The following is a 127656-nucleotide window of genomic DNA, read 5'->3' on the forward strand; positions in this document are numbered from 1 at the left end:
GAGAGGGGGGGTGTCGCGCTTGTGTAACCGCGTCGGGTTTGGCCTCGGTGATTATGTCATTATACCCACAGCAAACATTTTTAATAAATATTAAACAATCCTACAAAGTCAGACCTTGTTAGCACTGGCAGCAGAAGCTGCGCGGCTCCGACACCGTGAATCGAGAGCGCGGGAGGGGGAGGTTTGTGCCATTCAGCCCTTCTAAGGAGCGATTCACGATGTGCGAGCCGAGGGAGATGCCTCCTGCATAACTAAACGGGGTCGCTGTGCCGTTAGGATTCACGAGGCTGCGGGGAGTCGCTGGGAGCCCGCAGCGGGGACACCCCATCGATCTCCCCTCTGACTTGCAGCAGCAGCAGCAGTGGGGTGGGACGGGCTGAGAACCTTGCTCCGTTTGCCAGAGCCCCTGCCTTGCCTTCTCTTTGCATTTACCAGCCCTTGGGACCCCCAAAGACCCTCCTTTTCAAAACAGACAAATAAAGAAAAACTGCAAGGATAATAATAATTAGAATATTATTATTATTATCAAGGATAATGATAATTAGAAAAAAATGGGGTCTTGTTCATTTACCTCCCTTTTCTTTTGAGTTTGTATTAAATCCCCAGAGGCCAGCTCAGCAAAGCACCGCGGTGCCTGTTTCAGTGCATCCCTAAGGGCACGTGCCTGCAGTGAGCTTCGAGGTACGATCGCAGGTAGTGAGAAGGGGGTAAGAAACATCCGCTGGTAGATCGGGATAGAAGAAAACCCCATGAGATAAGGGAATTGCTTCCAAGAAGATGGTTTTGTGGTGGTGGCACGGCCACGCAGGTGCTGGTGACCAGTGCAATATGATGGTCTTGCCAGGGGACCGAGGTTGCAGGGGCTGTGAGCTACCGAATGTTTCATCTGGGGTTTTATAAAGCACGACGGATTCAGGCTGGACAGTAGGCAGCTTCCCCAAATCCAGCATAATTGGGTCTTTAATCTGCTCAAGAGATTCCTGAGCTGGATACCGACGCTATCTCCTCCTTTTGATGAGGGTGGTACAAAAAGAAAAAGGAGGAAAAAAAAGGCACATGATGTGAATTTATTTGCATCTTCCAACAATAATCCAGTCATTCTGGCCGGGAAATGCGTGGCCTGCTTAATGCCCCTTTATGCAGTTTTTTAATGATGCCCAAGAGTTTGTTTATTTATCTACAGATTTATTTCGCAGAGGTGGAAAACGAGAGGCAGAAAATGCCTTTCCAATTTTTTATTTTATTTTATTTTATTATGTTTTATTTTGCAAGCAGTGGATCGGGTGGGGGTTGGCTGAGCCCCTGGCAGGTGGGAAAACGCCAGCTCCCCGAGCCCCAGCCGTGCCGCTGCCGAGAGCCATCGGAGCAAGTCCCGAGGCCTGCAAAGCAATCGCATTTCCTACGGCAATAAATGGCAGTTGTCGGAGCTGAGCACTTCTATCCCACCTTTATCGCCCGGTTTTGCCCGTTCCAGCTCAGAACGGCACATGGAACGGTCCCCGATGCTGGTCCTGGTCGGGGTCTGAGCCCCGGCTCTTCGATGCCCAAAATTTGGGTATTTACTAAACATAACTAAAGCCAGGTAACAGTCAAGACTCCAGCTCCATGCCCAAATGTCTCAGAATCCCAGGCAGAAAACTGCACCGGAATGTTTTTCCCCTTTTATATAAATTACATCTGGAAAACACCGAATTGTTAGGATTTTGAAATAGGTGCCTTATTTCAGCTTCGCTTGCTAGAAACGATGCTGTTGCACAGAGTAATTACATAATAAATTTGTTAGAGGAATATAAAGCCATAAAAGCAGTGGTAATGGTTTGCAATTTAATAGCTGAATTGTAAATGAATTTTCCTATAGCAGCTTTAATGTAGCAGGCTGCTACAATTAAGAGAACATTCTTTGGGGTGCCTTTAATTTTTTGTTGTTGTTGTGAAGTTCAGTGTCATTAATTCTCTCATTTAAAGAAGCCGTATAGTTAACCACTTCGAGTCGTAAAAGACAACTTTGACTTCCTTTGCAACCAACAGAATATTGTCCCAGAGAAGGTGGTTTTAGCCCATTTGGCACTTATATTTTCTTATAGTAGCTACCACGGAGTTGCACCACGTACTGAGCTTATGACCTTCACCTCCTTTCCCTGATGTCATCCATCTCGCTCCTGTGACGTGGGGCATCTTCTGCCACGGCAGTGGAAAGCAAAGAGGACTGAGCCACGCTGTCTGGCTCAGGCGGCAGAGACACCCTGCTGTTAGCATTCAGCTTATCTTTTTTATTTAAATTTCTCTGCTAAAAGAAGATATAAATGGAGGTATGTGGGTATTGCAGTGCTGCGTGTGCTCCCCCAGCCTCGGAGCTCTCTGGGCAGAGGGGGTCCCCATTTTTCCTCCCGCTGCAAGGATGCTCCATCCAGCGATGGAGCCCCGTTATCCCCCTTTGCACGAGATCATCCCCCTCCGCAGTCCCGATTTCTTGCTCTTCCCCTTTCCGGATCTCGAATGTCATTCAAAAGCAGCTTGAGCTTAGGCAGAAACAATTTCTTTTGAGCGGGTGCCCCCAGCGCCGGGCCACTGACCCTTCACGCGGTGGTTTCAGCGACAGGGTCCCCAGTGCCGGTTTCTCTTGGTTTGCCTCATCAGGTTCCTCTTCTGCTTCTCACGTTCGCCTAATTACAGCTTTCCACTTCGATCCCAGCGTCACCTCGGCAGCCTGCGTTTGAAGGAAACACCGCGAAATACCGTATCCGATTTGCTTGCAAGCAACATTGTGGCAATTTAAATTTTTGATAATTATCGATGGCATGTAATTACGTTGCCAATAACACCTGCTATTTCTATAGAGGAGCAGGGAACGGGTGCACCGTGGAGTGTTGCAAATGCAAACTGACACAGGCAACTCTAATCTGGCTACGGTGGGCGATAATTAAAAGACACAGTCGTACGTAAGGGCCAGGGAAGCTGATGGAGACCTGACACTGCTCCGAGGGGCGGCTCTGAATCCCCTCCTCCCGGTGGCAAATCCAGTTTTAGGGGAACGTGTAAGATCAGTGCACGTCCTAACGCAATTTTCTCTCTCGTGCACCCTTATTACTGTAACATGACCTTCAATTTCAGGGGTTTTTTTGTTCATCAGCCCTTAATAGTTGGTAATTTGCTAGTGCTCCAGTCGGCGGGTGCAATGTGTAGAGCCCTGCCCCACTTCCAGCAGGGATTTGACCTCGCAGTTATTCCTCCACAATCATAAAAAATTTGCTCCCTCGTTGCATTCTAGACCGAGGCAGGCAATAGAGAAAATAATTTAGCGAAGCCCGGTCTAAAAGCGTGCTCTCGATGTGCCCCCTCCCCTTCCTCCAACGACTGGGAGTGCAGCAGTGCTGCTTGCAGGCTTTCGCAGGGAGCAGCTCCTGGATGCCGGACACAGCCGGAGCTCCGGGACGTGGCAGTTGTCAGCGTACCCCCTTGGTCTGTTCCCAGCGCATCCGAGGGACCCGAGCAGCCGATTCCTGCGTCACCGGGCTCGCTCGCTCGGGTGGAAGGTAGCGGGAGATGATTGCAGCCCTGCTGCGTCCGAGGGTTGGGAGAACAGGCTGGAAACCATCCTCTGCTTCCTTCCACCCCGCCGGAAAATACAGTTTATCTGGCATTTTGCAGCAAAATCCTCTCCAAAGTCCAGTGCGCAGTCAGTGCTAGCTCAAGCAGGGGCAGCCTGCGCCTTGCTATGAGGTCTGTGGGGCACAGATGATTTGTAGGGTGCTGCGTGACCGAGCAAAACTGGGGTCCCCTGTTGCAGAAAGTGCCACCCATCTCCCCCCCCCCCAAAAAAAAACCCCAGAGGTATCTTTGGAGCACAGAGCAACGCGGCCCTGCACAGCGAGCTCCTGCTGCTGCCTTTGAGGGATGGGAAGATATTAACTGGTCTGGTGACCAGGGATGTGATTCCTGCTCCGGAGCTGCCGCTGATCTCCCGGGAATCTGCTGGGAGAGGCAGCACCATTGTGTGCAGCAGTGGGTGCCGCTTTCCGGAGCATTTATAGATGCAAATGGGGAGCAGGGGAGGGGAATGGAAAATGTAAGAATCCATTGTAAACCCTAAAGGCACTGCGAGCGCTGAAATCTGAGCTCCCGAGTGAAAGCTGGAGTCCATGCCATAGGACTTCAGGCAGTACAAAAAGCTTCGACAAGGATGTTTCTGATGAACTTTAAATCCCCGACTCCATTTCAAATATCCCGTACGAACACACCCCGTGCGAGGTCGTGCCGGTCGGTGGATACGCTGCAACTTTCTCAATTGTTTCCTGGAAAATTGCAGAAACCTTTTGTTCTTTCACCCCTCCACCCCAATGCTTGTTCTTGACCTTGGACGTTGCCCCCTGCCATCTCACCTCTTACGCGACCGAGCCCGCTCGAACTTGTCACGCGTCACCATTTGTGTTTGCTGGGAGGTAATTTCTGTAAGCCTGGGACAGTGTTTGTACAGCACCCAGCACAGGAGCATCTCGGCCTTTTTACCTAACAAGTGCTTCCACAATATAAATATTTAAGTATAATAAACAATTATGATCAAGTTTCTTGGGTGACTGCACACAGCTAGTGAATTTAAAGTTCATTTCCCATGGGTATTCAGGCTTCAAATTCACTTTCTGTGAATGTTCTTGCTAATAAAACTCCATTGCACAGAAAGAGAACACAAGAGAGATGCAAATATGACAAGGGCGAATTTGCTTAGGAGTTCAAATGAATATTCACCAACTTTTTATTAAAGCATTCATCCCTATTTCCTATAAAAAGATAAAATAATCTTTACTCTCCAAGCTCAGTGAAGCGTGTATTTCTGAGGTATAATATATATTTCCTTGTACTAATGGAAAGTTTGTTACTAGCAAGTAAGGAGTACATTTAAAATGTACTTTATCTTCATGAAAAGTCTCTACTAAACCCACGTGAGTTATCGTCATCCTGATTAACATCTGTGTTTCAACACATCTTGCAGTTTAAGGCTGGGATTTTTCCAATAAGCCTAAGGGACGTAAGGGCCTCCGCTCCTGCTGAGATGCAGGGGGGGTCAGAAGCAAATCCCCTTACTCTCCTTTATAACCCCCCCTTTATAACCTGGCCTGGCTCAGTGTCCTCACAAAACTAAACCCATCCGGGCAGGCTTTCCGTGCTATTTCTGCGGCTTGCTGCCGAGCTCCCTGGTTTTTCCCCTCTTCAAAGCTGCAGATTTCAGATCCAGAGTCTTACACCGTTATTTTCCTCTGATATTTCTTTGCTCATCTTTCATCTGGCGCTGCCCTCAATTACGGGGATGCCGGAGATGCTTTCTCTTCACACAAGCTAAGCTCACGTTTGGCGGGACTTGGGGGTCACCGTGTCTCCTTTTTGCCTGAGGCAGAGGTAGCACTGGTTTGACATCTTCATTCAATTTCTGTCCTACAATTGCAAGAGATGCAAATCAGCAATAATGCATATTTTCATTAAAAGTGTCTAGACATCATATCTGAGAACAGGATAATGATGCTGCTGCTTTCTATAAAATAGTCTGAAGTAGACCCAGGCCGCTTTATTTTTTTCGTCAGAAAAGATAACGTTCATTTAAAAAAAGTGTAATTTAATGTACGTGAAATTAGGGTAATTGCTAATTATGTAACTGCAAATGAGGCAGATATTTATCTTGAGGCAAGCTGGTCCAGTGCAGATTACGAACCGTTAGTTTCAATGGGATGTCATCAGAAGGCAAGAAAATCAGCCAAGCAGTCCGAAGTCATTTCTCATGCTTGCGCAGACCTTTTGGCTAGCGAGGGGCGTGAGGGATGGAGCATCACCCCCTCTCACTGCAGGCCTGGCCTAATATTTAGCCTAGGAACACAAATGTGGATGTTACAAAAGGTATCAGGTTTGTTTTTTCTCCCTTGTCCCTTTGTCTTGTGCCGTGACAGAGCGAGCTCCCCACCTACCAGCCCTCTCTTTCCCACGCCTCAGCTCACATCTTCTCCATCAGGTTTGAGGTCCCAGATATTTTCAAGCTTAGTGTCCATCCTTCGGCCTCTGGCAGTATGACAAACTGCACTCAATGCCGCCAAAAAATTTTGAGAGTTTTTATCTTTCTATATGCACTGGAAGGAAGTTAATAATACAAAACCTGCCCTCGAGCCAAGTGCTGCGTTATGAAGTCACTACCTTTATAGGATAAACATATTACCCTCATGCAAGCTACAGTACGTGGGTATTGGAAAAATTAACTGCACTTGAATAGCTTTGTAGATATATATCTCTGTATCCATAAAACCTGCTGACAGTGAGCAAACACAAGAGCTTGGCAGTTGCCCTGCTCTGTTTAATTGCCATCGATAGGTTTGATATGTATCACCTTCTTAAAATCCCTCTGCCAACAGTCCTGCCGGCTTAGTGATTTGAGTCTTGTCCTGAAGACCTTTGGGGTGATGAACGTGCTGGTACCCACAGAACCTCCTGCATCCACTGGAGCTTAACAACATGTTTAGATTTTTCTAAGGAATCCATCCAGCTGTGCTTTTTAAAAATTATTATTTATTTAGCATTTTGCATCCTTATTTTTTTCAGACAGTCCTACTATCTGCCCCGGCTTTCTCTGAGACCACCCGTAGCGTTCCCTCTCTGATGAGAACGTGAGCTTTCCCTTGGATCCCTCTTGCTCCACCAAGCCTTCATTTGAAGGCATCTCCCTCTTCTCTGGTGCACCAGGCTTGGGGAAAACTTCCCCGCTTTCATGAAAAGCTATTAATATCAATAACATTAATATTAATAAGTCTCAGCCGAGTTAGCTGAAGGGCTAGATAATGCTTCAGTCCTTCTCTCTAAGAGAGGACTGAGCTCCTCTTGGCGTGCCGGCTGATGACCGGTGCTATCCATCCGGGACCGCAGATTGCTCCCAGCGGCAGCCGGGAATCAGAGGGAGGGACGTGGGTCCGGCTGTGGCAGCTCACGGCTGGGCGGCCTTATCTCCAGTTTTCCCCCAAAGCGTAGGAAGCTGTAAGAAAACCTTGACGGCCTGAGGACTCCCCCCGGACACGGGCCGTCCTGCGGACGGGGAGGGCTGGGCGGGAGGTGATGCTGCAGACTGGGAGGTGGGTGGGATGGGTGCCTGGCTGCGTGGTGCTCCCCCAGGGAAAACAGGAGAAAATGCAGGAATAATGGGAATCATTTTAGATGATTTTAACTGTCGTATATCAGAAGCAAAGTAAGAGTTGACGGCACCTCCATTGGATCTCTGCCATGAACTGACTTAGAGCCAGAATTTTTCAAAGGCTGCTAATCGCCTCGGTATTGATTTTATACTGAGATACTTTATCACGCTTGTGTGTTTGGTGTGGAGGTTTTGGGGGGAGGGGATTGGGTTTTTATTTTTTTTTTTAAGTAATCTATGTCAGAAACTAAATGGACTTTATTAGAAGCAGCATACCCCCTGCCCTTCCACGCCTGGCTGTTACATGAGGGTAAATCAACCTCCAGCACATTTCATTAAAAACTCCTGTTTAGACAAAACGCGTGTGCTAGTGCAATACCTAAGAAGTGGGGGGGGGGTTGTTACCACTTTTTGGGTTTGTACACTGCACTGAAGTAGAAAATACGCTGAGCCATTTTGAGCCAAGATAGCACAAGCAGCCATGCCCCAATGCTTACAGCTTTGCGTTCCCTGGTTTTTAACCCTAATCTCTCCGCCTCTGCCTCGTTACTGCCGGAGCACTACAAAAATTGCCCCTCGCGTGAGGACTGGCACTCCTCCCAAGTGTGGCACGGTATGAGAGTACCAACAACACTACACTTCTTCAGGCAAGAGGTGAAGGAATTGTTCCTTATTTAACTGGAAAGGCTTGCTGTGTTTTATGGGTTGCAGTAGGTGCCCTTTTCTACTGGGTCACAGCACCCCTTCACACCCAGTTTCAGCCCATCTGTGCCTCAGTTTCCCCATCCTGTGAAATGAGGTCTGCAGTATTTTCCTACCTAGCCAAAGAAAGTACGTACTTGTGAATTATCTGATGTAAACGGCTTTCTCTCAATCCTGACAAAGTGTTATTTTTTCACAGAGTAGGTGACTCCAGCCAATCTGCGTTACGAACAGTTAAGGAGATGGACACCAATACGCTCCAAGCCCCAAATGCATAGAATCAATGAATACATACTGAAGCCCTAAAACATGACTATAACTCACGTAATGTGTATATCTATGAATATTGCTCCAGTTTTTCAGCTGCCTTCTCAATGCTGAAACTTTATGTATATTTTTAGAGCTTTCATAGTTTAGTGGGGAATGTAATTGTACGTTTGTAACCTTAGGCAATGCAGGATTAGTCCACCCTGCTGGTAGCATCTTGAAAAAAAAGAAAAAAAGGAAAAAAAAAGCTAGTTTTATTGTTCCACGCTCCCCAGCCACACTCTTTTGTTGCAAAAGCGGCTGGTTTGCCAGCGGGGCGATCCCCAAACCAGGCGTGCCCCCGGCGTCGGTGCCGCCGACAAAACAAGGGAGGACGACGACACTTACACCGGAGCATGCTTTCTCTGACTGGAAATGAAAAGGAAGGATGCTTTGCCTTGGGTAGTCTTTTAAGAACAAATTAAGTTTCACTCTTGTCTAGATTGTGCTGTACAGTCCCCGAAACACCCGCGGGAATTTTGTGGATGCCGATGTGCGCCCTGGGTGGCAGATGGCAATGGGAAGGTGCGCTGCGCATGCTAAATCCCCTCTCCTTTACTCTACGAGGCTCTCCATTTCTGCATTAATCTTAGGATTATTTTAGAGGCCTGAACCACACTCGAGATCTTATCTTCTACTTACTTCACAAATACTACAGTGAAAAATTACATTTCTGTCTAGCATCTTCCTTTTCCAGGACGCTCTAGCTGACTCTTCCCATGTGCTCTGCCCTGCAGACCCTGTTTCTAGTTTTGTTTGCTGGGGAGGGAGGAAAGGGCTGTTCTTCCACTGGTTTTGCCGATGGTATTTATTGCTACAGTTGAAACGGATGGGTACAAATGTTTATTCCTGCCTCCTGCCCAGTTTAGGACAGTGGTCTTGCCTGTAATCTGCCAGGCTAAAGCATCTAGAGGGTCATGAAAATTCAAAGGCGTCTGAATTTCACCGTGCCTCTTGCTAATGCCAAATCTTCATAGGAATTGACTTCACAGGACAAAGAAACTGTCAGATGAATGCTGCTGCTGCATTAATGATAGGGTACATTGACCCACCCCGGTGTGTCATCATTGCTGCCGAAGGAAACACGGAGGCAACCCATAATCACCTTTCTTGCATCTGTCCCACTAACACCTAATTTAAGTATATATTTGTCTGCTGATTGATCACAGGATTTTTTTCATGGCACCTATTATCCTGCTATCTAAGTGCTTCAGAATCTTCCTATTCATTTAAGTTTTCATATGATCCTTATAATAGTGTCTGAACAGCTGGTAAATCGGGTCTGCAAAGCAAGTGTCTCTGCGGACTTCCCATTCTTCCCTCCCCAAGAGGACGGATGATTTCTTGTAGTAAGTCAGTGGGACCTGATCTCCCAAATCACCCCTGCAGTTTTGCAAAACCTAACCGCATTTTTCCCCTCTAATTTGTGACAGGGAAGGGATGGGGAAAATGGCATTTCATACAGACTTTCCCTGAAGTTCTTTCTCTTTGCTCCCTATTTCTCTCTTCCTTTATGGAAAGCTATTTGTGAAACCCAAGCAGTTTTACAGAACTGGCACGCAGACTTCACCACTGCTGCCAAGCACGTAGGTACCGTGCGTGCACGTTTGGGTCCGCGCTCGCTCTCCTTGCTCCTGTGAGTGCGTTCCCACTGGGTGCTGCTGAGCTATTTTGTAATCCCCAGCTGCACTGGTGGGTCTCCATGACTTGCCGGCGTTCCACCCACTCACCCACCCACCGCTGCCAGAGGTCCCGTGCTTTGCTGAGCCACTGCCAAGCACCCATGCAGCGAGTGCAGCCCCTGCCAGGCAGCTCAGCTCTGAAACCGCCCGGAGGGGCCAGCGCCGGAGCTCAGAGCATCCTTCGGCATCCTTCGGCATCCTTCTGCTGGGGAGCGGCTGGCCGAGGGCAATGGCTGTGGACTGGTTCAGATCAAGTGGGACCTTGCACTTGGTTGATGCTGAAAACAGCTCCTTAGGGATATTTCAGCCCAAACTACACTGAAAACAGTTTTTGCAGCGAAGTATAACCAGACAGCTCTGCTCACATGGATGCACCTTTGGGGCTCACCCCTTCTCTTAGCAAGACCTACAGCACCTACGTCGTTACAACCCAGCAAACCTGCTCCCGGGTGGGGAGAGCTGGGCTGGAGACCACCACAAATCAGAGGTATCCGTGCACGAAAGCGAAGTTACCGCAGCACCATCATCCCTCTTGTTTCTACATGCCACGAAAGGGAGCACTTCACGCATAGTTTGCAGCGGAGGATACGTTAAAACAGGAGGGTGGACCAGAGTTAGATTTTTGTCAAAGTTTAGATATTGACCCGTGAGATGAAGATGAGGTCATCTTGGAAATAGCTGCAGCATGTCAGCCGTGTTTGACTGCGTGAGTTTTAGTGGCTTCGTCCGCCTTTCAGTTGCATGGACTAAGCCCAGCCAGGCGGGAGATGGGCGACAGTTTCTGCCTCTCAGATGACAGACGTGGTTCAGCAATGGGCAGAAACCCTCCCAAATTTGCACTGAATCCAAACGGTTTTATGTTAAGCAGAGACCCTGAAACTCCTGGGTAACTCCACTTACAGTTTTATAAAACTAAACAGCAATCGACTGCCCTCAGTAGTCAAGAAAGCAGAAACCAAAAAATGTTAGAAGTTTTGGGTACTTTGCAGCGGGAGCTCATCACTGACACCGATACCTGCTTGTGAAAAGCTGGCTGCTGACGTCGTCCCCATAAACATTTATATATAGGCTGAATGTACACAGATTCATTGGATTGCTGTAATTCATTAAACAAATGTTGGGTTTAATAGAGCCGTGTATAAAGACTGGTGCCATAGATGCGCTCAGCTGTGAAATATGCTGTGGAAGTCATTTGTTTGCAAGGGGTCTAGAAATCTGCTTCCTATTAACGTAAAACGGGTTTACTGGAGAAAAATCTCTGGGATCACATTTTTCTGTCAATTATCCCTTCTCAGTGGGATTCCTCGAGGTTTGCGCCGGGTAACTGAGATGTGTCTAAGCTGGGGGGTTTCGATCTGGGGTTTGTTTTGATCCATTAAGCTTGTATCTCGCCGCAGTGATGTAATTCCCCCGGTCCGAGACACTTTATAAACATTAATGGGTTTGTTTCCGCGGTCCCGAGGGATGCACGGCACAGGAAGGTCACCGGGACCCTTTCACCCGCACAGAAACGGAGATGGGGAAATGTGTCACTGCAGCATCGCGGGGAAAAACAGAATATTCACCCAATTTTTAACCTGTCCATCCTTAGCTCTGTTTAATCTCGTTTTAATAACTTATGAACTACAGCACTAGCATTTCAGCTACAGCGCAGCAATAACACATCAGCAAGGTTTGCGTTAAGATGCTGCTATATACTCCAACTGAGGAAGAAAAGAGTTGGCACCCAGTATTTTAAGAGCGAGAAGGGGGGTCAAATGCAGTTATAAATACACAAACAAAAATGTGACCTTTGTAGAGGAAAAAAAAAATTGTAGACATTAGCAGCTATTGTAACTTGGATGGAAATTACTTAGCGGAGATGTGCTACAAGAGACTATTGAACTCGGGGCACGCTGTGCTTTTTCTGGGGATTGCTGCTGAAGTTTGCTGGTCTCTTGGACCGCGTTTTCTTGGTGAGCTTTTCTTTGCTGATGAATGGCCATGCAGATGCCTCCGGTGACATTTGGGAAGGGCCAAATTGCCGCCGCTTGCACTGCAGCGTGCCAGGGCGTAGCGAAACAGAGGCGCAGATCAAAAATCCCGTCTTTGGCAATCTTTTTTCCAATCACAGAAGGTCAGATTTAGAGGATGTACTCAAAGAAGCTGGTGATACTCGCAGTCTTTTCAGCTGGGAAGTGTTACTGTAAGCAGAGATACATGGAGCAGATGAGAAAATAATGTAAATATACCGACAGAAGGCAATTTTTTTTGGTGGAAGTGAGACACAAGCAGATAAAAAGCGATCAGCAGAATTTACATAAGCCTTCACCATCTCAGAGGTCATCATTCTGCAGGATGACACATTGAAATTCATTTTTATTAAATTCTGGCTGATTATTTAATTGGAAAAGAAAGGATTTAATTGAATCAAGTCAAAGGGCCATATTAGATTACGTTCAACCTTAACCCAAAAGGCTTTTCCCATTTTGTTAAACCGGTTCCTTTGCATATTGTACATATTAAACTATAAAAAGTGGTAATCTGAATAGCAAATTAAAGTGTTTGGAAGGCCTGAACAGTACTTGTGTGCTACTCAGCCCTTTTTCATCTCCTAAACATTCTCATATTCCCTTTACTGCACTCCTTAGGTTGAAACAAGAGCAAAGACGATGGGTAGTATTCTCAAATCTTCCTCCATCCGTGTTTATGCCACCTATGTATTCTTGAGAAACAGCCTGCCCGGATGGGATGCTGCTACTAGAACATGTTGCCCAAAATTGAGGAGTTTTTTCAGGTTTTCAAGGCTACCCTTGCACCGCCTGAAAAGGTGCTGAGCGTAGGTAAGGCTGAACGGAGACTTGGGACTTGTTGGCATTGACTCAGGTTTCCCGCGTGTCCTTAGGAGATATTCCCGACCTCTCTGTGCCTCATCTGCGTGGCCAGGGACTCCCATCCCTTAGGGACAGGGACTTGCTGCATAGCTGTCAAACTCCCAGTAAAAGCTGGAATTAAAAAAAAAAAAAAGCAGCAAAGCAATTTTGGGAAATAATATGTTTCTAATTTTGGCTATTTAATTAGCTTCTAATTTAATTTTTTGCTAATTCAAAACTAACATGAGAAAGGGAACGAGGCCCAGTGCGTTTCCTAACGCTTCATTTCATCCCAATTTTGAGGATTTCAGCAAAGGCTTGGCCTTCCGAATGGGAATCCGCCCAATCCCAAACAATCCTCAGGTATCGCTCTTGGAACGCGCGCCCTGGCGATGTTTTTAGTCCTTCCTTCCTTCCTGAAGGCAGTTTTGCTGCCGGAGCAATGATCAGGACCTTTCTGCGGCTTTGTGGGTTACCCTTATCTCAGAAGCAGGGTGACAGCGCAGGCAGATTTGGGGTTGGGAACGCGTAGGGGCGCGCACACGCGACAGGGTGCAGGATGGAGAGTCGGCATCGCTGCCAACCCGGGTACATCACGCCGCTTTAACGGCACACGGCCAGCAAACCCCAGCCACCCTCACGCTGGAAATCCCTTCGCTGCCCCGTGCTCGTGCCTGCACCGCTTGTTTTCTGCCGGGCTCGAGCTCTGCCGGCTGATATCTCAGGATCGCTGCGGCATCACGCACTCTTTCCAGGCGGAAGCTCGGAGAAATCAAATCCTGCTTCGAGAGATCGAAATCAATTTTAAACGGACGCAGTTGTTTCCTAGCAAGGACGGGAGGAGGTATGGGGAAGGGGAGAAAATCTTTCAAGATATCTTCAGGGAATCTCAAAAGGACTTAAAGTAATAAGGAAGATTTTTTTAAAGTCAGGTTATTAATTTACAGATGAGTCCACAGCCAACTTTAAGAAACATATTTCTTAAATAGCACACACGCTAATGTAGAAATTCTTTTGCATTGGTAAATTAAAAAGATTCCAGCGCTGCCAGTATAGCAACTCAACTACTCTATTATTAAGGTTAGATTGAGTAAGAAGCATAATTTGGACTTTGCTTCAGCAGCTGAATGTGTTCTTGGAAGGCTCAAATCAGTTTTAACCTGATTTTTTTTTGATAAAAATAATGTGCCACTACTTTAAAGCTGAATTCCTTTTTGCTGAAGCTGACATTTTATTCAAGTGCAATGACTAAGTTTTGCATATATGGTACTGCGATTGCACATTCAGGTTATCTGGTTACATACATAATTCTCTCATTTGCAAGCACAGTTTGCAGCAAATACTCATGCAAATTAGGCATGAAACTGGGCATTTATCTTAATTAGAATTCAGTTTCTATATATATACTTAAAGAACTTTATCTCATTCAGAGATGGCTGTATAGATGATGAAGAAAGAATTTCAAGAATTGCATTTATTCTCCTTGTGGGTTGTTTGTCCGCCGTTTGGGAATTCACTAAGGAAAAGAGACCTTTCTGCCGATATTCCAAGTGCCCTGGCCCAGCGTTGGTGGCTGGGTTGCAGACACTGCTGAAACTCTCAGTCAAAAATGACTTTCCCTTGAAAAAGCCACTGTACCATTTATCTGAATACTAGATTTTCTTTGTTTTCCAAAGTCCTTTTACAGATTACAAGGTCTAGATGTCACTTAAGGACTCGGTCCTTTTCACTCTTGGAGAGCTGGCTGTACACACAACCCAGATCAGGTCTGAGGTTTTGGAGGACCCAGGCTGATCTTGGCGTTGTTTTTCAGCGGACTGACATGACAGATTTACCCGATTTCTGTTCCTAAATGCTGCCTGCGAACACTGCGTGCCAAACCCCTCTGCTTCTGCAGAGCCACATCCCAGCGCTCCCTGGGGACCGTCACTGCGCGGGACAATGACGTGCTTCTGCTTTATCCCATGTCAGCCTCTCCCAGAGTCATCTTTGCAGCCCTCCGAGAAGGGAAGCCCTTTTCTATCGTTTTTGTTGCATTTTGGCTAAGGTCTCTGCAGTGCCAGCGGTGATGCAGAAGGAGCATCCTGAAGTTGAAGGAAATGCCCCAAATTCTCAGGTTGTTCAGCCAAAAGCCTGAGTTTAGGCAAATATCAGAGAGTTTAGCAAATTGTACAGACACGGGCAGGACTGTTTCCCCCTTTCCTTAGGGATTATGATTTTCTCTGGCTTTTCCCTTGGCGAAAGCCCTTCCTCACCAGCCCTGGCTCCCCGCTGCGCTTCCCACACCCACTCACGTTTCCGCAGGGCCCCTCAGGCTCCCACCCCGCTGCCGCGGGGGCTCCTGCCCAGTTCCTAAACCCATTTGTGAACTTTTCAAGGTGCACGTGGCTCAGGTGAAAACAGGCAGCGCTGCTGCCCGCAGCTTTCAGAAGCAGGGATGGTTCGGGGCGGTGCGGCCGTGCAGGCCACGGTTTCTAGAGCGGCACCGTTTCATTTCGGTGGGGATGAAGCCTGCCTGCACGGCTGCCTTGGTGAGGATCGCAGCTCTGCAGGCTTGCTGCAGCCCAGGCCCTGGCAAGCATGCAAGTGGATCCCTCCGAGGCATTGATAAGGCACAGGGAAACATCAGCGCTCCCTCTAGCAGTCGCCAGCGATGATACCAAATAATTCTCGATTTTTCACCCTGGGTTCGTGCCACATGAACCGCCGGCGTAAGGACTCTCGCATTAACCGCTGCTACAGCGGCGACAGCATACGGGTGCTCTTTCCCCGCTCAAAATCCTTCCAGGGGGAATTTTTGGAGCCGATTTTACCTCCACCTGCTGCATGCACCTTTTGGGTATGGGCAAGCACCGGGGTGAACCTGAGCCCAATTAGCAGAAAGGCACTTAATTAGTGGTATTTGCAGCACAGCGCGGCCACTGCGGCACGGCAGCACTCACCGCACCCGCGCAGCAGCACCAAACTTCCCGGGGGGTGGGGGGTTGGGGGGGTGTCTCGCTATAAATGCAGCGCTGCCGCGGCCGCCGCAGGGCTACCAGCCCCCCCCCCCCCCCCCCGCTTTGCTTGCCCGCCCCGCGCAGGAGGGACCCGCCTCCGCAGCAGACGCTGAGCGCCGCGTAACGCCGCGCAGCGCCGCGGATGCCCTCGGCCGAGCCGCGTTCGCCTCCGTCGCGGCCCTGCCCGGGCTGCCGGGGGGGGCAACAGGTAGGGGGCAACCCCCCCCCCCAACCCCCCCGCACAACCTGTTCCCCCTTACACAGCCCCCCTCCCCTTTGCTGCCCACTTGCATAGCCCCCTTTGCACAGCCCCCTCCCCGTTGCACTACCCTTGCACGGCCCCCCCCACTTTCCTTTGCACGCCGCTTGCAGAGCCCCCCTCGCACAGCCCCCCCTTTGCACCCCTCCTTGCACAGCCCCCCCTCCCTTTGCACCTCTCTTGCACAGCCCCCCCTTTGCATCCCTCCTTGCACAGCCCCCCCTTGCACAGCCCCCCCCCCTTTACACCCCCCCTTGCACAGCCCCCCCTCCCCTTTACACCCCTCCTTGCACAGCCCCCCTCCCCTTTGCACCCCCCTCGCACAGCCCCCCCTCCCCTTTGCACCCCTCCTTGCATAGCCCCCTCCTTGCACAGCCCCCCTCCCCTTTACACCCCTCCTTGCACAGCCCCCCCTTGCACAGCCCCCCCTCCCCTTTGCACCTCTCTTGTACAGCACCCCTCCTTGCATAGCCCCCTCCTTGCACAGCCCCCCTCCCCTTTGCACCCCTCCTTGCACAGCCCCCCCCTTGCACAGCCCTCCCTCCCCTTTGCACCTCTCTTGCACAGCCCCCCTCCCCTTTGCACCCCCCTTTACAGAACCCCCCCTCTCTCAGCCCCACTCCCCTTCGCCCCCCCCCCCCCCAGCCCACTCCCACTCGCGCCGCCCCTTCGCACAGCCCACTCCCACGGCTCCCCCTCAGGCAGCCCCTTCGCCCGGCCCCCCCCCCCCCCGCCCGGCACAGCCCCCTGCCCGCCCCCCCCCCGCGGCGGCGCACGCCGCTCCCGCTCTCTCACCTCTCTCCTCCTCTTCCTCCCTCCCCCAGGCCAAAATCCTGCACATGATGGACGACAACAAGCAGCTGGCGCTGCGCATCGACGGGGCGCTGCAGGCGGCGGGCCAGGAGGTGACGGCGCTGCGCGCCGAGCTGGCCGCCACCGGCCGCCGCCTGGCCGAGCTGGGCAGCGACCCGGCCATGGAGCACGGCCCGCACAGCGCGCAAGGTGGGTGCCGCCGCCCGCGACCCCCGCCGCCCCGGGGGGGGGGGGGGGGGGGAGGTGAAGGAGGGGGGGGTGGGGATCGTGGTAGGGGGTGGTGGGGGGTGGGTGTCCTTCCGCGGGCGCCGCCTGGAAACCGCCTCCATTCATTATTATTTGCCATGGTTTATTTAGTTGCGTTCTCCGGGGTGCTGCGGAGGGGGCGGGGGGGGGGGTGCCCGGAGCGAAGCCGCCGAGGGGCCGGTGCGTCCCGTCGGGACCCGGCTCCACCCGCCGCTTGCGGATTCCCCCTTTGATTTTTTTCAGCTGCCTCCTCATTCCCTGCTACTTCTTCGGCCTCTTTCGGCTCCACCACCCCCAGCCCAAGGAGGGGTCGTCGCCCCCCCCCCCCCACCCCGCTTCCCATCCCCCTCCCCATCCCCAGCACGTTGCTTAACTCGCCTCTTCCCTGCCCCCGTTGCCCTGCACGCCGGCTCTCCCCGGTACCCCGGCTCCCATAACCGGTTTCGTAATTCGGTAGGAAAGCAGCCATGTTACAGCCGCGATCCGGGCGCTCCGGCCCCGCCGCTCCCCCGCTGCCGGCGGGCCCGGGGCCGGGCTCGGTCCGTCCCGTCCCGTCCCGTCCCGTCCCGGGGCGCGTCGCCGGGCGGGGGTGGAGGGCAGACCCCGGGAGAGCTGGGTGCCGTGCATGGCTGCGGGGAGCCGACCCTCAAACGGCCAATACCCAAGGCATGCGTTTTATTAAGTCTGGGGCGAAAGGCTTGCGCAGACCCTGCGCCATGCATCCACCCTCCTCCCTCTGCCCTTACACCCCTAAAAAGTTGTCAGCAGGCCTGGGAGCGGGAGCAGCGGAGGCCGAGCGTGGAAAACGGGGTGCAGGGGGAGTGGGAAGTGGTTTATGCTCTTGGCTTTGTGTGAAGGTTAACAAACGGGGTCCGAATTGTTTCTGCAGCGCTCTTGACGGGGTCCGGCTCTCGCCTGGCTGAAATTCACTGCTTCCTGCTGATCACAGTAGTGCTGCCATCACTGTTACTTTAGAAACATTTAAATACAAATATTTATATATTTATTTACCAAATAATTGCAGGCTTGCATGACAATATAACCTGGAGCAGCCTTGGTGTCAGAGCAAAAATAGTGCAAGCCTTTCCCGATAACCGAACTGAATTTATACCGGCATGACAAAAACATCAGTAGCTGTTATTTACTTGTTACTTATTTACTGTGAGTATCTCCTGGTATGGTGGTTAGGTGTTGTTTAATAGTTGTGTTTGGTTAAGCTGTAGCTTTCTAAAGGTAGTGTTGCTCTTGGTGGGCATCGCTGCTCCCGGCAGGCTGCTGTTGCACCGCCGGTGTTTTGCTGTTCGTGGCATTAATGCAAATCGATTTAGAGGATTAATTTGTGGATTTGTTCCATCCAGCTTGTCGTATTTTGCTCTTTCGGTAGCGGGGGTGCGGTGTGTGAATTCTACCTGTTAAACAAACTTAATCCATCGTCAGGTGGGTTTGCTGGGCGGCCGGAGCTGGACCCAGCAGAGCTTCCCCGTAGCTGCGGGTACGCGGGGAGTAAAGTTATGTGTGCGGTCAGGTATTTCCAGAACTGATATGCATAGGTGCCCGTCGGTATAATCTGAACCGGACCCTGCCATATACTGCATCCAGGCTGCCGAGGCGCTTTCTTTTCTAAAAATCTGCTGAAAGGGCAGAAGGAGGAGGATGCCTTCATCCTCCCCCGCCGGAGTGTGGGCGGGTCAGGAATGCAGCTGGTGACGTGCTGTAGAGGGCATCAGCGGGAGTGTTGGAAATGCAGCCTTCCAGCTAGAAAAGCAGGCAGCAGGTAAAATCCTTCGGCTGCTCATGCCCACACCTATTGCGGTGGGTGTGCTCTGTGTTTTGATGAGTTTCCTCTCCAGGAAACTTTTGGAGAGAGGTGTGTGTTTTTGCAGAGGGGCAGTGCCTTTGTTCCCACAGCGTGCCCTGGCAAGGGAGGGATGTGTGTGTGGTTCTCCAAGGGCCAGGGCTTCTTTTTTGTTTTCCTCAGAGGTTTTCTAATCTGTTGAGTGAGGGGAAAAAACTCTTCTTTGGGTTCCTTTACTGTCAGCATGCTGGAAAACAGTCGGTACGCTGTAATGGTGCCGAAGAAATGCACTCTGTTCCCCAAAGTGTGCGTGTTTCTCCTTAATAACTGTGATTACATGTGCTTTGGAGTTGCAGGGTCCCAGTGGCGAAGAGCAGTCCCATCTTTGGCTGGATGCGAGAGCGGTACCTTTGGCGGCTGCTGAAGTTGCTGGAGGGTTCACTCCATCTTCCCACTCTTTAAGCTGGCAAATTTGGCTCAGCGTGCCAATGTCTAGGAGCTAGGAGAGAGGGAGCTTCCCTGACGAAGTGTGACTCCATGGCCTTGTAGCCGTAGATGTGTTTTTTTTCCTTCCCCACGAGTTTAAGAGGCTGTTATTTAAAACGTGATACAACCACGTACCACTGGCGTTGTAACAGAAGCCAATCAGTTAAGTGTTAAAATTGCATCTGAAGTGCATTGCATTTTTGTGCTTATTGAGGAGAAGGGGGAGAGTATTTGGTCTCCGCAGAAAACCCACTGATTAGATTCACTCTCTGTTTTGGGTTTCCTCCCTAAGTTTGGTACTATTGTTTATATACTGCCATAAATGCTCTCCTACATCACTCTGTGTTTGTACAGGCAGGCCCAAGATATCTGTAGTGAGCCTTATGCTTTTCCTCAAGGATTTTGAGACGGCGTTCAGAAGGATGGGGTGAAAACAAGCATCTCTGAAGAGCTCTGCTGTCGTGCGTCTTATAAGTAGGAGGGTTGCCAAGCTGTTTGATTTGCGCAGATACGTTGCAGGCAGGCAGGCAGAAGGCTGGTGAATTGGGTGGGCAGCCACTTACCTGCAAGCGCAAACGTGGGGTGTGCTGGTGGCACTCGGGTGGCTGATGGCTGTGCGGTGGGGTCTGCTTTGGTCCTGGCCGAGAAGCACGTGGCAGAATCGTCAGGTCCCTTTGCTTGTCGTGGGAAGGAGCTCGATGATCTCATCGCTGCAGGCAGGTGCTCCAGGTCAGTCCCAAGTCACGTGAAAGGAGGTAAATGTGTGCCTCCGTGCTATGCTCAGTCAATAATTAATACTGAGTTTGTGAAATGTGTTATTTGTATAATTATGGTGCAGCTTGAGACAGCTTGAGGTAATAACTCTGCCCCTTTTGTGCACACCGAGACCTTTCTCTGCTATAACGCGCTATTTTTGCAGCGGCGACGTACGCTTCAAGGGCCTGTTTTACGTAATTCGAAACAAAACTGGAAGAATTCAGCAAAGAGGGAGAGCAGGAGCGTGGATGGTGGGTGTGCGTAGGTAGGAATGAAGCTTGTATATTGTTACAGTTCTTAGCGTGAGTGTTAATCATTCGAACCTCTCAGTCCTGACAGTCTTTTTTAAACGGTGAGTTTGCTGGAAGGAGTACTTTGCCTGCAGCCTCTGTGCAAACCTGGATGCAGATCAGGGTGGAAGTCAATACTGCATGTCCCCGGCGCATAGCACAGCAATTACAGGCAGCTCTCGGTAACACCACGGGAGCCGTGTGTCAGCACCCTCGTGTTTGAATTCTGGTTTGAATTAATATTGGTTGAATTAATTGCAAGCAAAAGGCGTGCCTGTGCCCTGCGGTCCGGGTCAGGCTGCAGCGGCGGGGCGGGATGCTGGTGACGATGGAGGGGGATGCAGGTAGGCAGGCAGAGCATCGCGGCAAGCGCTGTTGCAGCTTCGTGGTCAGCTGTGGCCCCCGTTCACGCTGGGTGCACCTCTGGGCTCTTGGCTTAGGGTCTTTGCTGAATCTACGTCTGTATTTTCAGTAATTTGAGTAAAAGCAGTATCTGTGGGGAAATCCAAAGTTTGAGTGCAAGGGCTTGCCGTTGGTCCGTTTAGCCTCGTGTTTTTGCTTTAGTCTCCTTCCAGCATTAAATGGAAAACACCTTGATTAACGTTGGTAAAGTGCTTGAAGATTTAAAGCGCGATCAATAGCTAAGTGTTATTAATAACACCTTGCTCAGCATTTGGCTTATCTCGCTTCCTATTTCAGAGCGTCGGTGGCATGGGGTGGTCACTGTGTCCCAGCTCGCGTTGTGTGGAGCTGGAGTGCGATGGTGGGGATGGTGGTGTTTGCATGGACGCTGCCAAAATTCAGCTGGGAAGGGAGCAGGAGCTGCAGTCTGCTCCCGGAATAAAGGATTTCTCCTCCTGGCTTGCGCAGTGATCTCGGGCATCAGCAGCATAAGAAAGATTTCAGTCGTGTCTTGGCAGTTGGTGATGCCAAAGGGCCAGGAGGACCTTTATGCTCATGACAGCCTAAAATAGAGTTTTCTCTTTTTCTCTTTGATCTCTGTACACTTTCATAGCTACAATGCAAAGACTTTGACTTTTGGCCAGGAGGCAATCAGTTACCTCTGTGCTGTTGCTATTTTGCAAGTAATCATCTCGAGCTGTTGAAAATGTACCATTTTCATCTTTTCAGAAATCTTCTCTGCTATTTGTTCTTCCAGAGCATGAGAGCTGATATGGTAAAGGAACCTGAGGAATTTGGATACCTCAGTCCAGTTGCGTATCGGGAGCATTTCTGCACCACGCTTATCGCAAGATCGAGGTCTTGCTGTACTATTTCTCTTTGTAATAATTTCCTACTCTATTTACCTCTGTCCTGCATAGTTCATGGGGTGAGAGAGCAATTAGTTTCATGCTCTGAAACAGTTGCATGCACTGGGAAATAAGTTTGTGCGTAGCAGTATTCGCGTGGTTGTTTTAGACACAAGGAACTGGTTGCAGATAGCACTTCAGGTCCCCATTACATCTTGGTCTTTGAAGATGTTAATTTACAATATCCTTTCTGGAGTTTTCCTATTCAAAAGACCCATCTGGCATGGTTAGCATAATATTTAGATTATCTTTCCTTTAGGGCCTGTCCAGGGGGGGTTTGGTGAAGCTCCTGAGGATGAGTAAGCTCAAGTAAACTCTGAAGTTGAAGGAGGACTTAATCCAGGGTTTCTGACTCCCTGGTTTGTAGCATAACCATGAAGACATTTGGTGTTAGACTTGCAGATGGGGAGAGGGAGGTATAAACAAGTCCCGGTCTTAAACTCCGGGAAGATTAAGGGTGATTTTTGTCTGTTGGATTCAGGCACTCTCAGACAGTCCCTGGTGGGGCTGGACATCCTCCAAAAGGGCAGCCTTTCCTCCCATCGCTTATTCTTTGTTACTCCAGATACATTAGTAAACTCAGTGTTCTCTGGCACTGGGGCCAGGTGATGCAGAAAAATGTGCATCCTTAGTATGAAACTCTCTGAGCTGCCAGAAGAGGCTTTGCAGCTGGGGAGGTTCATTGCCCAGCCTTCGAGGGCAAGTGTCTTTCCTCGAGTGGTCCCTACTCCTCTCCTTGCACTAAACAGGGCCGAAGCCCATGGCTATAAATTAGGCACTAAACTTCAGCGCTAGCACGATATATAGCGAAGCTTCAGTCTCCAGCTTATTAAAATTCAATTCTCATAATTTCTTGTTGACAGCGAAGCGTGAGATAAGAACTCTTGGTAGTGACGCAGCAGCTTGCAGAACCGGTGTGCTCGTGGTGTGGCGCGCGGAGCCAGGCTGCGGTTACGTCTGCGAGCGAAACCCTGGGGAATCGGTCGACCAGAGGCCTCGTTTTTCAGGATACGTCCTCACCCGTGGGATGCTGAAGGCTCAGGGAGTTGCTCCTCGCTGCTTTGCAATCTATTCCTGCCTTCTCTTGCTGTATAATTTTGCTTGAGTCTTTATGGCCGATGCTTTGATTGAGATTGGATTTTGTGGAAGCAACAGGTCTGCAGACCTCAAGCTAGACAAATGCGTATTTTGATGTTTGGAGATGTGTACTGTGTTAGCAGGAGGTGGAAGGGGTTTAGCTTTTTTTAAGGAAAAAAGAAGCAGGTCTGAGCTGTCTTACCAGAATACAGACATTGAATAACAGCTTTTGAAAGCGTTGGCTGAAGTCCTATTCATGGTCAGTTTGTTTGCAGGAGTTGCCAAGGGGAGGAAAAGCTCTTCCCAAGGTTTTCCTTGTGCACCTCTGGCCAAGGAGGGTAATTGGAGGTTCGGGGGTGCGAGGCTGAGGGTTTGGGGGTGCTTCCCTCGGGGCGAGAGGCTGAGGTTGAGTGATGGTGACAGGCTGTGAACCAAGGGGACCTAAGATAACAGAGGCTTTATAGGAGGACAATGCGTCGCCGGGTAAGAACAACTTTGCAGAGGTATTGATTGTGATGGAGTGTGACACTGGCCGGAGGCGGCGGCTCCCAGGGACATCCCGATACCCCAGTGCCCCTCAGCCCGACTCTGGCTGTGCGGCTTCAGTAATCTGAGAAATTGCGTATTTCTCTAACGTTAGTCCTCTCCTTCCCCAGATCCCTGCGGGGAGCCACTGGGATGGGGACAGAGCTGGCCACGTGCGATGCAGGCTGGCTGCTGCCACCTAGACTCGGTGCAGGTGGCTTTTGGGGCAGGTTTCTGTTTTTTGGCCGTGCCTGATGAAGTGATGTGTCTGTGTCCGAAAACTGCTAAATTGCAAAGACTTCTGCTTTTGAGTGCAGAAGACGAGCTGCAGCAGAGAGCTGGTTTTGCATGGAGCATCTGATGAGAATTGGGCTTTTGTCATTAGGATTTCTGACACCCGTGGGGCGTGAGAGCTGTGGTGGGCAGGACCATGTTTGCTGTCAGGTTTGCTTTTCAGATGTGTGGTCAGCCACAGATTTTAAGTACACGCAGCACCACGGCTAGAGTTTGCTTTCGGATCGCTCGGACGATGGGAAAGGAGCAAAGACGCGCAAGGAAAGATGAAGGGGAGTGTGGTGCCGTCGTAAAGGCATGGTGGATCTCCTGCGGGCACCCAGGAGACCCAGTGTTTGGGAGAGGATCAACCTCATCACTGAAGAAGGAAAAGGGACTGAGTGATGCTCTGCTGCGGCATGGTCCAGGGCTGGGCTGCATCCTGCTCTTGGAGAATCACCCATGTCTCTTGCTGCTTCTGCAAGCTTTTTTTCCGGAAGGAGCATCTCTTCTGAGGGCATCCATAAATCCATTTCTTGCCCTTCTCGGTCCTTACAGAGTCATTCAGCCTCACATCTTTTCATGCCATTTCTCCCTCTAAATTAAAATTTCACAGGTTTTACAGGCTGCATCTGGGAGCTGAACCTTCGGGGTTACCTGACGGGGAGCCGGCGTGTCGCAGCCTTTGCTGCTGCCGTTCCCAGGGACGCGCTCCTCTCCCATGCAATCTCTGCTTTATTGTCCCGCTTTGCTGGGTGGCATCCGGAGGAGAATCCCAAACCTCTCCATCACCTCCTCTCTCGTGAGAGTGTGTGTCCTCCCTCACGGGGGAGTTAAATCGCCTTTCTGCAGAAAATAACATGCACTGGGGGGGGACAAAATAGTATTTGGTGTGAATACGTATGATATGTGGGATGTAAAGAGAGGAAGCGAGCACAATGCCGTGCTGATGCCTATGTTCAGGTTTTTCTCTGACTCCTTTTTGCAACAGCAATCAAACCCGGAGAGCTGACATTGCTGTGGAGAAGTAGTTTTTTGCAGAGAAGATGAAACAGCTTGTGCCTCTGCTCCAGCAGATTGAGGCCATTGACGATGTTTGGGGTTTGTAACCGAGAACCTCTCTAAGACTCGAGTCTCTCGTTTCATTTGCCTTTTAATTCTTATAAAAACGTGGGATTTGCAGAAGTGGACCTGTCTTTCTGATAGTAACAACCTGCACTAGCCAGTACGTTAACTTGCCAACCAAATCCCTTGGCCACCTTACAACGGGAGGGTTTTCCAGTAGCGAGTGCACGCGAGCGTGCACACCGTTTAAGCAGAGAGATGATGACAGATGAAGGCTGGCAGCGTACCCGCACACTTCAGCTCCAGCCTGTTATTTTAAGCAAACTGTCTGTCATCCTCCCCTGGAAATTAACTGGGAAAAATAGTGTGGGGTTACTGTTGGCCTTCGCCGATGGGCTGAATGGGAACCCAGCACCGGGTCTGTGCAGTGTTCATGCAGCAGGCTGATTGCCCTAAGTAACGTCTTCCCTTGCTCCCTTTGAACAGCAGAATATCCTAAAATGCCTAGTTTGGTGACGTGTTCTTGTGTAGGTACGCACAAGAGTGTTGCATACCCTTTAGGGATGCGTTAAAAGGTCTTTGTAAGATTCTGCTTTGGGTATGTGGGCTGGTTTGAGCAGTCTCTGCCCTCCCGTCATAAAGCGGTATTTTTTTTCCAGGATATTTCTGATTGCTGTAAGATACCGTTGCGGGTCGAAATTTGCTGTAGGTGCACAAGCATGGGAAGTGTGTGCCTGTTTTCCAGGGAGATGTGCTGTGTTAGGGGTGGAAAGCAAAGCTAATTGATTTGAGGAACTTACCTTAGATGTCTAGATTTAGATGGTCTAGACGCTCTCTTATTTGCAGAAGGGGAAAAAGAACATCTTAGAAGAAACCTAAAGGACTGCTGTAAAGGTTTTAGTGGACTATACTGCGATTTTCAGTCGGAAAAATCTCCAAATGCAGCTGCATTTTGAATTTTGAATAGCAGCTGCCCTCTGATGTGAAAGCCAGGAGGGCACAGCATTTTTTGGCACGGCCGTCGCAGCCTGCCACGTGGGGTCTGGGCACAACGGTGCTGCTGGCGAAGACCTTGGGGGATCAGTTTTCGGCTCGGCGCCGTGCACATCTGCAGCGCTCCTCTGGAGCGACGCCTCACTGAGGGTGCAAGGAAGAGCAGAGCCCGGCTCGGAGTTACTCGTTGGGCATCAGATGCTCCCTCGGAGCTGAACCAACGTCGTTTTGTGATTCCATGTGACAGCAGCACATTCAGAAAACAGATTCCTCGTCCTGTAATGGCAAAATACTCTCTCCCTGTGTGTGTTCGGCATTGTTTTTTCTAGCCTTAAACGCACCCAATTATTTGCTTTTATGTTTGTCAATTATTGCATTATCTGCTCGGGCAAAACCTGTTGTTTTATCCACCTGCAGATTCTTAACGTTAATTCCTTGAACTTTTATATCCCCGTAACGTATCTGGAGTTGTTAAATGGCTTTACCCAAATTTGTCATTATTTCTTTCCTGTCAAAGTGATGGCTCGGGCAGGAGAGGGGGAACCACTCCAGGTGGAGAAGCAGCGTGCTCCCCACCGCATTTGCATCATATAATTGAATCTGCAAAGATCGTTGTTGTCATCCTTGGGAACGGAGCTCGTTTGAAAGCTGCGCAGGGTTTTGTTCAAATGAGCTTTGATTTCCTGCATGATCTCCCTTCACGGTCGAGAGAGAGGCCCAAAACTGACAGTTTGGGGTGAGAGGGCTGATTAATGGAGTTCCTAAATTTCCATGAAAAGCAGGGGGAGTTGGTGGGGCTAAAGCTGTGCAGCTCCTGTGGGAGCAGCCATCAAAATAAAAAGCTCATAGCGGCGTGGGTCTGAGAAACCATAGCAAGGCCACCTACTTAGCGAAAAAGCTGTATTTAATGCCGTGAAGGCATATTTTGGAGTGGCGTGTTGTAATAGAAGCAAAAATGCTGCAGGATTTATTAATTACAAGGTACCCGGGCAGTTGTTGTGTTGGCTTCAGGGTGGATTCCTGCAAGGCCCTGGAGCCCTGATGCTTTTGTACACGGCTGCTTTTGGTCAGTTGTTGGAGCTGCTGGGAGAGGCGGTGGTGGGGACGAGCCTGGGACTGGAGGGGAGCTGAGCGGCTCTCCACCGGCCGGTCCCGAGCATCTCCTCCTGGGGACGTCCCCTGCTTGGTGCCCAGTGCTGTCTGCTCCAGTTTAGGAGCTGCTGAATGAGCAGTCTTGAAAGGGAGGGAAAGGGGTTAATGGGGGGATGCTGGAACAGGGGTTATGAGCTGCCGCCTTGCCCTCCTTGCCTGTGTTCTCATGCCCATGTCATTGTGTGGCTTTGGTTCAGCTCTGGGACTTGAGCTCCCAGAAATTGCTTGCAAGCTGCTAAAGTTTTGCTGGAGTTGCGTAAAGGTCTGCAGCGGCCTTTGTCCCCGGGGCAAGGAGCGCGGTCGCCGGCAACTGCCGAGGTTGCTCCGAGCGCAGCACGGCATACAGTTTATTGTGGCTTTCAGGCAGAGCGAAGCCTCAGAAAGCACTTTGCATTTTTGCCACCTTTGCAGAGAACCTTTTTATGCGCTGTTCCTCCTTGGACATGCATCATTTCCAGGGTGTTTTGGTAAATGATCTAATTTAACATCTCTTCTACACCCTGCTTATCACTGTGGTTTCTGAGTGCATTTGTTAGGGACCGGTTTGATTTTGGGGTATAATTCCTCTGATGGGCACATTTGCTCTGCAGCGGCAGAACGTCTTTGATTCAGCGTTACAGGTATGGCACGATTAATGGAAAGCACTTTACTAAATAGGTTTGAATACCTCGTAGGTTCCTTAAAGATTCTTTTCTTTTTCATTTAAATGGAGCCATATTATCTTGGGCTGAGGTTTATTTGATGCTGTTGTGTTTTGTGGACTGTAGTGCTCCCTGCGCTGCCGGGGTTGGACTGCTGCGCACCAGAGCGTCTGTAGCTCCTGGAAATAGCCTGATGCTAAATCTGGATATATGGTTGTGATTATTTTATATTTGTTTTTCTTTGGGGGGGGGGGGAAGCATGCATGAAAAAGCCATGAGAGCTCTGCCTGTCAATTAGTCCAACAATAACGTGGTAATGACCACCCCGCAGGATTAAAAACCCATATGCAGAATAGCGCATTAACTCCGCTTGTTGGCAGCATTAAATGATCCAGATAATATCAAATGAGCAGAGCTGGCTGGTGTGTCAGTGACAGCCTGTCGATACTGTGATGTCAGCACGCGCACCTTTGACCTCATCACGAAGTTCAGTCAAACCTGGCTTTGCATGGTCACGTTTTCCAGTGGATGTGAATATTGCGCAGGGAGAAATCAAGTAAGTCCTCGTTGGGGAGAGACCCTTTGTGGATGGCGTTGGGAGCAGTATTGGGCTATAGATTTGCAGGGCTGCAGCCTATTTCAGGGGCTTTAATGTGGTGATATACCTGATTTTTGGACACGTGGGATTTGGTGCTGCCGCTAAGGTTCATTTCCCTTAATTTGAAAGGGTTGTTTCCACCCCTTGGTGCCATCCTTATGCCGGGAGATGGTTACCAGCTCTGTGAGAATGCGGGTGACCTGATCCTGTTCTTTGCCACAGCGTGAGCCAAGCCCGTGGGGCTGGAAGGTCCGGCGAGGTGTTTTGGTACCCGTGTGGTTGCAGGGACCTGCCCCTTGGTCAGGACACGCATAAGGGGCTTTGGCTTTGTTGGGTTGGTAGGTACCTGCTGCAGGAACTCATGCCCAGTGTCATCTCGGGCTGGGTGCTTGAAATCACACAGATACCTTCACAAATGCCGGTGTTGGATCCTCCAGCATATTCCGAGCTGGGAGCAGCTGAGCTTTTGGATTCTTTTGGAGAAGGAAAATTATCTGAGTCTTGAAGACTTGCTGTGATTTATGCCGGTTCCTTTTAGTTGCAGCTGTACATAAAGACTCCAAATTGGGGGACATTTTGCTTAACTGCAGTTTTTGCGAGGTAGCTCTCATTTGCTAATTCATTTTTGGTCGTTACTGCTGATGCAAGTACAAGCTTATTTTGCAGCAATGTTTTGCATCTGTCCTGGGCTTGAATCAGCAAATGAGTGCTGATATCTTTGTGACAATCTGGTGAGGAGAGGGGAAGTGGAAGAATTGGAGTGATGCTCTGAAGATAATTTTGTTCATGCTTTTTTTTTATATCAGTGGTCAAAGACACTTATCAAACCCAGTGTCTTGAGTAAGAAGGGTGAGTTGGGTATTGCTGGCTACCAGTGGATGGCATGACTGGACGTAGTGCCGGAGATAACCGGTAGGAAATTATTAAACATGCTCTGGTTCCTCTGGGGCATGTTTTCAGTGTATCTTGAATTTCTTTGTGTGTGTGCACAGTTCAGAGGGTAATACCATTAATTAGACCAACAAGAAAGACTAATAAAAAAGTATAACCCTCTATAGTATACTAGGTTTATTCCTGATTAGCAGAGTTGCTCTGATCTCGTCGTAAATCTGTGTATATGTCATTAGGAGAGCGGTATTAAGTTGGTAATTAACGTTGCCAAAAAGTTTTCATCGCTTGTTCTGTTGAAAATGAGTAAAAAATGGTAAGGAAAATAAAGCAGCACAGTACTTGAATGAATACAGGATAAAAGCACAAAGATTTTCCTTTATTCCAGTCCATTAGGGAACAAGGGTGGGGAGAGGAGGCGTAGGGTACCACAGATGCTAGGGCTGAGACTCGAACTAAATCAAGGAGGATGTCAGCTCCCCGCCTGTAACTCATCCTCTTGCCCTGTGGCTTTTGCAGACACCCTGCCGTACTGGGCCAGGGCCCTTTTCAGCACGTATGCCGCGCCAAAAACTCCATTTCTGCCTCCGCACGCCTGCACGGCTCCCATTAATGTCAGGGGGAGTTATGGGAGCCTGTCCAGAGCAGAACAGATCCCATAGATCCTAATACAAGTGCTATGCAAAACACCATATTTTATCAGTGCACTCGAGCTGGGTAAATATTGTCCTGGGCAATATAGAGCCAATTCTTTCTGAATTTTAGCCAAAACTTTGCTGGGTAAAGCAGCAGACAGCGTGCGTGCTCACGTGCTCTGCAGGCATCTCCATTTCATACCGACAGAGGAGGGGCGTGCGGGAGAGTCGTGTTAGTCACAAGTGACTTGTTCTGGGTGTTATTAAAAGTATTATCATGATGAGGTGCTGGTCAGGCGCTGAACTCTGTAAAGGCGAGTACGGTGTCTGTTTGTGTGACAAGTGCTGTCGCCAACAAAGAATCCTAATGGGGAGCCGTTGCCGGCGTGTTATCCTGCCGGGCTGGGATCTGCGCACAGCGGAGTTTCCTTCCTGCCTGTTTATTCAGGCAAGCACAAACTTGCTTTGTTAGTTATTTCACCTCTTATAAGTGATGGCTAGCAGGGAAGATCAGCTACTTTCTGATGAACTCGTGAATGAATATATTTTTTTTTGTATTTTTATTTTTTTAATATATTTTTATGGTGGAGAACAGCAGCACAACCAGGAGATTTTTGCTGTGGATGGTACCTCTGCTGGAATTTTGTCTTTGCCGGTCTTCAGCATTTCCTTTAAGCTTATTTGCATGAGGTTGAACTGCTAAGCAAATGTATCCCATGTTTTAACCTGTTGCAAAGCTACGCCGTGCCTTTCTTCGTTAGCCTGCTATGGAAATGAGGGCAGGTAACTGGAGCTCCCATTGTGCGGATGTGCTGGCAAACAGACGAAAAGCAGCGAGGTCCTTATCAGCGCCTCGTCGATAAACGAGGAGGGCACAAAAGCCCTGGCGTGGACCCACATCTCCTACTTATTTGGAGATTAAAAGCTCTTGAGGCTTTGGTTTGTTGTGAAAGTTAATTGCGAAGCACTTGAACCTTGGCAGGGCTCCCACGCCGAGACTCGTCACGCCCGAGCTGAGCCCTCCGACAGGTACGGGTCTTGTCCAGGCTGGTTGCTGGGGCTCCCTGCGCAGTCGCAGGGGAGGGACCGGTACCTCCAGAGGGCATTTCTCCCCAGGTATTTTAGACATCCCAGGAGGAGACGAATGGTCCTCGGGAGATGCCGGTCTCTCCCCACTGACTGTAGCGTGAGCCAGGGCAGCAGGCGAGATGATCCCACCCATAACGTTAATCTCTCCCGCTGGCTGCATCACTGCTGAGGCACCGCTTCAGCTTAATTAAGGGTTGCGTTTGGTAAAGGCTGTCGTGCTTGCGTCAAATTACGTCTGGAGGTGCCTGCAAGCGGAGTTGGTGCCTCAGAGGTGTTCCCAGCACTGCTTATTGCCCAACGCGTCTCCATGACCCACTTGGGGAGGCATCTCTTCTGTCAAGTCTTGGTGTCCCAGAGCATCCACTGAGATCTTCTTGGGTCTTTTGGGATCATGACCCACATCCAGGACCCTTGTGTTTTTGGATTGATCCTCCAGGTCCTTCAGGTGAAGGTGGTAAGGAGGTGCCAGTGCTGTCAGGTGAATGAACCCAGAAGGCCCTGCCTCTTCCTTCATGCTTCGCCTTGCCCCTTTCATTAGCATTTAAATAGGCTCACCACAGGAGCTTTCCGCATTGCTGGTGCTCTGAGAGATGGGAAGTTCTCCTCAGCCAGGCTGCTCAGCACAAACCTGAAAGAAAAGCAGAAATAAAAGCCAAGCCACATGATTGCACAGGGACAAGGTTTGTTGTTTGGGTTTGTTTGTTGTTGTTAAAGATGCTTTCTGATAGCTCCTTCCTGGCCAATGCCTGTGCAAAACCTTATGTACCGAGTAGCTGAGGGGTCTGGTGAACTACAGGATGGGTGGTCAGGTTGCAGATATTGCCATGCCGGACATCTGCGGTGGAGACTGAGGGTCTAAGGCTTGCTATTGTGGGGCTGGTTTGGACGGGTTGGTCCAAAGTTGATGCTAGCTATATATGTTGCTTTGCTTTGGCTTGGTTTTCCGTTTTCATCACAACCTCCGGATGGTTTTATTAACGCCAGGGGTTGTGCACGCAGGAGAGCACGATGGGAAAGCACCCCTGTTTACGAGGGATCAGCTTGATTGTCATAAGAGGGGGCAAAGAACCCCTAACAGTCTCAAGTATGACAAATAGAGTGTTCCTCATTTTGAGTCTCCATCCTCCATTTAAAATAAATAAAAATACTGCCCCGTCGGTATTGTTCTACCTGAGCTTTTATGAAACAAAAGTAAATGTTACTGATCTGGCAGCACAAATGAAAGGAGAATGAGAAGCAATGTACAAAATGAATTGCCAGCCAGTTTTTATGTTTTTCTGTATTGGTCTTGTGGCATTTCTTTTGAGCAGGCCAGAGCACAACGTTGCCTTACATAATGCTCACATCACTGGAGTATGATTATATCCGACTGTCACAGATGAGGATGCTGTATTTATGTCTCAATGAATTGCATTCCTCGGTTTACATGGCCTGGTCCTCTGGGGAATATCACGAATCCCGTGTTACCGAGTACAACGGCACGTTTGATTTATCAACTCTATTAATGGTCTGGTTGAAGGGAGAAACAACACATTAGTTAAATTCACAACCGATGATTAACTTGGTGTTGCGAGCACCAGGCAGGACAGAGATTTAGCACAGAGAGACCAGAGTGAGGCGAGAAATGTAGGCAAGGGATGGCAAACCGGCGTGCAAACGCTACCGTGCTTGCAGTAGCAGCCAAAAATGTGAAGAATGGGGATTTGGTGAGAAGACAATGCTTAGCGTAAGTGAGGGTTGTTGGGCTGTCTGCAGTCTCCACCGATTGTGGCCAAAATCAGCGTTGCTCTAGGTGTTGCAGGCTTATACTGGTGCAATGGGAAAGGGGAAGGACTGGGTATTTATGCTCGGGAGGACAAATTAATATTTAAAACAAAAAAATACCTACAGGTTGTCAAGCATGAGTATTTTGGTGCTGCTCCGTTGATGGTATTAACATAAATTCAAGCTGACCTAAGTGCACTGGGATAAAACCAAACATTTACCCTTGGAAAATCCTCCGACTGAATGTGATTTTCACCATTGGCTTTGGGCTGTTTCATGTTTTGCATTTCTTTTCTGTGGGTTTTAGTAATGAAAACAAACAACTTGGCTTCACCTTGGGTTGTACTTAACTTCATTTCCAGTCATTTTCTCTTGTTCCCATGCATTAACTCACTTAGTAGCTGAGCTGCAAGTAGGCAAGAGGATGTACTTTTTTAGTTTGGATTTAAAATGTTTGTTTTCTAGCATGATGCAAAATCTGTGAAGTCAAGGCTGACAAGTTTCTCTTGAAGGATCTACACATACGAGCATTCCTACACCAGATACTAAGTGCCCAGCCAATTCCTTAGGCTTCGGTGTGTATAACCACATGCTCCCAGCTAAATGCATGTATGGTGGGCTATCGGCCCCTGCCAGTGCATAACCTCCTCCCCTTGGCTTTTTGGTTTGTATTCCTGACCTTCCTAATTGTCTCCAGCTGAAACCCTCCCTTAAAAGTGAGCTCAGATGGAAAATATTTTGGGGCAAAATGTTAACACATTTTTTGGGAGAAAGCCTCTCTTTTAAAGGTGGAGTAAGCTAGAGGTGGTGCGTTCATTAAAAAAACCAAAGATGCTTTAGTAGAGGTACCTGTGGATTATCTGTGAGGAGAAAAATGCAGCAAATGCAACTGAGTTACAGTGTGTTGAGCACTACAAGGGGAAGCTTAACCAAAAGCCTCTTATTCTTCATCTAACTTGGTGCAGGTTATCAGAGGGAGGAATTTGAGGACCTGTTTGCAAGGAATGCCATTAATTGTTCGGGGCTGGGCTAAATAAAATTAATTTTTGACACTAAGTGAATTAATTTGTCCTTGTCATAACACCCAGTCCACACGAACAGTGCTCAGGTTATTAAAAGGCTATTTTAAAATGAAGAAGAATTTTGCTAGCTAACTATCTTCTTGGTCAGAAGAAGGATGTTACTTTAAAGATCAATTACCATTGTTCAGGTCCTATTACGCCGTCTCAAAGACACCCAGTGTTTTGGATTTCTTTTATTTTTAAAATGTTTTGCAATCGATAGTTTTCTTTTTTTCCTCTGTAGCTTATTTTTTTTTCTTTTTGTGCTACATTTTCTTTTTGTGCTATACCCTGGGGTACAATTAGGAGTGTGTGCTGCCATTCTGCATCTGAGTAGTGCCAGGACTGCAGCGAGCATTAAAGCCTTCAGAAGGTAAATATTGCTAAGGATGTAACAGAAGGAGTCCTGGAAAAAACGCGAGCCAACAGCATCTAGGGGAATTATCCACCCCTTGATGTTTGAAGACTGCAGAGAAGGGGGATTGAGGGCTTGTAGGATCTCGCAGACCAGGCATGGGAAAGACCAGGTCCGACTTGGGATCAGAGAAGAAGCGTCTGCTTGAGCAGTCACCCACAGCGGTGTAAGGTTGGATGCTCGCAGGCGCTCAGGGACGTCGGCAGAGGAGCGTGGCAGGTTCGCCACCGGCACGGGGCATTGCTGCAGTGGCACAAGGAGGTCCCTTACTCCGTGTTCCTGAAATGCTCGTGAGCTGCTGCAGCTCATCCAGCAGGACTAGGGTCACCCCTTCCTGGGGGGGAAACGCAAAAAACCTCAATTTTGCTTGCTCTGCTTCTGCTGAGGGTCCTTTGAGCATTGGTTGTAGACTAAACTGTTCCTTGTTCTGCATCAGGATGGGAACAAACAACATGGTTAAAAGCCCCGGTTACAGGATCCCCGCAAAGATACACAGCTTGTGCCGGTAATGATGGTTGAGCAGATAAGCAAAGGGCTAAGCTTTGCTGTAAAACGCGGGTAGCCGGGTGTGTTTCACCCGAGAGCGAGTAGTCGTGCGATGGGGAAATGTCACGTTGTCCCCGGGGGTACGCGTGGGAGAGTGTGGCGATGGAGAGCTGGACTGAGAGCGGCGAGAAGCAGGTTTGCTGTTGTGTGTCCCCCACCCTTCCTCTCCACCTCGTGCCGTTATATAGGGCAGGGGCTGAGTCTGGTTACCGTGCAGCACAGAGCGACCGGGTGATAGTAAAAGAAAACTGTGAGAACGCTTCCTGCGTTGAGCGCTTGAAGGCATCCCTCGTTCCCCTGGCTGTTATCTGCAGCAGCATCCCTGTCGCCCACCCCATCTCCTCTAACGAAGCAATTACATGCACAGAAGCGCGCTTGCTCCCAGTAATGCTGGGAGAAAGTCACTGGTTCACGCAGTGCCTTTGCAGGTTTAATAGGAATTGTACTCCCACAGAAAGCCCGGCGAGGGCTAGGTTTGCACCTTGCGTGGTGCGAGGAGCTCCTGGCTGGACCAACTTTTTTTTGTATTCCAGAAACTTTTGCGTGTCAAAAGGGGTGTGTGGGCAGGAGAGACGGGCTGGGGGGGGTCGGGGAGAGAGCAACGCTGTGAGCAGCGGCGGCAAGGTCTTAAAAGGAGTTTTCAGCAATTTTAAGGTGAATTGTATTCATTGACTTGCAATAGGCTTCAAATGTTCCTGCCATTTGATGTGTCAGAAGAGATCAGTTGCTATTTTGGAAGATTAATTTATACAATTCAGATCACACTTGTAGGGTTTTTTGTTTCCTAGCGTTTCTTGTTTTACTAATTGCAATTGTTTCACGTCCTCTAATCTATTATACTTTTTAATAAGGCATATAATTCATTATTTAAGTGGTAGTGTTCTGATAATTAGATGAGTTATTTTTGTCAGTGCTGATTAGTTGGTAAGTACAGATTAATATTTGAAGACGTGATGCGGTCCCTTGATATTTTTGTTTCAAAGAGGTGATGTGGCACTTGTTTCACGGCGTTCCCAACAACTTCATCCCTTACAGCGGGAGGAAGGTGCCGACAAATTGTAAAGAGGGTTTGAAAGGCTCCGGATCTTGTTTCCCCTGTAAAATTCATTATGTTAGAAAAACACCAGCAAGTGTAAGCTGGGGCTTGTATATTGAAATTGCAGCTCCCTGGGCAGGCAGCGTCTCTGTCTGCACGTGCAGCATGGGGTGCCGTGGGGGTCCTTACCCCAAATGGGCTTTAGGGGTGTGCGAGCAATATGTTGCATGTTGCAGGGCATGAACCTGCCGTTTGCTGGATACGTCCTAGAAAAGCTTTGCCCCTTCACAAATAGAAACCCTTGGCCTTTTTTTTTTCTCTTTCTTCCCCCTGGAGTGAATTGCAGCGTGGGACAATGTGGGCTTTGTGCGCCCGTCCCCGCGCTGGGGGACGGTTCCTCCTCTCCCCCCCTGCAATGCTGACAGCGGAGCTGTTCTCTATTCGTGACACCGAAGCTGTTTGCAGGATTAAGGCTTTTTTTTGTTCATTTGCAGACTGCTTAACGAAGGGTGTGGTGGCCGAGGGGAGGGAGTGGGCACCTGCAGAGGGTTATGACTCAGGTGCAGATATCTGTGGGGTGAGACATCCTGGCATTCCATGTCCCCTGCAAACTAGACCAAGTGAAACAATTGATACGCTGCAGCATAATTAAGCATGTGTTTTTGGAGTTGCAGCCTTCTGCCTTCTCCAGGATAATGTGAACCATGCTGCTAGAAGAGACGGTGTAGTTGGAGCTGAGCCATTGCATTATTCAAGACCAGATCTCTGGGAAGAGGGAGTAAAACAAGGGTTGTTTTTTTTTTTTTTTTTGTCACTTGGTCACCCCTACCAAGGAAACCACAGTGCTCTTCAGTGGCTCGTTTTTATTGTAGACTGTTTCAGCCCTGCCTGGTTTAGCAGATGGCTCCAAACACAAATAAGCCTCGGGGATGCCTGTCACTGCCTGTGACCCCGGGGAAAGTAGAAACCACATCGGAAATGAGCAGGGATGAAGAGATGCCTAACATTTTTCTTGAGCAAATAAATGTGGCATAGGGAAAGCCGGGGTAAGCTCTGTGTGTTTATCAGCACTGTGAGCGCATCTCGGGCAAACCCCTTGCACCACGCCGTGGTACAAAGGGGGTTCCTGATCCTTGGTGGTTCAAGGGCACCTGTGTTAATCGATGGTGTCTGATGTACCCACAAAGGTGTTGTAGGGTTTGCATGTGTTTTCAGAGCCCCTCTGCCTGAGGACGGGAGTTGAAGTCATTGGGATGCTCTCCCTCGAGTTACTGGGGGTGAATTTGGCACTCGCCGTGTCTTTCATGTCGAGATCCAGCTGTGAGTGATGGCAGGATGGTTGCACGGGCTTTGGGGATGAGTTTGCAGACTGGTGTAGAAGCGCTGCAAGAAAAGGATTTACCAAAGTAGAAACAAAGGAGTGATACTGAGGGTTTCCATGCTTCCCCCAGTTTCGAGCCTGTTGGGCCGTGGAAATAAATTACGGGCTCAGGAACTGGGAATGGGGGACGGGAGGGTCTGCCAGGAGGGCAGAGGTGGAGCAGAGAAAGCCAATGATGTCTCTGTCACCCCATTGCAGTCCTGTAACGCAGCCCAGGATTTCCAGCCCCTCTTTGCTTGGGCTGTGGCGTTGGAATCGGCGCCTTGTACCAAGAAATGGCTTATGCTTTATGCATGATCTCGCCGCTGCTGAAGAGGAGGGTCAGAGTGTAAGTCGGTTAAGTGGCCGGATTGCCCTGGTATGTTTGCCACGGGATAATGGAAAATTCCTGCGAGGAGTCTTGCTTGATCTGGGGCCAGAGGAAACAGGATGAAGTCTATTCCACTGGCGAAACGATAGAAGAGTACACTGTGCATCTTCCGGCGCCTGCTGCCAATGTTTTTATAGGCTTCAGATTTTATTTTGAAGAAGAAAAGTAACCGCGCGCAAGGCCAACCTGCGATCGTGCCAGGCTTCTTGCCTTGTGTCCTCTCGTGCTGCCTGCGTGCCATTCCTTTCTAGAATTTTGGAGGACTGCGTGCACGAAGCCTGTGATAGTTTCATTTTCTGCTTCCCAAGATGATGGGAGGAATTCGGGGCCACGTGGGTCCCCTGCAGTTAGACCCTGTGGTCAGTGTCCTGACACGGCATACCAAGCGTGTCAAGTTTGCTGACACCAGTGAGAGCCTTTCGGGGGCTGCAGTAGGCTTTACATCCTCTTGCTTTCCGTAAGTGGGGTTGGGTCCACGCTGCTGCATGGAAATTTAAAAATTACCATCAGAATTTGTGGAGTTAAAGGGAATCTTAGAAAACTAGTGTCTAGTAGAAGTCTGTGAAAGAAGTTTTAATATCTCTTAGGACTTTGTGGTGTCTTCATGTTACAAAACTATTTGTGCTGTAAGGCTTTAGACTGAAGGATTCGACTTGCAGTTCTTAGACTGTTATCTTTAATAAAATGACTTTGCACTGTGATAGCCCCTTTCATTCAAGGATCTAAAAGTAGTTAAAAAATGCTAATGAATTAAGCTCCTTGATAGCTCTTGAGTGCAGCTCTTTGTACAGGATTTGGTCCCAAGCCTAGTGAAGTCAGTGGAAAGATGTCCATGTCATTAGCTCAGGCAGATCCCTTAATCTGTCTGTCCCTGCTTGTTCCACCTGCAGCCGGAGCTAATGGCATGGACATCTTCCCATGCCAGGAGCCCTCATCCTTTCCCCATTGGGATTTTTTTCTTGATTTTCTGCCTAGTTCCACTGCTGAGGAGCACATGGGGGTAGCGGTACATTCAAGGCAAGGGAGGGGGACGTAGAGATTTAGGGTTGCCTATCTTGTCTGCTGTTGAGCTCTGACTTAAGGTCAGAGATTTAAGAGGACTCTGCGTTGGAAATAACATAGAATAATCCTGTAAGAGAAAGCTCTGTTAGCCCAGCAACGATGCATTGTGGAGCAATAGCTCTGTGCTGTTCACGTGCCGTCGTGGTCCAGCTCAAGGAGTGGTGATTTCCTCCAGGAAATCTGCAGCAGTGGGAAGAGCTTGACCATCTCTCGGGGTTTCCAGTCCAAGACCATCCCATGAACTTTATTCCTTCACCCATTTTTAGTTTGTTGGAGGTTTGCCGTCGATTTAAACGTTTGGGATCATGCTTTGGAGAAGACAGCTCCTTCTGCTGCGGGACGTAGCTATGGACATAAGCAGCAGGGCTGGGCTGTAAGGAAGAGTGCATTGCTGCTGGTGGAAACTCTCTTTTGAGCCAATTCATGGCTGTCAACTGAACTAACAGGGGAATTCTTCTTCTTGCCGTATTAAAAAAGATAAAAGCAGTTATGCCCCTGGCAAAGCTGTAGACACAAGGCACTGTGAGCATCTTGATCCCCTTTTCCTCTTCCAGCCATATGATGGGTCGTGTAATGTCTTTACATCTGATCAGCCGTGACAATCTGTATTTTATGGATTCTCGCTCTTTGTCACCCTGTTACAGTCTCCCCTCTCCTCTACCTTTCATTAATTGTCTCTCAAAACATCTCATCGCTGCTCTGATGATTTTTTTCCAGTGGATAAGCCTGTTAGAGATAATCTGGTTTGCTGAATTTCCTTTCCGCTGGGCAATCTCCTTAATAGCCGCCTCGGAGGATTTCATCGTGTTTGGTATCAGGATGTGGCTTCCTATAAATATTCTGTTTCTCCATGGTTCTTCTGCTGATTAAGGTCTGCTCTTTCTCCTAAATAAATGGTCTCATAAAATACTTCTGAGAGGAGAGAGCTTCACGGAGATTCAGTGTATGTTTGGTACTTCTGAGCAAATTGCATTGGCCAAGATGGTCAAAATTCACTGTTGATTTTGGATACGTCAACTTTGACAGTTCAGGGGCCAAAACGAAGGGAAGAAGAGAGATGAGGGAGAGGAAAGAATTGTAATCCTTAAATGTGACATCCCTCGTGCTACAGGGTAGAGTCCTACGTGATTGGGGGGGGATGCCCCATGGAGAAAAGGAGGTGGCCAAAAGGCACATCCCTTCTCCTTTTAACCATTTCCCCGCTATGCAGCAATCATTTAATCTCTTTCAGAATTTTATTTTCCGAATTTTTCAGACTTCACGTAACCTGATAAGGATGTTTGCCACCACTGCTCCTTTTGAAAAAGCTCATTTTCAGCACTTGTAAAAACAAACCTCTCCCTTTTTGTACGTGCTTCAAGGATGCTTTTTCTTTTCCCTGTCCAAATCGGCGCTGGATGGAGGGTCAGGAGATTACAGTTCTGTTCCTGGCGTTGCCAGCGAGTTGCTGAATGATCTTCAGCAATTCATTTGATCTTTCTGCGCCTCGCTCTCACAAATAAGGATGCTGGTAATAACTTTCTATTGTTAAAGCTCTGGTAATAACTTCCCATTGTTAAAGCTCTTAAAGCTCTTGTATAGAAAGTGCTGTATGGGAGTTAAAATAATTATTGTAATCATTTGCAAGCGAAGGCGCTGGAAAGAAAAGTTTCTGCAATATAGGACCTTAGTTCTCGTTGAAGGGAATTATTAGAATAATTTTGGCTGGAATGACCAATAAAATGTGAATAAGACAACCACTTCTATTGAATTTATGGTCGATGGGGAGCTAGATGATTGAAAGATATGAAAAATGGGTGGAAGGTGTAGGTTTCTGTTTGAGCCATCCTGGGAAAAAAAGAAAGCCTCTGCTTACTCCAGCTGATTTTGGTCATGTCTAGCATCTATCCACCCTGTGGGTTCCTTGTACACATCAGCAATGAGCCATTTTGGCCATTATTAAACAAAAAAAACCCCAAAACCCACCACAAAACAAGAAACCAACCCCAAACCAGTGACGTTTCCCCCGTCACTGCTCCTTCTCGGGCTGTGGCTGCACAGGCTGATCTCATGCAAGAAGACAACTTTAAGCAGTAAAGGCAATATAACGCTGACCATGATTGTCCGTACGGTACCTAGATGTGGCAGTTATAGGTGCATTAGGATAATGGAGAAATAAATAGGTAAGTTTGCTCTGTACGTTTCTCAACTCCTGGCTCCCACCCTGTCCCTTATTGCCTCTAATTTACAGCTTGCTAAAAATAGGTCTTGGAGAAGACTTGGAGCTGTTGAGACGGAGACAGAGGAAGACCGTAAATCACTTGACAGCTCATTTCCTTATAGCAAATATCTTACTCTTATGACTACATGTTTATATTAAGGAAGGAATAAAATGTAGCAAGAACTCAGTTCGGTTACTGCATGTTTCAGTCGTATTTCTTTTTCCTTTAATAAATAATAGCATAAGTAGATAGGAATGGGACAAATCCTGTAGGAAAGGCCCGAACTGGACATCAGTTTCTATCTTTTAAACGTCTCAGATGTGGGGTTTTTGGGTGCTGGTGTGGAAAGGAGAGTTGTGGTTAGCGCAGGAGCTGGGCTCTGAGTTGCAGCGTTGGGCCAGGGCTCTGCGGGAGGAGCAGCGATGCCTGCACCGAGTGCCGTGGCACTGACGCGTCTGGGCTGGGTTATTTCACCTGACTCTCCGTGAGGTGATGGAGAATATGCCTCATCTTCATGTCTGCCTAAGCCCTTTTAGCCTTCGCTGTCACTGATTCTGTGCTCTGCAACCCTTCGAGCCCCATTCCTGCAGCCAGTGGGAACTTTGCCAGTAATTCCAGCCGGGATGGGATCAAGACCTCGACGGTCGTTTCCTTTCCTTATGCACGCAAGGATCTCCAGAGCTCTTTGCAAACACCGCTTAATCTAAGGCGCTCTCGTTAGGCAGGTCAGAGGCGTTATTCAGTCACCGGGTTAGTTTTATTCCCTTGGGATCTTTGCTTTGTGCTCTGGCTGGGGATGAGAAGCCAGCAGCCACAGCTGGGGCTGGTTTTTTTGAAAGACATGGGCAGCTTTTTCAGAAGACCTCCGTGTCCACCTCTGTCCTCTGCAAAAGCCACATTTCAGAGGGATCTGGTGGAGGTTACCTGTATTTTGATGCATGTTTAATTTCCTCTAGCGCTACACCTCACGTAGCCTAAGCTGCCGTTCCCGTTCTTTATCGCCGCCGCGAAGGCACCAGCCAGACGAGAGCAGATTGTGCCAAAGTTCCACCGTGCAAATAAGAGTCACGGGATCAAGCCTGTAATAACAGACTTCGTCTTCTGGTGTGGCAATATGTGTTTTAGATGAGTGAAATTTGAGCCTTGCCTTGCTGGATGCAGCTTCTGATAATCAGATTCATTATCCGAACGTCGCGCTGTTTTTTTCACAGCCAATATTTCGGCAGTGTTATGCACGGTGAGGTATTTGCATCGTTTAATGGCAGCTCAGTCCTGCCTCCAGATCTGACAATAACCCGTGATAAGGTTGCGGACAAGGCTGCTCTTTCACCCGAGCTGCTGTTTCCTGACCTTAACGTCTTTGCAAGAAAAATGCTATATGACAGCCAGGGGTTATAGCATTGCCTTAGACTTGCGCTATCTATCTACATTGCACAGCAACAAGAAAAAGGAGTTATCAGTGTCCCAGGAGGCAGAGAACAAATTTAGGTCCCGATCTTGCATATGCTTATACAGCTAATTAGCTCTATTCAATGGAGCCCATTCAACTCGTAGCACTTGTCCTTCATCTGTTCAGGACCGTGCGTGTGAATGCTTACTGAAACGCGAAGTCAATTGGCGTATTGTTGCACGTACGTTATTTCTTGTGTTCGTATTTGAAGCGAGGAACAGTCCCTCCATTATAGAAACCTCTTTTTTTTTTTTTTTTTTTTAATGTAATACAGCTATTGCTGTGAAATTACGGGCCCAGGTAAATTTATGCTTTTCAGTTCTCGGGTCTGAAATTGCTGAGCTCGGCTGTTTTGAGGCAGGAAACATTTAGCAATATTTGTCATTGCGTAGGTTGATGTGGCTCCAGACGTGGGTGTCGTGCCAGCTCCGGGACTTTGTGTAATAGACACATAATGACTGATTACCCGATTGTTGTCGGGTGCCTGTGTATCACGACCTTTCTGTCTTAGCAATTAATCTGCTTGTTGATGAACGCTTGACCAGATCCTGCCGGGATCTCTCTTGTCATTTCGGTCGTTCCGCAGCAAAAATTGCAATGAGACTTTTATCACGTTTTGAACTCGAACTTTACTGATGCTGTTTAAGGATACAGGAGTACCTAAAAACAAGCAAATCCTGTATGCAGCGGGAGAATATGAATGCTAAGTGTGCTGATGGGCTCTGCGCATTGAGCCAGCCGGGGACCTCCCCGCATCGCCGGGTCCTCCCGGGCACTGAGGCCAGGTCAGAGCACGAGCTGCTTTTACTTTGCTTCTACATTAAAACTACCTTGTGGTAGCTATGACCGAGCTTAAAAAACAGAATTTACATAATGATTCTGTGTTAATGACACTAACGTAATGGTACTAACAATAGCTTGTTAAAGGCAAATCTGCAGAGATTTCTTTTTCCATTTGACCTTGAGTGCTGACGTTGGACTGGCTTGGTATCGCATTTTTTTCCCCCATGTTTGAACTTGAAAGGTTCTTTAATACTCAGCTCGATGTTTCTGTTTTGCTTTTCAATTCCTTATTATTTCCTGTGGCTATAATGCACAGTGATACCCCGTGCCAGGTCATTTCCAGGACTTGGAATCGAATTGGATTCGGTAGCTGGAAGGAGACGAGCCTCAGAAATGTTTGTACACGATTCAGTTCCTGGAGGACAAAGGCTCATCCTTGGCCACGGAGCATCGTACACGCGACTCTCCTTGTGCTTCCAGGCACTATAAGAAGAGAAATGTGGAGGCAAGCTGTTCCCAGGATAGTCCTGCCTAAAATTTCCCGCCTGCATGGCTAATTTTGAGTTTTGTCTCCTTTCCCAGCCAGATTCTCTCTCTGAATCTTTATCAGATGCTAATTAGCATTCGTTCCCACCCAGCACCGGGATGTTTATTAAGGTTTTTGAGAAAGCTTTGCAGTTCTGGCGCTGTTGCAACCCTGCCGATGAAATCTCCTGTAACCCCTTCACGCCTCGGCTCTCCCCCTTGTGCTGGTCTGCAAGTGCCCAGTGACCCCAAATTATTGAATTTCAGCCGTGCTCAGCTCGGGCATCTTGTGATGAGTAAGGTTTTGGGATAAACAGGGTTACGGCAGGATCTGCTGCACTGGTGTGACTTCCAGCTCGCTGCTTGCTAGAGACGCTCCAGTCGTGCGGTGCTGCAGAGCCCAGGGAGTCACTGGTGTTGGTTGGAGACCGATTGCAACCTGTAGTTTGAAACTCCGATATAAGCTGCTGCCTGCCGGGTCCGAGCTGTGTATTACCCAAGTCAGCAGATGCCATCACGCACTTGCTCGCTGTTGCTCCCCGCTTATTTTTATTTGCATGCCTGGGATTCTTGCTTTCAGCTCAGCAGCAATAAATGAGCCATTTGCATAATGAATGGTTTTAAAAACTGCATCCCTGCAGTGTCTTGAGCCTTGCCCTTCAGAAGGGCCTGTTTTCCAGGAGAAGGTGGTATAATTCAAGAAGCTTAAATTCCTCTGGGAAATGGAAGCTTGAATGAGAAATACTCGGGTTCTTTTTCAGCTAATTTCTCCCGTGGTTACATGGTGCCCTTGCCCAGCTCTGTGAGCGCAGCATCATATGGGATGTTGAAGCAAACTGAGAAAATGCAGCGCTATTGCTCTGTTGCAGCTGGGTGGGGGGGGATGCGATGGGCAAGAAATGGGGGGGAAAAGCGCTGGAAAAGGCTCCTCTGCTCCAGTTCCTGCCGGTCATTTGCTGTAGAAGTAACTTCATTTCTCCATGCCTTGTTTTTTCATGCAAAGTTGCTGGGGGTGAGGGTTGTCTTTGCTCCTGGGTGGGGAAGGCAGCCTGGTTTCTGGGTGCTGCTGTCTTTCACTCTGTAATAAAAAAGCATGCAAGCAGGTTTTAATCTCCCACTCATGTTTCCTTGAGACCCTTTGGGGGGGAAAAAAAGAAAAAGAAAAAAGACATTCAGCCCATTCCATGCTCTCCCTTCTGCCTTTCCCTGTGCCTGTTGCCATCCTGGCAGCGGTTTTGGCTCCTTTGGGTTAAACATTCATTTAGTGCGCCGTTGTCACCCTCCCGCAGCGATGCTCCCTTCAAGGACAAACCTATCAATAGGACGTGTGGCTCTTCAGGAGGAAAGGCTTAGCAGAGGAGCGGTTCTGCCGGCGTGCTCAGAGGCACGTTAATGCGCAAGGGGCAGTTCGGAAGGGGATTTTGGCTAAAAAGATGAGAGAACACCTGCAGAACAGCAGGGAAAAAACAGTGTTGAGAGCTGTGTGTTGGCCCCTGGCTCGGCGGCACGTGTGCTGTACGGGGGTTGCTTCGGCAACTTTTTAATCTGGGCTGCTGGGTGTTCAGGAGCAAAATAACGCATTGATATTTGGTGCTTGGGAAGTGTCAGTCCCCTCAGATCCGAAAAGGAGGAGCACGGCTTGCCCTAATAGTCCGGGCAAGGCGTGAGCTCTCCTGTGTCCCCAGGGATCCTTTTGGGGTGACCCCGTCTGTGGCCACGGGGCCACCAAGTGCCCAAGACCCCCACATCCTCCATCTGAAACTGGGGCATCCCCCAAACATAGCAAGGTACTTCCCCCCCCTGCCCCGCGCCCCGCATTGGGATCATGGAGCAGAAAACGGGGTGAAGGACCCCCAAAACAAGCCCTGCCACCCCCAAAGGGGCAGGAGCCCTTGGTCCTCGTGTGTGGGGAGTTTTGTGCCGTGTTAGCGCTGCCGAGAAGCCCTGCAGCTCGGTGGGTGCTGGGCTTCCTAATCGTTCCTAACACAAAAAAGGAGGATGAATAATGAGCAGCGATAACTCTCCTGCAAACGTTAGCATCCCACTTGCTCTGATAAGACGCCGTTCCCTTTCAAGTCCCTTAAAATGCTAGCTGTGTTTCCAGGACTCCTATTGCAAAAATTCTGCAAGGCATCAGTTTCTGTTTGTTTTCCTTTAAACTACTTTCAAATCTTTGTTCGCCGAGTTTGTTGAACGCGTAGCAAGCTTCATTTGAGGAAGAGGAGATGAGTGTAGTCGAGTCCTTAATGGAAAACGGATGTAAATCAAAATCCAGTCCAAAGCCCGTAATCTCTGCCCCATGCAAGAAAGCTCTGCTTCCAGGAATAAAAGTAGGAAAAAATAGGTTGGATTTAATTGCTTTGGATGCCCTGTTACAGCAGAAGTGCGGAAAGACGATAAAAGATGCAATTTAAAGCTCAGCAGCGGCAGGTTAGAAACACCGGTGCTGGTGCACCGGGAGACGGATACTTTATCCCCCAGCACATCTCTGCTGAGTTAAGATAAATGTTGAGCTATTAAGTTCCTGAGAGCAATAAGAGGCTGGGAGAAGGTCACTTACTGCTTCCCCTACTTTGGATTTGCCTCTGCACTGCCTCACCTTGCTCTCTGGTGCTGTAAGGAGGATCCCCTTTCTCCTCTGAGATTCCCCCAAAAGTGCTGGGGGGGGCTGAGGAGAGCCCGGCTGAAGGCACGGGGGGTTGCTTCATCCCGTCGCTGCGGGACAAAATGCTCGGCGACTGAAATAGGACTGGGGATGGCAGGCACTGTCATGGGGTGGCAGGGACCCCATCTCGCTGCCTGTGGGGGTGAATAAAGCTCAGGAAGCTGGGCTGGAGCCTGTCGTGCCGTGCGGGCAGAGGTCGGGTAGCACACGGGGTCTGGCATTAGCATGTCTGTCTGCGGTAAAATGCTTTCGAAGGGCTTTAAAATTCATGGTCACCTTCTGCTGAGCAGCTTCTGGTAGAGTTGTGATGCTCAATATTGTCCGGCTGGGTGGAAACAGAGTATGGAGCGCCACCAGCATCCGCAAAACCTGTGGGTGCCCCGATTTTCTTGCTGTCCTGCCCCCTGAGGTGCAAAAAGCTGGAGCAGTGGGAAGATGCCATGGGGAATGTGCCCAGGCCAGCGGCTCTGCTCCGTCTCCCTGCACAAATCCTGATTTTCCTCCGGACTCGGGAGGCTGTGCACGGCTCTGCCAGATAAAAGGCTGAAGTGAGGGAGGACAGAGGAGGGGAAGAAGATGAATCCCCCGCATTCATTATTCTGTATGCAAAGAACATCAAAAGCACTAATGGAAAAGCCTTTTTATATTTTTCATCAAAGCAGTTGTTCAGATTTGGCAGGCTGATTTCTTATCGGTAAAATATTTATGAATGGAGCAGCTGTGGGGTACTGCTTTAGGAGGACAGCAAGTAAATGCTCCCTCCCTCCTCGGTAAATACGTTTTTCCACTTGGTCCTTTTTCCTCCCCCTCCACTTTATTTGCGTTACTTCTGTTAGAGGAACTTGTAGATGAGTCGGGACCGAGTTTGCAAACCGCAGGCAGGGAGATGTGTTTATTTTTTGCTTAAGTCAGGAAAAAAAGAGGGGGACAGTGATAAACCAGACCTCAGGGAGACAGATGGGCTGCATGGGGAGAGCAACGGGAGTTGCACCCTGATTTCTCTCTGCCAGTGCTTCCACGTTTAACCTGAAAACCTCTTGACTTATTTCTATAGCTCATAATTCATCAAGGGTTTTTTTTCTCCTAAGAAAGGCGATTGCACTGACCTAAATGAGGTTTATCTTTTCTTCTTCTCTAGTAATTAGACGCACCCACACGTAGGGAGCATGAAATGATTTATGGAGGTGTTTTGATCCCAGTTTATTAATTCCTAATCCTGATTTATTATTACTCTTTCTAATTTTGCATCGTCACTTGGTGAGTAAGGTAGTTCAGAAAGCGCGCGTGAAGAGCTAATATTGAATTTCTATTGAAACATCAGGTGCTTAGAAATAACGGGCTCACAGAGGGAAACCTGCAGCATTCCTGCTCGTCCGAGGCGATGGGAAGAGCAGCAGTCGGTACCAGTGTAAACCTGTGCGTCCAATCTCATGGGCAGTGATACTCTCCATTTATTTTAATAACAATAAACTGCTTTTCTTTCTGGCTTTGTCCAGAAGATGGTAAACCTGGTGCCGTTACAAATCTGTGTTTTGCACAGCGATGCTGTTACTGCCCTTCCTTCCCTGGAGACGGTGGGCAGATACCTCGGTCGCTGTAGGTGCGTGGGGTGGCAGATGCCGAGTTCGGGCTGCGGGGTGCTGAGCTGGGGCGGTGGGGGGACTGGGAGGAGCTGCTGCGGCTTTGGAGAGAATATGGGAATTCTTGGGCACCTCCAACAGCTCGGCGTGTGTCTGCGCAATGCGTAAGGAGGAACACAGCTCTTTAAAATTTAAAGCTGCGTTGCCATCAGGGTATTGTGTTCTTTAAATATAGAGCCTTTGAAATGCGATAAGTTCGGTCGTTGAAGGATAGTAACAGTAATTGTATAAATATTTATGTCATGTAAATTAGCACGAATTAGTGGTGCAGAACTGGGACGGTTCTTCGCAATTTCAAAAAGTTGTCTTGAAACCTCAAGTTTTGACCAGATGTGTAGGTGGATCAGCCCATTAAAAATAGCAACAGTTGCCTGAGCTTGTTTCTATTTTAAAAAGTGCGTTAACGCGCTGAAAGAGTGCAAAGTTCCAAATCTGCAGTGCATGAAACAGAATTGCAGACTGCTTGCTGCTGAGGTTTGCACGTCTCCTGGCTGGTGCTCGCCAGTATTCCAAGTGGGCGCACGTATGCTTATGGGCGTAAGTGGAAAGTCCTGGCGAGTCTCCCGAGGTGCCGTGAAGCCTTCATTTCTGCCTGGCAAACAGAGAGGAAACATAATGACATTTTGCTTTTGTTTGCTCTTTTAATGTTTCTTTTATTTTCTGTGTATTTTAATATTACAAAGCCTCATAGCAGACTTTCTTATTAGATCCTCATGTTGATTTAGCGTCTGGTCAAACACCGTGTAATCACTCGCCTCTATCCAAATACGTCCCGGTAAGAGGAGTTCCCTGTTAAGGAGCTCTCGCTGTCCTTAAGGACCATCATACCTGTTTGGTTCCCTTGGTCATGGTAAAAAATGCCCTTGGTGATGCTTTTCCAGGGATGGGGTGCCAAAGGGAGGGCAGCGGTGGCTGTCCTGTTCCCGGCCGCCCGGCATGCAGCAAAGCCCGTCACTGCAGCCTCCCCCTCGGTGGCACGTCGCCTCTCCCGGTGTCGGCAATGCCGAGCAGAAGCTGTAGCGCGTGTCCCCGCTGTGGCCGTGGATGGGAGGCCCTGCCGAGCCGCCGATGGCTTGTGCTTAACGGAGAAGATGTAAAACTTCACACGCTCGGCGTGGCGTTAACTCTCCGGTCCTAACACGGCTTTGGCAGCAAGCTGGAAGGAGACAGGTTATTAATCCTCCTGACATCCCCTTTGAATACCTTCATATTTCAGTCCTGTTAAGCTGTTGGGCCGTTATTTATGGGTTTCGTGCGGAAAGGAAGAGCTGTGCTGAGCCTGCAAAATGCCGCTTTACTTCTGTAACGCCCTCGCGAGAGCAGGCAGCTCGTCCTCATCACCACCACCAGCAACCCTCCTCAGACCCCAAATCCTGCCCTGTGCCCAGCCGAACGCTTGCCCCGTGCAAAGCCCTGTGTGGTCGAGCATCGCCGGCTGCTTGGAAATAATTACAACTTTATGCAGATCTGCTTGCTTGAGGGAAATACCTCAATACTGTTTGTCAGTGGGCAACCCTGTTTCCCCTTGCTTTCTGGGCTGAGAATTGGGTAATGCAGCCGGCAGGTTCCCCTCTGCCTCCTTTCTCCCAGCCGTTGTCTCGCTGCTCATCCTTTGCAGAGAGATTGATTGAATTTGATTTTTGCGGGGTCATGGGTTGGCGTGTTCATTAACCTGCGCGCTGCTTTCCTCCCTGCGCTTGCATCGCTTGCATCTGGTTAAAAACAGAGGACATAAGGGCGTTGGCAAACATGGAGAGAAATATTTAACGCAGCCAAACGTAGTCCCTCAATTGATGTATTCTTCTGAGCTAAATCCTTTTGCTTTCACTGTAACATAGCTCGTTAACCAAGGCTAATCAGAAGGCCTGTCCACCAGACGGCAGAAGGCAGCATGAGTGCAGCCTCCTCATGCTGCGGGCTGAAACGCAGCGTGACGGCCCGTCGTCGTCCATGCAGATTTTAGGATGCATGGGTCATGAGCCGATCAAACGGGACCCGCCCGGGCTGTGCGATGTGCTGGAGGTAATCCTGGTCAGTCCCCGCTCTCGCCCCAGCGATGGAGATGTGGCAGAGGGAGCTGCTCCACGAAACCGCCTGGCTCTCAAGGGCACCTTCAGCGTGGGAGCGTGACAGCGGGTCCCGGGGTGCTCTGCGGAGGGAGGGGAGCAGGACAGGTCCTTGCCAGCAGCGCTGGCCTCGGCAGCAGCTTCCCCAGCCTGTGCTTTATTAGTCGGATTTTATTTCTTCCAGTTGGCATTCCTAAACCCCAGGGTTTTCTCGCGTCCATCTTGCTTGCACATGTTTTCCTTAGCCCACGGGGAGGAAAAATACATTTCTGCTTGTCTCTGCCGCGTCCCGGCACCAGCTTGGACGTCTGTGCCGGGGAAGCCAGGGCACAGTGGGGCTGGGACCGGGGGTAGGCAGAGGGTGCTGCATGGTTGGTTGTGTCACCAGCCACAAAAATTGCATTTAGCTGGAAAAACAGAGTTTTCAACCGGGAGCCAAAGGTGCCTGCTCGCCGGGTCTGAGGGCACCAAGCAGCAGCAATATTCAAGTCATATTTTTAAGAGTCTTGCAGCGAGTTTGCTGGGTGCAGACGGGCCAGCTGAGATACTGCAAAAGGGAGGAGAGGCGAATCCCACCCGTGGCACAGTCCTGCCCGGTGAATTTGGGGGTGCCTCCCCAGATGACTGTGCAGCTGCAGCTCGAGCTGCCGACCACGCTCTGCAGGAGAGGCTTGCAGTGATTTGTGGGGCAGGGAGCTTTCCTCCTTCCCCCTCCGCAGGCTGTAATTCCCTGGCATTATAACATGTCATTTTTCTAGCCTACCTGAGGAGCCGGGAAATAATGTCTAAGCCTAGAGGAACAGCAACGATGGGACCTCCAAAGGGAGGAGAGATGGAGAGATTAGGGCAAGAAATGAAAGTTGTCATTTATTTCTCTTTTCCATCCCTCCCAGCCTGAAAAGTGGCCGCATTCCTGGGGATCCCTTTATTTTACAGCTTTGAGCTTGGTTTGGTTTTTTTTAAAAAGCCAGCGGATGCTGCCAGTTCCCATCACCTAATCAAAGCTGCTCTGTCGAAGGGCCAGCGTCAAATGAGCCGGCAGTCTTGTTATTACATCCCATTATACCCTCCGGCAGCGGCTGTACTTTATAACCGCCCAGGAAGGCTGACAGGTAACCAATGAGATGCATATTCCAGCGACAACCTCCTGCTCCCCGGGGAGCCGGGACCCTCTTCGGTGCCGGAGCCGGGTCTCATTGTGGCTGGGTGCTTGCCGGGGAACAGCTGGGGCCATTGTCTGCCCGGCTGCCCCTCAGCCGCTGAGCGCGAGGCCATGGCACAGCGAGGTTTGCTCTTTTGTTCCCTTCTAATTTCATTGTCCGTTCGGTATGGATTGCCATTAAATGCCTGCGTGTTTGTTGGCTCGATGTAAAAGGGAAGAAGAGTCGCTCGGAGACACGGGGACGGCTGAACCGGAGAGATGGAGGAGGGGGGGGAGCTGGGAGTCTGGGGGGAAAATCTGGCTAAATAATTTTATCGTTGCAGCTAGGTATTGCACCTCAGCGTGGCCTGATGGTGTATGAATTTGTATGTTGTTTCACTGATGGGATCCAGCCTGCAGCCTTGTGACCACCACCCTTAAATCGGTATAACACAGTGCACGTGCTGCTGTGTCTTGGGCGCCAAAGGAAAAGGAATTGTGTTGATTTTGGAGCAGTGTCTTCCCTCCATCCCTCCCCGGTGCTCATTCGTTGTGTTTTATTGTTTGTTGTGATGAAGTATGGAGAGACTGAAATATTTGGATATTTTATATTTTCAGGGCTCACGCCTGGGGCAGGGTGGGAGGGTCGGGCTGGACGAGGAGGGGTGAGGGATAAGTTGGGATTGGGAGGGATTTTGGAGTTGGCTGGGGTGGAGCGTGGCGTCTGGGATAATTTGGTGGATTAGAGTTATTTGCTGCTTTATTACTGAGTTAGTTATGGGCTGTTTCTCTCCTTACTTCTACTGCAAAAAACAAAGCGATGCCAAATGTGGCTGGTTCTGGTCCGGAGGCAGTGGCTGGTAAATCCAAGGATGGTGATGCATCAGGGAGCTGCAAGCAGCGTGTCCATCCAGGCACGCAGGCCGGGGGCAGGGGGGGCAATATTGGCTGCAGCATCTCATTGCTGCAAGGAATTGAGATGTCATTATAGCAGCCTGAATCACTGGCTGTTAGCGAGCGCTGAGCAGCCTCGGGTGAGACCTGCGTGTCAGTCTGCACCGTGCGCTCGGGTGCTTTTAAGCATCCTTTGGTCTGAGCGTCTTGCTGCGGAGGGCTGGGAGCGCAAGTTCAGGGCTGCGGCACGATGGTGCAGAGTGAGTCTGTGGACAAGTGGAGTCCTTCTGCCATTAAAGTGAGTTTTACCCTCCTCTGTCGTCTTCTGACTCTGGTGGATGTGGCAGCCAGAGGGACTCCAGGAGCACATTTTATTCAACAGAGGTTGCCTTCAAATCCTCCAGCCCCCAAACCTGACAGCTGCCAGATCACCTGTTGTTATGCACACAACAAAGCTGTCCTCCGTGAACAAAGGAAAGATAACGGTCTGAAACTGGGGGGAAGGAAGAGCATAGCAGTGGGAAGGAGATGGTGGCCCCCAGGCGAAGTCAAGAGCCGCTGGTAAAGCTGCCAGGACTCGAGGGGTAGAGAAACCTCCCAGCATGGTAAATAAAACCTCAGTTGATGGTTGCAATAACGGCTGGATCCATCCGGCGATGCTCCAGACAGCGCCCGGCCACATGCTGCAGCATCTAAAGACCAAGGAAGAGCCACATCCAGGCTTGGCTGCAATTTGGGTTGAATATTGCTCAATTCCTTTGAGACTGTCCTGTGTGGCCATCAGGAAAGAAATGGGGTGTAGACCCGGATTTCCACTCGGCGTGCCTGTGTTTCCTGATCTGTAATTGCGTTGCCTGATGCTGGGCCATTCGGCAGGGCTTTGCTCGCATCCCCTTTGCAGCTCTTAGTTCTGCAGCTCAGCTTGCAGTGAAACGATGCAATCAAAACCCCAACGCCGATTTCCCCCAGCAGTGTGTTTTGTGCCGCCCGAGGTTTTCCTGCAAGCCGTTTGACCTCCTGCAAGCTAAATCAGCAAAGCAAGACATGCTTCTAATAGCCTTTTGATGCTAAAAAGTTAATCCCTCGGTCCCAGCCTGGCGTAGCTGTTGGACGCGAACGTGGTGCAAACAGCGGGGAAGCGCGCTACGGCACGGGGGCTGCTCGAAACCCGGTCCGGACGTGGCACGCAGCGGTGGGCGAAGTCTTTCTCTTGCGCTTCTGCAAAGCGCTTTGCTCCCCAACAGCGCTATCTAAATAATATTAATAATTAAAGGCTCAAGCTGGGCACGGCTGTGCTTCCCGGGGGCTGCCGCCGTGCACTTAAGCGACTGCGCCCAAGCCGGCAGATGCCACCTCCTCTGCCTGATGGCCTTGGCCGTCCCTGGCAGCGGCGCATGGGTCGAGAGGAGCGGCAGCGATCGCGGCGGGAGCCCTTCTCAATATTTAAAGACTATTGATGGGCGAGTTGGGCTGGGAAGTTAAAAAAAGAAACGTCTAGACGTAGCAGAAAGCGGAGAGGCTGCTTTCCCTCGGTGCATAAGGTCTGGCAGGAGAAAACAAGCTGCTTCGTTAATTTTTCCTTTCTTTTTCAACGAAAAAGTTGGGGTTTTGCCCTATTCTGCAGCCCAGCTGACGATGGTGGGGGAAGCGCATCGTGTTGCGGGAAAAACTGGCCGGTGGCTCTGGGTGCCTCCAAATCTCTGTCTTCACCCGCCCTGGCAGCAGTGGGACATCTTCCCCAGCATCTCAGAAGTCAGAGGAGCGCTTCAGGTTTTGCTGTGGTGTCAGTTAATAATTAACTGAGAAGGAGGAGGAAGACTTGCGAAATAGCTCTGGAAACAGGGCTCTTCGAGGAAGAAAAACGTGTTGATGGGAAGAGAGACTCATTAGTCTGGAATTAAAGTAAATGGCTTTTCCCGTAAATCTAAATTTCAGGGGCAAAGGCAGACTTTAATTTCTTCTGCAACTATTGCAGCGGACAGTGTTCCAAAATAAAGCTCCTGCAATGGCAATATCGTTCGTGATGACTGTGATTTAGATTATATATGTTAGAGAAGAGAGGGGGTGGCTGCCAAAAGCCTGGTGTAAAAGTCACTGCGGAGCATTGTCTAAAGAGGAGGCTTTTTAAAGTTGCTGTAAAACATAAGGATAAAAGAAATCAAGCTTATTTTTCTCCAAGGACCGTAACATCCTTTAAGGCTTAATTCTGCTTAATATTTTGTCTGTTTTCTCTGGGCTGCGCTGTTACGGTTTAATCTGTTACAGTACAGTTTTGTGAATTTAGAGATGCATTTGAGGTCCAGGCGCTCTCGCTCTCCGCCTTTCCCCTTTCCTCGCTGTTTATTTGGCGGGGGAGCAAGAGGCAGGATTTTCGCGTATATGTTAAATGACAAGAGGTGTCCTGCTTAGGTGACTCCTGCCTGCCCTGAGTGACCCTTTGCTGCGGTTACCTGTTCAGATACGCTGCTGCTTTTTTCATTTCTCCATTCTCCCTGTTCATATGGTCCGTGTCTCTCTGTGCTATCGGGGCAGGGAACCGAATTAATTTTACGTATCTGTCTCTCCTGTCGATATTTGTGTCAGGAAAGCACTTGTGCAATTTCTTAGAGAAGCCACCATCTCCCTTTGCTGACCTTTTATTTCTTCTGTGGATGGAGTGTTTCTTCTTTAATATCCTCTGCAATCTTTGTTTCAGCCGCTGCTTATTCTCTTATCGCTTTTTATACACTCGCCTATAATCTCCCCAGTTTGTGTCTACGTGTTTCCTCGAGTGCTTCCCTGCTCTTTAACCCTTGAGGGGCTGCTTGTGGTTCCTCTCGTGGATGGCAATGGCCCATGCTGCGTACTTCAGCTGAAGGGCATCTTTTAGCAGTTGAGCATATTAATTTATTTTAAAACAGTTTTACTGCATAATTGCACTTGTTTTGAAGCAAAATGCGTACTGTCCGAGAGCGTCTCGCAGCCTGAAGAGGCGAGATGGCACCCCGTGCCCCCTTCTCATACCGCTTCCCATGGATGTAGCATCTTGCTTTTACCCACCTCGGAGTCCCTTGGAGCTACCGAAGTGACATGAAATCAGCCGTTGCCTTTGGACCCGTTTCCAAGTCAGGATGACGGAGTGACTGTAGCGGGACCGCGTTGTGTGTGCACGTGTGGTTTATGCTAGCTGTCCCCACAGCGCTGCAAACCTGGTGGCACCACTGCCCTGAAAGCTGGCAGGCCATGCAGAACTGTGTCTTTAACTTTCAGACCATGAATTTCCTAGTAAATGCTTTCTCTTTTCTTTCTTGGTCTTTCCTCTCTATTATTTTATTCCATTTATCCCAGTACTTCGGTACTAAGTTGGTAGGTTTCTTATAAACACCGAAGAAAGAAGGCATAATGGATCATACTCAACATTTTTGGTAGAGAAATGTTTGAGGCCACCTTTTTTTTCTTTTTAAGAAGAAAGAGAAATTATTGGCTCTTCATTAAAATTTCAAAGCAATAAGGGTTTGTTGCTGCAGTGGCCATCCACAAGACCCAAACTCTCCTGGATCTCTCTTGGCCCTTTTTGCCCTCTGCATGCCATGCATTCCTCGTGTCCGGATGAGCTGGGGTCTGGGAAGTCTCATTAGTTCCTCGTGGCCCCACCTGGCTTTTTGCCATTTTCCCAATGCTTCTGTCCTTAGAGGAATTCCCCTCTTCTCTCAGATTCCTGTGTTCAGCTTTCGTTTAGGAGAAGATGCCCTGGCAGAGGGCAATGGGAATAATTGTGGTGACTTTAATAGAATTAGAGGAGCTGACCGGGAGTTTCCCGGGTTGCTGATGGGAACAGAGCACTGTCTTCTCGTTCAGCATCCTGATTAAACCCACCCCCAGTAATCGCCGCACGTGTTACCCTGCTTTTGGAGGCACTCCGGCACGGTTCTCCAATGGCAAATTTACAGCCCTGCAGGAGCGCAGAGAGGGAGACCGTGCCTAAAAATGCCCGCTCTGGGTTTTTGCGAATAGTACTTTAGGTTGTTAAGATGACATAGTGGAGACCACTAAGCAGATAAACACCGAAAGCAATGATGATTTGTCCTTGAAAAGCTCCGTGGGCGGTTCGTGAGGAAAGGGGAGATGCATTGACTTGGACAGCTACTTATAGAAAACAGATGTGCAAGTTAGGAAACACAAGTGATAAATCTGAACCCATATGGCAGCCTTCTCACGAGCATTTAGAGTCACAGCCGGCCATGAATGGCTCTCAGTTTCTCTTCTGAAAGAAGAACTCGCCATCTCTTGTAAAACACGAAGATGGTTTTGTTTGTGAGTCGTCCTCCCCCAGCCTCCACTCTTGTTGGATGGAGCAACCTACACCCTACTGATGTTCCTCGTGCGCCGGGTAGGGAAGGAAGAGCAGAGATATATGTCATTGGGACAGGTTTATGGTTTTTCCTTCGCAAATGCCAGGACTGAAGGCACGAACAAGTAGTTGCGGGATCTGTGCTGGTTTATGTAGCTGCCAGGGGCTGGCGTTGGTGTGGGTGGCTTTCGGCAGCGCCGGCAGTTGGGTTGGATTTTAAGCAGTCGTGAAGTGCAGTTTCTTGCAAAAAAAGGGACTTCTTGACTTGCTGTCTCAGGGCCCTCCACGGCTTCTCTGCAAGGCTGAGGGATTTCTGTTCCCTCCCTGCCAAAACAGGCAGGACCCCTTAAGTGATGGATGTCTTGGAGGTACCTTCAGGAGGACCCATGTTCTGCTGTTTTAGATCTCAGCTCTTTTTTCCCGTTCTTCTCCCCTTTCTCAATCTTATGAAGAGAGGCAATTTCCAAGCTAACTATGGACGTGATTTTTTTTTTTTCTCATACCCATCCAAAAACTGCTTTTCAAGCAAGTTGGGGCTTAGTGGGCTGTGTAACCTCCTCTGCGTTGGAAAGCCTCTTCTGCAGTCCCCCGCCTCCTCTCAGCTTGTGGCATCTCCTCCTCATCGGCTCTTCTAAAGTCCTTTGTATGGGAATCTAATGGGTTTTATTGGTTATTGTCTTAAGTGCGCAGTCTATGAAATTAGAGTCCTTTCCCCACAATATCATAAGGAGATTAAAAAGAAAGCCCAGATTTATGGGAAACAGAGAATGAATACATTTATAACCCGAAGAAAGACTGTAGAAATGTATCATAAGGAAGCATTTTAAACTTCAGATCCCAGTTTAACCCAGTGATTACCATTCAAGAGTGGGGTTTTTTTTCTCTTCTGGCATTTGGTTTGTAGAGATGACTGTGGTGCAGGTCCCCTGGTTTTTATCATTATCTTGGTCTTGCTGCTCATGCCCTGGCCAGCTGACATCCCTGTTACAGCAGGGCTGGGCTGTTGTTTTATTTCTATCTCCTTTTTGATGTATTGCTGCACCCTAAATTAATTTCTTACCAATCCCATTTGCAGCCCTGTTGAGGGAATGGGTCTCTGGAGGGGACTACGTTGTTAACAGTGACGAACTTCATGATAGAGCCATGCACAAATGGACATAACGAAGGAAAAGAAGTGCCGTGAAGTAATTAAGGAGTCTGGTGCTCTTTGCAGCCTGGCTGAAGTCCATGTCCTCTTCCAGCACTTACCGAGAGTCCTGGTTTAGAAGGAAAACCACAAAGCACTTACTGAGGCCACAGGTAGGAGGAGTGGTGGAGAATGAGGTCCCAGGCAGAGTTCTGGCTTGCCGAGGTTCATGGTTATCCTGCAGCAGCACCGCCCAGAGTCAAACACTTGCTTGGAAGCACTTGTGGGGTCATCCAGGGACTCATTCTGCTCATGGAGCAGTGGGTCCCTGCTGTCCTTAACTGCCGGTGAGCGGCTCCCTCCCCCGGGCTCTCCGAGGCTTATGGTTTGTTTTGTGGCTTTCGCTGATGTGAAGGTTTTGGCACGGAGCAAGCAGGATCATGAAGGTTGGCCTCCCACCCTATATATGGGGTTTTTTAAATATATATATGCATTGGTCTGTTGCAAGTATGCTGCCACTGCTGTGCTGGCCAGAATTGCCTTGTCTACTCCTGCTCCTCTCCCATCTCTCTGTGTTAAGTTGGCATCTTGCACCTTATCCTGAAGACTGCGAGTCATTTGGAGAGAAGCCATCCCTTTTTCTTGCTAGTGCCCTGCTCAGGCGTGTAATGCTGATACCTTGCACATGGTCCTGTGATGCTTCGGAAAATCCCACACGTGGCCCTCTGGGCTGCTCTTGGGACTAGATGAGAAACGCACATGTGTGGCACTTGTGAATGAAGGCATATTAAACTTGGAAGCGATGACAGCTATGCGAAATTACCTGTTAAAATGACCTCTGTAATTATAACAGGAGAGTCGAATGTGGATAACAGGCTATCTAATAGCATAGGCGAGACTGTAATTTACTGAATGGAAGACCTTTAGAAACTTGCAGGGCTAAGGACTCGTCTACAAAGGGACTGGGACAACTCTTTATTAAACTTGGTGAAACCCTGTTAATTAACACATTTTTAAAGACAATTTAGTGCTCACTTCAGATAAAAAGTGGTAGCATCTTCAAGAACTGGTTAACCCTGGCCTTTTCAGATACATTTCTGGTATTGCCGTGTTTTCTCGGGGTTTGAAGTAGGGTTTTGTCATGTGAGGGAAGACTCGTGCTTTGTTTGAGTTAAGCAGGCTTAAGGCCGACTCTGAAATATCCCAAGAACCCAGAAGATCTGGGAGCTCAAATTCCCCTGGCGTCTTCAGAAATCCCAGCTGCCCTGCCTCCCGCCGCGAATAAGTTTAGATGTTTTGCAGATGGCATTAAATCAAAATACTTGCGGTCGGTCCTTTCGGGTTTCATTTGTCAGTGGCAGCGGTTCATTTAAGGGCAGGGCTGACTTGCGTCCGCTGCATCCCGCTTGGCAGCGGAGCTCCGAGGGCTTTCTTATTTTGAAGGCAGCTGAGGAGGAGAGCTGGGCACGTACAGAGATCGGTGTCAGCTCTCTCCAGCCTTTAGAAGAGCAATTGCTGGTGGCCGATGTCCTGGCTGGTGCCATGTAAACCTTTGCTCAGCGTTGGAGCTAAGTCCTTGGCAGAGGTCTATGGGGTTTGGTGGACTCATCCTGGAAGCAATAGATCCAGTACCTCCTGCCTCTACCCGCATAGAGCCCGCTTGCTTTTAAGCTTTCTTTTGCAGTGGCAATGGTAGAAAAACATGGAAATCCTGCCGTTGGGGAGTCAGCGTTTGCTGTGGCAGTTGGCGTTGCCGAGCACTGTTTGTATTGATTGGAGCGGAGGCAATTAAGAGACTCCCACTGCTTTCACTGGAGGTTTTTCTGCATAAGGAGGCTTGAAGCAGAGGGGAGGACCATTACAGCGTATAAACACCGCGCAGGCGAGCGGCTGGGGTCTAGAGGCATCTCGCAGCCTCGTTGAAGCCTGAAATATTTCTTGCTGACTGGCAAGGGGGCCAACAAGAACCACACGTCTCAGCAACGTGTCTCGCTGGCTTTGCAGCGCATGTCCGGGGAAGGTGCCATCTGCTCTCGCAAGGGGTGACGAGATGTGGAAGCGGGGCCGGACCCCTCCTCACTGGGCTTCGTCTTAGGGATTTTCCTCCAATGTAAAATTCTCAAAAGTTCCTTATCCCTGGATTTGTTCTTCTTAAATCTGCTCATATCCCATGCAAGTCCTTTTTTGTGGTGGAAAATTATTTCTGTCTGTGCGGAAGCTGAAGCTGTAGCTGTGAATGGATCGTTTGCACAGGAGAGAGGAGTCCCATAGCATATAAATTGTCCACATGGAGAATTTTATGGCATTGCTTCCTTCTCCTCCATCCCGTGCTCCGGGTTAGGTGTTGGCGTTGGCCACGGGCTCGGTCCTTGGCCGCCGGGACTTTGTTTCGTTCCCAGCTAGGAAATAGTTTCCTGTGTTTGCTGGCAAGAGTTTGCGAGTGTGAAATGTAAGAATTTGGGATGGGTTGTAGGAAGTTAATTTGATCACTTGGCAAGAGAGTGGGCTAATCCCGTTCTCATGTGTTTTTTAAATCTGTGTAATTTTTGTCTCGAAAGAAGAGAGTGGCAGCAAAGCAGTTTGGTTCTCAGTGCGTTAACACATCCCTTATTGTCCTGATGTCTTTAACATCTGTCTTTAAACATGATATTCTGCAGTGGCCCTTAGAGACCCCAGATCCTGTTTAGACAAAGTAAGCCTTGATGAAGCTGGATGCTTCTAATTCAATAACGTGGCTGGGAGAGGGCTGGTGTGAAAATGCTGGAGGAAAGAGTAAAATGCTACCTCCTCTCACTCATGCCGCGATATCCCCTTCTCTCTTATGCAGGATTACTTGCTGGAATTTCAAAATTTGTGTTCTATTTAGTAGTAACAGTGGGTAGTCGTTTGTCTGACTGCTCCTGTTTGTCAGCATCACTCTTGGAAAAGGCAGCAAAGCCGCAGGTGTTCCCCAGCAATGCCACGTTACGGGAGGTAGGCTGTAGCCTTGGGGGCTCGTGCACGATTACGGTCCCATGAAATCCATGAGTGGGGTGGGAAGAGCTGGAGGAGGGTGTTAACTAACCAGGTGGCCTTTGCTAGATGTGTATCCCAATGTTTGAAGGTCCCACCACCCATTGCTCTCAATGTAGTCTTTAACAATCCATGGTATCGCTCGATTTTCCCAGAGGCTGGTGCATGATAGGGGATGTGATACACCCACTCAGTGCCGTGCTCTTTGGCCCAGGTGTCTATGAGATTGTTTCAGAAATGAGTCCCGTTGTCTGACTCAGTTCTTTCTGGGGTTCCATGTCGCCATAAGATTTGCTTCTCAACGCCCAGGATAGTGTTCCAGGCGGTGGCATGGGGCACGGGATATGTTTCCAGCCAGCCGGTGGTTGCTTCCACCATTGTAAGCACGTGGCACTTACCTTGGCAGGTTTGTGGGAGTGTGACATAGTCAATCTGCCGGGTCTCCCCATATTTATATTTCAGCCATCGTCCCCCGTACCAAAGAGGCTTTAACCGCTTGGCTTGCTTAATTGCAGCGCATGTTCCACATTCATGGAATAACCTGTGCGATAGTGTCCATGGTCAGGTCTACCCCTTGATCACCCCTCCTGGCTTTGGAAGAGGAAACAGAGTCCTGGTGCCGTGCTGGGTCGGGCAGGTAGGATGTGACTCTCCACTCCTCTGGGGAAAGGAAGTTTTGAAATTGAAGAGGAATTGCAAAAATGCATCTACTTACTTGAAGCAAACCAGACCACCCAAAGTGGATCTCATTTTCACATCAAAATGATGCCTTTGCTTTCGGTTCTAATTCTGCTGGCATGAAAACTCGGTTGCTGCTATAATTGAGAGAAGGTGGAGGAAAACATGTTTTCTTTTGTTTTGCCTTCTGGTGCATTTGACAGCTTTGGGTACGTACTCTGATTTTTCTGCTGAGGATTTAGTTTTCTTTTAGTAAGGGTACCGAGAGAACGGGGGTAACACCTGGGAGTGCTTAAAACTCATCTTAGAAACGGAGGATGGCTCTGTAGTCTATCATAGAGCATAGGAGCATCCCATTTGTTCTCTGAAGCTTTCGCCTTTCTGCTTCGATCCGTGCCAGAAGAAACTCTGCCCGAGTCCGTAGAGCCGGCGGCAGAGCAGCGCCGAAGCAAAAGAAAGGAAAATACAGTCTGTACTCAGTGCTGGTTGATCCAAAGGACTAGAACCAGGGCAGGTCTCTGGGCTGTGCAGAAGGAGCAGGAGGGGACCGCAGGGACGGGCTTGGTGGCCTCAGCGATGGCCAGCCCCAGCCAGAAAATATAAAGTACTGGCACGCTAAGCCTCTTGTTTGCCCTAAGCTGTTTATTTTGCTGCTGAAGGATTTTATAATCTATTTGGCTGAGTGGAAGCAGCCAGAGAACACCATGGTCTGAAATTCCCTCCTACCTGTGTTAGAGAGAGAGAGAGAGATTGATATAATTTACTAAACATATATTTACTAAATGCATGTGGAGTTAATGATGTGGAGCAAGGGGTATTTGTCTTCGATAGCGCACTGGGATGCAAAGCCTAGGTCTTAGGCCAGGTCAGTACAAAGCAGGAATACAAAAAGCTTTCTGGAAGGCTGGCTCGCATCCATTATAATATTATTAAACACCATAATCCTGTGAGCCTTTGCTTCATAATACGATAATGAGTTATTAAAGACTAAGGCAGGGTACTTTGGGGAGGGAGAGTGAGGTTTTGGGTCTCCCCCCCTGCCCCGGGCTGCTGGCTCTCCCCCCTGCCATGGCTGAGCCATTTCTCTTGGTTATTCTTCATTCATGAGATGCTGTTTCAGAAGTTAACATTTTTAAAGGCTGTAAAAATGCCAGTTTCTGAATATTGCGTGCCTTTTCCAGACAAGATGAGCTGTTTTACTCTGCTCCCTGAGATACCAGCTTGCCCCACAGCCCTTAGGTCCTCTCCAGGGGAAAAAACCCAGGGTATTAGCTAAGAAACAGTCGTGCGCTATTGGAGTTTGGGGCTGCGCTGAAAGCACAGCGTGGGCGATGGGAAAGGTGTTCCCGTGGCCACACGTGTGCTCTGCTCCGTGTTGGCACCCAGCAAAATGATGTTGTTTGAATAAAAATGTTGGAAGCATCTTGCAGCCACCTCCATGTCTCGGGCCGAGGGCTGTGCATGTTTCTTGGAAATCCTAGTGAGGAAATTGTCGTGCAAGGTGCCAGGACTGCTGAGGGGGAGGGAGCTGCTTCTTGCTTGCTTGGAAAATAAAGCAAGAATGAAAAAGGAAAAAAAAAATGTAGAGGAATGTGCCAGCCATTATTTGCAAACTCGTTAACTTTGGGTTTGGGAGCACTTGGCAGCTCTGGGCTATATTCAGAGTAAAGGCAGATACTCCCATAACCCCTCCACCCCGGAGTGGAGGGAAGCCTGGATGCTTTTTTATTGCCAAATACCCCTTTTTTTTTTTACCTTCCTTTTCTCTGATCAAAAATAAACAGCTTGCAAAGTCAGGTCTGTTGCTGGTTTTTGTTTTGTTTGGGTTTTTAAAGCCCTTTGGATGGGGATGCGGCTGCATCCCTTGGCCCACCGCGCTGCCTCCTCCAGCCCTAAGCCGCAGCACACAGCACCGCTGCAGTGCAAGGCACCACTCTCCAAATACTATTGTCCAGCAGCACTAGGATGTGTATTATTAACTCTCAGTGGCAACCTGGAAGCTGGTAAAGATCTTTATTATTTTACAAGCACGATAATTACTACCTAGAGATGTTTTCCTATAGCTTAAGTGCTCTGCTTCTCCTTTGGATATGCAGGATGTACGCATTTGTCCTCAGTTGCTTGAATATTGTCTGCAGAAACCAGGATTTCTCCCAGCACGCTGAATATCAAGGCATCACCTTTGAAGAGCTATTTAAACCGTTCTTCTTCTCCCCCTAATTGTCAGTGCAAAAGCCGAAGAAAGGGCAGAAGAGATTTGGATTGATTTGCTCCAGCACTTGTTAATTACTGGTGTACTGAAGGACCCCTCCACTTCGCTATCTGGGAGAAGACAGCCCGTTGTCACTCTGCGGTGGCTTGGGGCAGAGGTCTGCGGTGGGGGACCGCGCTGTCGGGCGTCACGGAAGGACCCTGTACCCATCTGCCTTATCGGGGGGTGCTGTCAGACGTGGGAAAACACAAGGAGTTTGTCTTCACTGTGCTGGGTTTAAGCTGTTGCGTGCAGGCGCGTCGTGCCACTGGTACGCTCTTCCCATGCAATTTGTGTGCTCCTCTTGGAGAGGGGAAATTTCCGATGGAAAATGATGGACAAATGACGAAGTCATCGATCTAAGTCTGGCTGCAAAGCGATAGGTAGGAGCTGGCAAAAAGCAAGGAGTTGTTTTCCATACTAAAAATAATAATAACAATATCCATGCAAATCTGAATCCCTATTAAAAATAGTAATTTCCAGGTAATCTGCACAGATGTATCCCTGGCGTAGGAGAGCGACGGTGCGTGGGTGTAGGAGGAATGGCAGCACTTGGTGCGTACAGATAGGAGCGTGGGAGGGAGAAAGAGAAATGAATCCAGTGCTTTGTCTGTGGCAGGACTGTGGAAAGGGCGCTCCTGGACGTCCTTTTTGAAATGCACACGCTTTGACCAGCCACCCCTGCTAAGGGGAGCAAAAAAGGAAGGGTTTTGTCCAGATGTGCAGCGGCTGTCTCCCCTGGCAGCACATCTGGGGGCAGGGGTTAATGCAGAGCATGGGCGTCATCTCTGGTCCCCCCATGCTGGGTGGCCACAAGGTCGCCTTTGTGGTCCCATGGGCTCTGGCATCGTTCTCCTCCCGAGGCTGTCACCCTGGCGTGCCTGTCCTGGCATTTTGGACAGCCACCGAAAAGCTGCCTTGGGCATGGTGGAGCTGGAGGAAAGGTGGGAGAGTCCGTGCTGAAGCAGTGGTTGAAGAAGACAGGAGGTTTGCAGAAGGTGACATGGGGATGAAGATACAATGCTCAGGTTGGGACAGGGCAGCATGTCTCCACCATGCCAATTTTTTGGTTTTTGTTGTTGTTCTTTGTTGGAATATGTCTGTTTTCTGTTTTTCACCCCCCTTGTCTTCCTCCGTATCACAGCAGGTGATATGTAAAGGGCTCCCTGCTGGGTTTGGCTGATACAAACCTTGACAGCACAGAGATGTCTCCTCCACGGGATGCACCTTGGCTGCTGCCAAGGCACGGAGACGCGATGGAAACCAAAGGGTGGGTGAAAAATGTGATAAGCTCCGTGGTTTGGGGTAGCTGAACTCTTCCTTCCAGCTTTTGCAGGCTCTGCTTTCCACGGCGGCATGTGCCATAGGTCTGTAGATGCAAAGTCACTTGCTGGGCATCACCTTGGGGTGGTGCCTGCGTTGGTCCCATCACCAGCATCTCGCCCAGCGTCACACAGTCCCATTGCAGGGGACCGTCACCATCCAGGTGGCACTTCAAGTGCCAATTCCAGCTGAATACCAACATAAATACACCGTGGGTGCATTTTTCTCTCTGGATGTCAAAAATGTGGTCTTTGACATTATAGCTCACAAATGAGCAGATCATGGTTCTTCCGTGGTAATGTATCTCTATCAATTTATTTCTCATTAAAAATTTTATGCGCTGCAATAAAAGTCAATAGTGAGAAAACAGCGGAGCTTTATAACCTGTTAAATCAGGCTTCTGCTTATATATATGTAGCCGCCTTAGGCTGTCGTTGGGGTTTAGAGTGAAACCAAATCAATCCAGCGTTCCCCCCGTCCTGCGGCTGCGCGATGCTCAATACAAAAGGGGGAAAAATCGTTGCATTTCAGTGACTCTTACTAAAGAGTTTGGCGAGTGGGAGAGGGATCGATCTCTGGATGATCTGTGTTACAGACAGCTTTTTTTTTTTCTCCTTTCTTTCTTTCTGTGCGCATGATAAGCAAAAGAGGTTTGGGTTTGAGGGAGCCTATAGTGAAAATCCTTTTAATTAACAGTGGATTAGTGCCGTGCTTTAGCTGGAAGAGCGGAAGACTGCGCCTTGTTGTGCTGCACAGCCAGGCGGGCTGTTAATTATTGTTTGTGAGGGCAGGAGGGTGCAGGGGGTTTGTCCTCCACGCCATCCCTTTCTGGCATTGGACTCACCCCTTACGGCATTTGCTCTGCTTGTGCTAATGGGAATTTATTCCCCCTGGTTTTATTCGGCTCAAATCTCATTCATTGCCAACTCCAAGTTCACTCGTGCCGTCTGCTTTTGGGAAGGGCTGCGCTGAATCTCGCCGTCAGGGCTCGCAGGGCGGGGAGCGGGGCGCACCCCGAGCGATGCTGCGGGAGGGAAGGTGGTGCCTCGTGCCGGTGCCGAACGTCCCCCGCCGCGTCCCCTCCCTGCCATCGATTCGGCTCTGTTGCATCTGGAGGCTCTCGCCAGGGTCCCGCTTTGCTCTAAGTGCAAAGGCAGGCAGAAAAATCAATTCCCATCAGCTGAACAGTGCCCTTTGATTTATTGCCGGTGGAGGAAGAAATTCTTTATCTCCTTCTCCTGGAAGGGATTGCTTTACTGTTTGTTATTAGGGAGCGATGCTGTAGCAGCCCCCTTCGTCCGAACCCTGGTATTTTGATAACCTTTACCAGCCCGAGGACGTTTGCCCTCCTGTTTTTACTGCAAGAGCTCTCTTTTGCCTAAGTAATTACAGGTACTTAATTATTTCTTTTCTAATTATTTTTTTCTTTTCTGATGTTGAGCTTCAAGGCTGCGCAGCCGCTGTCCCTGCAGAAGCAGGGCATGTAAAGGGACTTTATTTCAAACACAAAGGGACACTAAGACGACAATAATGCGTTGGATGGAGCCAGCTCACAGCCATCCCCAAAGGTCCTCTGTCAACGTACACACGTATGGTATTTGATGGCGTTTTTGCCGTTAGTCCCTTGCATGAGGTCTTCTCGTAGCGGCAGAGCCGTTTAGCACCCGTGCGCAGGCAAATTCCTCTCGTGCACGGCAGTGCTGTGACAGCGGTCTGGTCCGGACAGACAGACAGACAGCAGTCTGGGGACCTCTGGACTGCAAGTGGGTATTTTCCTCCTGTCGTTCAAGGGATGCTGTAACCAGGGAAGAGCATGCAGGTTTGGAGGCAAAAAGGCCTCAGTTACAAGTGGTGTCCAGGGAAAGTGATTGAAATAAGTGGGAGGAATGTGCCTAAAGTTTTTGAAAGCGCCTCAAAAATCTCTCTCTGTATTTTTTCTGTGCATCATACGTGGTACTGTGTAATTTCTGGCATTTAATAAACACTCAGAAGTTAGAGATACTTGCATTTAACTTGTTGCCCATGCAGTTCCCCCCATGCCACGTAGTCACGAAATTATTCCCCCCCTTTTATCACTGAAACAGGAGGATGGTGCGCGTGGGCTGGTTGCGGTGGCTCTGCCTCTGTTCTGCTCTTCAGAAAGGAGAGCAAGAGCTTTGGGTGGTGTGGTCAGATCCGCAGGTAAACCTCGAGGGCACGTCCCCAAAACGCACCTAGGAGCAAAAGCTTGACAGTTTGTTTGTTGTCTGTTTGGTTGGTTTTTTCCCCTCAAAAAAGTTTCCTGTAGCAGCATCTGGCACTGGAAGCCAGCGCCCACAGTTCCCCTGCACGTGCATCCTTGGCACGAATTTGGGCTGGGGGAGAACAAACACTTCTTCAAATAATACTTGGTATTCAATAATACTTGATAGAAATGTGTGTGTCCCCCTGCACATCTCTCAAGTACTGGGGTGGCACCAGCTCAGCTGGTATTTAAGAGGCTATCGAGATCTTCCCCAGACCTGTATTTGCTAGGTTGAATCACAGAATAGTTTGGGTTGGAAGGGACCTTTAGAGGTCATCTAGTCCAACCCCCCTGCAATGAGCAGGGACATCTTCAACCAGATCAGGTTGCTCAGAGCCCCGTCTGTTGAAGAGGAGTTGGAGGCTCTGGCATCTTCTCTGAAGACGCACCCTGCAGACACAGCTCCCTCGGCACCACCAGCTTCCTTCCCCTCGCCTTTTGCTGGCTCCCCCCTTCTCCTTTGGGGCCGTTTAGCGTAAAATCATGGAGCGGTGTGGTCAGAATCAGCCCTGCTGAGGCCGCTGTGAACTACGCAGTCAAGAGAGGTGTCGAGCCTGTAAATCATAGGGACGAAAGAAATGCCATTTGAAAGAGGAAAATGAGCTGGCTTTGGTATATTTGTGTGAGTGGAACAAAGCTCAGACAGCTCTTGCAGGCATCTGGGCACAGAAATGGTCTCCCCGGCATGCAGTGAAACGGGGCAGTTGTTAATCTGGTCTGCTGTGGTGGTTAGCAAAGGTCCAGCTCTTCTCCATGGCTCATGGTACGTGGTGGCTTTGGCACTGCGCTCCCCCAGCAGCTTAAGTTCCTTGTATTCCTTAGGCTTTGGGGAGGCCATTCTTGCATCTGACTGGGGTTGTCTAGCATGATATTTTTGGCTTGCCAATAGAAAATTAGCACCGCTGCACAGAGCAGAGGGGGTTGTCTTGGTCTTCCTTGCCTTCCAACGCCGGTCACCTCTCCCATTGGTGTAAATCGTTGCACTGCCGCAGAGGATAGATGTAAATGCATTGATTTACACCCGTTGAAGGTTTCCCCCTTCCTTCATCTTCCACCCGAGGTCCAGAGCAGCAGCGGGAGACGGGCACACCAGAAATCAGACCTCACGGCGCTCCTCTTACAGGGAACGATTTGAATCGTAATGACTGCAGGGCGATGTTTTAATTATCTGTAATTGCTAAAGCAGGTTAGTGGCCAAATGAGCAACTGCAGATGCACAACTGGCCTAATTTGTTGGCAGCAAGGGTGAGCTGATACCCTGACAATGTGATTAGTGTTAATATTGCGTTTCTGCAAAAAAAAAATCCCTTCCCTTTTGGGGTCTGAGGTTGCTTCTGGTCTCGGTCCTCCCGGTCAGAGGCTGACAGCGGTAGCGGGAGGTGAGTGGCCGTTGCTTGGTCTGCTCAAGCTCTCCTCGATGGAAACGCAAGGCGAATTCTTCGTGCCGAAGTTGCTCTGATTGATGCCTTTCCTGCAGGGTGTCTGATTTGCAGATGGTTTTGTACGTGGGCGATCCCAGGACTGCGCAGCAGCCATAGGTGTGATTTAGGGAAGATGGAGGAAATTCAGACTGTCTCAATACCACTTAGCGTCAAAATTAGCTTGTCTCCCCTTGTAGTTACTCTGATAGCATTTATTTGTGCAGCTTTCTAGGACATCGAGGTTTTGCATCATCCACAATCCATCAGTTTAATTCCCTCTTTAAAGGAGTGATCATGAGTCTTAAAATAGGAAAAAGCAAGCAGCCTGATAGGCAGCAGGGAGCTTGTTTCCAGCCTCGGGCAACGCAGCTGCAGGCATGAAGTTCTCCTGGAGGAGAACCGCCTGGGGTGGTCGTGCCCCACCAGCAGTCCTACGTCTTTTGGGCAAATCCCAGGTTTTTTTGAGCAGCAGTTTGGTGCAGATGAACTTGGGGGCTTTGTGAATAAAGAGAATTTCTTTATAAACCGACTGTGGGCTGGTTTTGCATAGCTGGTGGTGATATCTACCCTGATTGGGCTTGGATGAAGCTCCTGGTTTCTAGCACCGGCCTTGAATGCCTTCCCTTGGGTCTTTCCTCTTTGTTCATTAGCAGGTAACGGGGAATGTGGGAACATCTGAAGGGAAGAGTGGGTCTTGGAAGACCTGCGTGGCGGAGGATGCTGCCCACAGCTATCGAGGCGAGCAGAGCCAGTTGAGTGCTCCTTACCTCCCTGGGCTGGCCGCGGTACAGAAACGCTCTGTTATTGATGGCCAGAGGTCAACTCAAGGTAGATTTGTGACAAAATCTCATCGTTTTATGAGCGAGGCATATGAGATTTTTTTAATAGAGTTGCCAGTGAAGGTAAATGAAACGCAGGGGTGGCGACCCTGTGGAGCCATGACCATCAGTCAGGGTTATGGGGATGAGGTGCGTGGTGTTGAGTAAACCTCAGACATCTGAGATTGGTGTTAGTTTGGGCTGGATTCTGGTTTTAGGGTGAAGGTAGCTCAATTTAAACTATTGCAGTTGATTTAATCCAGACTCCTTTTGTGCAATTTCATGTGACACTTGGTCTAGAGGACTTCTGTATTGTGGTCGCTGTCGTTTCACCGGTGCTTTCAGTCCCTGTTCATGAAACGTGCCAAATTCTGCTGTGGTAACCATACAGAAAACTCAAAAAAAGTAAAATTTAAGGGGAAATAAAGCCAAGAGGGTCCATTGGACTTGTGCAGAGCTTGGCCAAGGACCAGAAGGTATCAAATGTGCTGCAGAGCAAGTTTCTTTCTGCAGGATTTTACAAAATAAGGCAATTACAGAGCTAAACAGCATTCTTTAAGAAGATTATAATTCTGCCTCCAGTACGGACAGCCTTTCTGCAAGGGCATCCCAGTCCGGGCCGTGGCAGTTCTCTGGTGTATTGGGATTGAACCAGGTTGTTAGCGTTGTTGCAGCATTAATTACTCCCAAAGCAAAAGGTTAATTTGAAGTTTTGTGGGTTGCAGAAGGTACCGGGGGGGAGAGCGAAGCCTTAATTTGGTGCAGTCATGCAGATGCAATAGAAAAATGTATTTTTGCAGGAATGGTTGGTGAAAATAGTTGGGTGTGCTGCGTCCAAGGAGATGCAGGGTCTGTGAGCTCCACTGCTTTCTGGAAGCCAAAATAAAAGCAAACCTCTATTTCTTGTATTGATTTTGCTGGTGTATCCTGGATTTAAAAAAAAAAAAGGGGGGGGGGCAGGAAGGATGGAGATTTGTCAAACTGAATTGTTAAAAAAGTCATGCTTCACATTTCCTTCCAGTCTGAGAAAGCAAAGCATGTCCTTCGCTATGATATAGCCGCTTTTTTATCTCTTTTTTTTTTTGTTCCAATGAAGCGTTTCCAACCAGTAGGCATGCAGTTATCGCTCTGCAATAACTCGGTGAACATCAGATTCTGCCACAAATCTTCTGAGAACAGCTGGAATCAATAGATGGTGTTTGTTTATTTTGATACAGCAAAGCAAGGGGGAAAGAAACAATCCAGGCAGGTGAGGGAAAACAAGAGTTTCAGCAGATTTTGTTTATAGAGAGTTGTTGGGCTTGTTTTTAAAAAAAAATAAAATGAAAGCGCCGATCAGATTAGATTCAGATTTCCAGCACGGATTCAAAACGCACACAATGCTCCCGAGCACAAAGCCCGCCTTTCACATGCGGCTCAAAGGAAAGATTTGTGCTTTTCTTGCTGGCATTCCCCGAGGAATATTTGAATTATTAGGCCCTGGCTGCTGCTCCCACCTGCCAGCTCCGGTCCGGCTGCGAGGTGGGGTCCCACAAAGGTGGCCCCAGCGCTGAGCACGCCAGAGAAGACACGGTGGGGGGGGGGGCTGGAAACCTCGGGGACCTGCAACATCTTATTTTCCCCAGAATGGTGACTACCTGTGCAAAATGCTGCTTAAAATTTGCCCCCGCTTGCTTGGCGCGGGAGGAGGTGCCGTGGCTTCGTGGTTTCATCGCGTGCTTTTTGCTTTCCGAATGGTCCCGTGGCTTGCCCTGCCATAGAGCCCCCAAAACCAGAAACCCCCTAATATTACCCCTTGCGGAAGCCCTAATGCTGGTGAGAGCCAGCCTGGGGGGAGAAGGCAGAGACCTCGGAAAGACATGGAGCATCAATCTGTTTTATGATGTAATTAGAGCTGGCCAAATTAATCACAGGAAATAAAATTATCCCATGAATTTAGCTCTTTTTTTGTGTGTGTGAATTAATCGCGACCCCATTCAGGTTTCTGCGCCGGCGCTGGCTGCTCCTCCGTTTATAGCCCGGGTCGATAATTCCTCGCCCAACGGATAATTCACAAACCGGCTGCGTCGGCGTTTATTTGCTGTGGGGGCTCTGTCCCTCCCGGGTTTATCGTGTTTCTGTCCCCCCGGTCGAAGGGATGGAGAAGCAAACAGCAGGCACCGTCATCTGCCCGTGGATGTGAATAAGGCTATCGATCAAAATATTATAGCCGGGTGGCGGTGATGGAGAGCCGGTGCATCCTCCCCTGAAAATCAAGCACCCGGGGGGGGGCTGGTCTGCTGTGCCTATACGTATGATGAAAGGGGAATGTGCCCCCCCGGGTGCTCCGTTAATGCCACACATCCCTCCTCCGTTCGGCAAAGGAAGGGGAGAATCTCTCCAAATCTCTTACAGTTATTAAAATTGGAGTTTGCTGCCTGTTCCTAGGTCGTAGCTAACTTTAAACATCTTGTGATGCTTTTAGAAGAGCTGCCCTTTAAAAGTTGATCTTTTTGTTCCCGTTGCTGCAGCCCCTTGTTTTTAATACCGCCTTGCTGAGGGGTGTTATGCTGCAGAGCAGAGAGGAACGTACATGTTTCATTTTCACTTGGATATAGCAGGCATGCAGAAATTATCATCAATTAAAGTGTATTTGACATGATACAAGCCAAACGCGCTCGGGCACGTTCTTTCCCTGTGTTATCGGAGAGGCTTGCAGGAGAATTAAATTGGCTCGAGGGTGGGGGAAAGAGAGCGGGGAGGGTCTGCACCCCCGACAGCACACCTTGCAGCTGCCTCCCCTGTCCTTGCAACCTCAGAAAGGTAAAAATCACCCCAGATTTGGAGCAATGGTGATATTTGCCAGGAGGGATGTGCAGTACCCAGGGTGGGATTTGCAGCTGGAGCACCGGGCGCCTTCAAAAACTGCAGCTGCATCCGAGCGGCCGGCTCTAATGCATCTCCCTCTCGGCTTGCCCCTTGCTTTAAAGGTTTATCCCATGCCGGGACCGGGCTGGGACCTGTGCGAAGCAGGAGGAAATGCAGTTTTTATTGTACGCTCATTTCAAAGAGACTTTGTAGATAGCAATCTTCCCTTCATCACGATGCTCACGGAGATAGAGCAAGAGGGTGGGGGGGGAAAAGAGAAACCCAAACAGCCTTCACCACACCGCATTTGCGGGTCGGCAGGGGAGGGATGGGAGGCGGCACAAGTGGGTGCCTGCCCGGTCTGCCCCAAAATGCGGGTCCCCTGCCCCCCCCGTATTGCAGAGCTGGTGAGCCGGCAGCTGCGGCTGGTGGTGGTCAGCAGCTTCCCAGCCATGGGATTAGGGCGTGTGGATGGAGGTATTTAAGTGTCTAATGACATTAATAAACACCGGCTGGGATTTAGGAAGGTAACAGTATTCAAAGGGACTTTCAGTGGGATTTAGGCACCTAACCGGCTTAGGTGCTTCTGAAAATCCCGCTAAGCTCTTAAATAGCTGCTGAAAATGTACCCTGAAGTGAGGGATCCCAGTCCTCCACGCATCCCCTGGCGCCAGGCATGTGGCTTGCAGGGTTGCAAACCGGGGGAATTCTTCCTTGCTCCCCAAATTAGCCCCAGGCTGCCGGTAAGGAATAAAACTGAGCCGTCTGCTCCATGCCTGCGAGCCTTTTCCCAAATCACCCCATCCTTAGCTCCAACAGCATCTGGGGGAGTGGACACATTCTTAATTTAAAATGATGGGTTTTTTTTCCCCTCATACCACCGTTGGCACAGGTTTTTTTTCCATTTATTCTCAGTCCCCTACAGCATCTCCCTTTCTCGTGCCTTTTGGCTGGAGTGGAGCTGTTGGGGAAAAAAAGCCCCAAACAAGCCGGAACTCTTGGGAAAAGTCGCAAAACTGGGATCGCCCGAATGCAGGGGGAGCGAGCGGGAGACGGGAGCGAAGCGCTCCGGGTTGTCAGAGCGGTGCCAGAGATAATTGTAATTAGGGTAATTGCTTCAACTGAACTTGGAAGCTAAGTATAGAGGGTAAAGGTTGAGCTGGAAATGAAAGGTGGGACCGGATGGCTGTGGGAATTGCCGGTGGGATTTGGGAGCCTCCCAGCTGCGGGTCGGCGGTTCCTGCATGGCCCCCCCCAGCCTGGGTACGGGGTTGCTGGGGGTTTCTCCCAAAAAAGGGGTCGGAGAGCTCGTGTTGGGTGTGCGCGTTGCCTTGGGGGTGACTTTTCCCTTGCTGGGACTCGAGGCAGCCACTTGAGCTGCTGTTCCTCGTAGCAATAGTCCCTGGTGCGGGTTTGGAGGAGTTTTGCCTGGGAGCGTGTGCTGTCCCAGCTGTAGGAGCAGAATACAGCCAGGAAGCAGGAAAAAAAAAATTAAATTAAACATCTAGCAGGGAGAAAAAAAAAAGAAAGAGGCCTTTTAAGCATGCTGGGGCTGGGTGATGGTGCTTTGCGAGCTGGCTGCTCCTTTCCTAGCAGATCTCTTCCCATGGGTCTTCAGAGCAACCTCTGCTTTCAGGTTAGGGATATGTCTCGGTTTGTTTGGCTCCTGGAGACCCAGCTCGGAGGAGAGTATCAGCCAGTTCTTAGGCGGGTGCTGCAATACTTCAGCGATTCCCAGGCGGGCTGCAGCGGGGAGCTGCTCTGCCCGAGGGCTGGGAGCATCGCTCCTGCTGCGCTGGCGATGCTGGAAAGGCTTGGCTGGCCTGCAGGAGCTTGCTGGGTCAGAGGAAAAAGAAAATAAGTCAAACAAGCCCTTTCCTCTGTCCCTTTTTTCGTAAAGGAAGCGTATTTGATAGCAGATCACCAAGGGGAGAAAAAGGATACTTGTGGAACCACAAACGTCTGGTTTTGGTGTTTTAAGGGAGTTTTGTTTAAATTCTATCTTAGGCAAATGAACTGGGCCATAAGCTGAAAATGGCTTGGTTTAAACCCAGTGTTATTGCTTCCAGGAAGCAAGGTTGAGCTTAGGCCAAATCTGTAGAAAGGCAAAAATCGGGGAAGCTTCAGGCGCTGGCGGGGGCCCGGCATTTGCTGAAGCAGCGTTGCAGGTGGCAGCCCTGGGCTTGGGGCTGGAGGGCTTTTTATCTTTTCTATCCGTGATCCAACATGTGCTTTTTAACCGTGCCCTGGTGCAGCAGCTCATTTTTCCCCCGTCTTATTCCCACCGCGTTTTATCCCGGGTCAGAAGAGGGGCTGGGATGCTGTTGGCAGAGCTGGTGGCTGGGGTTGACACCTCCTCAACCCCCCCGTCCTCGTGTTAAGCTGTTCAGACGCCCTTTGCAGATGGGATTTATTCAGGTGGCGTTTATCGAGGTGGCCTTCTGCAGGAACAAGCCTCTTACCTGCAGCGAAACTTTGCGCGCGATCGCTTATGGGGTTTATCTCGCGGCGGATAAAATATTCCTTTCAAATGCGCTTGGCAAACAAACGAGCGAGGCAGAAATACAGATTGTGTTTGCTAATGGTAATGCAGTTGCCAAAGAATGTATAAACCGCTATTCACTGGGAGGGAAATTCCTCTCTTTCATGTGAGATGTTTGAGCTGAAAAGCCCAGGATCGCAGCTTTTCTGAAATGCTGTTTCTTGGTCTGAATTTTGGTGCAATTCTTTTGGGGGGGAGCTAACGCTGCTGTGCTGAAGGGGGGGCCCGAGTCAGCCAAGCCCTCGCTGACGCTGATTCGTGGTGAGATCCTCTGGACTTCAGCAGGTCTTTAGGCAGCAAAGATAAATGCCAGGGGTCTGCTGCACGGATAGAAATTAGGTCTGTGCTTGCGTCTTTAGTGCCCCCGCCGCTCCGGGGAGAACTGCTGCTTTGCTGCTTCTTGAAAGATGATTTTGGAGCTTAATCCGGTTAGACGGCACGTTCCCCAGCTCCCTGCGTCCTCCTTGGGCTTGTTATTTCTGGGATGTTGAATGTCTTCTTGTACTGAGGATCACGAAGTTCCCTGTCCTTGCGTAGTTTCTGCAGAGGAGGAGTGATGCTGCCTTGCCACGGGTGGGTTTTGGTCCTCGGCATTTTGTGTGGGCGGGTGCAGTCAAGGCAATATATGCATTTATATATGCAGTAAGTAAGGTGTAGTGGTCGTTTTGGGGTTAGTGATCCCTGAGCGGAGAGGGGACTCGCCTGGCCCCGGGGACGCGTTGGCTGGGGCTGAGCATCCCGGCTGCCCTGCAGCTCCCTGAATCCACTGGGGACCAGTCCACGGGTTTTCAGTTAGAAACGGGGTTTGGCTTTGAAGTTACTGTTTGCAGCTTTGGGGATAGATAAGAGGAGAACGGGAGGATGGGGAGATGATTGAGAATATTCATGTGTGGAATTATCTTTTGCAAATATTATATTTTTGGAGTATGCTTGCTTCCCCCCCCCCCCCCCCCTTGTTTTGGGTGTTAATTTAAAACATGCTTTTGATTTTGAATTAAACAAATTTTAAAGGTCTCCATTTATAAAAGAGTACATTAGACTGCATTAAATTATTCTCGGGAATTCCACCAGAAGACGGAGAGGGCCCGGGAAGCGCAGCCTCCGTGGTGCATCGCTTGCATCGCAGGATCCACGGGGGCCGGTGGAAATGTGCACGTGCGAGCTGGGGGGGGTGGTGATGTGCATCCTGAAGCAGGCTGTGAAACCCTACACAATTGAGTCAATATTACACGTGGTTTATGCCCTCTTATGCAATTCCCCCTAGTGTGGCGGAGGTGCATATGTCCATCATAGCGGTGGTCTGCATTTCTCCTCAAATGGAGTAAAGCTCTGCTCAAGGAGCTATTAAAGGAGCAAGAAGTAATTGTTCTGCAGAAGATGGGAGGGGGAAGCAATCAATTTGCAGCCCTTGGAGGGGCTGAGCATCCCCTTCGTCAGCCTCCCTGGTCCCTCCCTTGCTGTATATTGCTGAATATAAAAGGGCTGTAATTATTAACATGGTGCGCATAGGAGAATTTAGCCTCTCATTTGAGTTGTCCTAATGACAGTTGAACAACTGGTGTAAAAGATAATAGGCTTTGTGGCAATTACATAGCCAGGGAAATGCCGTCCGTGAATGGTTGGGATTCAGGCTGGAAGCCGGGGTGATTCTCTGCTTTTTTGTTAACGCGCAGCTGCTTTGTAAAATATTTTGGCAGGAATCGCAGAGCCGTCCATCTCAGCCGGTCTGCTTCCCCTCGCGGGGTTTGCTGCTGGCTTCCTCCCTCACCCCTCATCCTGCATCGTGTGCTCACTGTGAGCGATACCTGCGCCGAAGGGGACGCTGCCAGGCGCTGAGGGCTCAGCGTTTGGGTTATCTTTATGCCCCATTACTGCTTCTTCAGAGCAGGCCAGGCACTGTTATTTGTTTCCCAAAAAAAACCTTGGCTATCTAAAAATTAGGCTTTTAATTCACGTTTGCATGCCAATGTACCCTGCGATTCACTGAGGCTGTTGGGAATATTCAGGGCCATGGCATCATTACATACTTACCTTTTCTACCAAAAAATAGGGGGATTGTAGTTGTGTTAGGATAATATTCTTGAAAAACATGGTTGCAGTCCCTGCTGAAAAGCTGTTTTCTCTCTGAAAGCGCACCTTGTGTTCGTGCCCATGAGTGCCTGGGAATCTGGTGCTTCGCTGTTTTGCAACAGGTTTGCAGTTCCTCCGTGTTTTACCTGTATCTTTCCTCAAAAACCTAGTGTACTCAAAAGCCAGGTAGCAGGTAAAAGAAACTCAGTATGTGCAGTTTTACCCTCGTGATTTTTTTAAGCTAGTTTCATGGTTTTGCAGGGCGGGGGCTGGATTAGGGTTGTTTGCCACTGACCGTACATTTAATGGTTGTACAGCGGGGTGCTCTTCTGCAGGGCACAGCCCCAAAACGCGATCCTGCGGCAGGCGAGCAGGGATGTAGGATAAATAGGAGGTGACGAGCCCAGAGCTGGTGACCCGGGAAGTTGCAGCCCAGGCTGTGATGCTTTTCTTCTGGGGTGGGGTGTAGCAGGATCTCCTCCGAGCGCTTCGTTAGTGTGTGCCCTTTTCATTCCCATGGGTATAAACCAGCGAGCACCTTGGTGATGGGAGCTGAGCAGAGGTGAAGCCGGTGTAAGCGCAAGGAAAACCCCTCCGTTGGCTAGAGGGGGGCTGAGCTGGGGCTGAGCTGGTACCCGGAGACTGGGGGTGCAGTTCGGTCCCTGGCTGGGCGAGGGGCGATGCCCCCGACCTGTCCCTTGGAGCATTGCACTGGTAAATGCGGGGCTGCGCGGCATCGGCGTGGTCTGTGCACAGCATCGCCTCGGGGGCCCGTGCAATTGTACAGCGTGCGTTATATCCCCCCCCCGTATTGCCTATGGATGTCTCTGGCCCTCCTTCGCTCTGTATTTGTACCTTGTGCTGCCAGCACAATCAAAACCCACTGTTTTCCCAACATGGCTCTTTTGATCTGCTTTTCCTCCCTTCCTCTGCCGCAGTGGTGGAGCAGAGACCATGAGAAGTGGCTGGAGCAGATGCTGGTTGTCTGGTCCTCTAGTCGTGGCAGTCCCTAAAATATGGATGTCCCCCCGAGGGCTCCCCTTTTCCTCCCCGAAACACAGTTGCTCCAGACATTTGGAGAGTCTCCTGCATGTAAATCTGCTCATGTTACTGTTATGGGGTCTTGAAGGCTTACAAATTCCCTCGAAGGTATAACTGGGACCTGGTGGTATTGATTGAGCTCAAATAACGATGGCTGCTAAGGAGGGCGGAAAGGAACCTGCTCCCAAACAGATGCAATTTCCAGGGAAAAGCTGGCTTTGGGACAGACCCCGTTCTCCTGCGCCCGGTCTTCGTCTCTTTTAAAGTTGAGGAGTGCTTTGTGTGGTGCTGGCCGTTTCACAACCAGGCTTAAGGAAATTAATTGCTCCAGGTAGCTTTATCTGTGACCCTAGATCTAAAAAGAAAAAAAAAAAATATAAAAATTAAAAAAAAAAATAATCTTTTCTCAGTTGCAAATCATTTTCCAGCAGCAGAATAGTTGTGGCTGCAATTCCCAAGGGCGACTTAACTGAAATGACTGCGTTAAGCATCACAGATAACATCCAGTCCTACCCTATTTGTAGCTGCGAAGGCGGGGGAGAGTTTCTTTTGGACTCGTTATCTCTGGAGATGCCGCTTGTGATGCCGTAAGGCTGAACTTGGCTCTCCGGGGATTTCTCGGAGGACAGCCTGCGTTCCCAGCCCTCCTCGGGACCGCAGCCTCCACCCCCGGGGAGCTGCCAGCGGGGACGGGCTGCTTTCTGGCCAGCCTGCTCGGTGATTTGCAATAAGGAAGGGATTTTATAACATTTTAACTTGGCATGTGGGCTGGTCTGGTACGGCTTGTAGGTGCTTTTCCCCATATAAGAAACCATAGTCACAGGACACCCAATTTCCAGGTGTCTGTTCCCAAAACTCTCAGCGTGCAGGTCCCGCCGTGCATTTCTGGTGCTGTAGTTTGATTTTCTCCGGAGTGCTTAGGGCTGCCAATGCCTGGAAAAACTGCCTTCGCTGAATTCCCCCGGAGCCCTGCTTTCCTTCTCCGGCGGGAGTTGGATCAAATAATATCTCTCTGCCACGCTTTGGAGATAAGGCAGGAGGCTGAGCAAACCTGCCGCTATCTCCGTTTTAATTTTTATTTGCAAATAGCATCGAGCCTATGCCTCTCCGCCCGGATCAGCTCCTCTTATCAGAGGGATTATAACTGACTCACTAAACAATATAATCCCTGTATAACCCCCAGCAATCTTTCAGGAGGATTTTGCAAGTGGCTGAAGAACAGAGTAAAATCTCTGGCTATAGGATTAATTGGTATAAAATCAAGATTGTATTTGACCACGTGTTTAAAAAAAAAAAAAAAAAAAGCTCTGTGTATAAAAACAAGTGACTGTATTTCGGCTTGTTTCCTCTTGAATGATCTCTCCGTGGCTCCTACGCATGCGGAGCCTGATTTATGGGTGCAGCAACTTGGAGGTGCATAACAGCGTGCAAGTTTGGGACTTGAGGTGTCCAAAGTGTTTGCTCTTGGGGCAGTGCTGCAGGTCTGTGATTTTTAGAGGGAGAGATTTTTGCATTTATAGGCCGTGTCTTGCTGCGGATGCTCTGGGGCTGTTCTTCATCTGCATCACCACTCCCTAACCCCTGGGATGAGCCTGGTCCGTGCTTTGCTCCAGGATGTGCTGTGCTGCTGGTCTGCAGCTCTCCCGGGCTGATGTATTCATGCCTGGGCAGGTTCGGCAGCCCAGGGGATGATTTTGTTTCCAAATCTCTTTTTTTGTTTGTTTTTTAACTTTGGAAACTCAGTGCAGAGTTTGCCCGCGGTTTCCTTTTTGCTTGCTGAGCTGCTGGTATTGAATGTGAGTGGGCAGGCTGGGTTACTAAAGAGGTTTTGGTTTCCTTGTTGACCGTTCGCTCTTTTTTTTTTTTTCCCCTCCAATAAAAGGAAATCGATAGCAGCGAGCAGCACCAGATAGCTTTGTGTTGCACGATTTGCTTCTTGTCCCAGGAACCAGCTGGGATTATCGGTTGTCTTTGCACTTTGAATAGCATTAAGTATAGCGTAGTCGCGTTATTTTAAAATCCCATCTAAAGTTGCCTTTGTAACGCAGAAGCAGACACCGCTTGGGTTGTGTTTTTCTCCTCCCTCGCCTGCAGAAATCGCAACCAGAATTAAGAGACAGATTTTGAAGGTTAGAACTTCCCAGATTGTTTCCCTCTCAGTTGTCATTTCGGGACGGTTTTGTTTTCTTTCTGATTGCATCAAATATTTGTAATCCTGCGGGGACTGTGGTGCGAGGGTGAATCTCACTCAAAAAAATAAAGGGATTTTTTTTTTATCTTTTCTGCGGCTGAGCTGGGAGGAAATTGGTGAAAAGAGCAGTTGCCAAACGCGGCTCAACTTGGTGAAGGTTGGGGCGGTGCTGTGCTTCTCCTAATGCCTGTTCATTGGGTATTTGAAGCATGGCCTGAGACTTTTATATTTGGAAATATTGAGCTGTCAGATGGAGACCCTTTCACCCAGCCTGATTTTTAGATTTTTTTTTTTTTTTTTTTTTGTGTTCTTTCTGGTCTCGCAGGCGGCCCCCGGGGAGAGGGGACTTGGCCAGCGTCCCGTCCCAGCACACAGAAGGCACAAACCAGCTGAAATCTTAAAGATCTCCCTGTCTTGCTAAGGAAAACAATAGCTTTGAACGGTTTTGAGTCTTTGTGGGTGCACTCTGTGTGGGGGTGTTGGGTGTCCGCTGTGTGCGTGACCAGTTATTTCTTTAATTTTTCCACTTTTAAACCTAATCCCGGAGTTGTCGTTGGGTGACAAGCATGTCGCTGGCTCCAGGGGGATGGCTCCAGGCTCCAAGTCATCCGTATAAAGTCTTTATTTACCGCGCTGAGGGTTTAGGGTACAGTGACCGAATCCATGGGGCTAACCCGGCTGAATCCCCTCTCGTTGATGCTCCTGTGCCGGTCACTCCGGACTTTGGTGCCTGTCACCGCACACAGCCTGGCTTTCCCTGAGCCGCCTCTTTACTTTGTGCCCCCCTTGCAAACACCCCGTGCCCGGTGCATCTTGCAGAGGGAGCTGGGCATCCTTTTCCCACGCGCCGTTGCTTGCACCAAGCTAGATGCATTGCTTTTCCTCGTGGCTTTTTTTTTTTCCCCCTCCTCCAAATCCCCAAGCTGCTTCGGTTATGTTTTTGTTGTTATTGGCCTGATCTTTTCCGTACAACAATATTTTTTCTGGGGCAGTGCCCAGTGCCGGGCACAGCTCGGGAGAGGTCCCGTGAGGGCAGTGTAGAAAAGGTGCACGACGCTGAAGCCTTTATGCGAGTAAATAGCAGTGAACATCTTTTTTTGTCTTGCTCAAGTAACGCATTGAAAACTCATGCTTGAGTTATTATTCTTGATCAGATTTAGTTTTGAGTTAATACAATGGTTTCTTGGGTACCTGTCTCCTAGGATCGTTTATTACTATTTTCATTTTCGAAGTCTAGCTATTTTAAAATCGTGGTTCAGGTTATAAAGTATATTTGGAAGAGAGAAGGGTTCCTTTTATTTGCTTTGCTTTCTGAGGAGCACATGGGGAAAAATGCAGCAGTCTTTTCTATACTGGGGGAGGGTCATGAACTTTTATTTATAAGCTGAAAGCTGAGATTTTCATGAGTCCATTTGAGTTAAGAAACTGAAGTTTGGGAGGGGGAAAAAGAAGAGAAGAATCCAAACCCAATAAATACTATGAGACTTGTGATGAAGTAACGAAAATTGGCAGCTCCTGTTGGTGCACATCTTGCTCCAATAATCTCTCTCCTCTTTTCTGTATGTCCCTGCATAAACTCCTGTTCCACCTCTCTTCCCCGGTGCCCCTCGTTCTTCCCTGGCGCGTGCGCTGCGCTCCGGCGCCGATGCCGGGAATATCAAGGATGTCACGTCGGAGCCAGGATCCCTCCCCATGGCAGCGTCACCGTCCCCTGGCCACCATCCTGTGCAAGGGCAGCAGGACCCATTAAAATAGAAAGGGCATCGAGGGTTTTGCACATCCACCCTATAACCTTAGCTAGGCACTGGATGCCTCCTGGGGAGCTTTGAAAGGCATTTAATGCGATTTAAAAATCAAACCGATCCTTCAGCTGCCTTTTTCCAGGCATGGTGCGGTGTTGGGGTGCATCAGGAGCGGGTGTAAATGCCGTGTTTTCTTGGAGCTGGATGTTCTCGGCCGCTCCGTGCTCACCTGGCGCTTTGGTGCCGGAGGAATTACAATGCTCGACCTCCCCGGGCTTTCTCCGTGTCCAGCTAAAACATTTCAGAGCATGGCTTCCTCCAGAAAGCATCACTATTTTGCTTCATCCCGTTGGAAATAAAAAAAGAGGAGGTTGTTTTTCCTCTGCTTAGCTGGGTTGCTGTGCTTCCTCGCATGCCCGGGATGCAGTTTTCCACCCTAGCAAGAGCGGTCTCCCCAAGTGGTACCGACATTGAGCTCATTCCGTGGAGATCCCACCACGGACTCCAACCCACGTGTCCTCTGCCTGATGCTGCCAGAGCCTGGGCTTTTGCTGCTGCCTTTGGCATGCATCTTCAGCGGCTTCTGCTGCTCCGTTTTGTTTTAATTTTTTTTTTTCCTAAATTTTTTTGTACATTTTGATTTTATTTTATTTTTCACAGCCCTAGGTTTGCCTGGTGCGGCACACTGATAACTTTGTGAGAGCGGCTGCCTGCCGGCTCCCAGCACTGCGGCGCGAGCTAAGATTAATAAAAGGCTGTCACTTTTATTAACTTTGCAACCTAGTGCATTATTTAATTCCAGGCAGGCACCAAGCGCAGCCCTCCAAGCTTTAAATGGCTTTTTCTGCCTTTGTGCATGTGTATAAAATAGATGTGCAGCGAGCGGCATTACACCACCCATCGCAACGCTCCCGTCGAGTAATGCTGCAGGTATTTCAGAAAAAAAGCACATTTTTGGTAGTGGTTGGTGTTTGCCTCCCCATTTTCAGCCTGCTGGTACTGGTTTGGGGTCAGTTTGGTCTTTTTATGGGGCAGGGGTATATTCACTTCGTTGCAGTCCAGTATGCCAGTGATATTTAGTGTGGTGGTAAAGTTTTGGCGAAAAAATAGTTGAAAACCTTCAGGCGTTTGATTTTTGTCCTACAGCTCCTGGCAGGGAAAGACAAACTGTGCTGCAAAGGCGGTTTTAATCAACATAGTTTTGAAGTTCAATAAGTGGCGCATAAATAAAATGTATCTCCCTCGCTGCTTAGGCACTTGGAAAGACCTTCAGGTTTATTTTTTTTATTTAAAAAAAAAAAAAGGAAGGGGGAAAAAAGAGCTTTTGGAAGCAGGGCTCTGAGTCACTTGGGGTGATGGGCTGCAGAGCGGGAGCAGAGATGCAGCGGGGCTGCTGGGGAGCATCCCGCTGACGCGTGACGTGGGCTCAGCCTGCGAATTCACACCCGCCAAGACAAGCGCTAGCCTTTTAAATCAACATTAGCCCCTGAAACATCAGAATTGGGGGCAGTTTTCCTGCTGTCGGCCCCTAACTTGCCATTAAATTGATGGGCTGTTTTAGCAGGGAGAAAGCTGCTCGGTACTGCCCTGCACCGTGCTATCCGTCTCCTTGCTGCAGAGCAGTTATTTTTATCTATTATATATTGTTCTCGGTAGAATTATTCGGCCCCCAGCCTGTAGATAAGGGCAGTTACTAAATGAATTTGAGCTCTTCCTTGAAGGTTAAATTGCTGCCTTGCAAGTTGGCGGGCAAGGTGAGGAGATGCTTTCTCTCCTTCCCCTCCGCAAAACGCACGTGGGCTTCAGCCCTGACCTGGCAATTTTGTCGAGCGTTACTTGAAAAAGGTGAGTATTGTACCGAGATGCCGTATTTAGTCCTCTGAATCGGCGGCTCTGCCTGAGCCCTTTCTTATTGAGGTGCCCACCCGGGTGTCAGCTCTCGGGTGGGATCCCGCAGCACCGGAGGCAGCGGTGCGGGGATTTTAAGTCACAAATTTGGGAAAGCTTCTTGTAGGGAAAGCTTCTTGTAGGCATCCCCGGGAGCGTTCCCGTAGGATGCAGGTCACAGCTGGGGGACGTGGCATTTTTGGGCGCTCCTCAAAAACGCAGTGGCAGCTTGTAATCCCCCTCGGAGCAGCGCAGGGATGTAATTTTGGCAAAAAGAGCCCGGTTCTTGGTAGTACTGTCGTGGTGATGCTGGTCCTGCAGACTGGATTAAGCCCAGCCCTGGTGTTGGCGTCTTCTGTGGGTGTGAAATACATAACTAATGGCAGCAATACGGCCAAGGAAAGCGCTGCTGATCTTGTCCCGAGACTCCCCTTCCTAAAGTTTGGGATGGAAGGATTAGGATGGAAAAATCCATAGGAAAACATACAGAAAATGTGACTGCTGGCTGCTCTGCCCAGAGGTTAATTTTTCAGTAGGCAAGCGAAATGACAGTATATTTAGAACTGGCTTTGCTGACAAGGAGCAGGTTGGCAATTGGAAGGCTACCATGGGATGATACGTCGGATGGGTAATATTAGGACTTACATCCCTGGAGGCTTCCCCTCAAGTCCTGGAGTCGTTTCTCCGTTATTATTTATAACTCAGCTAGAAGAAGTTGGTTACTTAAATGAACCCAGCAGGACGGCAGCATCGGCCCTGTGCAGCTCCTAGCATCTGCGTGAGCCTCCCTGGCTCCAGCGCCCTCGCTCCGTCGCGCCGGGCGGCTGCGGGGGATGCAGGGATCCAGCCCCGGCCGAGCATCCGTCGGCGGTGCGGGGCGATGGTTTCTCTGCAGGTCTTTTTGTCGGTGGGCCGCGTTGGTTAACAAACACGGCCGCCGCCGGTTTTCAGAAGCTGTTAGCATAACCATTAACTCTTCCTTTTAATTATTCAGGTTGCCTCTTTAAAATTTCTTTTTTAAGTGGAGCTAATAGGCTTTGCAGAGGAGGCTTCCAACCACAGCGCTTCCTCCCCGGAGGAGCTGTGTTTGTGCATCGCCAGCTAATCTCTTTTCTTCATTATCCCTTATCTTCCTCTAGCTGATTAATTGCTTTCAATTGATTTATAAATATTCTGTTGATACACGCAGCAGACGGGAGGGGAACGGGATACGTCCGGGCACATGAGGTCATTGATCCATGCAGCCCCCCCGGGCTTTCCTAACCTGCCTTGCAAAGCCGAGCAATTTCAGCCAGGCCTTATTCCCCCCCCCCCCTTTTTTTTTTTCCAATTTCTGCAAGCAACCAAAAATTGTGCTGCAGCATCATTTTGAGTCTGTGCACAGGAGCGAGCCCTGTTGCTTTTCGTGGTCCCAGTTGAATAGCCGTTGGGACGCTGGGCACAATCAAGGGCACGCTAAGGTGGGTTTTGTGCTTCACCAGCTTCACTAGTGGGAAAGATGCAGGTTTCCAGCTCCATCAGTGCATCGCATCCGCTCCCAAATCTGTATCTGACCGCTGCGTGTGGCCCCAAAAACGTTAGCGGGTGAAATGTTCTTACCGTGCGGCTTCGGGGCTGCTGGAGGTGCCGATGGGGACATGAGCGGGATGCGGGTGGTCCCTGCCCACCCTCCCCTCCGTGCAAAGCCTGGTCCTGTGCCCAGTGAGCGGCGGGTTTGGGGCGTGAAGAAACGGGGTTTGGGGCGGTTCTGTTCATATCGATAAATGCGGCAGGTTGCGTGGGCGGCAGCTTGGCTGGCAGCAGGTGTCGTTAAGATGTTTTCTATACTGAATTCCCTAGTACGCGTATATAGATTGCTGGAGTGGTTAATGAAGAGGGATCATTAGAATTGCTTATTTGAAACTCTCCGGAAGCTAAAGGGCAGCTTCAAAAAAAATAATAAAAGAAGGCAGTAACGTCTGGTTGGTAAAGATAGTGTCCAAATTCAGACTTGAGTTGCCTACCTTCAACCACATTAAAATCGTGCATGTCAATGAGGATGCGAAGTGATGTTTAGAAATGGGAGCACATTTTTACATACGGATAAATTATTAACCTTTCCTGGTAGGCTTCCTTTTTTTCCTGTTATTTCCGTGCGTGCAGCCCGTTCCCTGCTCGGGTAGGCTGAGCTGGGTGGCTCTGGGGACACGATGGCCCTCGGTGGCCTTGCGGTGACGTTCCCGGCTGTGCAGCGGGTGAGATAAGGCTTTGCAAACCTCGACGAGAAAATGGTTTCGAAAGTTTGAGGCCTGCCACGCAGCTCTGGGTTTTGTTGCTGTTTGATTTATTATTATTTTGATTTATTATTCTCCTCTTTCACCATAAAGTGGCTGGTGGCACAGGCACAACCTCAACGTACAGCAACTTAATTACACGTTGCTAATGAGAGCTCGCCAATCGAGCGGGCTGTTTTAGCAGCCCAGGCTGCCGCTTTATCGTGTATTTGCAGGAGTTGTGTAATTTCTTTGTCATCATATACGGTAATATAGTCGCTGCAGCGTGACATAAGATGAGGTGCCATGAATAATGTAAAACCCAGAATAACACTGAATCTGTGTTAGATGGGCTTTTCCCACCCCCCAGCGTTACTTTTAAAAAGGGAAATATTGATTCTGGTGGCGTTCAGCGGTTCAAAGCTCTCGGAGAGCCCGTGTTTTGCTGATCGATAGCCAAGCTGGGTGGCCGGCCGTGCCCTGTCCCCTCCACGGCTGCAAATGCCAGGCTGTCGGTGCCGTCCCTCGCCTCCCCGCGCGCTCGTTAGCGCTGACGAAGCTGGGGAGGGCAGGAGTTGGTGACGTTTGCCTCTGGACCCAGCGGTGGCAGGAGCACGGGGCTGGTGCCAGGCAGGCAGTGAGCAGCAGGCTGCTTGCAAAGGGCGCAGCTGAGGTTTTGGGTGCGTGGCCCGTAAATGACGTGAATATAAACTGGCACCGAGCTCAGAGACGAGGATTTGGGGCTTTCCTTCCCTTCTAACCGCTCTCCGAAGCAGAGGTGCTCGTTGCCTGGGATGGAGCAGGGCGGGCTGTGTTGGGGTTTGGGTACCAGGTGAAACAACCCTCCCCAGAATACATTCCCCCCCCCCCAGTTACTGTCTTTGAATGCTAATTAGGATGGATAATTTCTATTTGTTTTTCTTTTTCCCTTTTTTTTTTTAAAAAAACCAAATTCCCCCTATTCCGATCTGTATCATTTATTTTTGCGGGCCATTATCTTAGTCTCATTACAGCCTTTTAGCATTTGAATGAAAACATCGTAAGGAGCCCAGAAATTGTTAGGCATAAAATGTCTGTGATGATAACCATAATTCTCATGATAAAATAAAAAACACAATAGAAATAACTGTGATGAGTTCAGGAAACTGTACCAAATGAGATTGCAACCGGGAGCACGGGTACCGGCCCGATGATGTTTGCCCTTTACTCATTACTTTTTTGCCTCTCTACGTTGCAAACAGCTTTTGCAATGCTATTTTAAAGAAGGGGAAAGTCACTGTGTATGGCCTGGGTAGGGACGTAAGAAAAACCCTTTGGATTTTTCTCTCCATTGAGGCTTTAAGTAATCACTGCAAAAACTCTGGGCGATGCACGTGCGATTTTCGGCAGCTGAAAATACTCCAGCAGTGTTGGAGGAGGAGGCGGTGCCAAGCGGTGCCAAGTTCCTGAATGAAAATTACTCTTACCGCCTCTGTTTCTGGAGCCAGAGCTACGTTAATTAATCCTTCGCCTCACACATTACATTTTGCAACCTCGCCGCCTTTGATTTTTAACTGTGTAAAAGCAGACGGAGGCTTCCCGAAGCGCCTCCGAAATTCCCAGCCGAGCGCTCTCCTCGGTGACAACGCCAATTTGTCATGAGTGAAATGTTTGACAAAAATGTGTCATTTTTGAGTAAAGTTCTCCTTGAAAGAAAAACTGGGGGGGGGGGGGGAAGAGATGGGCTCTGTTTTGAAACATCTCCTCGCTTCATTATATTTTTTTTGCGAGAGACGGGGATGGGGAAGGGAGTTTCCACGGGTGCGGGGGAAAGGTTTTAGCAAGTTTTCCTGGAAGTAGGTGGCATTTTGCTGCAGGAGACCTCGTATGAGGTCTCCCAATTTTTCTATTCCAGTCAACAGGTATGTGGTTTTTATGGACAGCTCTGTTCTCCAGGTCAAATTTAGCTCTGCAAGGACCAGCTCCTGTCCAGAGGTGCATAAATGCATCGCTGACCTTCTGCAGAGGTACTTCTCACAGGGCTTGGGTTATTCAGCAATCACTGCAGGTGCCTGTGCCTTCAGGGCGATAATATACACCGACATCCATATGGTCAAACTGTATTTGATCAACCACCAACTGCCATTAAGTGTTTCGGCGAGGACAGTACCTTTTTGGGTGGTGATGCTGAAGTTGAAGTGCTTCTTGACCCCAACTTGACTCTCTGTTGTAAGTCTCGGGTGGCCCCTGTCCTTGTACGTGATGGTTGGGATTTTCAGCCCAATCTTGAAGGAGTTGGGAGATTTTGGTGGTGACCACCCATAGCTGGCTTGCTCCAGAGCCATAACCCTGGTGGGACCTCCAAGCTCGGGAAGCCGGAGATGCAGGTTTGTTCTCTGCTGGAGGCTGTCCAGTTTGGATCAGCCCCGTCTCGCGTCATCTGCAGAGACCTTCTGAGCCGGGCTTGGGTGGCAACGGTCCCTCCTGCCCCATCCCTGCAGAATGGTCTTGGCTAGGGAGGGCTGAAGGAGGCCAGCAGGTCCCCGCTGGGATTTGGGATGAAGGGCCAGACCTGTCTGCCCTGACACCCAGCGCCCATCCCCTTCCCAGCGCAGGCAGCAGCCGGGATCTGCGGAAAGCGACTGAATGGACAAAAATACCCCCCGGCCTCGGCTTCCTCCCGGCACGGGGCCGGCATCCCCTCGCCGCCCTGCTCCCTCCCTTACTCAGCTTCAGCCCCGGCCAAGGCACCCTGCATGCAGCAGACAGCAGCACCCTGTGCCCAGCAAACAGCAGCACCCTGCGCCCACACGCACAGGCAGGGATAAATCTTTGCGGCAGCCATTTATTTTTGCGGTTGCAGGATGGCAGCATTTTGGGTTTGGGTTGTTTTGGTTTTTTCCTTCCTCCTTGCACTTCCAGCTGCAGGGCTCGCAGAGGTGCGAGAGGCTTTGCCGAAGGATGTTTCGGGAGGGCAGCCTGTGTGCCGGGGGGGATGCCGTGCCTTCGGGTGCACTGCAGCCTCCTCCGCATCGTCCTCCTGAATCAAGCGTTGAGCTTAAACTGTGAGCAGCCCACCTCCAAGAAAAACTGAGCTCAAACAGCCGGATTTTGCCAGGTTTTGTGCCGATGGCTTTTCCCTAGAGTTTACAAATCGGCTTGGGGTTGCGTGGAAATCCAAATTTCAGATACTGGCTCCAATACCGACCTCTTCCCTCCCCAGCCCCCCGGTTAGGTGGCCTGTGACCCTGGGGAAAGCCGGCTCTCGTTAGGGCCGATGCCACCTCCGGAGGGGACGCTGCAGGAGCAAAGCTCCCTGTCCTGTAACCTCCCTCCCGGCAGCAGCCACCGCCGGCACAGGGTAATGGGTTTGCTCTCAAGCAAGGAGAGGAAACCCAGACCCCAACCCCAATTTAACCACAGCCAAAAGCGTGACTGCCGCCCAACACAGCGGCACGCTCGGAGCCCGGCTGCGCCGCGCAAACCCAGCCAAGGCGTGCGCCGTCTTTTAATTAACTGGCACCCTTTTTCCGTGCGCCTTCCAAGGGGGTTTTTAATCAAGTAGGAAGGGGCAGGGGAATCCCCGCAGGCGGCATCGCTGTGTTCAAGAGCAGCGGTGCTGCACCGTCTCGGCACCTCCCGCTGCATGCGTGCGTTGGGGACGAGGATGGGTGCTGCGGGTGTGAGTAATGCTGCTTGGTCCTCTGTTAGTCAGCAGGAGCGAGGACGCGAGCCCAGCCCGGCCTTCCCGCTCGCTCACCGGCCTCCTCTGCTAGGGAGGAGCGCAGCGGGTCGGAGGAGGCTCCAAGGAGCTGCTCTTGGGGAGCTTGGGGCTTGTGCAACGCCTGTGACGCAGAGAACCTCCTCCCTTTGCTTTGGTTTCGGGGGCATCGCTGCTCTGCACCTTCCCGTGCCGTGGCAGATCACAGCAAGAGGTGTGCGGTTACCTTTGCACCGTGCTTGCGTGGAAAGCAGAATTCCATCAGCAGGTGCTCCCAAACCCAGTGGTGTTTCCTTGCTCGCGTGGGGTTGCTCCGGCCGCGGCGGCGTCCCCGCTGCATCGGGAGCTGAGTCAGCACGGGCGGGCGCGCTCCGACTTGATCCCTCGGGAGGGGAGTTGTGCAAACAGGGAGCGATGGGAGGTGACGCGGCGGCCAAGAGCAGAGCTTCCGTGGGCTTCAAGGAGCCGAGGTTGGTGATGGCAGGGGTTGGGGCAATGGGGGCATCGCACACCCTGGCAGCGATGCTGCGGGCGGTGCCACCGCGTGCACCGGGCTGCCGGCAATGCGAGCCGTGTCAGTGCTGGCCCGTTGCATGCGCTGGAGTTTGTTGCAAGGAGAACCAGGGCTTGTTGCAAAACAAAACCAACTCCCTTCCCAAGCCACTGGTGAGAAGCAGCAGGGTAGGGAGGGGGGCAATGCCCGGCAGCGAGGCGTGGGGCCGGGGAGGGTCGTGAGGTGGGTAAGGACCTGGTTTATCGACCCAGGCTCGCTTGGTGTATGAGATGGCCGTGGCTGCATCTCTTCCTAGCCAGGGGCGGCTCGCTCCTCCCGCGGTTACGCTCTGTCACCCGCTTCCTGAAAATGTGAAAGCCCATGCATGTGGGGTGTGCCTCAGTTTCCCCATACCTAAGATGCTGCTGCTGTAGGGCAGGGGAGCTGGGTTTGCAGCGGCTGGCAGAGGCTTTGCATGCCGGGGACTGTTGGAAAGCAGAATATGGTGGTTTTCTGTCTCGGGCTGTGTTTTCTGAACTTTGTGCAAGTCTGGCCCTCCTGGGCAGAGCGAGAGGTGCCTGCAGGTAGCGTGCTGGGAGCTGCCTGCAAAGCGTCCCCGGGCCAGCGGCCGCCCAGCCCTGAGCAGTGTGTGGCCAGGCAGCGTTCATCTAGTGAGGACAGCAGCAAAGAGACGGGCACGAATTTGTAAACCCAAAGTGCTTCTGCCTGGTTCTTCATCTCTTTGGTGGGGTGAATAAATTGAAAAAGTGGGTCTGCTGTGGAGGGCTTGGAAACACGCGGCCCGGGCAGCTGGATGAAGGCAGGTAACGGTGCAGCGGGTACCACAGGGAGCAAAAAAGCAACACGAGTCTGCTGGGTTTCAGAGTGTTTGGGTTTTCTGGTGTACCTTTATGCGGCTTTTATTATAGAAAAGCAAGGGGCCTCTACTTTCTCGCTGGGTTTTGCCGTGTCCCTGCTCGCCCCATCCCACCAGCTCCCCCTCTCTGCCCTTCCTCGCCGTGGGTCCAGCCCTGGTGGTTTGCAGCGGGGGGCCGGTCTGCGATGGTGCTCCCGCAGCCGCGGGTGTCGCGCAATTGCAACCTGCCTGGCCAAAATAGATAACAACTGCATTGCAAGAAAAAACGCTGCGTCTGTTTCCCTCGAAAGGAACAGCTAGCACGAGCTGCATGCCAGAGACGGGGCTGCTTCGCCGTGTGTTACCTTCCCCGTGCCTCAGTTTCCCCGCTGTGCTGCCGGTGATGGCTGATTATTGCAAACAGAGCGGTGGCCAAGCTGGTGCAGCTGGGACGTCGTGGGCGTTATCCGCTGCCGCCTGCTCGGTGGGTGGCGGCAGGAGCGATGGCCGGCGAGCCGGGAATCATTTCCGCCGCCGGCCGGGCTCCGGGTTCCTGCTCAGCCCTTTGCTCCGGGGCTGCGGGGAGAGCGCTCGCCTGCTCCGGGCCCCCGTCCCGCGCACCTTGGCTCGGTGGCGGGCAAAGCCACTCCTCTGCCGGCGTGACATCAGGCCGGGGAAACTCAGCGACCGGCGAGGGGTCAAATTCCCGGCACAGGTAGCGCCTGCCGTACTTCCGTGCTGTGCCGAGGAGGAGCCTGCCCGCCCTGGGGATCCCCAACCCCGGGGACCCCCAACCCTGCCGTTCCCCGCCATGAAGTCGGAGCAGGAGGAGAACAAGCCGGGGACGTGCCGCTGCGAGCACGGTTTTGCTTCGCGCCCGGCCTATTGTTCGGGTCCCTGGGGACGGCAAGGCGCAGCCGGGGACGATGCTCGCGGCAGGGTGCTGTGCCCTTGCTTAGCACACGCAGGTAAGGGGGTCCCCGGGGGGGGGGGGGTCCCGCCGCCTCACACGGCGGCGCGGGGGGGGATGCAGCCCAGCGTGCACGTCTTTTCCCTTGCTTGCTTTGTGCTGTTGTAGCTCGCTTCCTCCTGGGAGAAACAAAACAACGCCGGGTGGCTGGCGAGCGCGCCTCGAAGCTCGCGGGGCTGCGCAGGAGGGTGGCTGCGGGTTGCTGTGCTGTCCCCCCCGTGCCGAGGGTGAAGCTCGGGGCAGGGGCGAGGAGCTCCGGCTCCCCCGGGGCGGCGGGGAGGGCAGGCGGGCGGGCGGCTCCCCGTGCCCCGTAGTCCATTTTGTCTCGCGGAGAAGTTGGAGCGCGCCGGGAGCTCGCAGAGAGCTCAGCGGCCGGCTCCGGGGGCCACTGCGGAGGTTGCAGCCCACCGGCCGGCTGCTTTTAAGCCGTGTGTGCTTTTTGAAAGCCTTTGCAACCTCCAGCCTGCCTCCTGAACCCCTCTGCCTCCCCCCGCACCCCCCCCCCCCCCCCCGCCAGCGTGCACAGGACGTTTATATCAGGTTTTATTTCTTTACATCCCCTGCGAGACACCCGCCAGCTTGCGGACGGGGCAGCCGAGCGAGCAGGCGTCTGCACGGTGGAAACAATCCTGTTTTGGGGTGTGGGGGTGCCAGGACACGGGGATAACTTTGCAGGCAGGCGGTCTCTGCGCGTCCTGCCCGATGGCCGCGGGTGAGAGTGCCGGTTGATGGTGCACAGTCGGGGCGTGCAACTGGGGGTCCCGTCCTGGGGCAGCGACCGTATGGAAGCGCCGAGGCCGAGCCGGTGTCTTAACTCAGGAAATGCTCAAAAATGGTGTTTGCAAGGATTTACGCTCGTTGGGTGAAAGCTTTAACTCAAACTTGCTAAGGAGCGTCTGTACCCGTGTCCAGGCATGACAGCTCGCTCGCTTGCAGCATCACGACAGTAGCAAGGGATGAAATCTAAAGCGTCCTTCTTTAAAAGATGGCTGTACGGAGCCAAAATTCACTTTATGAGCCCGAGAGGCTCTGCAGCACGTGGCTGAGCGCCCCGGTGCCCACCCGGGAGGGAGCGGTGGTGGCTGACAGCTCCTCCGAGGTCGCGGAGCACCGCGGTGCTGCGGGAGACGCCGTGCCCGGGGATGTAGGTGGGATGCCCGGCAGCGGGACTGGGCTGAAGGTGCGATGGACAAATTACAGGCCCTTGTGCTTATCCCCTTGAGGAGACGACGCTGCGTTGGGGTTTGGTTTGGAGCCGCTGCAAGTCCGTCGTGGCGTCCCGGTGTCGATGGGAGAGGTTGGACGTGTTGGCTTTGCACCAGCAGGTCCCGGGCCGCGGCAGTAACTGGGTCTTTTTGCAAATCCGGGTGTATTTTGAGCTAACCACATGCTTTATTGAGCGCGACCTGTGCTGCACGGAGAGGCTGGCTGGCTGCACCCCGAGGGGGTGGCAGTGGTTGGTGTCCCTGCTCTGCCCCCGGCTGTCACCCAGCCCCTGTGCCTGGCGGTTTGTGCTTTTCCTCCAAATTCCTCCTTGCAGAGATGTGCTGAGAGGGGAAAACCGTACGTTGTGCAGGCTGTTTGGGAGGAGCGGTCAGTTGAACCTTTCTGCGAGAGACTTGGGTCCCAAGCTGGGGAGCTACTTAATGATCAAAGGTGATGAGATGCTCTTTAAAGTACTGGCTCGACTCATCGCTAGGGCTTGAATCATTATTTTCTCCTAATAATGTTCTTTATCCTAGGACCCTCCTGTTTGCTATCCCAGGAGGAGGTGTATGTACACATATATTTGTGTTTATATATAAATATATATATTCTGGGCCAAAGCTCTGCAGGAGGGAGGAGGGACGAAGGCTTGCACCGTGCTCTCGACGGTTGAGGGTCTGTTAGATGATGCCATTAGCACAGAGATTTTGCATTTTCCCATTTTGCCCCTTTTTTTTTCCCCATTTGCATCGCTGTGCAGGGCCTGTGAAATCACCCTTTGGGGTGATCCACTGCTGATTTTAAGCTCTTGGTCCACAAGCGAGGCTTTTCTCTCTGCCCGCTCTTGGCCACTGATATGCTGCTGCAACCCAGGGCACGCTTGCGTCTTCTGACCATTTTCCTGCTGATGTCCTGGATAAAAAAAAACCCTTGACTGGTGCTCAGCAAAGCCCAAACCATCTTGCTGGTAAACTTGCAAAAGCAGCACAAAATGCAGCTTTCAGCTAAGATACTGATTTCACCAACATAAACCTTGTCGTTGATACTGCATTCATTTTTAATGTGTGCCCTCCAAAGACAGAAACGCGTGTACAGCAATTGTGTCAGCTGAGTTACGTGGAAAAAAAAAAATAAAAGGCTTTTAAATGGATGTTTTTAAATGGATGCCTGCTCCAAGGCCAGTAAAAGGCTTTGCTGCTGCATGGCCGGTGGATCTGCTGCCGAGAGGAGTCCAAGATGGGATTTGCAGGAGCAGGAGTGGAAACTTCGGCCCCAAATGCTGTCTGGAGGTGTTCACTGCAATTAAAAAAAAAAAAAAAAACCAAACCAAAAAATATCTTATTCACATTGTCTGTTAACGCTAATCAGTGCTTAAAGCATAATGGATGCAGAATCTGACAGTGTCATGGAAGTTTAATGCTATCAACTGAAATATAATTAACAGCCAATTATTTCGGCGTGAATGGTAGTTTTCGTCAGTTAGTCCGGGAAGTGTTTAAATTGCATTAATTTCATCGCTGCCCACTTGCGGTAGATTTGGAAGGGGCCGGAATGAGCCGGCGCGCGATGGGGCTCGTCCACGTAGGGCGATGCTTCCTTCCCGCTGGGGATCAGGAATTACAGTGCACAGACAAACCCCTCCTCAAAAAAGGTTAAAAAGAGGAGGGAAAAATAAAAAGGGGCAAAAATGCTGGGGAAAATGTGCTGTGGAAACTTTATGCGTCGGGGTTATTGTATTTGGGAGGCGATTCCTAGTAGCGAATTTAACTTTGCGCCCCAATATAGCAATGCTTGCAAGGCTGAACTGCAAAAAAAGTTTTAAAAATTATTCTATTCTCCGGATCGTATTTTTGCATCATGTTTTGGATGCGTGTCGTCCCCCTTATGTCCGGGTCCCCGTTCGAGAGGGCTGATGCTCCCTTCAAGCCGCGTGCCGCTCCTTCATGGCTTCAAATAGAGGCACAGACCCAGGCAGCCCGCAGGAAAGCGTATGGAAATCCCTGCCGAGCCATCTGTATGTGGAAGAAATAGAGGCTGAAATGAGGTGTCTGAATAATTGGCCCTATTTTCCCGGTTATTGGAAGTTTTCTGTAACAATCGCCAAGAGCTGCCTGCAAATAGCACTTTTCGGATCGTTTATTTAGGTGCTTAAACTTGGCATAGCAGCAGGGATTTTTTTCTCCCCCCCCCGTTTTAAAATGAAGTTAAAATTTCCCTTTCAAGCTGAGTTGTTCTCTTAATGCAATTTATGCAAATAAAACGGGCTTTCTCCGTAGGACCCTCTCGAGCTGGAGATGCCGGTTAAGATGGGATAGAAACTTGCGGGAGAGTGATGGCGAGCAGATGCTCGGCGCTGGGGTCAGGGCGGGGGGGCTCCACTTTTTGGGGATAATTGTGTCGGTGTGGTTTTGGTGGATGAGCGGTGACGGGCTGGCGGGGACAGGGAGCCCAGGGAAATATCCCAACAGGGTGGAAATCCTGTATGCAAGTGGGAGTACTTATAGGTGTAAGGCAGCGTATGGGGAGCACTGCTTTGGTCCAGCCCCGGTCCTCCTGGCAGCAGGTGCTAATAAAAAGCTTGATATAATTCAAGAAATGGCCCATTAAGTGGTTTCCAAAGGAAACTGAGGAGAGCAGGAGACGCTGTGGCCCCCATGGCTTCCCTGAAATGCCACCTTCTTTCCCAGAAAACCCTTTAAAAACTTGCTGGGAAGAGCGCGGAGGGTTTGGCTTGCCTCGAAGCCTATTCCTGGTTTCTACAGCGAAGGCATCGGTGGCAGCCCCAGGAGGGAACTGGGAAGAGAGCAAGGACTACAACACTTAGCAATGTATTAAAAGAGCTGACGGCGTGTCTTTCGCTGTTTGAGCCTAGCAAGAGGTGTAGGGTTTTTCCCCTCAAACCTTGGCTGCATGGGTTGTGCTTTGCAATTTTTATATATATCTCTCTATCAAAAAAAAAAAATGGATCGTGCTTTGCGATATATATATATTGCAAAAAAAAAATTTCAAAAATAAGTATATATTGCAAAGCACAATCCATTTTTGTGTATATATATACCTCTCTTAAATTATATATATATATAAAAGCAAGAATCTCGGCTATCTGGCTGATCCTGAGTTCAATAATTCAGGTTTCTCTGTAGGCTTTTTTGGCTTGCAGCCGAAGCCGTGCGTCCGGCAGCCGCTGGCGTGGGGAGAGTGGTGCTGTATGCTGCTTTCCGGATTGCACCTATAGCTTCTCATAGATCTTGGCTTTTAATCTTTCAGTAGTTTCTGCCTGTATCGGGAGCCGAGTACAAAGTTGGGGCTTAAATTGCCTTGTTGGATGCTTCGGAGGAGGAATGCTTTTGAGGTTTTTTTGCCGTTTTCTAACCGGGACCAGAGGGGAATAGCGCGGTTTTGGGGAAGCTGCGTAAGAAACGGCTGCAAATCTGCTCTCGGGCCGTGCCAGAGGATTCCTCCGGGATTCTCTGCTGCAGCAATCCCCGCCGGGCTGCCGTTCCTTGGGCTTGTTTCCCCTCTCCCCTCCCTGCCGAGCCGGGATTTTTTGGGGTTCCCACCGCAATGCTGCGATTTGCAGAAATCCGGCGGGATCAGTCGCCCTTGTGCAAACTGCCCTGCCTGGATCCTCTTCTGCCGGTTAATCATTTGCCAGGGAATAGCCCGCTGTATCTCCTGGGCAAAGCAGCTTGTAATGAAAGGTGAAAATGAATTATCAGCGGGGGGGAGAAAAAAAAAAAGGAGCGATTAGTGGCAGCCACTGGTGTTTTGTGGGGTTGCATGGGGCTTTCCGTGGCCGGGGAAGGCGCTGGGTGGGTTTTGCCTGGTAAATGTTACACCATGTAGGAGTCCCTCGCATCCCCCCTCCGCCGCGGGTTCCCAGAGGCTGGAGGGGAAGCGCTGCATTTCTGCAGTCCCTGGGGAAGACGCCTTTGGCCTTGGCCGCCTTTCGGTTCTTGCTTTTTGCACGGATTTCAAGAAAGCGCTTTGGCCTGCACCGAAATCCCCAGCCCGGAGCTCGACTGTTCCTCGTTAGTGACTTTATTGCTAAATAATTTACAGAATGGGGCCTTGCCAGTTTTCATACGGGAAGCATTTCAAGTATGCAAACCAGATTTTATGCCTTCCTGGCGCAGCTGCCGGCCGGGCCGGGGGGGAGCCGCCTCTCCCCGTCCTGCCGCCGGCGTCACCTCCTCGCCTCGCTTCGCAAACGGGGGAGGAAAGGAAACGGCCCAGCACACGTGAGGGGGGACCTTAGCAAAAATAAGGGGGAAACCCCCTTTATTTCGTGCCCAGCCGCTGTCCCCCAGGCTGGCTGGTACTCGGTGGCGCTGGGGAAGGGTCCCAACCGCAGCAGCTTGGAGAAGGGGGCGTTTATTTTTTATTTCTGTTTTATTTTTCCAGTAACTGTAACATGCGTGCTGAGGGGTTTATTTTTTTTTGCTCCCCATGCACAGGCATGGTGCAAACCCGAGAAATCAATAAGCCCCTTTGGCTGAGTAACGGGTTTTCTCCGCGTGTTCTCAAAGCGGGGGGGGAGCAAAATCAAACTATTTGCACGCTCGCGTGAGTCATTTTGGATCACGGTGTCTGGCTCGCATGGAGGCTTGCAGCGGCGCATGCACGGCCAGAAAGTGTTTTGCAGGAAGAGGATAGCGAGGGTAGACGAGGGCGATGGGTGCAATGTGGAAATAGCAGAAAAGCCGTTTATTACACTAAGCAGCGCGTGCAGCCGTAGGAAGCGAGGTTGCTGGAGCTTCCCCCGGTGCCCGCTGCAGAGGGGACCCGGGCTGGGCTGTGCCGGGATGCTCCTGCGACGCAGCTGCTTTGAGGGGTGTAGCGGTCACTGGGTGTAAACCTGAAAAATTCAAGTTTCAGGTCCGCAGGTGAAAGCGTCGTCTTCCCCTTTCCAGTCTCAGGGTGGTTTTGTTGAATTTTGTTGAGTACGCCCTGAACGCGTGGCTGGCTGGAGGCAGAGCCGAAGCGTATCGTATGGGGCACAGCGGAGCTCGGCAGCCTCTGTTGGACCCTGGCCATATGAGCACCCCGTCAGGGAGTGGTTTGGATGGGGAGGTGGTTCTAGGTTTATTCCTATTGTTATATATTATTATTTATTTCTAATTCTTTAATGCAAAAACCGGAAACTAATGCCCAGTGGAGGGCCCTCCCCATCACATCCCTCCCTCCTCCTCCTCCTCCTCTATTCCCGGGGTGCTGCGAGCACCGCTGCAGGTTTTGGGCTGTGCAAAGCGGGTTTGCACGCGAGGGGATCACCCCGGCAGCGTTTGCCCCGGGGTTGGAGTTTGCGGCGGGGACGCGGGGCCGTGCCGGGAGCCGTCGGTCACTTCCTCGCATTGTGTCTCCTCTTCCTCCAGCGCTGCTGCGGGAGGAGGTGGCCCAGCTGCAGGAGGAGGTTCACCTGCTCCGGCAAATGAAGGAAATGCTGACGAAAGACCTGGAGGAGACGCACGGCAGCAAGTCGCCGGAGGTGCTCTCGGCCACCGAGCTGAAGGTGCAGCTGGCGCAGAAGGAGCAGGAGCTGGCGCGCGCCAAGGAGGCTCTGCAGGGTAAGGGCTGCGCGTCCCTCTTCTCGTGCACCTCTCCCCGGGACCCTAAAGATTCAAGAAGTTAATTAACGAGGAAAGGAAAAGCCGCCCTTTTCATTGGGGCTGTGCAGTGTGTTTTCACTGTGTGCACGTAGCAGGGGGGTTTGATCGCAGGGCAGCGCTCCCCGGGAGCCCCTCGCTGTCCTGCCCCGGCGAGGCATGGCACGGGGCCGGGACGGAGCAGGGCACAGCGACGGGCTGGGAAAACGGGGTGTTGGGGGTGTTTGCAGCATTGCAAAGTAATTCCTCCGCGGCTAGCTATAGAGTAGAGCCGAGAGAGCAGCTGAAATGCAGCTGGAGATGTTTGCAAGGTGGGGGCGGGTTGGATTTGAGCCCCTCGGACTCTTTTAGGAGGGAAGCAGCAAGTTTCCTAGTGAGTGCCATTTTCCTTATCCTGCGTGGAGTTACCGGGAGCGCTGCAGAAAGGAGAGACTGAGTCTCCAGGTGACACACAGGGTCTCCTCCTTTCTGCATGCATTGATTTGGGTGTTTTCCCACGGTGGTCGGGGCCGTGCTCTCCCTCCCTCGCCGGCGGCTGCACAGCAAGCTCGCGGTGAGCCCCGGGACCGGGGTGTGCGGAGCGAAATGCCACATTGCAGCTTCTCCTCCCCAAAAACGAGCTGACAATAAGTCCAGGCAGGACGGTTTGTTAGCCGGAGCCGGGGGATGATCCTGAGCAGGGGAAAGCTCTTGTGCGTCAAACCCTGGCAGCACTGCGGCTCTAAATATCATCTCAAATCCCCAGCATACCGAGTATAACTTCCACTTGTCAGCTCGTGTTTGCGGATTATGAAGAGAGGCTGTCAAAAGTTTTCAGGCTCAGAGGTTGAGCTGCAGGGCGGGAGAGCCCCAGCCCACCGCGTTTCCCCCCGTCCGGGATGCTGAGATGCACGGAGGGGCAGGGAATTGGGCCGAGTCGGTATTTGGGGAGGGGATTTCAGAAAATTTTATTTTATCGCTCTCTGATTTGCAAAAGCATCCCTACAAATTAGTAACAGCCAAAATATCTTCAAAATCTTGGCCCCCCCAAGCCACCGGTGCAGCCTCCGGCAGCAGGAAATGCTCTGGGTTTATAAAACCGTAATTGGAGAAGAAAAACCTTAATTAGAGAGTATTTGCTCTGTGCGGACAGGGAGGGGAAGTGCTGATAAATGCAAAATACAGAAAAGCAGAACTATTTTAAGCCTGTTTGCAAAAAAAAAAAAAGTCATCTAAGAAGCTGTGGTGAGGTGATACGCGCTTCTGTGGAGGATAGTACAGAGAAAAAGTGAGTTTGGCTTGAGAGTCGTGAGTATTTAAGGAATATAATGTTAGTTTTTTATTGGCCGCCATACGAGCCGCTGGGATTGGTTTTCCAGGACTTCTCTGCAGGTGTGATGGCTAGGAAGAGGGAATCTCAGCTTGCACTTGGACAGGCACGTAACAAGAAGCCTTTTTAAATCGATGCTCCTTCCCTCCCCGGCAATATTGGAAAGCTTTTGTGTAATTTGGAAAAGCTCGCCGTGCCGGATCCGGCCCCGCGAGCTGGGCTGGAGGCGCTGGGCAGCAGAGCAGGCTTAGCACGGCGGCGGGTACGGAGACGGGTAATGTGGAGTTGGGGGGGGGGGGAATCCTTTTTCCTTTCCGTGAAAAATTGTCCATAGAGAAACGTAGCCAAAAGGGGAGGAAAAATGGCAATAACTGTGCCTGGTGACTGGTTCTGCCAGGAGAAATGTATCTGCTGGTAGAGGTATTTGGGGAAGTAATGGCTCTATATGAAGGAGCTGCAGGATAAGGCAGTGCAAGGAGCTCGGGGAAACCTGGCCGTGCTGTCCTGTAGCTCAGGGGTTTGTGTCGGTCGTGTCCCGCAGCCAGAGAGCATCCCCCAAGAGCACCTCGCTCCTCGCAGCATACGTCACTGCAAAGCCCCGCGGTCCTCGCTGAGGGATGCCCCGTGCCCGGCAGCGTCGGCTGCAGCATCCCTGCGCCTGCAGCAGCGCGCGACCCACGTTGGGTCGTGTGTAGTGTCATTAGCAGATAAATTATATGGAAATCTGTCGTCGTTGCTGGCTCTGAGCCTGGAAGCGCGACGCAGGCGGTTCAGATAGATATTGGCTCGCCGGGCCTTAACGCAGAGGGAAGCGGAGAAGGTTTGCCGGCGGGGTTTGCTTTCGGGGGCTCCGGCAGTTTTAACAGCCTTCGTTTTGCACGGCCGCACAGGGTTTGGTTTGCGATGGTCTGGCTGGAGGCGGGTGGGTTCATCGTCCCCCTGGGCAATGCATTTCCAGCCCTTTCCGAGAGCATTTAGCACGGGGCAGGGGGGGGTAAAGCCGGCAATAAGCCCGTGCGACGTCTCCCCCGTGCAGTGCTAACAAGCCCTTGCTGCGGAGAGAGGGAGCGGGGATCTGGAGCAACACAGGATGCTCTGCGGGAGTAACTCGAGAGGTTTCTGCATCCCTGGCAGTGTGTGCTTTATGCATCTTTATTGCTCCTTCTTCTGGGCTAATTCCATCTCTTGCACCTTTTTTTTTTTAATCCATTACCGTCCAAATAAAATCCTGTAGCGCTACATCCTGTCGTCCTCTCCTCCTTTGCTGGGGCTGGGACTTGGTGTCGTACTTACAGCGTTAACACAGTTATTTTTTGCCCCGGCTGGAAAGGGATGGATGTGGTCTGGATTTCTGATGTGGAAATCTCTGACGGGAGAAGTTGCAGACAGCTTTATTATTGCTGGGCCCTGCTGCGGGAAGCGACCGTGCCCAAGCGCCTGGAGGGCTCGAGGAGCCTCTTGGCCGGGTGACATCTATGAGCGTGTGGGCTAATGGCAGAAACCTCGTTTCTGGGAAGGTTTATCCGATATGCTGGAGCTTGCCTGCGGGATTATCACGCGGCGAGCAAACCTGGTTTCTGTTTCCTTTTCGAGTGCCAAGGTGGAAACCTCGGGCTGGCTTTCCCCGCTGCTCGGGAAGGCGCGAACCGACTTCACGTCTGCTCCGCAAATGGGTTGTAGCTCGGTCTCCTCCCTCCCAAACCCGCGGCTCGGAGCTGTGACCCCCCCCGGGGACAGCGTTTGGGCTGGGACGAGCCTCCTGCAGAGACCCCCAGCACCCCCAGTTGGCTGCGGCAGAAGATGGGTGTCCCGGCGGATGGTGTCCCAGCAGATGGGTGTCCCAGCCATGGACCCAGCTGAGGAAGCCCTCTCCGCCAAAACGACACGGGGCTGTGTACAGAAAACCTATTCTTCTCCTTTGAAGGCCCACCTTCAATTTGCAGCAGAAGTCATTGACGACCTTGTTGACCGTTGGGGGTCTGGTTTGGAAAGCCCTTGGCCTCGTAGCAGCGTGTTTCCAGGTAAATTCCCCCGAGGTGAAGGCCTCACCTAACTTTTTCCTGAAATTCGACATGGTGCTCGGATTTGCTGCCTGTGCCGTACCTCCGCACGCCCCAGGAGCGAGTGCTGGCTCTGCCTGACACCACGTAACGTTGACGTCTTCGACGGCAAGGTCTTCTCTGCGGATGGTGACGGCTGCGCCCGGGGATTGCGCGCGCCTATTTAATTACAAAGCGAGGAGCGGCGCTGCAATTCCTGCGCAGGGCTGACCGATTTTATGGGTTAGTCATGGTGCCAATATTGAATTTCACGGTTGGGATGGAGAAACAGGAGAAATTAAGTGAATGTTAATGGGACAGGATGGGTTTACGCGTTCCTCTTGCGCGGGGCATCACCGAGGCTTGAGCGGTGGCCCCCGAGGATGCCTTTCCCAGTGTTAGAAAGTAAGTATGTAATTCAGTAAGTGATAAAGTCAGCTCCGGTTCCGTTCCTGGCATGAAAATCCACAGCGCACAGGGCGAGCGAAGTACTCGCAAGCGGATGGGAGTCATAGGGAGCTGCTCTTCGGGAGGGTCAGAGGTGGGCTGCGTCCGCTGCCAGTGCCCTGGCTTGTGTTTGGGCTCTGCCGCTTCGTCCCGGGGGCGGGAAGCCAGGCAGAGACGCTGTTTCCATGCTCCGAACATAGCTGGTTTTCATCTAATATCACATTACCAAGGTACTCAAACTAATTACGTCCTCCAAGCAAACCTGGGCTAGATGGTGTGACCACCACCTCCTCATTTTCCCTTAATTTGATATTACTAATTTCGAAGGAGGGGATGTTATTTATAACAGCCTCCATCTTAGGGGGGGAGATGCCTGGTTTTAGCATGCAGTAGTTAATTCCCATCCAGAAGTTGTTAGGTGTTGAGGCCAGACAGGGGCAATGTGGTGGTGGCACCTTCGGTGGTGGCATCACTGGGCGGTTTCAGCCGTGCTGCTGCCCCGGGCAAGGCTGTGCCGCTCAGGTTGGGGCATCGGAGCGATTAGATTTGGGCTCGTTAGGTAAAGCTGGAAACAGAAGGTGCTGGGGGGGAGGATTTTTAATTGTTTTGTCTGTGAGAGGGACCCCCAACACGGAGCAGGTCCCGTTAGTGCTCTGCGTCCATCATCCTTCTCCCGCAGGAGCGATGCTCGGGGGACGGATCGTGTGGCAGGAGGTGGAAGCTCAAGTTAGCAGGAGCACAGGTTGACCTCGCGCAGGCGTAATGGTGCAAGCGGGGACGTGGGGGGTGGCGGTGAGAGCTGGGGGGGTTCATGCCGCCCTTCCCGACGCATCTCTCCCATCGCTTGCTGCCGGGGCTGGTGGGTCCCCCCTCTACTTCTGCCATGTGCTTTGGGTGGGAGGGGAAAATAAATAATGCAAATAAACCGCATGAGAGAAATACTTTCCACTCACGGTACGGGTTTAGGATTTCTTGCTTCTCTTGTTGTCTTGGGTTTATGAACAGGTCGGAGGTTTTGCCAGAGCCCACCACGCAGATGGGCTGTGGGAGAGTTTAGTTAGATATTCCTGGGAGGCTGGGATAGAGCAACCTGGCCCTGGATCATCAGATTAAAGAAAAAAGCCGTTTCACCTCCTCGGATGGCCCCGACGGCCAGTGAAAACCCGCTTTATTCCTCCTTGGCTGCCCCTGCCGTCGCGCCGAGGATTGCAATGGCTCGTTTTCCCCGACCGAGTAATTAGCCGGGCTTGTTTGCTAAGAACGTATTGAGCTGCTGCACCAAGCGGTGCTCAGCCCAGGAGCCGCTGGCAGCCCTAACTGCTCACTTCGGCCTAACTTTTTATATTTCTCCTGCCTCTTTCAATTAATTTCCTATTAATTGGGTTTAGAATGAAGTTCTCAAATGACTGATAAATCTTCTTTAAGCTAAGGAGCTAATCGGTTTTGGAGGAGGGAGAGCAGTGGTAAGCTGGGGTGGGGGGGGGAAAGTGCATCGATTTTAGCAAATCTCTCGAATATCAACTGAAGCAAATGGTAAATTGTCCTATTGGGGTAACAGGAAAAAACTTGCTCTTGCAATACCCCAAGTCCATCATCATCTTGCAGTACTGGTTGGCGTGAATATTGGTAAATATTCGACCTTGGGAGATGGTATGTGCTCTTCTCCTGATAGTACTTCTGAGCTTTTTTTTTTTGGCAAGCAAACCCAATACACAAGCGAAGTGTTTTCCCTAAATCGTTAAGGACCCTGAACGCTGCCATTAATTAAAGCAGGTTGTATGCTATAGGGGCCCTGCTATTTAATTAAATTCATTAGGAGCCTTTTGTCGCCTTCAACGTCAGAGAGTGCAAATGTGACTTAAACTTTTATAAAAGCCTCTCAGTAGCCTCGAGGAGATAAAAAAAATATATACCTATGTGTCGCAAAGTATTCAAGGGCTTGAAAACAGAGGAGTTTTCAGCAGCGCGTTATCCTGCGGGGATGGGGCTGAGACCGACCCTGCCGGGAAGGGTTACGAGGGGCAGAAATTCCCCCTCTGGAATCCAAATCACTTAACGTGTCCTCAAGTGGCGGCCAGTGCGGCCGGTAGCTCTGGGTACCCGCTTCTGTGGGGTCCGGATCTCACCCCAGTATGGCTCGGTCAACTTGATTAATGTGTCTTTTTCAGCAAGTTTTTAGTTCGTGTGAAGTAACTGGGCAGGGGAAGGGTGGTTGTTAAATACACGCAGGCAGCGGGAAAGTGCTTTTTAAAAAACTTAGATGTGGTCCCGTTGTGATTATTTTTAGAGGGTTTCTGTAGGAATTTCCCAAGCTGGAAAAAAAAATAAGGCAAGTCCCGGTGTTGGAAGGGGCTGAGTTGTCCCAGCAGGAGTCGCGTTCGTTGAAGCGGGCAAGGAGGAATCACAAGCGCTCCCTGTCACGGGACAACGTGAATCGTTGCGGCATTTCTTAGCGGGTTTGTTGTTTTTCTGGGTTTTGATTTACCTCCGATGCTTAATGGCAGAGTAGTTGGTCCGAAGGCTTTCATCTCCTGGTTTTTAACAGATAAAAATCTTTGTTGTCCCAAACACCTCCCTCTTCTTCCACTATTTGGTCTGATTTCCACCCCCCCCGCCCCGCTTTTTCCTCCGCTAACCTGCAAGCCCTCTCCCTTCCTTACTGGCTCCATCCCAAGCACTTGTTTTATTATGCGTCTTCCCAGCACACCCGTGCAGTAATACCTGTGCGCGGAAATAAGTTCCTCCCCGAGCAAACCTGTCCTCGAGCCGGCGGCTGTAACGAGCTCGGATGGGACGCGGGAAGCAGTTGATAGAGCGAGCTGGCTGAGCAGGGGTGCTGCTCTTATTTAGGGGCTATTGCAGCGTGGTACGGCGGTACGTTATATACGGTGCTGGGTGATACCCCGTTACGAGATTATTCTGCCCGAGGTCTGCAGCGCATATCTAGTAATAACGCTGTCCCTGCTTACAGGCGGGTGGAAATGCTTTTGTTGAGTATTTACCAGAAAGCAGCTGGGGGGACGAGGGTCCCCAGCCGTAGGAGGGTGGGAGCTGAGCTCCCCAGCACGAGCTTTCCCCTGCTGGGAGAAGGCAGAGGCGTGAAGCCGAGGGTACCGGAGGTGCTAATTGCGCGAAGGAAATTAATTTCCTTTTAAGCGTGCTGCGGTAATGGTTTCCTTGTATTCCTCAGTCCAGTCTTTATCCCACACGCGTCTCGTCAGGAGGAGCTCAGAGGCACGTTATGGTGCGGTTTAAGCCCCCAGAAGAAGCGGCTCGTTTACGGGGGGCTGGGGGGTAGGAAACGCAGTGTGGGCTGAAACGCTCGTCGTGGATTTCTTTAACCTGGTAGAAATAGGTTGGACCTGTGCGTGTGCGTGGAGACGGATCCCACTCGTGATGGTGCTATCCCCTTCTAGCGGCTTTTGTAATACAGACAGCTCTCGGTGGCTTTGGGATTGGTTTTTCTGGTGGATTTGGGGGGTTTTAAATTTTTTTTTTTTTTTTTTTTTATATAGAGGGACGACTTGCAAGGCTCGGCTGCTTGCAGTGCAGCGAGTGCAGGGAGCGTTGGAGGGGCAGAGGATGTTTCGTACCATCCCACTCCCTCGAGAGCAGCGTTTCCTCAGGGTGGAAGAGCATGCAAACTCTTTCCTATAACGAAGAGCAATATTTGCATTCTGATTCCTAAATTGGGTATTATTTTGGTGGGGTGGGGCGTATCTGGAGCAGGGAGCCGCAGGGCATTTCTGCGGTGCTGCCAAGGGCCGGGCTCAAGGCTGGGCAAAGCACTTAACGTGCCGAAATTACTCAAGTCCCTTGTCCTACGCGGTATTTCTGTAATTCTCCCTGGTTTTAGCAGAGGTCCAGCAAGCTGTCCCTGTGTCGGTGGTCAGCGAGCATCCCTCACTGATGCGTGGGAGAGGGAAAACACGAAGGTCTCGGTTTCATCTCGGGGCTGGCAAAATGCCCCCGTTGCATCCCGTGGTGCCCCCGGCTCCCCCAGCCCTCCCGCTCTGTCCCCTCGTCCCCACGCAGCAACGTTGAGCTGGGAGGGGACGCTTGGGGAGCCCTGCCCTGGGCTCCTGGGAGCGCTGCAGGAATCCGCCGCGCTGCTAAAAATAAACCGGTTGTGGTTTATTTATCCTGGAATGGGAGCAGCAGGTTTTCCTGCGCCGGGCCCTGAGGCTGCGGCAGCGGTTTTGCTCCCGAATCTCCTTTTCCAGGGGCCGAGCTGCCCCTTGGAAGGTTGGGTGATGATGAGGAGCCACAGCGGCGATGCGATGGGCGTTTCGGGGGGGCTGCTGGGTGCGTGCAGGGGGTGCAGCAGCGGGGGTGAATTGGGCGGCTGCTCCCAGCCCAGCCCCTGGGGACGTAATTTTGGTACTTTTTCCTTGAAAAATAAAAGAGGCGGAGGCAAGGGGGCTGCTGTGCCCCCGCCGCGCTCGAGCCGTGGTCTCTCCCGCAGCCATGAAAGCCGACCGCAAGCGCTTGAAGGCGGAAAAGACGGACCTGGTGAGCCAGATGCAGCAGCTGTACGCCACGCTGGAGAGCCGGGAGGAGCAGCTCCGCGACTTCATCAGGAACTACGAGCAGCACAGGAAAGTGAGTGCAGGAGCCCGGCACCGTGGTCTCGTGGCACGGGGGGGGCTGGCAGCGGCGTGAGCGCGAAACCCGGTTTGCCATCGGGCAAAAACCCGCCGGCCTCTTGCAACCGGGCAGCCGCTCCCCTGCGGCAAGGGCTGGACCGCAGCAGGTTAAGGTTAAATAAATACCGGAGGAAATGGGGCCAGCGAGCCAGACCTGGGAAATTCGATGTAATTTTAACCAGGTGCACGGCGGGCATCCCGTTTCGGGGGACTGGCCGCATCCCGTAGCTCCCCGCTCCTGCCTGCTGCCGTCCCTGCCGGCGCAGGGCTGCTCTTGTTGACACCCAAAGGTACCGCTTGCCCTTTGGCACCCGCAGCGCTCGGGTGGCCCCGAGGGGGTCGTGGCAGAGGGCGGGAGAGGGGTTTGTACGCTACGCGTGGGTTTCCCCTTCCTGATGGCCGCCCCGTGTCCTGGCAGGAGAGCGAGGACGCGGTGAAAGCCCTGGCGAAGGAGAAGGACCTCCTGGAGCGGGAGAAGTGGGAGCTGCGGCGGCAAGCCAAGGAGGCAACGGACCACGCCAGCGCCCTCCGCTCCCAGCTCGACCTGAAAGACAACCGCATGAAGGAGCTGGAGGCCGAGCTGGCCATGGTGAGCTCAATAACACAGCGGGCCCGACTCGAGGGTCAGCCCTGCGCTGCCGCCGTGGGCGCTCGGCTCAGCAGCTCGAGCGCTTGAAACACCCCAGCGCGTTTTGCTGAAGTTCAGTATTTATTGCAATATTGCATGCACACGTTTGCTGCCGTGGTTGCGTTATTGCAATACTGGCAGGGGAAAAAAAAAAAATCCATCGCTCAAAAGGAGCTGGATATCCTCGGTGCCGGGAGCAACACAATTTGGGTATTTACTTGCCAAGGGGAGGGCGGGTTTGGTGCAGTCTGTTGCTGCTGGTTCTGCTGCTCCGGGAGATGTTCATACGGTTTTTCCCCCTGTTGTGGTTTAGCCCCAGCCGGCAGCTAAGCACCACGCAGCCGCTCGCTCACTGCCCCCCCACCCCTGGAATGGGGGAGAGAATCAGGAAAAAAAAACTCATGAGTTGAGATAAAGACAGTTGAATAGGACAGAAAGGAATGAAAAACAATGATAATGATAATGATATGACAATAGTAATACTAAAAGAATTAAACTATACAAAGCAAGTGGTGCACAATGCAATTGCTCACCACTCGTTGACCGATGCCCAGTTAGTTCCCGAGCCGCGATCCCCCCTCCCAGCCAGCTCCCCCAGTTTATATACTGGGCGTGATGTCATATGGTATGGAATAGCTCTTTGGCCAGTTTGGGTCAGCTGTCCTGGCGGTGTCCCCTCCCAGCTTCTTGTGCCCCCTCCAGCCTTCTTGCTGGCTGGGCACGAGAAGCTGAACAATCCTTGACTTCGTATAAACACTACTTAGCAACAACTGAAAACATCAGTGTGTTATCAACATTCTTTTCCTACTAAATCCAAAACACAGCACTATACCAGCTACTAGGAAGAAAATTAACTCTGTCCTAGCTGAAACCAGGACACCCCCTCACCACTGCCTTGGTGTCCTTCCCCAGGCCAAGCAGTCCCTCGCCACGCTGACCAAGGACGTCCCCAAGCGCCATTCCTTGGCCATGCCGGGCGAGACGGTGCTGAACGGCAACCAGGAGTGGGTGATGCAGGCCGACCTCCCGCTGACGGCCGCCATCCGGCAGAGCCAGCAGACCCTCTACCACTCGCACCCCCAGCACTCGGCGGACCGGCAAGGTGGGCACCCCGCACGGATTGCGGCCCGGGCGAGTTCTCAGGGCGCGGGGCCAAACCCGTTTTGGGGAGCTGCCTTATTCCCCCATAGAGGGGGGAAAAAAAGGGGCAAAACGCCCCAGAAGCAGGTTTTTTGGCAGTGCGTCGGAGGTTTTGCATGGGGTCAGGTTTGCTGGCGTGACGTTAACTCCCCGATGTCCCCCCCTTGCCTTCCAGCGGTCAGAGTGAGTCCCTGTCATTCCCGGCAGCCGTCCATCATCTCCGACGCCTCCGCGGCTGAGGGCGACCGGTCGTCCACGCCGAGCGACATCAACTCGCCCCGGCATCGAACGCACTCGCTCTGCAACGTAAGGCGCTACGTGATGGGGGGCTTGCTTCCCTGCGGTGGGGGTCTTGCTGGGGAGCCGGGCTGTGGGGATGCTGCGGGTCCTCTGCTTCCCAAAACGATGTTGGTCTTGGGGTGGGCTACGGGTTGGAGGTTTGCTGACCTGGCGAGCTGCTTTCCTGGGGGTTTATCCCAGCCCCACAGCGATTTGGCTGCCAGAATAAGCCGCTTTTTGCTGCGGAGGTGGGGGGTCCTGGGCTGCGTTGGGGCTGATTCAATTGGATCCGTCTCCTTCTGCCGCAGGGGGACAGTCCTGGACCGGTACAGAAGAACTTGCACAACCCAATCGTACAGGTAGGGCACAAAGCCCTGTTTAAATCCCACTCGTGAGACCCGGTCCTGTGCTAGCAAGTACTGGGGGGGGAGCTCAGAGGCACTGATTTGGGTTTTTAAAAAAAAAAAAAAAGGGGGGGGGGACACACACAGAAGCCATCCTGAATTGTAAGTCTGGGATGTCTCAGTTTTCCGTGATTTGCCCCAAAATCCAGGTAGCGCCGTAGGCGGTTGCCGTGCTCGAGGCCCATCGCGGTCTTGATTTTTGCAAGGCACAGCCTAGATCAGGTTATTCTTCTGTATTTGACTCTAAAACGTCGGGGTATTTTTGCAAGCCGTGGACAGACCCTTGCTCTGACCTTACATTCCTGGAGCTGAAATCCTGAACCAGTTGAATTAAGAAGCCAAAATCCCAGCGATGTGGGGAGGGAGCCCGATTTCACTGCCCATCCCACCACACATATTTCAGGAATTGTATTTTTTTTTTTTTTTGGTCCAGGACCTTAACATTGCTTTGGACCTGGACCCGTGTATTTTTTGGGACCTGGACCCTGTGGTCCATCGTCCCTGATGCGAGTTGATGGGGGACGGGGGGGGGATGTGAATGAAAAGCTCGGTGGCCAAACCCGTGTCCTCTCCCCCCGCAGTCTTTAGAGGACCTGGAAGACCAAAAACGGAAAAAGAAGAAAGAGAAGATGGGCTTCGGCTCCATCTCCAGGGTGTTCGCCCGGGGGAAGCAGCGCAAGTCTCTCGACCCCGGCCTCTTCGACGGTACGGCCCCCGACTACTACATCGAGGAGGACGCGGACTGGTGACCCCCCCGCGCCGGGAGCCTCTCCCCGGCCTCGCCGTCGCCGATGTACATACCCCCACCCCAGCCCCGCCTGTGGACGTGTTACCTGTTGTCTTGGGAGCGATGCAGCTGTGTCGTAACTTCAGTTTTTTTCCCTTTTTTTGTGGTTTTTTTTTTTTCCTACACCAGTAACTCCTTTGTTGTCGCTTCGGTTTGTCAGTTTGGGTTGGGTTTTTTTGTTTGTTTGTTTTTATTCCTTCTTCTTTTGACGAAACTTGAAACTTGAAGGACTGCTGTGTCTCTGTAAATACCAGAAATATTGTGCACTTTGTGCTTGTGACGTCTCTTGTCCGAAACCCGCTGTTTTCCGGAGCCCAGCCCGCGGGATGTCCTCGCTCGGGGACGAAGGACCTGCCCAGCTGAGGGACCTGAGAGAGAAAAAACACACACACACACACACACACACACACAAAATATTTCATTCGCTGTGATGTCTTCCTGGCCGAACCCCGTGGAGGCGACACGGGCTGGTTGTTAACGCCTGCCGGTCTGGAAATAAGTGTTTTAACGTTCCTTTTTAGTTGTTTTAATTTATTTGCACAAACCCAGAGGAGCTATTCTAACTAAATTATTGCAGAAGTTTTGGGATTTTTATATTTTTCCACGTCGGTTGGGATGGGGCGGGGAGGAGGAAGGGTGTGTTTGTACTGTACTGTCCTGGGAAGCTGCTGCCGGGGGGGGGGGCCGGAGCCGTGGACCCCCACCCTGGGCTCCCTCGGCCCGGCGGCTGCAGATGCCCCAGGAGCACTTAACGCCTTGGAAAACGCAAACCTAAATACATGCCGGGAAATCAGACCGGGGGGGTAAGCTGGTGGGAGCTTTGCCCCGCCGTTTTTCCCCGCATTTGAGGGGCTCGCCCTTTGCTTCCAATAAAATTTGGGGGGATCCGGCACGAGCCGGGAGGAGGGGAAAGGCGAGATCCCGAGATATCCCCGTATCCCGAGACGTCGCCCGGTCGGGGCCGGCCACCCCGCTCCCATTTGGGGTGTCATCGCCGTCGGGAAGGGGCCGGGGAAATCGGTACGAGTTCCCGCCGGGGAGGTTTTTCTGGCGCCGGGGCGGTTTTTAAGCGCAGGTGGAGCTTGTGCTTCCAAATCCCCTGGAAATGCCCCAAAACCACCCCCCACCCCCCCGGTGCGGCGGCCGCTTCCCCTCTCCACTAACACGCACCGCGCTCTGCTTACGCCAAGATAAGTACCTTATGCTTTAATGCTTATGATATAATTTTAAGCTCTTAAAAAAAAAAAAAAAAGTATTAAGATTTATTTAATGATGCTATAATAGTGTATTATTTTTCTTAATTCCGATACGCGCGCCCTGGTTGAAAAAGGGGTGTTTTGTCTTAAATCACCGAACTAAACCGCCGATGCCCTCGCGCTGTGTATTCCTGCTAACGGATGATGCGGAGAGGCCGTGGAGGGGGGGGGGGGGATGAACGGAGGGACCGGCCCCCCCCGGGCTCTGCCGAGGGGAGGGCCTGGGACGGCAGGGCAGGGTTTGCCCCGTGGCATCTTTCTCTGCAGAGAAGCATTTTTATACGTTTTGTTGGTTTTTGGGGGGTTTGTTTTGTTTTGGTTTTTGTTCTCCTTGCGTTTTTATAATTTAAACTATAAACCACCGGAACAGATGAGCAATCTCCTTGTTATCGAGTAGTTTCCTTTGCATTTCAGCTTTTTTGTAAATTAGGAAATAATTCTAAAAATTACTAAGAGGATGATTTATTTAAAAGAGAACTTCGATAAATAGCATATGAATTATGGGTAACATTAGATTTAACTTTTCCCCACGTGAGTGGGGGAGAATCCTTGAAGGCATGGATGCAAATATAAAATTATAAGAGATCTAAATAAAGCTTATTTTAAAGTACGGATGAACTCCACGTGATTTAATTGCTTGTCAGACGGAGATCCTGGGCTGATGGCGGCGGTGGTACGCGGGCATCTCTGTCGTGGCACTGGGCACGAGCCCACGTGGGTGCAGGGCACGGTGAACGTCACCCCTGCCCTGGCTGCCGTGCGAATCGGGGGTCCCTGGGGTGATGGGGGGGGATGCAGGAGAAGGCTGCATCCCTGGACCAGCTCTTTCCCAGGACCAGCTGGCGGCCGAGCGCTTGCACCCGGACGCGGCGATGCTGGCGGGAGGCTGGGGCCGTCGGTGCATCCGCATAAAATGGGAATTTAAGGATTTAAGGTAAGTAAAGATTTGGGAATCGGGGGAACAGCCAGGAGATGTCCCCCTCGGATAAGGAAGATGTAATGCTAAGGACCAAGAAAAGCAGGTGGGACAGAGAAACGAGACGTTTTTGTGCTCTAACGCTTGCTAGCGGAGAAATTATTGTTATTAATTTACGGAGGGATAAATTATTGTTATTAATTTGCGGATGGCATGGGTCACTTGTAGGGTTGTGCCAGCGTTTCCAGCGGGGCCTGACGCTGTTTTGGGGTTGCTGGCTGTGCGCGCAGGCTGGGGCGAAGCGGTGGATGGCCGTGTCGGAGGCGAGGGCTGTGGGTGCGTGGCTCGTGGGTGCAGCGGAGCTGGGTGGCTGGTGCCGCGGCTTGGTGGGTGGTGGTGTGCCTGGGGAGTCTGTTGGGGACGGCATACGGGGGGTCATGGTGTCCTGCAGGGACAGTATCCCCCGGACCCGCTCTCCGCAGTCGGAGACGCTCGAGGTACTCGAGCTGCAATCGACCCGGGCGGGGGGAAGAACATTTCAGACAAGACCTGCAATGATTTTCTGTTTTTCAAAACCATAATAAGGGTATAGATGGAGAGATGTACCTTTTTTTTTTTTTTTTTTTTTAACAGAAACATCCTCCTGGGTTTGAGAGCAGCTGCAGAGCAGGTAAGAGCCACCACAGGCTGAAACGGGGAGAGTTTGAGCAAAGAAAAAAGAAAAAAATAACTGGGAAGGCAGCTGGCTATCTAGCTCTGTCACCTGAAAGCTGTGATACAGTATTAATGGGAATTAAACGTTGCGTTAAAGTGTAACTATTGAGAGCGGCAGAGATGAGCCGGGTGCAGGCTGTGGCGGGGTTCGCCGCGCTTGCAACGGTTTCCTGTAAATATTTGGTTTTGCCCTTTGCTTACGGCGTGCCGAGGGACGGGGTGCGGGTTCTTGCCCACCCCACCCGTGGTTTTAAAAGCTCCGGGTGCCCTTCGGCGGCTGGGAGCGTGGCAGAGCTGCGGGTGCAACGCCGGTCCCGGCGTGGCTTCTGCCGCTTGCCGGTTCTAGCAGACGCCTGTCCCTGTGGCCGTGGGGACCGCGCCGGGTGTCCCGGGCCATCGCCTGTCCCTGGGGAGGGGGAAACGGGTGTCGTCTTCTGCACCGGAGCCGGTTGCAGTCGGGGCGAGCAGAGGGGGATTGTTCCCTGCGGTCCGTGGGTGATGTCCTGGGCTGGGGGTGTCTCCTTGGTGGCTTCATCATCCCCCCCCCCCCCCCCCGGGCTGCATTTCTCTGGCAGGGGAGGGCAGGCACGCCGGGGCTGCAGGAGCCTGTCCCTGCTGCATGGCTGCTGCATCCCCCTTGCATGTTGGCCTCCTCCCTGCTGCGTCCCTGCTGCAGCGTGCTGCGATGCTGCCATCGTGTGAGCAGTCCCCGAGCCGCATGCAGGCCTCTGGCCGGGCACGCTGCAGCCGCCATGGGCAACGCAGGGGACACTGCAGCCACCTCGGTGACCCTTGCACCCGCCGCGAATCCCCGCACCCACTCTGGGTCCTCGCTGCCAGGTGGCCAAAGGCTTGCATGGCCAGTTGACTTCTGATGCCCAAAGAAGTCAACGAACCCCCCTGCAGCGCTCCTGGCTGAAAAGAAGACTCCTCCGTGCCTTAAGAGATGCAGAAAGCAGCCCAACAAATGCAGCGCGAGGTATTTTTTAGGCCCGGCCCGGGGCGTGTTTATTTTAGGTCTGACTCGCGGTGTTTGTGCACTTCGCACCGATAACGTTGTTGTGCAGACGGAGTCACAAGCGCGTTTCCCCAGTGAGGACTTTAGACCGAGAAAGGAAAATATCGCAGCTCCGTGCCGGGGCACGAGGTGGTGTGCCGGGACGACCGGGGTACCCTGCAGAGGAGGGGCACCTTACCGGCGCGTAAGCAAACAGTGCTCGTCCCGGCGTTGGTTTTGGGCGACGGTATAACCGAAGCCGTATGTGTTTACTCGTCGCACCGCAGCCATGCGCTAATAACCTGCAGATCAGGAGCGGGTTTGAGAGGTTGCAGCAGGGAAGAGTCCCGGGGAGGGTTCCTGCTCTGGCACTGACTCGCCCCATCGCTTTAGGCAGGTGATCTCACCTCCCTGGGCTGTGTTTTTTGCATTAGAGAGCTAAACCTGTATACGCTAAATAGCCGCGTAGATGATGGGGATAGTTGGTGCGTTTTGAGACACGGTCGGTCACGGACTGTGGGTGATGGGGGCCACGAATGGTGGCATCTCCCCGAACGCTGGTGTCAAGGGCCGCCGCTGAGGCTGGTGGTTTATTGCTCGGGATCGCTGAAAATTTGGAAATGCCCCTGTTGTTTATTCACCCATTTTCAGTGTTTTCCTTGAAAGGCGTCTTCTACTCTTGCTGCTTTGGGTGTGTACGCAGCCGATGTTGGAAATGCCTTTGAGTCCTCGCCTGTGCAGCCCAGGGGATGCGGCAGCGCCCGAAAGCATCCCTTGCTGCAGGCATCCGCCTGGCCTTTGGGACGTCCCGCTCTGCCGAGCGAGCGTTGTCCCTGCAACTGTCCCCCGCTTCAGCCCCTGTCCTCAGTTTCCCGCTGCCCCAACCTCCTGCAGCCACGAGCACCGGCAGCGGCGCAGACCGAGTTGCTCCTCTCTATCCGACCGGGACACTGGAGCTGCGATCAGGCACCGTAGCCGGGCAATAAGGTTTCCTTGGAGTTTTGTCATCGCTGGTGAGTAGTTTCCCAGCATTTTCCCATTCTTGGGCACAAGCCATCGCTCGCCATCTGCTCCTAGTTCTGCAAAGCTACGATAAACCTCTGCTCAGCTCTTTTAAATATCCGGCCACACGACACCACCATAGCTCTTCTCTTCCAGCCCTGTTGTCCTCAAGCCCTGGATGTATCCTCAAGCCCTGGATCACGTATTCCCAAGCCCTCTCTTGTCCTGATCAAGCCGCTCGCTTCCCGATGGCGCAACCCAGGACACGGAAGCCCCGAGGAAAATGAAGAAGTTCCTTGACCCCCTTGCACGTGTCGCACTGGCAGCGAGGCGGGGGGTTCTCCTGCCCGGCCAAGCTGCGCTTTGGCAAGGCAGGGCTAAGGCAGAGCATCGCCGATGAGATGCAGCAGCCCCCGGCCCGGCGCCAGGAGGAAGCTGCGGGTTACTTCTTATTAATACAGCAGCTTTACTGATGCTGTTTTCCAGGTTGCGGACGTGCGCGTGCTTGAAATGGCAGACGACGACCTGGCGCGGCGGTTAGACTGGTTGTACCGGAACCGCCGTCCTCTACGCCACATCTAGGCAGCCTCCGGGGACGCCCGTTGCCTCCACCGCCTCGGAAGCACGGTCCCGGCGTGGCACAGGGGCAGAGGTGGCTCCTCACCTCGCCGGGGAGATGCTGGCAGGTCGCATCCTCCCACCGAGGATTGTGCCAAGCAGGAGCGTGTGGAAATGCCTCCTGGGCTGCTGCTTTTCCTCGGTTTTTCCACTTGCACGGCAGGTTCCCAGCCTGCAGCCTTGGCGGAGGCTCTCTAAATCGGGGTTATAGATACCAAGGCGTGGGGAAGAGAGATGCTAGTATAGACCAGTGCGTGTGGGCTGGGAACTGGGACCTGAGGGAGCCCGTCACGGAGCAGGCTGGGATGGACTTTCATCCCAGCGGCAAAGCCAGGGCTCTGCCGTGCTCCATGTCCCCATGGGAAAAGTTGGGAAAACTAGCCTGGGCTGGAGCACAGGGTCGGGAATTCGGGGCCAGGCTCCGGCTGGGAGCAGGCGGCCGCGGCACGGCCACCGAAGCCGGCTCGCCGGTGCAGATGGCTGCGGCGCGGCTGCTCCCCAGGCAGATGGTGTGCCTGGCAAATATTGTGCTCGTGTTTACCCACGCGCCGGCAGCTGCGGCGAGCGAGGAGCCGGGCGCTTCGCTGGGCGGTGCTGGGGAAGGGGCTGGATGCGGCCCCTGAGGGCAGGTTTGCGGGGCTCACCACCGCAGGGGCTTTTGCTCCCGGTCTGGGCAATGGGGCGGCAGTTAATTAGCGCAGCTAGGGAAGGATCGTTTAATCGCTGCTCAGGCTGCCCCGGGCCCCCCCGTTTTGTTTTCCCGTGCTGGTTGCTGGTGCAGCTTTGCAGGCCTTGTGCAGAAATTCGCCCTTCCCTGCTGCCGGCAGCTGGCGACCTGCTTCTCACGGAGGGGTGCAAGTGCCGGGGACAAGACTGTCCCGCAGCCCGGGGAGGGGAAATCAAACCGTCCCCCTCCTGAAAAAAGCTGTGCTGTCGAAGGAGGGGGCGGCTCAGGGGTCGTGGGAGTGGGGAGACGGAGGGAGTAGAAACGTGAGCATCCTCCCCAGCCCCAGATGTGTTGTATTTCTGGTGCTAATTAACCAGAAAACATAACTCTCTGTATTCATATACCTATGCAATCCGGTGGCTCTGCTGACCTGACTCTAATGGATGGGCTTTTCCTCTTTCAGGACAAGCCGCCTGGCTGCAGGTACCCAGGAGCGGTGTGTCACCCGGAGCAGTGGTTTTGGCTTGCTGTTGGAAAGGTTTGGAGGGATCCCGGGACACGGCTGCGCTCCCGGCTGGGCTTTGTAGTGGTGATTTTAACGTACGTGTCGAGCGCCTGCCTTTGAGGAGAAAAACGCGGGGGGAAAACTGCCGGTGAGCAATTTCTGCCCCTAACGCAGGGTAACGTGAGTCCCTGGCATCTCTGCAAGTACCAGAGCATCAAATGCCCCTCTGAAAGGCCCTTTTGTTGCCTGCTGATGGCTCCTGGCGGGGCTCCTGTTTCCTCCTTGGTGTTCCTGTACTAGCAAAGTCTTTATCCCACATATTTGGCTGGATAAACACCCCAGAGAGGTACCAGCCCGCCCCAGACTGGGCAGTGAGTGTTTGCAAGGGGAGGATTCGAGCCGCCTGTAGATAAATACCCACGCCAGGATGGCTGCTATAGCTAGAAAGGCAAATGAGCCTAAGAAATGCATGTAAATGCCTTAGCCCACAGCAAAGTGCAGGGCAGAGAAGGCAGGTGCATTAGCAGCCATCCAGGCTCTGCCCTTCGAGGGATGCGAGCGAGCCCCCGTAATTTAAGGATGGGCGAACCGGTCCGAGTCAGCGTCACGAGGGGAGAGGAGAAAGAAGTCGGCTCCAAAGGGAACAACGGAGCGAAGGGAGAGCTGAAATGGCTCGAGCGTGCCGACGCAGGAACGTGCAGCCGCTTCTGGCTGGCCCTGCTGCCGCGGAAAAGGCCGTTTCTGGCCGACGTTCAGCTCTGCGGAGCGGGAACACGAGGAGCCGCTTTATGAATGTCCCCTCTGTGCTCGTGGTCTCCAGGGCCCCTCTGCAGGGTGGGTGACCTTGCTCTGGCTCGGGCTGGGCCCTCCCCACGCGGGATCAGTGACAGTCGCTGTGCAAAGTGCATTTTCCCCCCGCTGTCTCGCAGCTAACCTGCAGAGAAAACAATTCCCTGCTATAGCTACCGACTGCCGGAGAAGACAGGTTTGTGTTTGATGCAGAAAGGTGCCGCGGGGAGGGGAAGGAGCGGGGGGGAATTTGCCTGAGCGGGTGGCCAAGCCTGAAAATGCATTAAACAATCCATCCAAGGGAAAAAAAAAAAACAACCCTACGCAGATGTATTTAGTAAATTAATTTTGTTTTAATAGCACGGCTCTCGAAGTTGGCCTTTGATTAGAGAAGGAAGGTATCGTGAGCGGGGAAGGGCAGCGCTGCCGTGCACCGGGAGGAGGAGCCGGGGCAGGTGAGTCAGTGGAAAATACCATCGGCTCCGTGCGGGGATTGTGTCGGTAGGGAGAGATGCAGGGAAACGGAGGGTTTCCACCCGGCATCCCGAGCACCGGCGCCCCCGAGGCAGAGCTGCGGCGCGCTGATTCACGCAAGGGGATGTGACGAGTTGTGTCGGGTTCGTGATGGCTTTTGCCTTCGCAAGGACTTGCAGGGCTTAAGGGACAGGAAAAACTGCAGTGGCTGGTCCAGCAAGCATAGCAATGCTGCTTTTTCACTCGTGGTTGGGAAAAACCCACCCTGAGCGTATTCTCCAACAGAATGGGAGTGCTTGGTGGTGTTTAGTATTAAGGCTGGATGCGAGAAGGGCCTGGAAAACTACATCCCAGTTGCCGCTGGGACGGCAGCCAGGGAGAGGTGACACTGGACACGGGCATTAATTGCGATGGGGTTTGCCAAAACCCAGCTGCAGCCTGTGCCGATGCCCGGCCTCCAGCTGCCCCCACCGTGCCACCGCTTAGGGAGCGTGCTCCCAGTTCTGCGATTATTGTATGTATATGGCGTGGAAAGATTGTTTAGTCGCGTCAGAGACGTGCACGGAAACGTGCAGAGGTTGCCCGCTTCCACAGCCCGGAGCAGCCCATGACCCCGTGCATAACTGCGGCTGTTAATTGTTCGTTAGTAACATCCTACCAAAGAGGGGGCAGGAGCCGGCGGGTCGGTCCCTGCAGTTCAGCCTGGAAACCACGGGACCGTCTGGCTAGGAGGCCAAGGCACGCGGCCAGCAGCCCGGCTGAGGGCCGTACCCGGAACGGCTCTTCCTGGTGAGCGGGTGGTTAACTGGGAGTGTTTATGGAGGGCAGCAGCCTGAAAAAAAAGCGCTTTCCAGGCTTGTTGCGAACACAAGCCCGGCTTTGTGGGGATGTTGGCTTTGCCCTGTCGAATGGAGCGAGGAGCCCGAGCGGTTGTGGTTCCTCAAAACAGGGCTTCTGCAAACAGTGCTCGGAACTGCTCGTTTGAGGACAGGCTCTGCTCGTCGGTACGAGCCGGTTTTCCCTCGCGAGCTGGTTTTGAAACTAGGCACGGGGGTTGTGACGCTTGGAGCGCTGTGCGGACCCTGCTTGGAGCGGGTGACGTGAGGTGCAGCCCCAGCTGTGACCCACACCTGGGACGAGGCGTGGGAAAACACGTGATGGTTATATACTGCATGATGGATTGTAGGAATTTGCAGGAAGCAGGTGCTGCGGGAGCAGCCTCCGGGGTGCAGGGACCCTCGGGAAGCCGGCAGGCGGGAGTCCGTCCCCTTCACGCCTGGGTGCACAGCTAGCGTGGGAAAAGGAACAAATTTTGCTTGGTTGCCACCATAGTACATCCTTTTCCTGACTGAGCTCGTCGTTGCTGGAAGCGCAGACCTTCTGGAGAAGGGGAACCAAAATCAGCCTGTGCGGTTCTTCCCCCCCCCCCCCCCCCCCCGGTTTTCTGAGAACTTTTAGAAAATACCGAAAGAAACCACAGCTGCGGAGAGGGGACGGAGGAGAGCGTGTCAGTGACGGTCAGGATCAGCCCGGCTAGGCTAACGGGATGTAAAGAGCTTCTAGGGGAGCAAATCTCCCCCTCTGCCTCCTCTCGGGTCGGGTCTGCACGGCGCTGTGTGCCCCTGGAATTGCCCACAGATAGGTAAGAGCTGGGGAGAGGCTGCCTGCCCCCCCCCCCCCCCCCCCCCCACCCCGGAGCTCGCCCGCCTGCCTGCCCGGCCCGGGGGTCTCCACCGGTTTTAGGTGTCTCCTTGCTCCTGCCCCTCTCCCGGTTTCCAGCGCCGGTTGCCGCCGCGGGTGGGCCGGAGCCGGGGAGCGCTGCCCCCGGGCCGCCCCGCCACCGGGGCCGGGCCCTGCAAGCGCCGCCCCGAGAGGGCAGGGCAGGGCGGCCCGGCCCGGGAGGGAGGGACGGGGGGGAGCCGCCGCTGCCGGCGCCGCTGCCGCCGCCGGGGGAGGTACGTGGGGCCGGGCCGGGGGCGGCGGGACCCCCCCTGCCCCGGGAAGGGACGGGACCCGCTGGGCTGGGACCCGCTGAAGCGTTGGGAGCCGGGCGGGGGAGCGCGGGCAGGGCGCCGGGGCGGGCTGGGTGGCTCGGTCCCGCCGTGCCGGGCACCGGGAGCGGCTCGGTGCCGCGGTGCCCGGGGCAGGGGATGGGCCTGGGGCAGGCTTAGAGCTAGGGGCAAGGGGCAGGCTCAGTCCCGGGACGGGACCAGGCTGGACTCGGGGCTAGGACCCGGTTGGGTTTTGCCCTGCAGTGCTCGGCACTCCCCCCCCCCCCCCCAGCAGCGGGGCAGCTTGCCAGGGCTGGGACCTGCCTGGTGGGGGGGCCGGGGGGGTCTCTGAGCGTGGGAGCGAGGGGACCCCAGCCGCTGGCCAGAGCTCAGCCCGAGCTGGGAAAGGTGGGAACCACCCGTGGGGAGGCTGCGGGGGAAACATCCCCAAACCAGGGTGTGGGCGAGCCGGCACTAGAAGGTTGGGGTGTCAGGGTTTGGGGAGCGGCGGTGTCATGGGGGTCACCCGTTGGTGACACGTGGGCTTGGGGCACCTCGTCAGCCCCTGCGGGGATCGGGGTGGCCTCGGTGGGAGCCGGGAAAAGAGTAGCTGTCCTTTTGGGAAGGATCGGCTGCAGCAACGTCGGCGTCGGGAGGAGGGGAGGGCGTGAGACGAGTCCCACGCCAAACCGGCCAGGGCCTTTGCGGCCGGTTCCCACGGATGGCAGTGTGGCAGGGGAGTCACGTATTGCGAGCCCATTGCTGGAAGGCGTCAGTCCCCGGGAAGGTGCGAGGGACGGCGTGTGCGCGAGTCTGTTTGGACAGCAAACAAAGACAAAGAGAAGGAAACCTGTGCAGGGCAGGTCCGTGCTGGGCGGTTTATGAACTGAACACCGGTCAGTGGGGTTTCAGCGGCTCTTATCGCGCCATTACCGCAAAAGAAAAGGGCGGCTTGGAGCTTTGAAGGGCTCCGGCAAATCTGCAAATGTCTCCCGAGCGTTGGTTTAGAAAGAAATCCCACCGCGAAAGCGAGTCAGCAGCTGCAGCGGGGGTTTTGCAGCTGGCGCGGCCCCGAGCGCGTGTGGTTAGTCACCGTAGGTGTGCGCCGGGTCGGCACGCACCCTCCTGCACCGTGGTTTTGGGATACGGCCCGTGACAGGCACAGTTATTGTAGGAAGCGCCTATCTCTGCGTGCTGCGACGATGAATTCCTGCCTTGTCTTGAGGGGCAAGGGAAGAACTGCCGTATCCTTGGGTTAGAAGGCGAGGTCGGGAAGGAAACCCCGTCGAGTGGGTGTTTCTCGGGGGCTGGGAGTTTCGGTAGCCCGGTGCCAGCGGCTGGGAGCGGAGGAAGCCTGCCAGCTCCCCTCTACCCACGCGAAGCATGGCCTCTGTCACAGCCCCTCACCGGGCTTTGGGCGCTGGGGCTCGTAACTGCTTGGGGGGTGGGTGGTTTATTGACTTTATTGCCGACGGCTTTGCCTGCGTGGTTTTTTCCTCTCTAAGCCAGCTCTGTGCGTTTGTGTGTGTATCGGGTGCCATCCTGGTGCGTGCCTTCCCCACACTGACTTAAAAACGGGCGGTCTCGCAAATCACAGTGCACCCGGCGCCGGTGCAACAGAAGTAGATGGAGGTGTCTTGCTGCTGCGGCGGTTGCATGCGAGGGAACCCCGTGTCGAGGGTCGCCGGTGCCCTGCTGAAGCTCCCCGGGTCTGGGGGAGCAGTGCCTGCCGTCGGCAGCGTGAACCAAAGCAGTTGTCCGCAAAGACAGTGGTATTTGCTTTTTGGAGGCGATGCGGTGGGAGCGAGCGTCTCTGAGTCCGCCGTAGCTGGGTTTGTTGGGAAACGTGGCCGCGTGAGCAGAAATCAGCAGTTCTGCGAGCACGTCCCGTGGGAGATGGGCTGCCCTTGGCTTTGCACGGTGGAGCCTGGGTGAGGTGAAGCTGTACCAGGAGGTGTGGTCCTGGCTTTCAGCTAACAGGCTCTAGGTGCTGCTGGGCTTTCAGGCTCCTTAAACCTCCTCCGATGCAGACCTCGGTCGCTGCTTGGTGGGACGCAGCAGCATTGCAGCCCTCTACCACGTAGCCGAGCATCCTGCAGCTGCCCAAGGCCCTGGACGTCTTGGCGTGATGGCCAGAAAGGGAAACCTCCCAGGTGGCAATGTGGAACGCGTGGGTGTGGGGCTGGGGAACCCAGCCCTCAACCGAAATGACTCGGAAGTATGCGAGATGCCTTTGATTTTAGCTGTGGGTAATTACAGGGGTGGGAAAATCCTGGGGAAGGGAAGCGCCCGGGGAAGGAGGAATGTTTGGCCGTCGGTGCCCTGAAGATAGCTGAGCGTCAGTGACGTCCTCCCCGTGGAGATCTCGGGAGGCCAGGGCCGGGCAGGGCTGTCTGCCCACGCTCCCGGCCGCAGCCCGGGAGGAGGGATCCCTCCGGCAGCCCAGGTACGTGCCTGTCTCCCGAAAGCTGCTCGATGCGTTTCTCGTTCCCAGCGTATTTGTTAGGCAGAAACTGGTGTCGAGGCTCCGCCAAAGCAGCTGAATATCCCGCGTGAGCTGTGCAAGCAGCGTGCAGCGGCATAATCCCCCGGCGAACCTCCATCCCCATCAAAATACCTGTGCCCGCCTCGCTGAACACTGCTGCTTTGTGCCTGGCTGCCGCGCGTCGCTTGGCTGCCCGGCCGCTGCCCGGCCGGCTCCGTCCCCCCCCCCGCATCGCCTGTCTCTCCCTTTCGGCCCCGCTGGCTCCTCTCTGCCGTCTGCAGCGGGTTTTGCTGGTGGGTCTCGCTCGTTGGAGAAGGCCGTTTGAATAAGCGTGGGGAGAGGCGATGCGGCGTCGGGGCGCAGCGAGATGAAGGGCGTTGCTGCAAATCCAGGCTGAGCATGAGGAAGGCGGCACTGGCGAGGCCGATGGCAGTGCGGCGTGCCGGGTTAGTGGCTTGCGGGGAGGGGAGCTCTGGGCAGGGGATCTAAGGCTCCGGGGGCTCCCATGGTGTGACAGGAGCTGCTTAAAGCACTCCAGGAGGGCTGGGAAGTGCTCCGAGGCAGCAGGAATGCCGGATTCGGCTTCGGAAGACATTAGAAGGGCAGATGGATAACGTCTACAAGCGCTGAAAGGTTCCGGAGGAGAGCGTGTCATCTGGCACGGAGACGGGGTGAGGTCACAGACCCAAAACCATGGGAAGGCTGCTGGGAGGAATGGCGTTATCTCTGGCAGGAAACAGCAGATTAGGAAAACTGAAAAAAACCCAAAACAAAACCAAACCAAAAAACCCAAAACCAAAAAAAACCCCCCAAACGCAAAGGTGCAAAGTGGAGTCAAAAGGAAAGCAGGAAGGAGACAAAGTCAAAGCGCTGGGATTTTCCCAGGCTGACGTGCTTTCCCAGGCCGGGGCGCACAGGGTAGGCTGGCAATTCGACTCCCTTTTTCTAGCCCGAAGAGAGGCAAACGCCCCAAACCCCCCGCTCTCTGGTTTAGCGGAGCCTGGCCGGGAGGTGTTTGGCTGGCACCAGCTACCTGCGCGAGCCGTGCTCGGGAAAAGCCACGGGACGCCGCTCACGCAGCGGGCTGGGACACGGCGAGGGCTCGCCGACCTCGGGCGCTGCTGCGCGTTCGTGCCGGCGCGATCTCGGTAGCCGTGGCGGCATTATCCCTGGGAATAAACGGCAACGTCCTTAAGTAGAAATGTAAAAGGACTCTTTGTCCGAGTCCATTACTGGTTTGCAGCAAGCGCTGCGCTGATGGCCGTAATGAAATTACGGGGAGAGAAAGAGTCTGGAAGGCAGTATCTCGTACATCGATGGCGAAGTTCGAGCTAATGGCTGGCTGCCACGTAGCGATGATTAAGGCTTCAGGGGATGCGGTTACTGTGGCTCGTGTGATCCGTGCCAGTTCTTAAACCGGTGGCGACTTGGTCGCCCGCCTGCGTCCCGAGTTAGAACAGCTGCAGGGGTGGTGGCAGATGCCTTCAGCTGGAGAAGGCCCGGGCGCCGCGTTGTGCAAACGGGGCGTTTTGTGAGCCCCGTCGCTGCTGTTCTGCAGCCGTCAGCGTGGCTGCGGTGGCCGCAGCAGCCGGCCGGGCGGATCGCAGCATCCTGAGCCCGGGAGTGGGCCGGGCAGCCTTTGCTTTCCCGTGACGCCCTTGTTTTGCAGGAAGCCGCAGGGCCGGGGCCAGGGGCCCCGGGCTCCCCTCCGGGGTGGGCTGGCGCTGGACGGGGACGGGGGAGTGCAGCGTTTTAAGAAAACACTGCTGCTCGCCTGGTGCTGTCTGTGAGAGTGCAATTGAGGAGGAGTTGTCAAAAAAAAAAAAAAAAAAAAAGATGGTGAAATAGCTCTTAAAATGTCTGTAGGGAATGGCAAGAGTGATGAGCGTGGGTACGTTCCTGCGTGCTCTTGGCAGGAAGCATAAGCAGCAAAACGTGGAAAAGCCCTGATAGTCTGCGTGGGGCTGTCCCTGCGGGTCTCTGTATTCCCTGGTGAGATGCTCTGAAACGGGCTGGGTATTTGTCCAAACGAACAGGAATTGGCCAAATGGGCAGCGATGCGGCTTTTCCCGGCTCAGCTGGATATATCTCTGGGTGTTCCTCTGCCCGCTTTCCCTGCTGGGGCAGGGGAATTCCCCGCATCCCTTGAGCCTGCTGCATCTGGCCAGAAACGTCCTTGCTGCTGGGGCAGGTATAACGTGGGTGGCGAGAAGGGCCAAAAAAAAAAGAGAAAAGATTGCCCGAGTCCTGACCTGTTGGTTTTCTGGCTCCGCGTGGAGTTTTGTGTTGCTGGTGGGTTGAGCCCTCGTGTAACGAGGGCTCCATGCAAGGTTACTGCCGCTGCAGGAATGAGGAGCTCGCGAGGATGTGCTGCGGTGGCTAATTAACAGGGGAGGTGGTTAACGAGAAGGCCATCTGGGCGTAAGCGTGAAGATGAAGGTAGCGCCTTGCATGCTGGCGCTGCTGCTGCGGAGGAGCTAACGTGGGGCTGGCCGTCCCCTGGAGCTGGGGCCGGGCAGAGGGGTGAAGCCCAGCCTGGCTCGGCGTTACCCCCATCCCTGATCACCTCACCCGAGCCGGGGCTGGGGCCAAACCCCCCGGGGACTTCCAGCCCCACCTCCAGAAGGTGTAAAGCTTTCTGGAAATGCCCGCACGTGAGCAACTGATCCTCCGGTGCTGAGGATCACCGTTGAAAGGAGCCGGAGGAACTCGCGGCCGTAACTTGGGAAGGGGTGCATGCTGAACCGCCGCCAGCCCTGGGAGCAGCTTGGGAAGAGGGAGAGCTGTGGCTCTGGTCATCAGGTATAAGCTAACGTGCAGCAGGCTCCAGGCTGTTTGGATGTTTGGAGAACAGATTTTTTTTTTTCCTTTTTTTTTTTTTCCCCCCCAAAAAATATTTTCTAGAAATTTAGTCTCATGTTTTACGACTGGCGCTGGAGTTGCGCACTGGCGTTCAGAGGCAGGCTCCAAAGGGCTGTGTTTCTCTGTGGCGGCGGCATGCTGCGAGCCGTGCATCGTGCTCTGACTCCTCCTCGGAAGCGAGGAAGCCCTGGAGCTCAGTGCGAGCGAGCTTGTGCCGTGCCCTGTGACTGCAGCGGGGTTTGACCCGTTCCCCGAACTGCAGACTCATTTCTCGTGATCCCATGACAAAGGTGTTGCTGCTGGAGCATGAGCGGGAAGGTGATGTCATGGGAGGGGAAAAATCCAAAGGTTGCGGAGGGCAGAGGAGCGTGGGTGCCGCCGTGGGCAGCGATGGGTGTCGTGCCTCCTCGTGAGTCACCCCGACGGGCTTGGCGTTTCGCCGGCAGCGCCGAGATGCGGAGCATGATCCGGGGCTGACTCCGTCGGGGGGTCTGCGTCCCCGCGGTGGGGCCGTTGTTGCGGAGGGCTGGTGTCTCCCGCAGAGGGGAAGATGTTATCTGCCGCTGCCCCGCCTGGGTGCCCGTGCCAAAAGCCTTCGGGGCGCGTCCAGGCGCGTTGGCGTGCGGTGCTCGAGAAAGGGCTTATCCCGAGCCCTCCCGTGCCGAATTACCGGTCGGAAACGTCCCAAGAGAAGTCACAAAGCGTCCCTTGGCTCCGGCAGCCTGCAGGGAGCCGGTGAGAGGTGCGGGAAGGCAGGCCGAGCGCGGAGGGAGGTGCAGGTGCCCCTGGCTTTGCGGCCGCGCCGGCGGAGTTTAATGATTCGGAGATCCTGGTGTAAATGATTGCCAGCGCCGCGCAGGGCCGCAGGCGTGCGTGGGACGGGGACGAAGGTGGCTCTGGCTGCAGGGAAGACCCCATGCCGCTGGTGGAGGGAAGGGGACGTGGGCAGGCGGGGGCTGGAGCGGGGCTGGAGCGCTTGGCCACCGCTCGCCTGCCTGATGGAGGGGTGAGGTTGCCAACGGGAGCCGCGGCCCCGTGGCGGGGGGGCAAGCAGAGAGCGGGCTCGCCTGACATGGTGTCAGGACGGTGAGTAAGGGCCGGGTGCTCGGGGCTTTGCACGGTAGGAGAGCGCAGTGGAGCAGTAAGCAGGGGAAATCACGGAGGAAAAAATCCCTCGAGGAGTATTAAACCGGTGCAACCGCAGAGCAGGGAATTCCTCCGTTGCTGGATCTGGGAGGATGCCTTGGAGACACCGGCCTCAGCGAGATTTTTTGGGCGAGTCAGCGGTTGGTTTGGGGCTTCCCTGAGCCCTCCAGTTGCGGCACCCTTTCGCCGTCCTGACCGGCGTCCGTCTCGGCGGGGCCGCCCCCGCAGCTCCAGCCAGCGCCAGGGACGCTGGACCCGAGGCAGAGATAGCAGGAGCTCCCTTCTCTGGCCGCTGACGTCAGGGCCCCAGGGTTATTGCTAAAGCAGCGAGAGGAGTGCGCTCTGGAAAGCCAAAAGGAATGCTAATTCAATGGAGAGACGGACTTGTATGTCAAGCCTCCTGCTTTAATCTGATTGCCTGGGCTGCAGGGTAGCACAGCGAGGGATCCGCCTAAAACTTCCAGGCGCAGAGATGATTGTGGCGGCTTAAATCCTGCCTGCTTCCAGGGGAGAGGTGCCCAAGGGAAGCCAGAGAGATCGGGAACAGGCGCGGAGCTTTAGACACCACGGGTAAATGGTAGCAGCCCTGCGTGTTTTCTGCGCCCACCGTGTGCGCGGTGCAAATTTTCTGCCCCAAAGCCATCGCAGCAGCGTGCAGGTGAAATCTCGGCTGGCCGACATCCGTTTGTGAAATGCTTTGCTAAATAGCATGAGGATGGGAGCTCGTTTGGATAAACAGGTAAGGAGAAAAAAAAAAAACCTAACAGACGCCCACGTAGCTAAGTTTGGAAGACCCGAAGTGACCAAATCAGAGCCTCGGTGGTCCTCGCCACAGGCTTGGGCATCACTGGCGCGGCTGGGAGCGGGGCCTGATGCGGCAGAGGCTGGACGAAGGAAGAGGACGGACGGCGTGATTTGCTGTGCGCCGTGATTTTACGAGCCTGTGCAGTGCAGCGAGCGGGTGGTGAGTTTGCGTTGCAGGTGCTCTCCGGAGCAGAGGGGGCTGTTTGGGAAGCGTGGGACGTACACAGTGCTCTACACAGGCGTCGCTCCTCCCAGCGCACTCTGTGCCCCGTGGGCAGGGGCAGGCAGGCAGGGCACGGGCTGGCAGGCAGGCAGAGAGTAAAGACTTTGTGTTAGGAGGGCAGAGGCCGCTGCTGGGACCGGCAGTCGCAGGTTCAGAAGCGCTCAGGTAGGACGGGCTGCCGAGTTGCAATTGCTCTCGGGACGTCGGCGAGGACCCTTCGGATGCGGCGTTTGCCGCATCCTCGGCAGCTGCTTGCTAGGACCGAATTAAAGCCGGGGGCAGGGGATGCCT

The 127656-nt window shown here is 52.0% G+C and overlaps 1 protein-coding gene across 1 annotated transcript; it reads left to right on the forward strand.

Annotated features, from left to right (window-relative positions):
- Positions 1 to 15818: 15818 nt before the first annotated feature.
- On the forward strand, positions 15819 to 110531 carry LOC127024774 (kazrin-like). The gene is made up of 9 exons (XM_050909443.1): positions 15819 to 15908; positions 16784 to 16864; positions 98042 to 98198; positions 106498 to 106634; positions 107097 to 107267; positions 108219 to 108408; positions 108622 to 108752; positions 109034 to 109084; positions 109711 to 110531. Exons 1-9 carry the CDS (start codon positions 15843 to 15845, stop codon positions 109876 to 109878), a joined length of 1152 nt encoding a protein of 383 aa, XP_050765400.1. The 5' UTR covers positions 15819 to 15842; the 3' UTR covers positions 109879 to 110531.
- The last annotated feature ends 17125 nt before the right edge of the window (positions 110532 to 127656 follow it).

This window comes from Gymnogyps californianus, chromosome 21 (assembly GCF_018139145.2).
Source record: "Gymnogyps californianus isolate 813 chromosome 21, ASM1813914v2, whole genome shotgun sequence".
Classification (NCBI taxonomy): domain Eukaryota; kingdom Metazoa; phylum Chordata; class Aves; order Accipitriformes; family Cathartidae; genus Gymnogyps; species Gymnogyps californianus.

Excerpts from the sequence above, each read along its gene's own strand:
- LOC127024774 (XM_050909443.1), top strand. The coding sequence starts at position 15,843 with ATGCCCTCGGCCGAGCCGCGTTCGCCTCCGTCGCGGCCCTGCCCGGGC. Across the intron at positions 15,909-16,783 it reads GCTGCCGGGGGGGGCAACAG|GCCAAAATCCTGCACATGAT; the intron begins GTAGGGGGCAAC and ends TCCCTCCCCCAG. Across the intron at positions 108,753-109,033 it reads GAACGCACTCGCTCTGCAAC|GGGGACAGTCCTGGACCGGT; the intron begins GTAAGGCGCTAC and ends CTTCTGCCGCAG.